Source organism: Ammospiza nelsoni, chromosome 2 (assembly GCF_027579445.1).
Source record: "Ammospiza nelsoni isolate bAmmNel1 chromosome 2, bAmmNel1.pri, whole genome shotgun sequence".
Taxonomy (NCBI): domain Eukaryota; kingdom Metazoa; phylum Chordata; class Aves; order Passeriformes; family Passerellidae; genus Ammospiza; species Ammospiza nelsoni.
In genome coordinates this window covers 55601984-55744834 of record NC_080634.1, presented here as the reverse complement: position 1 = coordinate 55744834, position 142851 = coordinate 55601984, and the positions used below count along the sequence as shown (strand labels likewise).

At 40.5% G+C, this 142851-nt stretch overlaps 6 protein-coding genes across 11 annotated transcripts; 2 read left to right on the top strand and 4 right to left on the bottom strand.

The window, feature by feature from the left end:
• Window positions 1-18641: 18641 nt before the first annotated feature.
• On the bottom strand, window positions 18642-50516 carry ATP7B (ATPase copper transporting beta). Its single transcript, XM_059493389.1, has 22 exons — window positions 50354-50516; window positions 41660-42938; window positions 39918-40076; window positions 38657-38820; window positions 37666-37827; window positions 36168-36244; window positions 35634-35808; window positions 34844-35077; window positions 34564-34655; window positions 34317-34444; window positions 33071-33225; window positions 32750-32884; window positions 31689-31883; window positions 29988-30170; window positions 28286-28436; window positions 27238-27272; window positions 26908-27037; window positions 25698-25840; window positions 23646-23849; window positions 23418-23535; window positions 22544-22646; window positions 18642-20641 (listed from the first exon to the last, which is right to left on the bottom strand). The coding sequence occupies exons 1-22, from the start codon at window positions 50387-50389 to the stop codon at window positions 20377-20379; spliced, it is 4323 nt and encodes a 1440-aa protein (XP_059349372.1). The 5' UTR covers window positions 50390-50516; the 3' UTR covers window positions 18642-20376.
• Window positions 50517-65050: 14534 nt separating this feature from the next.
• On the top strand, window positions 65051-70243 carry ALG11 (ALG11 alpha-1,2-mannosyltransferase). 2 transcript variants are annotated; one of them, XM_059465861.1, is made up of 4 exons: window positions 65051-65258; window positions 66185-66415; window positions 67116-68047; window positions 69843-70243. In XM_059465861.1, exons 1-4 carry the CDS (start codon window positions 65221-65223, stop codon window positions 70112-70114), a joined length of 1473 nt encoding a protein of 490 aa, XP_059321844.1. In that variant the 5' UTR covers window positions 65051-65220; the 3' UTR covers window positions 70115-70243. The 2 variants fall into 2 exon arrangements, with proteins under 2 accessions (XP_059321844.1, XP_059321845.1); XM_059465862.1 differs by having other exon boundaries at window positions 65053-65258; window positions 66224-66415.
• Window positions 70244-71315: 1072 nt separating this feature from the next.
• Window positions 71316-95448, bottom strand: NEK5 (NIMA related kinase 5). The gene is made up of 22 exons (XM_059466437.1): window positions 95332-95448; window positions 93507-93603; window positions 92044-92141; window positions 90043-90126; window positions 89865-89935; window positions 88624-88710; window positions 87355-87409; window positions 85133-85333; window positions 84967-85048; window positions 83302-83438; window positions 79826-80019; window positions 78474-78540; window positions 78017-78136; window positions 77662-77745; window positions 77459-77563; window positions 76510-76590; window positions 75626-75694; window positions 74735-74858; window positions 74414-74539; window positions 72933-73070; window positions 72176-72290; window positions 71316-71794 (listed from the first exon to the last, which is right to left on the bottom strand). The coding sequence occupies exons 1-22, from the start codon at window positions 95446-95448 to the stop codon at window positions 71608-71610; spliced, it is 2439 nt and encodes an 812-aa protein (XP_059322420.1). The 3' UTR covers window positions 71316-71607.
• A 3126-nt stretch (window positions 95449-98574) lies between these two features.
• Window positions 98575-111598, bottom strand: NEK3 (NIMA related kinase 3). Of its 2 annotated transcripts, none has more exons than XM_059466099.1 (16): window positions 111007-111188; window positions 110003-110219; window positions 109100-109193; window positions 108766-108863; window positions 107652-107735; window positions 106967-107034; window positions 106762-106848; window positions 105713-105767; window positions 103949-104149; window positions 103541-103610; window positions 102877-102923; window positions 101881-101980; window positions 101321-101443; window positions 100159-100293; window positions 99373-99499; window positions 98575-98791 (listed from the first exon to the last, which is right to left on the bottom strand). In XM_059466099.1, exons 2-16 carry the CDS (start codon window positions 110117-110119, stop codon window positions 98725-98727), a joined length of 1473 nt encoding a protein of 490 aa, XP_059322082.1. In that variant the 5' UTR covers window positions 110120-110219; window positions 111007-111188; the 3' UTR covers window positions 98575-98724. The 2 variants fall into 2 exon arrangements, with proteins under 2 accessions (XP_059322082.1, XP_059322083.1); XM_059466100.1 differs by lacking the exon at window positions 111007-111188 and adding an exon at window positions 111392-111598 and having other exon boundaries at window positions 98599-98791.
• Window positions 111599-112213: 615 nt separating this feature from the next.
• Window positions 112214-122605, bottom strand: CKAP2 (cytoskeleton associated protein 2). Of its 4 annotated transcripts, none has more exons than XM_059466886.1 (9): window positions 122530-122605; window positions 120884-120971; window positions 120030-120108; window positions 117513-118333; window positions 116359-116524; window positions 115671-115838; window positions 115086-115158; window positions 113993-114374; window positions 112214-113114 (listed from the first exon to the last, which is right to left on the bottom strand). In XM_059466886.1, the coding sequence occupies exons 1-9, from the start codon at window positions 122588-122590 to the stop codon at window positions 112877-112879; spliced, it is 2076 nt and encodes a 691-aa protein (XP_059322869.1). In that variant the 5' UTR covers window positions 122591-122605; the 3' UTR covers window positions 112214-112876. The 4 variants fall into 4 exon arrangements, with proteins under 4 accessions (XP_059322869.1, XP_059322870.1, XP_059322872.1 ...); XM_059466887.1 differs by having other exon boundaries at window positions 120030-120105; window positions 122530-122596; XM_059466889.1 differs by lacking the exon at window positions 112214-113114 and adding an exon at window positions 113168-113470.
• A 180-nt stretch (window positions 122606-122785) lies between these two features.
• On the top strand, window positions 122786-142600 carry VPS36 (vacuolar protein sorting 36 homolog). The gene is made up of 14 exons (XM_059466177.1): window positions 122786-122909; window positions 124641-124709; window positions 128230-128300; window positions 129327-129441; window positions 130821-130910; window positions 132204-132290; window positions 134945-134977; window positions 135096-135173; window positions 135587-135721; window positions 136613-136678; window positions 137240-137304; window positions 137753-137837; window positions 140270-140346; window positions 140430-142600. The coding sequence occupies exons 1-14, from the start codon at window positions 122814-122816 to the stop codon at window positions 140521-140523; spliced, it is 1161 nt and encodes a 386-aa protein (XP_059322160.1). The 5' UTR covers window positions 122786-122813; the 3' UTR covers window positions 140524-142600.
• The last annotated feature ends 251 nt before the right edge of the window (window positions 142601-142851 follow it).

Genomic DNA, 142851 nt, shown 5'->3' with positions numbered 1-142851 from the left:
TAAGCTGGTTTTCTTAGTTAATTCCCAGCCCTGGTGTTTCACAACCATCACTTTTCCTCTAGGGTTTTATTTACATTAATGTAATGTAGTTTTTTTCTTTCAAAGGTTCTGCTCAAGCAATTTACAGCAGGGTATTTTCTGCTCCAGGCCACAACAAAAGTGGAAATTATGGACTGCAGCTTTGTTACTCTAAAACCACAGAACATCCCAAAAACCTAAAGTGTTTTACAGAGGGATGATAACTCCCGCAGAAAGTAATAAAGAGATTGAGTCAGTAGTGACAAATCAGCTTAAATATTTGAATGGGAGAAAGAAATAGCTCCTGAGCTCACCTGCACAATTTTGAAATGCAGCAGTGTCATCAGAAAGCATTCCTGACACAGCCGTGGAGCTAACTCGTGGGAGAGACAGAACCTGCAAAATGGCAAGAAGTCATTTAAGTCAACTGACACGTCTAGATGTGTCACAAACCAGAATGGTAAGAGTGACAGAAGAAAATTAAATTTATTCTGTATATGTATGTGTATATTTAGCTGTAATTATCAACTCTATGTGTCAATCATTGCATAGGAGGAATGTCAAAAACCTGTAAGGCAGTCCTGTGACTCGTGGGAAATTCGGGGTATGGAGCCCATCCAGCACATACAGAAATTCTGCTGCTGTTCTTCCAGTAAATCTGTCTGAATTGTTAAAAGTCAGCGCAGAGAGTTTCCACGGAAATTAAAGGAAAATATAGAATACTGTGACTGAAAATATCAGATAGGGAAAAATAACCATACTTGAATCTTTCAGTGTCGCAGACATTTCTTCACAGAAATCCTTTCTTTTGGATTTCTGTGTCTTCTGGAGGCCAGAGGCCTCAGAAGACAAGGTAAACAATTATTATCAGATGCTGTGGAATGCAACAGGGACACCTTGATTGGCTCATTTTCTATGTTTATAATTAAGGGCCAATCACCAGTGCAAGCTAGGGGACTGAGTCCTTGAACACAACTTTGTTATAGATTTCTTTCTAACTATTCTTAGCCTAGCCTAGCTGCTCTGCAAACCTCTCTTTATTCTTTTTAGCATAGTCATAATGTATTATATATAATATCTTAATAAATTCAGCCTTCTGATTCAAGAAACAAGATTCACCGTCTCTCTCTCACCACCAGCGACCCACTCAGGCGCTGTAATATCTGGTGACCCCTCGTGTCAGAGCAGAAATTAATCTGATAAGACCAGAGGAGCAAATTGCTGCACTGGGTAAAAATCCTGTATGCGTAGCATTTGATGGTTGCTTTGAAGTGACCACAAAAGTGGATTCAAGCCAGGAGCTGAAGAACTGAAGATCCTGATTTGGACAGAGTTCACAGCCAAGGCTGACCACAACAGAACCTTCTTCTGGAAAACCATCAGGAAAGATGATGGAAAAGAGCAGCAGACCTGTACCTTTCAAAAGGTACTGTGGGGTTTTCTATCCCTGATGAACCAGCCCTTCGTAGCTTGTGGCTGTTCGTATGGCAGACACGCCTTGCCAGAAGAGATTCAGTTCTCCCCTTCAGCGGAGAAACTCATAGCCCTCTGGCAACATTGGTGCAGAGAAGATGGATTTTTTTTGGAAAAAACAGATATCTACGGGTTCTTTAGATGGGCAAAGCTTTTTGGGTTTCTAACTGATGTCCTGTACGCTTTAGATGTTTTTGTCTGGGAGTGCATGGACTCGATTATCCAGTGCGTCTACAGTCAGGGACGCGTGTTGCCTTCTATCTACCCAGCATTTATAAAGCTTTTCCCAGTTTTGAAGTGCAGAGCAGCTTGTTTTCCATGGATTTCTAACTGTTATGGCCAGGCCCTGTTTCCACCCCCCTTGGCAGAAGACACCGTGGGTGATGACTTTGGGCTTCCCAGCCCCCCCTGCTTCACGGCGGGGGGGGGGGGGGGGGCGAAACTGCACTGCGTGAGGAAGTTTTTTTTACTCTTTCTCCAGAGCATGCTCAGATGGAGTTTTATCCTCCCCCCCCTTCTCTCTCTCCGGAGGGATGGGAGGAGGCGGCGCCAGTCTCTGAGGCTTCCTCCACGCCCCTGCCAGAGCCCTCGCTCCAGGAGATCCCGTCTCCGCCTCTCCAGGTGGTCCTGCCCACGGTTTCACCGGCCTCCCCGCCCCCGCAAGAGCCTGTGTCCGAGACTGCAGAAGAGACAGTGCTTCTGGTCCCGGTTGAGCTGTTGCTAGGCAACGACGAGGATGCGTCTCCAGCTTCCGGCTCAGCGTCGGACACGGCAGAAGAGACAGCATTTCTGGTCCCGATTGACCTGTTGCTAAGCAGCGACGATGTTCCGCTGCCGCTTCTCCCGGCTCCGCTGCTGCCTTTGTGCGCTGCAACGGAGACTGCGACTGCGCCTCCGCAGCGGACCCCAGAGTCAGCGGCAGAAAACAGCATTGAGCCCGTGGGACCCTCGGAGCAGCCCGCATCTGATCTTACTCTCAGCGTGATTCCCTCCCCAGTTCTGGCTCCCCCCTCGCCGCTCAGACTGGCCGCTCCAGCGGCTCTGCCCTCCAGGTCGGCATCAGAGACTGCCATGGCACCGGCGGCTTGTTCAAGCTCGGGCCGTCCCGGGCCGGCTGCCCCAGCAGCCGCCCCAGCGGGGGGTCTCTCCTTCAGTGGAGCGGGGGCTGCCCGCCAGCTGACTCTTGCGGCAGTCCAGCCGCCGGTTTTTAAGATCAGCGGCGGTTTGGGGGGTGGTGTTTCGGTTGCTGTCCCATGGAAGCTGCCATCTCTGCCGCCCCTCTTGTGCCCTAGTCGCGAGGGGCAGGTGGGTTCTGCCGAGAGCCCTGCCTCTGATCCCCAGCCCGAAGGGGGTGTGGATGATGAAGCCATGGGGCGGATGGAAAATAAACCCGATGCATTGCAGAGGGAGATGGCACAGCTGGAGGAGACAGCTGGTTTGCTGGGGGAAACAAACATTTCCAGACCCCAGATGGGATTTCTGAGGAAAGCTTCTATTTCCCTGCTGCTGGCATGCCTCAGTGGTTTTGGGGAAAGGAAGCATCTCACTACCCGTGCTGCCATTGTGCTGGCAGCAGGGTTCAGGCCTGTGGAAATGCAGAGCCTGCTTTATAGGTTTGGCCTGGGCCATTGGGCTCAGGAAATTCCTGGGCTAGCCGCACTGCATGGCCTCCTTATGTTTCTGGGGATTCTGGTTTGTCCTACTGGACCTGGTCCCCCTTTGTGAGCCAGTTTTGGGGTTCCTGGTCCAGCATGGGCCAGGGCCCCCAGGGCCTTTTCCTTCTCTGGCACTGCTCTGCTCAGCTGGCTGCTGCTCTTTTGTTTTCGATCAAAAAAAAAAAAAAAATTAAAATTAAATAAAAAAGTTTGAAAATAGCAGACAGCAGCAATGAAGCATTGAAGGGCCAGAAAAGGACATTTCAAAATTATACAAATTGTTTAAAATTGTTTTATGACTGTCAATGGTTTTTTGATAACTATTGATGGGATTCTTTTTGCAGCAAGTTGTTTTCAGGACAAAAAGGACTCTCAGATATTCCAAGGGAAACAACTTCAGCACTTGGACTGTTCCTGAAACTCAGCTGCATGGACTTGAATTCTCTTTGCATTGTTACTTGCAATTTTCTTATATTGTAGGATTGTTTTAGTGAATTGTTAGTATTCTATATTTATAGGTGAAGGAATTTCCTGTTCATTCCACATCAGCATTTTTCTTTTACTTTATACAATTTAGAAAGGTGAGATGTCGCAGACATTTCTTCACAGAAATCCTCTCTTTCGGATTTCTGTGTCTTCTGGAGGCCAGAGGCCTCAGAAGACAAGGTAAACAATTATTATCAGATGCTGTGGAATGCAACAGGGACACCTTGATTGGCTCATTTTCTATGTTTATAATTAAGGGCCAATCACCAGTGCAAGCTAGGGGACTGAGTCCTTGAACACAACTTTGTTATAGATTTCTTTCTAACTATTCTTAGCCTAGCCGCTCTGCAAACCTCTCTCTATATTCTATTAGTATAGTCTTAATATATTATATATAATATATCAATAAATTCAGCCTTCTGATTCAAGAAACAAGATTCACCGTCTCTCTCTCACCACTCAGGCGCTGTAATACTTCAGAAATTAACATCTAATGTGAGTTAAAGAAGAGAAGAACCACGAGGAAACTGTATTTTAAAAACAATTCTATAATGCTGCAAATCTCTCTATTTCTCCTTTTCTCTCTCTGTTTCTCCCCTCTTTTCTACTTTTTAAAATACTTTATTTATTGATTGAACTAAGAGCATGATCTCCAGAGAGAGAGGGAATTCCAGATTCTTCACATCTGGGGATTTTTGGGAGTGTTTTGTCCTGATCCAGTGATTCACTCATTCTAGGCAGTCCCTCAGAGGATCCAAAATCCCATATAAATCCATATTCACAATTAAAACTGGGATTCCACTATTGCTATTTCACGGGGGGCATGAGAAGCAGGCAAGGGGAGCTCTCAGAGGAAGTGGTGAATTTGAGCACAAGCACACCTCCCCTTGGTGACGTGGGCTTTTGTCAAAAAAAAAGACAATACAGATTTGCATCCAGGATCTTAAAAATCCACCGCGGCAGCCTTGGACTTGTACAGATAAACAGAGGTTGTGTCTTGGTTCTTCAGGTTTGCAATACATGACACAGAGCCACCAAGCAAGCAGCCAAGTTTTCCTGGGGTGCAAATTGTCCTCTTCTTCTTCAAGACTGCTGTGTGAGCACCCCTCTGTGTGTGTTCACAGAGACAAAGCAAGAGAGGAAAGGTGGCCAGGAGCCAGTCAGTGTGTGTAGCACAGGCAAAGCACTGCCACCTCCCTGCACTGCCCCTGCTCTATTACAAGTGTGTAGCTATGATATTTTCTGAAAAACCCCTTCCTTAGGATTTTTTCTCCTGAGAAGCTGAGAGGCCTCAGGAACAAAATGTAAACAATAATTATCTGCTGCTGTGGAATGCAACAGGTGGATCTGTGATTGGTCTCATGGGGTTGTTTCTAATTAATGGCCAATCACAATCAGCTGGCTCAGGCAGAGAGTCCGAGCCACAAGCCTTTGTTATCATACCTTCTTTTTCTATTCTTAGCTAGCCTTCTGATGAAATCCTTTCTTTTATTCTTTTAGTGTAGTTTTTAATATAATATACATCATAAAATAATAAATCAAGCCTTCTGAAACATGGAGTCAGGTCCTCATCTCTTCTCTCTTCCTAAGACCCCTGTGACACCATCACAGAAGTGTTGTGTTAATGACCAAGTGTGGGAGCCATGCAACCACAGATTTACCAAATCTCACCCTTGAGGCTGTGGAAACAGGTAATCTCAGCGTGTGACAACACTCCTTCCCTGCCATCACCACCTTCATCAGCATCCTGCACCTCGCCACATTTCTCAGGAGCAGCGTGCTCACGACTGCCCACCCTCCACATCTTTAAATGAGCTGCAGCACCAGGAGTTTGCTACCCTGCAGTACAGCTTCCTAGGTGTGCTGGCGTGGGAGCTTTTCAAGAAGAATTACTGTTATTAATCTACATCTTCATGTAAATGTTACCTTTCCAGAGCTCAGCTAAGCTAGCCTGAGAACACCTAAATGGAAATTGGGTTGAAAAACTGTTATTCGCCTGCTCTAGCTCACAGTAAATTTTCAGTTCGCGTATGGATTTTCTTTCCCGCTTCCCAAGATTTGTGGCTTGGCTGCTGTACCTCAGGAGGGAAAAGTGTGAAGCAAGGTAAAGTCTCTCTGGGAGCATAGCAAGTGCCTCTTTTGTGAACATGCTCTCTCTGCTGACTTAACAACAAGGAAACCAGCTCTCCCTGCATACTCCATTGCAATTTCCAGCTGCAGCCCAAACACACCAAATCCACTGAAGAAAGAGCTATACATCCCCCAGTTGCTTCATACCTGTCATACATGCACCAAATATGTGTTTGAAGTGACCTACATTGGCTTTACATCGTACCAAGATACACAACATTTCCTTTTCTGTGGCACTCAGATTTGCATCTATACAATTTACAGCAATACTTAATTTAAAAAGCCAGCCAAGCAGCAGCCTGGTGGAAAGGCTTTGGTACTGTGAAATCAAGTGATGAAGAACTGATCTGTGACCTGAGCTTTTGCACTGCTCACTCAGGAGCAGCACATCCCTGAGAACAGCTGCAACCGAGGGCTGGTCAAGGTAGAAATGATTAGCAGGGCACATATCACTTGAAGCATCCACCTTTTCCAAGGATGGGGAGAGGAAATGTGTGTGAACTGATCTTCCTTCTAATGAAGGCATAAGCAACAAAGCAAGCAAGGATCCCCTCAACAGGGAACCATCAGCCCTGCTCCAGCAGCAACAGCATGGCAGGGGTGCTTTCTGCTTACATGGTACTTATTTGGTACACACACATAGAATCATAGGTTGGAAGAAACCTCTGAGATCACTGAGCCCAACCATTAACCTAAAACTGTCACTTTCACCACTAACCCCTGTCCCCAGGCATTGCATTCTGATACAGCACTATCATCTTATCTCAAAAGTTCCACACCTTCTCAGTGATTTTTCATGGGCAGCTCCTCACAGCACTGACTCCTTCTTCTTCTTCACAGCACAGCTAACAAACTCCCTCTCTCCTCTCCTAGCTAACCGCTCTTTTGTAGCACTCATCTCCTTATTGGACACAGCTGTGGCCTGTTAAGGGCAGGCCTGTTCCTAATCTTTGGTGATTAGTGCAGTTGCAACTCCTCCAGTGTGAGACTGCCTCCTGCACTATCTTTTCTCACATTCTATTCCCCCCACATGGAATTTCCCATCCCGAGGTCTCACAGGGTGCCACACATTGGTGCACGTACCCCATTGTTCCCTGCAGAGCTGTGCAGAGGACTCTGTTGCCGTTTTAAGGATCAGAACACAAAGAGGGGCTGAGAGATTAAGGCTGACAAATGATTTTGTGGCAGTTCTCCACTCCATCCATGGCACCAGCCTGCCAACAGCACTTGGAACACTCACAGACAGTAGCTTTCAAAAAGTGTGGTAATAACTGGATTTTCCAATCCACACCATGGTCTCTTATGGCTCCTGGCATACACATCTCTAAGGACAGGTAAAAATGTGATGCTTTTTACTTGTTGCAGATATTTATCAATTGCGAGCTTACATTAAATCACAGGTGAGTATGTTCCATCTCCTATGGCTTGTGCTTGCACCATTAGTTATGGCATATCCTTATTTTCCATTTAAACAGTCCACTTACTACCACTGATTCAAAATACAACTTTTTCACAAGACTGAATCTGTTTTTCAACACCTGAAGTTTTCTTTTGTCAGTCCAAGGGTGACAGCTGACTCCAGCACTCTCAGGAGCCGTGGTTCATGGCTTTCCTGAAGAGTCCTCTAGACAGCCCTGCTCTCCAGAATGTGGCTTTTTCGATCCTGAGTGAGGAAAGACACTTGCCTCCTGCACCTCCAGCTGTGGAGAGGACCATGGAGTTCATGTAAATCCTTTGCTGGGGGTGCTTGGGGCTGGCAAGGAGCAGCTCTGTCTCAGGTCCCCACACCTAGTTGGCCCTACAGAGCATGCAAGGAATTTACTCTCCTTCTGGGATGTCCTCCATGTGATCTTAATTGTCATTTCAAGATCTCAGCCCTCACATTGAATCCTGTGTCGGAGCAGCCCAGCCCTGCTAGCCCTAAGCCTTTCCCCCTCCACTTGGGATTTCCTGGTTTATGGCAGCCTACCTGGAGGCAAGCAGCGGATTATGGTATACCCTACGGCTAGACACTTTGAGGAATAGAGAAAATACCCACAGGAAACCCAAGTGGGTTTCCTGGCCAAGCACAACCCTCCTCATCATGTGCCAGTTTCCCACTGAAAAGCAAATAATGGTGACAAATACATGTAAAGTTTCATTGCTAAAACAAGTTCTATTTTGGGTATGGATGCTGGACTCCTCAGTTTAATGCTGCCATGTGAAATTATCAGATTGCAGCCTCAAGCACAGGGACAATAACTGCTGCTGCACACATTGTCAGTGCTGTGTATTTTTAGGCCCTTGTAGGCGTTTGTAGTTGTTTCAAAGTGCCTTGGTGATTTTTTTTCACATGTTTTCCAGCAGGAATGAAGATGGTTTCCTGAGCTACCTGGAGATAATGACCAGTGTGGAAAATAAAGGGCAAGTTACTGTTTTTATTTCAGGTCCAGAGCAATTCTGAGGCTGCACAGACATTTATTTTTGCTTTCCGTGTTAAAGACTTTGTGATGGCAGCTAGAAATATTTTTCATGACTCTGTCCATTAACCATGCCCCCTAGCAGGGACATGCTGCTCAGGGTTGCAGGATAATTTCACTCACAGGTTCTTAGGATGGGGCTGGTTTTCTTCCTTGGGATCCCTGAAGGCATACTGTCCTTAGGACAATGATAATTGCACCCAGTTGCCTTAATTTCATTATGAAAGAAAACCTGTGAAAATTAGATCTTAGTGGGTTCACAGTTCCCATGAGATCAGTGCTGAACTGTTCAAGAAAAAATGTCATTTTTCCACAAGAGTCTGGAAGGGCTGAGCTGAGCCCTGCAGGGAGCTGGGGCCAAGGAGCCACAGGAGAGAATTGGAGGGCAGCACTTGGCTCCTTTCAACTCACCCATTGCAAGGATGCACAGTGGGGCCAGGAAGTGAGGAAAGCCCCAGCCAGGGCAAAGGGGGAGTCACGGGTGGGCAGATGGTGAATCCAAGCAGCCAGGGAACAGAAAATGTGGGACAGGTCCTGGACAGCTCAGCCTGAAAAAGAGGTGAGAGGAGACACGAATGAAAAAGATCTGTAAAGCCCTGAGGGGCACAGGTGAAGTTCTAGTCTCCACTACTACAAAATTCAGGAGGCATCAAAAGAAGCTAGCTGCATTCTTGTGAACAGTATTCACTTTCTTTAAGTGGTCAGCATTGCTTAATTTTCAGAAATTTAGTTTTAAATGCTAGCCCTTTCCAAGTCTCTTCAGAGGTGTGAAGTACGTGGCCCTAAACATAATGTTTAATGTTTAAACCAGAGGCAACCTGAATTCCCCTTTAGCCAAGGTCTTCTGCAGGGTTTTGTGCTGAGTGCCAGTCAGCCAGCCATTTCTAAGGGACTAGAAATATTTTAGTACCTGCAAACTCATCAAAGAGGTCCTGCCTGATTTTTAGGTCACGTTTCTGTGAAAATCTTCCCATGCTAAAGGATGATTTCTACAAGGGACACCAATACCACAACAAGCTCCAAGGTACAGCCACAAAAAGAAAATGCCAGGGCAAAGCAGGTGGAGAAGGGAGCATCCATGCAGCCTCATGCTCTGTTGTGCACTGCTGTGTGCCTGCTCCAAAGGGCTCTTTCTGACCTTTCCACACCAGTCCAAGGGCTGGCATGAGGCACTGCTGCACAAGGACAGTGAACACAAGAAACACAAGAAATTCTTGGCAGCAGCAGCCTGCTGGTGGCTGCCCCAGGGCCTTGCTGGGCAGCCTGGGTATGCAGCAGTCCCAGTTTCTCACTGCTGCACTGCTAGACAGGCTTTTATTAGAGTCTTGCAGGAGCTTAGGGTTTATTACTGCCTCAGCAAAAGCATTCCCACTCTCAGCAATACCAAACCAAATTTATGGGTTCACATGGAAGAAACAGACACTGACACCAGTAAATTCTCATAATTTGGTTTATTATACATTCTAAATAACCTATTTGATGCCAGTATTTCTTGTGTTAGATGCCATCAGTAATTCTGTCCTCCTTGTTTATCAATTAATGTTGGTAATGAAAATGTACCCTGCCAGTTTAACTCACTGAGCAACTCTGTTGTGCTGTAATCATGGCCTCTAAATGTCCAGCACTGCAACTGCAATCAGTGGTAGAGATCATCCATGGTATGGCTGTCCTCCCATTCTCCAGAAACAGCCAGAAGGAAACAGCAGTGAGAGACAAAATAACCCTCTTGCTGCTTTTAAACAGCAGCTACAGCCTACAAGGAGCTGGAGAAAGGGATCTCTCTAATAAAGTTGTAATCAGCATTGTCTTTTATTATTATTATTAAGTGAGTTTGACAAAATATCTGGAGAATATTAATACAGCTAGGATCACCAACATTTCAGGGAGCAGTGTCTCTGGTAGAAGAGAGTCCTCTGAGTGTGCTGGGAAGACCTGAGATCCCCAAGTCTGTGTCACTAAACTGAGTCTGCTAAGGGCTTACCTGGGTGATGGGGCAGAGTGCACCCACAGCAGGTTTGCTGATGACAAACAGGCAGAGGTGGCTGAAACACCAGAGGGTTGTGCTGGCACCCAGGGAGTGCCAGGTTGGGCACACGGCTGGGGAAATGGGCTGGAAGGTAGGCCATAAAGTTCAACAAGAAGTGCAAAGTCCCACACCTGGAGAAGAACAATCCCCAGTCCATGCTGAGGGCTATCCATCAGGGAAGCAGCTTGGCAGAAAAGCACCTGGGGGTCCTGGGGGACACCAAGTTGATCATAACCCAGCAATGTGCACTTAAGGCAGAGAAAGTGAATGGTGTCCTGGGCTGCATTAGGAGAGGTGTTGCCAACAAATTGAGGGAGGTGATCCTTCCTCTCTGCTCAGCTCTGGTGAAGCCACTCCTGCAATGCTGGGTCCAGTCCTGGACTCTCCAGTACAAGAGAGACTCCAACAAAGGGCCATGAAGGTGATGAAGGTTGTGGTGCACCTCTCCTATGAGGAAATGCTCAGAGAGCTGTGAGAAGAGAAGAGAAGAGAAGAGAAGAGAAGAGAAGAGAAGAGAAGAGAAGAGAAGAGAAGAGAAGAGAAGAGAAGAGAAGAGAAGAGAAGAGAGAAGAGAAGAGAAGAGAAGAGAAGAGAAGAGAAGAGAAGAGAAGAGAAGAGAAGAGAAGAGAAGAGAAGAGAAGAGAAGAGAAGAGAAGAGAAGAGAAGAGAAGAGAAGAGGGGATCTCATCAATGTGTATAAATACCTGAAAGGAGGGTGCAAAGAGGACACAGCCTGGCTCTTTCCATTGGTGCCCAGTGTGAGGACCAGAGGCCATGGGCACAAACTGAAACACAGAAATTTCCCCCTGAACATCAGGAAGCTGCCACTGTGGGGGTCACCAAGCACTGACATAGGCTGCCAGTTTTCAAAAGCTGTCTGGAAATGGTCCTGGGCAGTTGGGTCTAGGTGGCCCTGCTTGAGCACAGGAGGTGGCCCAGATGACATCCAGAGGTCCCTCTCAACCTCAACAATTCTGTGGCTCTGTGAACCTCATTGCTCCCACCACTGTGTGCTCTTAGCACTTTGCTCTTTCACATCAAAACTTTCTTCACAATGAAGTGACATGGAGAAAAGGTGACCTCTTTCCAATTCCCAGCTTCTGGAGGCAGCAACAAGCAGAGCATTCCCATATGTGACAGGAAATGCACATTCCCAACATGGTGCCACGTGATCCTTGCCACTGGACCAGTGATGGTGGGAACAGCATATCTGATGTGGGCAGAAAGACAGGATGGCTGAAATGCATTCTGAGGCCATGGGAAATTTGGATTCCTGGCTCTTCCTGTAGTCAAATCAGTCTTTCTGAGTGGAGAACCATCTCCCATCTCCCTGGTAATTGCTTTTGTGGTAAATATAGTTGGGGCTGAATAATACTAAAAAAGATAGTTTTACTGCAATTAATTATTTTCAAAAGCAACTAGGATTCAGCCAAATGCTAATGAAGCCAGAGGGAAATGGGTGCTGGGTCTTTACTGAAGCAATGAAAAAGCTTTACCAGCAGTTTAAGAGCAGTATCATCTTATTCACAAAACCAGACAGATACTGCCCTTTGCAGTCACTTCTCACACTTGAATTTTCCATTCATTCTGCAAACAGTATCATTTCAATCCTGCACTAGTATTTTAATACTAAGATTAAAGACTTCCATACAGTGGGAAAGTCTAAACCAGAACTTGAAAATATTAATTAAGTGAATGAAAATGGGGTTTTTGAAAAATGTCTGAAATAACTTGTTTAGTGAGGAAAACAGGATGGAAAGAAAAGCAAAATAGAAAGAAACCTGTGCAAGAGGGACTGCCTAATATTTTTTAAGCCCAGGTAGAAAAAGAGATGTAAGTACAGGGGCGTGCAGGGCTGTAAGTTGTGCTGTCATGACTGGTCACAGATTAAATAAACGAGAGGGTATAATGGGTTTGGCACTACAACCACCTGCAAGAGCAGCAATAAACTGAGGTTGGGAGAACTGCTTGATCACAGGTTGCTACTGGGGAATAGATGGCAGGGTGAGTGGTAGACAAAAGTTTTGGAGTCTAGTGGCTTGCTCTGTGCCTCAGCATCTGTCTGAACAACTCACCAGATCAAAGAAAAATTTAAAAAGCCATTTCTGTCTCTGGTGGTTTTGATTCTTATGTATTATTATTTTTTTTTTTTTGCTGAAGCCAGTGCATGCATTGCAAAAACACTGTGGCTGTTCACTGGATGTGTGTGTGTAGAGCACAGTAAATTAAACAGGGAGAGTGTTAATGCTGGTGTAAGTGCTGTGATCCTCATCACACCCACTGCCACTCCTAAATGTGTAATTTGACTGATAAAGAAGCAAGCAGACAGAGAGCAGGCAGAGGAAGTGCTGTCGTCAGTGCAGATGGGTAAATGTGATGCACAAGTACACTCACCTTGGCAGAACACTAAACCTGCTCCTTTCATTACTCTTCAGGTCTCTTGTTACAGGGATTTCCAGCAGGTTTCTTTTCTGACTCACTCATACAAGACGCTGAACATGACAGAAGAGCTGGTGAGAATGGGGATGGTGAAGAAGATGTTGGGAAAACAGTCATACATGTCTGAATCAGAGACCAATAATCTGTCTGTTGGCAAGTCGTGTTTTTGTTCACTTGTTATTATGAAGCTAGAAGTTTGTTTTCTGATATTCAATTTTTATTTTATTGGTGGCTTTTGCGTTTTTTTACAAACAAGCCAGGCAATCAGGAGAACAAAGCAAGATTGTGATGAAGAGAGAGCTGAAATGCAAAACACCCTTGTTTTTCTGGGGTCAGACCCCACTCAGGTCACTTCACCTGTGCCTTAGCTCAGCTGTGCCTAAAATGCAATAAAAGCTTTCCTTGTGGAAGTGGCTTGATGTGTTATTGCTGTAAAGCAACTTCATCTTAGGGCTCATATAGGACTTAGAGCTAATAACTGCACAGGGAGTTATTTAACAACATTAACAGCAACGACAGCATTAACAAATCAGTGATGTGTTCCACAGAATTCAACATTTTTCAAAGGAGGAGAATAGTGAAGCTGCTTTGGGATCAGCCTTGTTTTCCCCCCATCCCCTGCCCTCTCTGGCCTAAGATCCTGGAACCAAACTTTCCAAGCAAAGTTGCTTTTCTCGTTACTTTAAAGACATCTGAGAGCATACCTATTTTTCTGCTTATGTTTGTCCAACCTGCTTGTTGTTTAGGCAAGAGGACCTTTTCCTACAGCTTGGTGTGTTCAGAAGGGAGAACTTTCTGCCAAATTCCATTCCTCCCTTCTATTTAAGTTTGTAAAGTTGTTTGTGTAACCATTAATAACTGGTCAATGGTTTCCTTGGGGAAAGGAGCCCTGATCACTTTCAGTGCAGAGGTGCTGTGTGAAACCTACCTTGGACTTGCAGGTTTTGGGGTGCTCCTGCCCCCATCTGTAGGCTGTGGTGAGTGCTGGTCAGAGCTTGGCATCCCTCTGAATGACTGAGGCTTTCCACTTTCTGAGATCCTCCAGCGAAGTGCGCTGGTGGCCTGAAAATCCAGGTGCCCCCTCCCTATAAAAGCAACCTTCATGTCCTAGTTTCTCTCAGCCCTGCATTTGGGTCACAACAACCCCTTGCAGGGCTACAGGCTGAGGGAAGAGTGTCTGGAAAGATGTCCAGAGGAAAGGGACCTGGTGGTGCTGGTCAGCAGCAGCTGAACATGAGCCAGAGTGTGCCCAGGGGGCCAAGAAGGCCAGTGACATGCTGGCCTGGATCAGCAGTGGTGGGGCCAGCAGGACCAGGGCAGGGACTCTGCCCCTGTACTTGGCACTGGTAAAGCCACACCTCAAATTTTGTGTCCAGTTCTGGGCCCCTCACTACAAGAAGGACATTGAGGTGCTGGAGCATGTCCAGAGAGGAGCTTACACCTCACCTTACACACACGGACTTTATCAGCCTACCTTTTCCACCTGTAGGTACCTGCACCAGCAGAGGCATCTTCCACACAAACCACCTCCAGCTTCTTATGAGCTGCAGTTTTAAATTTTCCCTTCGTAATGTGGCCTTGGCCAGAGTAGTGTTGGCCAGGTCCTCTTTAAAGCCCAAATTTGCCTCCCCCATGGACATGAAGACAGCAGCACACTACCCAAATGCCTTGCCTACCTCTTGTTCATCCCTAAGATGATGATACACTTAAAAAGCTCTGTGATCTGTAGAGAGAATAATCAAACAAAAGCTTCTGAATAAGTTAGTTGTGGCACAAATATATTGGCAGATGTATGAGGTTTTTAAATCCTCCTGCCGTAGTGAGAGGATAAAACTCCCAACACAAATGGCAACTCTGCAGCAAGATTCTGACATAATTACTGTAATTATATTGTCTCTGCACTCTCTTATAAATCAGTGACAGTATGTATTTAATGAGCCCTTTCCTGTTCAGCAGGTTGCTCCCAGCCGCTCAGATTTGCAACTGCAATGCAGAGGTATCTTAAAATAAAATTAACCCTTTCTGCAAGGATTCTGGAGAGTCTCTCAGAGACTGGCACTGCACACTGGCACTGTTCCATGGCTGGAACACACAGACAGGTGAGTAAAATTTTGCCAGTGCTGCCGGAGTGAGCTGGGTGTGGTGGAGGTGAGCGCTGTCGGAGTGCAACCTGCTGCATCCTGCTCGTGGGTGACACGTGCCTCAGCCCACAGAGGTTGATGCTGCAGGAAAGCCAAGGGGTGCTGTGACTTCCCCTAAGGTCTACTTAAAACACAACCCCACCAACCAAGCAGTCTTGCCCCCTCAGCTCCCCTAAATTGGGGAGTTCAAACTCGCACCACAAGGTGCAGGTTTGTCCTGAGGATGCTGGCACCTTGCTTTGGCTTCCTGCAGCATGGCTTTTCTCCTTGCATCTCAGCTTGTCAAAGGAAAAAGGAAGCAATTTCAGCAGACACATCTGGGCAACTCAAGACTTACTTAAGCATCAAAGTACCAATTCAGAGTTCAAGGCAAACACACACTAGCCTAAAATCTCTTCCCGGACTGTATAATATTGTCAGACCAAAATTTTAGACATGAATTAAACTATCCCTTAATATTTTTCCCCTTGCTAGTAACCAGATGTTCTGACGCTTTGCAGATTAAGGGGTTTCTGAGGCTTGTACTGGACGTGCAGTGACATCTCCTGGTGCCCCACGAGGTGAGGTCTGGCTGCTGAGTGGCACAGCCCCAGACCCAGACCTCCCCCCAGAGCACAGAACTGCTCAGCACCGACCAGCACACACCTCCCTGGGGACACACCTCCACCTGGGGGGAAAACAACACACACCTCCCCCTGCCACATCCCTGCACCTTCGCCTGCAGCACCAGGGGAGACTTCAGAAATCATCATTTTAAGCATGAAGGTAAATCAGTCATGAAAACCAGATCATTGCACAGAGAGCCTGTGGGTGTGCTGTGGCTTTGCCTGCAAAGCCTTGGTGCTTTTAACTCGAGACAAGAAGAGGAGTTAATCTGTCTCCTCCTGTGCCTGTGTCTGTCTGGGACTCACATGTGAGCAGGATGTTTTGTGCTTCACCACTTCTTTTGTTGTGACTCTCAAACCATTCCCCACTGAAAACCAACAGGCTTGCTGTTGGCATCTTAGTAGAGGATATTAAATCCGACATTTCGGTATTATCTGATTTCACATCCCTGCACACCATTGTATAATTTCACCACCTACTCATTCTTTTTCTTCACACACAAGTGCATTTAGAGAAAATATAATTGTTGAATGAGTACTTAGTCAGAGAAAGGTTGTAATCAGCTCAGATAGAAATCAGACAGCTTATTTGCTTGAAAAAAAGGGGAAAGGAGGAGGAAATTAAATGGAATAATTTCTTTCCTGTGAACTTAGGGCACCAAAAAATTGTGTGGCAAACTATAACAAGAGAAGAAAAACAACTGAAAAACTTAACAGGTAACAGTATTCCTGAGCTATTGCACTGAAAATAACAGGGAAGTCAAAGATCTGATTCATTTGATGTCTTCTGTGTTCATTAAAAAAGAATTTAAAAGTTACAACAAAAGACTCACAAAGTTTTCCCAGGGCAAAATAACTGGATGTCCCCTGTAAATCATCAGGTGTATCAACACTTACCATCAGAGAGGCAGCAACTGAGTCGTGCTGGGAGAACATGCACAATGCAGACACCTAAGAACAAAACTGGGATTTGAAAAGTTGCTCCATATTGTATTATCCAAAAAAATACTCAGTCCAAGGAAAGAGGACAAGTGTGGCACACTGCTAGCACCTCGGGCACTGAGCTTAGGGAGTCCACGAGTCCATCCTCTCAGGCACCTTCCTCCAGCTCTTTTGCTGCAGGGCCAGCACAGGCAGCAGCGCGGGGCAGGACCTCACCCTGCTGGGGCTGCAGGCACTGGGCCCGGTGGGGACAAGGACAGTTTGCAATTACATTGCATGCAGACATGCAAACACTGAGCTCCACCTCATACACCCCCCCTCAGTGAGACTGGGTGTGCACCAGGAGCTCAAGTTTAACAAGAGCACATGACCACAAGTGTTAGGACTGTCACCTCTATTTCTTTTTCTTGACTATGTATAACTATTCTAACTTTCTCATAGACATTTTTGCCTTGGAGGTGTTGGTTGATGAGAAGTTTAACATGACCCAGCAATGTGTGCTTGCAGCCCAGAAAGCCAGCCATATCCTGGGCTGCATCCAGAGCAGCATGACCAGAAGGGGAAAGGGAATTCTGCCTCTCTGCCCCACTCTGAGACCCCTCCTGGAGTGCTGCACCCAGCTCTGGGGCCCCCAGCACAAGAAGGACGTGGACCTGCTGGAACAGCTACAGAGGAGGGCATGAAGCTGATCAGAGGGCTGGAGAGCCTCTGCCATGAAGGCAGGCTGAGAGAGTTGGGGCTGTTCAGCCTGGAGAAAAGAAGGTTCCAAGGAGACCTTAGAGCTCCTTCCAGGGCCTAAATGGGGCTAAGAGAGAGCTGGAGAAGGACTTTTGACAAGGGCATGTAGTGATTAGACAAGGGGTATGGCTTCAAACTGACAGAGAGTAGGTTTGCATTAAATATTAGGAAGAAATTCTTTACTGTGAGGGTGGTGAGGCACAGCACAGGCTGCCCAGAGAAGTTGTGGATGCCCCCATCCCTGTTCAAAGACAGGTTGGATGGAGCTCTGAGTAACCCAGTCTAGTGGGAGGTGTCCCTGGAGAGTTGGAGACTTGGACTAGATGAATTCTAAGAACCATTTCAACCCTCACCATTCTATGATTCCAGGATTTATGCAAGTTTCACAGCCATTTAAAGCCTAAGACATTATGCAAATATAATGAGCAAAACTTATCCAGTTCATTTCAAGTATGAAATAAGTCAGGTTCTTCAGCACTTCTTGAAAACAGGATAGTGTGGTCAGTCCTCTACTCCAATAATTTTTGTTTCATACTACTTTCAGAGAAAAAAGAGAAAGCCCATCTGGGGAGAAGGTCAGGAGCTGGTGTAGGGCAGCTGCCTGCCCCACGGGAGGATTCACCTCTGACTAACACATTATCACCAAATATGCGCCTGATTGCCATCTGAAGAGACCCTCTCCGAAACATCTTCCAGTGCTCCACAATCTTTCCTGTTACATAGTTCCTCCCTAGTGACTAATCTAAATATTCTTTGGTTAAATAAGCCTATTATTTTCTTGTTCTATTCATCATGAACATAAAAGACACTGAAAAGATGAAAGGAACAAATTGTTCTCTTTCTATCTTGACACTTGTATTTCCTTATGGTATTCTGTAAGTAAAATTACTCAAATTCCATCAATCTTCTATTTCTCATTCTCATATACTTACATTCTCACGTTTTCTAGATTTCTGTTAAATCTCATTGCTCTTCTCTGAACTGTTTTTTCCTAACAAGCATGACATATAAAACTAGGCCTGCTATTTCAGCTGATGCCTCTCCAGAGCAGAACAGAATGAGGTATTTTGTCATATGGGTGATTCAATCTTTATACCTTTCTATGTTTATCTCCCTTTTGTAGGATCACTGTGTTGTTAGAATGGGTCACAAAATGAATGCCAGACAACTACCTGACCTTTTTCAGCTATGTTGGCCTTTAATTCCTCTCTGTTCTGTTTGCAAAGTTTCCTGGTTCTGTCCAATTCCCCAAGATGATTTTGAATCCTATTTCTCTTTAACATATTGGCAACCTCACCTGTCTCAACATGAAACAACACTGCCTCTTTTTCCCTCCTAAATATCCTGCCTAAAACAGATCACAAAGCAGTCACAAAACCTTGTGCATATGTACCCTGCAATCCAACAATCTCTCTTTATGCCCTTTTTATTCTGAACCCCTAAATTAAAAAAAAAAAAAAAAAAAAAAGAAAAAAAAAGATACACAGTCATCTGTTTAATTTTTTTTTTTTTTTAAAACCAAAGCACATTTTTACTGTAAGGACTGGTAAGAAAATACAGAATAGTAAAACTTCAGACCCTCTTTCCCATGGGGACATGCACCTAAGGCATGTTTGCAAAGTGTGTGTGCTGTGAAAGTAATCTCTACTTATAGAGAGTTTTAAAACTGATTTGTAATTATATTTAAGACAGTGCTGACAAAATGGGAAGACTCATCCAATGTTTTAAGAGCAATTCTTTTTCTCTCTGACTTGTTTTTCATTTTTACATTAGGAGAAGCAGGATTTGAACCCGTGTTAGAAACAGTTCTATATTTCAATCAATGAAAAGAAGTAATTATTTCATGTTGTTTAGCAAAGTATTTCCTCTTCTTTCAGTTTCTAAATTTGACTATAAAACTCTGCTTACATCAGAGTCCCACAGCTGGACAACACAGTGCTCAGGAACTGTGCACCAAAGCTGTTGATTCCTACTGTCCTGACTCTAAAAAGTGTTAAAGGGTGAATCTGACATCCACAGGGATGAAGTTACTGCAAGCTTTGGTAAAGATGTTAAAGCAAAAAAACGGGTGTCCAGTACTTTGATTTCTCATTGAAGTAAAGAGGGGAACTAAAACCAATGCAAAAAATAAATACAACTTTAAATTACAAATTTTCTTAGTTCAGGTCCTGTCATTTATTCATATGATTGCAAATAGAAGCCCACTTTAGGGCCATTTTTTCACCTTTATAATTTAAACTTCCAGCTGCATTTTAAGCAACCAGCAAGCTGGGGTTAAGTTATGCAATAATCTCACCCTGTTCAGCTACACTGGAGTCACACCAGTGCTAGTTCTGCTCAGTCATGCCAAGGTAAATACCACCTTTGCTCACACTGGCATAAATTCTTCACTCTGTCAGAGGAAAGAGACAGACAACTGCCCAACTCTGAGGAGCTCCCTGGGGTCCAGCAAGGTATCTTGGATAACTGGGACCAGGAACTGTTCTGCTTTATGGATTTCAATTGGAATGGAAAGGTTCCTGGTGACTTAAAGGAGGTGTCCCAAACAGGAATATCTGTAAACATAATGATAACTCATAGAAGATCTCTTGTGCAAGAAAAAGGGGAAAGGGGCTCATATGGAGCAAAAGAGAAAATCAAAGAGAGCAGTAGAAATGTACATCAAAAGTATGCAATACCTCAAAGCAGTGAAAATCTTTGATAAAGACCTTTCAGAGAGTTGAAGCAGGTGAGATAACAAAGCATTTTTGGTCCCAGGATATTCCATGAATCCTAAATACAAAGTGTTCTCACAGTGACATGATTAGTTAGAATTCTGTGTAAAAATTCAAATTCTGACCACAGAGTTCTTTATGCCATTGCTAATTTCATTTAGTCACAAATTAATATTTGGCAGCTCTGAAAATACTCTGTATTGTGTTGAAGTAATGAAGTTTGAAAGAGTGAAAAGTATGAAATTTGGTTCCTAGCAAAGAGTCACAGAGAAACTCTTTCAGACTCTGCAAATTACAATTTTACATTATTTCACTAAATGCTGTGTGCAAACAAGCCAGTTCATTACAGTGGCACAGATTATTTCCATAACCAGAAATAACTGGTGACCTGAAAAAATCCACAATCCATAGAACCCAACGCTGAGCTGAGCTGCAATTGCCTTACGAGCTGAAGGAATACTTCACTTACAACACTGAAGCTGCTGATGAAATAAGTCAGTGCCTTCCCTGGCTGGGGAGGAGGAACATTTCCCCCTGCACTCAGAGTCCTTCAGATGTACTGCTCCTCATCCGCCCCGTTTATGAGCAATGACCACTTGCCCCCTTCCTCCTGGATGAAGCCATTGCATCTGGGCAGCCTGTCTGAAGCCAAGGAGGAGAGGGACACTTGGCTTGTCTGGTCCCAAGGAGATGGTTTGGAAGAGTCCCTCCTCCTATCATCCATTCCAATGTGAACACTGATTTGAGAAGGAGTGAGTGGCTTCATGCGGCCTTGAGCTTGTGCTTCGTAACTTTCTGTGTCTGGCTTCTTGTAACTGAGAAAGAGAAAGAGAAAAGATATTTACAACAAGAGGTCAATGTGTAGAAGCATCTGGCACTGGAACAAATCAGAAACTTCTGATAACCTAAATGTATTGAAAGTGTTTATATAGAAAAAATAACTTTATAGATTAATTATATATGTTTAAATTAAATTTCCTATCTAATAGCTCACAATTAATTTAAAATGTGTGGTGCCTAGAGGTTTAAGGGTCTCAAAAATCAGTTACAGAATAGTAATTTTTATTACTACTTGAATTTTGAGCCTGCCAATTCTCTCAAGCCAAGACAAGCACAGAAGGATAGGGGAGGATGATGGGGAAATGCAGAACACTCCTCAAGATGTTTCTGATCTGAGTTTTCAGTCATTCAAGACCACATACCACTGATTGAGCACTCTTCTGTTGCATTTAGGGACATGGTTTAGTGGTGGTGCCAGGTTAAAGGGTGGACTTAATGATCTTAAAGGTCTTTTCCAACCCAGATTATTCTATGATTCCATGCACTTCAGGCACAGTGTTATATAGCTAAGAGTACTCATCACATGGATTTAAAACATTTAAATAATAAAAGAGAGGGGCTCTCAAAGTGAGGTTCTTTAATAAACATCATGAGTTTGCTGAATTATTAGAATGTTCTATACCTTCTAAGACAATTGCAGGTAAATGGACTGAATCACACAAAAATCACTTTCTGATTCAATGCATACTAAGTCAAATCCCAGAAATGGCAAGGATGTGTGGTCTTCTTCACATATATATATGTGCACCATTGTGTTCCTTGGAACATGAAGCTCTATTCACCTCATCTGAGGCTTCAAGAAAGATTATTGTCCTAAAATGTATACTGTAAGAGAGCTTCCATAAGTCTGAAGCCAAATATTTTTAGGGGGTTCTCAATATCTACCTAAAATGGTGTGTGACACTTAATGAAATTGGCACAAGGTCAAAAGAAATGGGAGAAATTAAGGAATCCTGTTATAAAAATGTCTCATCCTTTGGATAACTATACACTGAAACCTTTTAGGATGAAAATCCTGTAGTGGTAGGGCTGACTCTGCAAACAGACATGTATGTATGTAATTTGTATTTATATTGTGATCTCATTGAGCATTTGCAGGATTAGAAACATGATGTAGGAACAGATTTCCCATATTTGGAACATTAGTTTATACTATACTGTACCGTACTATACTGTAACATACAGGAGACCCCAGCTACAGTAAAAATATGTGAAGGTTTGGATCAATTTCCGACACCATAAAAAGTCTTATTCTTGAAAGGTGTTTGCTTTCTATGCTGTTAAGAAGAAGATGTCCACTGTAACTGCCAAAAAGGGTACCCAAAAAATGTAGTGTTAAAATGAATAGAACTTGAAAAATCTTGTTGTAGATCAGAAACTGGTTTGCTTCCAAAAGAATAGAGAGATGCCTTATCTACAGCAAGGTGCAAAAGAATAAATACACTGCTTCCCTGTTTCTCTCTGGCTAACTTAAATAGACAAAAATAATAACCAAACAGGTACAAATATTTTTTTTCAAAAATCTATTGTTACCTTATGGAGAATTATCTTTCCAACTAGTTGTTCACTTGATATTCACAGCAAAACCTCCTGATCATTACTTTACTTGGTATTGAACTAGATCTCCACCACATGGTCCCAGGGGACATCCAGTCACACTTTTAGCTGCTAGTTAAAGCACACTGCATACTCTCTTAGTCCAGGTAAGTTCATAATAGTGACACCTGTCTCTTTTGGAGCCAAGGATCAGACAGAGCAATCCCAAGCTAATGGACTTCCAGGGACTTTTAGATGTAGAAAGCCCAAAGGGTGTCTCACTTGAGCCCCAGCCTCAGTACTGCCACAGCTCCCCAGCTGATAAACACAAGACAACTTGCCATTTCAGCTGCAATGAAGACAGCAGGACAGACACAGAAGAAGCTGCCATTGCAGCTGACCCCATCCAAGGCTGAAGCACGAGACCAACAGGCATGAACACACCTAGGGAAAAAAACACATGGACATGAGCCAGAGCTGCTCATCCCAGCACAGGCATTTCCACCCCTGCATAGCACAGAACAGATCAGCAGGTCTACAACACAGCTGCTGAGACCTCCAGAAACACAACTGGTTCATTATATGTATTTACTCACTCATTACTAAACATGTCCCTTCCATTGCAAGGGATGACCATTGCACCCATACAGGTACAAGACTGCAGCCACAGGGCAAGACTATTTGTCCTTTCCAGGTATTCTGCACATATGAAACACAGCAAAGGAAACAGAAAGACGTGGCAGTAGTACAGGAAAAGGAGGGAGAAGTTACTCATAAACAAAACAAGGAATACTTGAAGTAAGTTTTAAGTGGGAATTTAGAGCATGAGAAAATGTGTGACAGAGGCATAAAGACTACAAGCAGTAGGAGAGAATATGTGTGATTAAGGGCAAATAAAAGAGGGAGCACCCAAAAGTAAGATGGCACATCTGATTAGAGCTGGGTTTGAATATACAGGAACTAATCCCCAAGTATCACTATATAAAGTAAGAGCATAGTTTTAATTTCATCTAGAAGTATTTCTTCCTTAGAGGCAAGCAAAAAAAAAAAAAAAAAAGAATGTATTGTGTATCAATTTCACCCTCCTCCTACCAAATTTTAAATAATCTAGGAACTTGGTTTTGGTTCCTTGAGCAGGTAAGCAAATCCTGTAAGAGGCACCACAGAGACCAACTGTGCTGCTGTCTGACAAGCTGAGCTCTTGCAGTCACATACCTGCTGCTATGGGTATTCCAAGAAGATTATAAATTAAGGCAAGAATCAGATTTATTCGTATTCTTCGAACTGTTCTCTTGGATAAGTGAATACTGGCAACTACATCCAGCAAATCATTCTGCAAGACAGAAGAGCACTGAAAGTTTTCCACATGCAGTCTTCAGAAAACTAAACCAAAATGAGGAGTGTGAGCGATAAAAGCGGACAGGCCAAAACTGTAGTGCTCACTCGAATAAGAACAACATCTGCAGCTTCAATGGCAACATCGGTGCCCGTTCCAATTGCAATTCCAACATCAGCCTTGGCTAGTGCAGGGGAATCGTTGACTCCATCACCAACCATTGCAACCTTCTTCTTTCCATTTTGGAGCTCCTGGACCTTTGCAACCTTGTGAGAAGGAAGAACCTCTGCAAAGACTTTTTTGATCCCAACCTACGTACAAAGAAAGACAGCCCGTGTTGGTGACACGCTTCATGCTGGAAGGCAGAGCCCTTTGGTGTTCTAGGTGAAGGGGCAAACAGGAATATCAACCAAACTGATTCTGGTGAAGTCAACATTTGCAGGCTACACAGAAAACTGAAGAGCAACATACCTTTGGCATAAGAACAGGATTGATAACAGCACCCTCCTATAGCAGAGACGCTGGCAAACCATACTCTGCCCTTCACATCAAGCCCTGCATGACTTCTGGAGCTCCACTGCCCCAGCAATAAAGATTTGTCTTTTAAATACCTTCAGGAGAGGTGACTCCACCACTTCCCTTGGTCCTGCTGGCCACACTATTGCTGATCCAGGCCAGGATGCCACTGGCCTTCTTGGCTACCTGGGCACACTCTGGCTCGTGTTCAGCTGCTACTGACCAGCACCCCCAGGTCCTTTTCTGCTGAGCAGCTTTTCAGCCCCTCTGCCCCCACCCAGCCTGCAGGGCTGCAGGGGCTGTTGTGACCCAAGTGCAGGACTTGATACTTCACCTTTTTGAACCTCACACACCTGGCCTCAGCCCATCAATCCAGGCTGTGCAGAACCCTCTGCAGAGCCTTCAAGCAGATAATGCAACACACGAACCATGTATGATCAAGCAGTTACAGCAGAGGAAACGCAGAGACAAGAAGTATGTGCAGGTCTCAGGGAAATTATAAAAATGAAGCAAATGGCTGGCTAAGTGCTTCTACCCATCCACATAGTAACTTGTGTGGAGTTGCTAGCAATGGCTCTACTGTTGTAGTAGAAAAACAGATGAATATATTAAATAGTGCTGGGATAATGCCCTTTGTTTGGCTGCCTCACCAGGCAGAAACAGCTTTTCAACATATAAGATACAAGCTCTCTTTTAACCTTTTAAAAAGTAACATTTTAAAACGTTTCAAAAACTGTTTATATTTTTTTTCCATTGTAAAGAATGTTCCAAAAATTCAATGAAAATGTAGGCTGACACAAAATAAGCTTGTTTAGAACATTCATCTCTGTTCCTGGAACCATAAATTCAAGCTTGTTTCTGAAAACTTTTTTCCTTGATGAAGAAAATTGGTTGGGAAAGCACTTTATCATAACTGAACACAAAAGCAAAAGTGTAAAAGCCAGAAGGAGGAGGATTAAAGCATCACATGGAGAAACAAAACAGACCTCAGAGCACAGAAGAGCATGCATAGCACAATGGTGGCTGAGTCAGCTGTGTGGTGGGATACCTGAGGAAAGTGAAGTGGCACATGGTAAGAGGTTAGAAGTAGACCAACACAAAGGGAAAGAAGGAAAGGAAGATTGAGAGGGTGGAAACATAGCAAGGTAGAGTAAGAATCTGACTTTTCATTTATAGTTTGCCATGGGGAAAAATATGAACCCAACCTCCTTTAGACTGCTATGCTTCTTAGCAATAATTCATATTGTTTTGTTACCATTTAAGATAATGAAAAATCCACACTGTGGACTCCCTGACTGACCAGGACTGGATCTTCAACGATCACTAACCAAAGAGGCCTGCCTTTCAGTGAAGGGAAACAGGAGACTTCAGTTCAGCAACCAATTACTGCAAGAAACTTCATTACTCTGGAGAAGTACTGACTGCATGTCTACAGTGGGATCTTAACATAGCCACTGCCCTCTACTGTGCCATAGCACTTGACCTGATTTTCAATCCAGTTCAAGAAAAAATTGTCTTCATTTAATATATCCAGGGAAACCACAGTTTCAGGGAAACTGAAGCTCCTGCTTCAAATTCACTGGGGCAAGCAGGAGTTCCAGAACCTCATCATGTAGCTTTTTGAACCACAGAGAAGCAGATACCTGAGTAGCAATGGCTTTTGCAGTTTTCCTGTTGTCCCCCGTTATGAGCACCACGTCTATTCCCATGCTCTGCAGCGTGTGCACAGCAAGGGCTGCCTCCTGCTTGACAGTGTCTGCTATGGCGATCATTCCACACAACGCACCTGCACCAATGGAAACATCCTCCGTCAGAGAGAGCTGTGGGAGGCAAAGTGGCACCAAGAGAACAGAGCTCCCCCTCCATCCCACTGTGGCAGCTTGTGAAATAACACATTCTGAGCCACATTGACACTTGTGTCTGCAGCTCTCTCACTTATGGTCTCTTCTTCTTATCATTTCCCTGTTTCAGATATTTAGGGATCAGGAAGATGAGGAGGAAAGTAGCTTTTAAACAAGCCTGACTTCTATGTTTTATGGCATGGACAAATATGATAGTTGGTCAGAGAAAGTGTTGGTATTTGTGCTCAGGTCAGATGTTAAAGCCACTCGTCCAAGAGGAAGCATATAGAGTCTGGTTTTATGTCTCCTAGTCTTTCAGGGTGGAATCTCTACTAGAATTAATTACTTTCATTGAGAAGTCTTGCATCTGCCTTCCAGTACATTGGCTCAAAGGTGCATCCATACTTCCTTCACAAGCAAATGCCTTTCAAAACTGCTCTCTAGGGGCACCAAGAATATTTGTTCAGTAAATGAATCATTAGCCTAATTTCAAGATCACAGGTGTGCTGGCAATCTGTCACCATTGTAATCATTTCTCATATCAATGTATTGTCTGGGATCTCTTTTTGCATGGTAAAGAACAGAACCCCACTGGCAAAACTCACTTGACTGATCTAATGAGCCACCATGTTTATTCATGCATGTTTATTTATGCATGTTTTGAAACCAGTGTTGTGATAGGTTGGTAAACGATCCTTAACTGATATAAATTAAGAATTGGACATGGCACCATATTGGCACTGCTTGTTTGAACAATGATCCTAGACAACAGTGGGTACAGAAATTAATTCTTAAATAAAAACCTACACAACAAAACCTTATAAACACTGTTCAGTGGTAAAAGCTTCTTTTAAGAACACCTTGATACTTCACAGTACACAAGCAGTTCTGCACTAAAAGATTAATAGTTTCTTAACACTAAGCCAGCGATCAACTGCTTCAGATTGTTTTCATCTGTTCTGCAGTAGGATTGACTCATACTTGCTAAGTCACTCAAAGCAAGAGCAGTTACCATCTATAGCCACTAGTATGGCAGTCTGTCCTTTCATTTCATGGTTTGTCATTGCATCATTCACATCATTTGCAATATTCAAGCCATTGCGTCGCATCCACTCACGATTTCCAATCAACACCGAGTATTTCTGAGAAGCTGATGGACCTTTGTGCACAGACAAAAAGAAAAATGAGCATCTCAAAAGCAGTGTACACAAGCAGAGATATTTGAGAAAGACAAGTTAGGTGGAGGCACTGCCTGAAGACAGCCTGATAAAAGTTTTCTCTTTCAAGATTCACTCTGTGCCTCTTTACACACAAAACTGTGTCATGGACTTAATGGAAGCACTTGCTCGTGTTTGCCTTTGTCAGCTGGCATTGTTTCTCTGAATAAGCACAGTACACACATTTAGTTAATGCCATCCTGCTTTGTTCTCACAACTAATGACTTTCAAATATAAAAGCTATTTTTGACAAGAAAAAAGTAGTGTAGTTCTGACAAACAATGCACCTCATTATGAATCCAATCCAACTTCACAAGAACCATATAAGCAGGTGAGAAAATATTACATTAGCACCATTCACAAATGGCACAGTTCTGATGATTGAAGTTCTCATTCTATTTAATTCTTCTAAGAGCTTTCTCATAAAGGTCAAGAGCACCACAGCCTTCTGAAGAGAACTGATGAGCTTCTTAAGGAAGGCTTTAAATACCTTTTCTTTCTCTCCTACACTACAAAATAGCAAATTGGCATCCAGAGAATCTGAAACACACCTGAATTTTATTAGCCTAATCAAAGCTATCAGGCACTAAAATAAGTTTTCAGATATAGCACATTTTGTTTTGCATCTGCTGTATAGGTTTGAGTTTGTTTTTTTTTTTTTTAATTAAGTGCTTTGAGAGGTATATGAATAGGAGACAAAAGGTCCAAGTTAATATGGAACTTAAGAGTAGGATGTAAAAGTTGCAGTAAGATAATATATGTTAAAAGCAACTGCTTTAAATGGGAAGATAATGCAAACTTTGCTGCCTGCTGGACCATTTTTCTGTCCAAAAGGAACATTACTGGGTATGCCTTTATTGTCCATGTATTGTATAGAATTTTCAAGTACTCATCACTATACCTAATTCTCAATTAAGTTTCTGAATTGCAGAGAGAGATCAAGAGTTGTGGAGAGAGCTTCAATTTTCATTAAAGCACATTTTTGTCCCTCCTGTTCTTTGCCTTCTTCTGCCCCATGTCCACCTTTCTTTTGTACATAGCTTGGTAGGTGGTCAGTGCTGTTGGTTCATTCTCCCCCACATTGCAGCTGGCACAAAGGGCAGCACAGGGCAGATAATCACTTACCTTGTGGTTCCAAGAGTGGGATAACTCCATCATCTCCCAGAGGAGCACTGCTGTCCCCAGTCCTGTTAGCATCCAGCTTATTGGGAGCTTCCTCAGCTGTGCCAAGGACGGCCTCAACTCCTCCGACCTTGCAGCTGATACCACAGCCTGGGACTGCCTGGAAGTCGGTGCAGTATCCCAGGCTCTCAGTGCCAAGCTCCTGAAGATGTAACCAGAGGCCACCATCAATCTGTGCTGCCCATGTGGGGTACAAACATTAGATAACTCTTGCCAAAAAGAGGCCTCATTCCTCCCCTTGGCAATGACTGACCAACTGAAAACTAGCCTGGAGTATCAGTAGCACAGAACTAAAAATAAGGATGCTCTGGGTGTGCTGTGGCTTAGACTTCTAGAAAGGGGCAGCCATACAGATCACAGCCAGGTCTCAGCCCTAGCAGCAGCAAACCACAAAGAACAGCTTTTTCTGGTAGTTCAAGGATGAAAAAATTAGATTGGTGGTTCATTACTTTAGCCAAGACTAGGAATGAAAAAGAAATATTTCAACATTAAGCCACTCAGCTTACAAATGAGGCAACTTCTAATTAACCTCACAGACATCTGCCTGTGGTGGATCAGACCTTTTTGTAGATATGTAAGAGTACAGTGAAAAACTGTATCTGATTCCTGGAGGGATCTGTCTGGATGTTAGGGAAACTAGGTTTTTCTGTTGACTTAGGGAGAGATACCAGTGAGTACCTTCAAGATGAGATAAAGGGATTATCAGGACCCTAAAAGCTACAAAAAAATTTGAGAAAATATTAATTTGTAAATAAGTTATTCTCGGTTGTCTCTGAAAGCTGGAACTACATGTAGCTCTCTGTGATCTTAAAACACAGGGATGACAAGGCAGGAGGTAAGAACATCAGCCAACGTTATAGCAGTACAATTCATATAAGCCATGATCCAGTAATAACTTCTTCATGGGATGACTACAAAACAGTCAGGGTACTAAAACAAATTTTAAATTAAAAATGTAAAACACAGGAAAGGCAATTGGTTTGTTGCTTAAATTCTCTTTTTCCTTCTAAATTTATGTTTTTACTTCTAAATTTTATCACTGAAAGATCTAGCAAATTTGATATATTTTTAAAACTATTTTTCCCTAAATCAATTAATGATTTTTCTTAGCAGACATAAATTGTTTATTTACATAGGCTTCCTATTTTCACTGTGACTTGTGTTTTACTTCTCCCTGAAGCTTGAGGAACACATGACATATATAAATGACCTCTGAGGACATGTAAAATTTACAAAGACTTGAGTCATTGATCAATTCATTTGTGAAACTCGCAAATATTACAGTTTAATATTCAAGCTTCAAAGCCTTTTGAAGCTAATTTATTCAGATGAGCAAGTGACTAATAGAAGTGACTATAGTCAGATAATATAAATGTCATCACACACATTTGCTTCATGATGTTATTTTAAGTATAAGTATTCCTCCTGCATATATTCCTTATTTTCTCTTTAGTTCAAGATAAACTTAGCGAGATCTTCCTTCAGAACTCCACATTGTTCCCAGAAAAGCACAGCTTAGATAAACACTGTCTGGTAATGTCCAGAGCAAGCTGCACCACCATGCAATCTCCCAGATTTCCAGTCTGTTACTGTTCAGGCAGGCTCTTTCCTCTGGAACCTGATCATTTTATACAACATTGCTGCATTTTCACTGATGCCTTCAGGCCCTGGATGAAATAGGAAGGCTAAGTACCTCTTTGCAGTATTTAGTGACAGCCATTCCTAAAGGATGCTCGCTGCTGGCCTCTGCTGTACCAACAACAGCCAGCACCTTCTTCAGGGGCAGCACACCTGTGTCTCCCATCAAAAGCACCCTCATGACTTTAGGAACTCCACAGGTGATGGTCCCAGTTTTATCAAACATCACAGTCTTGATCTGCAAGAAAGAAATACAGTTACTGCCTAAACCCTGCAAGTGCAGGGGTGCTGGTATGTTTATGGCACAAAAATACAGTCAAGACTTTAATGAACAGTTAACTATAGCCACACAAAGACAGAATAAATCTACAGAAGCAGGGATTCCTCTAGATACCTTGAATTATCTGTACAGCAGATAACTCCTTATGCTTTCTTATTAATTCCTCATAAAGCTACAAGATCATCCTGTGTCCATATCAGGATTCCAGGCAACAGTGTAGGACTGAGATGCATACACAAAGGACAGAACATGCATTCACATGCAGGAGTCACATAATGGCACCTTAATCACTTTTACCACAAGGTATGTGATGCAAAGAGGGCTTTTTGAATGCAGTTCTAATCAACAATGACACTGAGGAAAGGGTACTCCGGAAGTGTTTTGGTCATAAAGAAGATGTAAAGGGTGCAAGAAGTTCAAGAAACGATAACCTAAGCAAAATTGATGTCATGCTATTCACCAAATTCAGCCATGAATTGTCAGCCAGGCCAATGGGTCTTGAGGAATCAGAAATGAAGCAAAAAACAGAGCCCCACATAGACTGGAACTCAAAGATAAAATAAATTCTAATCCTGAAAATAAACACAGCAGAAAGAAACACAAACTCCACAAACTTAGCAAAGTAGGCACTTATTCCATATCCAACTAACCAACACACCAACCTTGCAGAATCACAGAGGTCACCTAATTTTCAAAGCCCTGACCATAGCCTTGCTTGGATCCAAAAAGTAAAAACTTCCCGCCTTAATTAGCAGTCTTTTTTATATTTTCCAAGAGACTTGGAAAAACTTGTGATCCTTGGAAAAACTTGTGATCAAGTAATAACAAGAATTATCAGTCTGATTAACTTGCTGTTACCATCCTCCTTCCTTAAAATGTTCTGCATATGTCTAATATACCCCATCACAGTGTGGTTTTGATTCATTTTCTTTCCAGTGGCTGTGGACATGTCAAACCTCTTTCTCCTTCAGCCTCTTCCTCCTCTTTGAATAATTTTTGTGTCTTTGAAGGTTTTTTTCTGCCTCCCTTCTGTCTTTTTTGTCTATACACTAAAACAACTTCAAATAATTTTTTTTTCCTTCATTTAAAATTTTTAACTGCAGATCATGAACAACATGCATTTCATGAAAGGTCTCAGAGGAAAGAAAAAACTCAGTGGATTATTGGCTCTTTTGCAGAAGAGGATTAGCATGAAGAAGATTGCCATGAAGAGGATTATCAAACTCACAGTCATGAGATTGTAAGGTATGTTGGCTCTCAACACTTTGCTATGACTACTTTGAAGAAGGTTCATTTTATCTTCTTAATCTCAATAAGCAGCAATCAATTAAAGAAAAAAAAAAGGACCAAAAAAAAAAAAGAAGGAACAACTTTCCACCATCTTTCTTTGAACATGCAGAATTTCCTGGGGAATGATTATATTTCATATAGCAATATCTAGGTAAGCTACAAAAGTACAGAATGAACTGTATTAACCTGATGTGCCATTTCCAGGGGTTTTCCACCTTTGATGAGAATTCCATTCTGTGCAGCCACTCCTGTGCCCACCATTACAGCTGTGGGGGTAGCCAGGCCTAAAGAGCAAGGGCATGCAATGCTCAGCACAGTGATTGAGGTTTGAAACGCAAACCTCAGTATTATTTCAGCTTTTGAAATGTTTTTGCTCTGATTCTGCAAGAAGAAGGAAGAGACGGGGGGAAAATGAAAGAAAGATATGTAAGAATGCCGACAGCAGATAACATAGATGTACAATCAATCACAGTCATTTCAGGAAACACATTTATCTGGAAAACTTCAGTATAGGAAATCAATCTATTATTGTTACTGTAATGCTAAAGAAAGGTCAATGTTATGAATTGTTTATTTTCTAGATTTTTTGCTGCTCAAGCATACAAATGTTTGTTTCTGCTCTGAGTCTCCCGGATGTCACATAACTTGTGGGAATTTCCTTTAAAGCTTAGCAAAGGAGAATGCTATTTCCAGATACACAGACTCTCCCCCAGTTGCTGAGCATAGAAAATACACATCCTAAAGATAACAGAAGCTCAGCTTCTTTCTCAAGCCAAAACCACTATCTGCCATCAGAAACGGGAATGCCCACAAAAATTTCAGACATAACAGGAATGGCTCAGCTCCTTGCAATGCAGCTATAGATAATGTTTAGCCCAGAAATGCTGTGAATAATTTCCATTTGTAAGAACCCCACACAGAACTAAAGGGTAAATGCAAAAATATATTTATACCTGAAGAGAGATTTTAAATAGCATCATTATCTGCTCTGTGTAGAAAACACCATGTTTAACAGAAGTATTTACAGAATATTCTGGGTTGGAAGGAACTCACAAGGATCATCAAGTCCAACTCTTAAAGTAAAAGGCCCATAGAAGGATTGAACCCACAAACTTGGCGTTATTATCTAACCAACTGAGCTCCTCTCAGGGTGATTATAGCATCAAACCTCACATAGAAAAAGCATCTTAATTACATTGGAAGATATCCCAACACAAAAATCCAGTTATAATAATAAAACTACTTACAGGAAAATATTTTTTAATAATATCAAAGTTTACAAAACCAATTGTGATCCATGCTATCAATGTCACAGTTGAAATGATGATGATAAATGGAACAAAGTATCCACTAAATTTATCTGCCAGTTGCTGGATAGGTGCCTATAAAAAATAAACCCAGTTATTTGCATGTTTGTGGTTGAAACACATAAATATGCAGAGTTGATGAAAATACACAATAGTTCTGGAAAAACACAGTTTGCTGAAGTATATAAGTATCAAAACATATATTCTTTTTATTATTCAATCAAAAGCTGGGATCAAGGTTTTCTTCTCCATTATTTTTACCTTTGACATTTGAGCTTCTTCCACCAATTTCACAATCTGTGCCAGAGTGGTATCACTACCAACATGAGTTGCATTAACAAGAAGTGAGCCATATGTATTTATAGAACCAGCAATCACTGTGCTCCCAGGCTTTTTTATGACTGGCATAGGTTCCCCTGGAAAGAAAAGGTAAGAATAAATGAGCCAATACCCCTAAAAGCATAATCCATTAGCACACAGCTCATTCTGTATTAGCAAAATCAGTAGGCTATGCAATAATGACCAGAAATCACATACTGGCTATCTCTGACTGGTGAAGACAGGGATAGGTAGTGTTATATTTTTATAAAACTTTTTATAGGATTAATTTCAAAGGAAATGATGTTTCCTTGATCATAACTTTTCAGTAAACCATCCCCCAAAAGGGCAAGGAACACATTGGTTGGAAAAAGTCCTTCCAGGAATTTCTCCAGTAACACCTTGTATAGCAAGGGGAGTTTGAGAAATCTGTTTTTATCTCCATGACCCTGAGTTTTCAAAGACCAGAAAGTTTTTCTGTGGAAAAGCTCCTGTTCTCCTGCTACCTCTGCATGAATACTAGCTCTAGAACATCTTTATTTTCTCTATTTTTAGTGGTAGTGATAACAACTGATTCCCTGAAGCTAAAAGAGTCCCTGTTCCCAACTAGAACAAGTAATCCAATGCCAATGCAAATTTTTATATCTTTTACTTTATTTGTAAGAATTGTACAATGCATTGAATCCTTACTATATTTACAAAATGAAATTAAAATTTCAGAAGATGTAAAAATGTCCTGTGACCCTTAATAAACATGAAATTTCTAGGCTTTCTTTCTCCCTCCTTGCTCATTGAGAGAGCCCTGTCATACAAACTCCAGCATCTCATCAAGACTTCCACACCATCCTTTAGAACTTATTTCTGAGAAGGTATCACCTCTACAAATACATTCCAGGAGAAACTCCAGCCAGATCACTGGAATAAGGACAACAGTGTTATGACTCTACCTATCCTATCAGTAGGTTAGTAAGTGGCCAGACTGAGTGGAAAACCTTCCATTTTTTAGGGTGTGCACAGATGCAGGATTTTAATTCAAGCTTACAAAGCCACAGCATCCATTAAGACACAGCATCCTGTGGCTGTGGGAGGTGGCATTCAGACAGCAGTGTTTGGGTTGGGTCTGCTCTCTTTTCTTGTAATAAAGAGTTCCAGAAGATTTCACTTCTTTGTGTAAGACAAGGGAAGTTACCAGTAATGAGAGACTCATCTGCCATAGAACTGCCGTCAATGACCTTTCCGTCCACTGGGAACTTTCCACCAGGAACAACTTTTATAATATCACCCCTTTGAACCAGTTCAACAGGTACTTGGTCCTCCCTGCAAAAGACACATGCAGAACAGGCAGGTTACTTATGCTATCAGCTTTCAGGTTAACTGCATCAAGCCTAGTCTGTGACCCAGGCAGGCTAAAGGGAATTTGATTAATAAATACTTACCTGACAATAGAGTGGCCAGGTCCAAGAGTCACCACAGTGGCTTCTGTGGCTTGAAGAGACATAAGCTTAGCAAGAGCTTCTGAGGTCTTGCCCTAAAAAACAGAGATTAATGCTTAAGATACGTTGAGATATATAAATCCCGATATGTACTTAACACAATGAGCTCTAAACAACCTTTCATCTTACAGACTACACCAGAAACAGCTGAATTCAAAATTCCTCTGAATAGTTTACTCTACTCCTGTCATAAATAGACAACATTTGTGTGAAGATGAGTTACCTTGGCTATGTGTTCCAGCCATCTGCCGAGCGCAATGAACACAAACAACATGGGAGGAGTGTCGAAGAAAGTGACGGGGCTTTTCTCTGCCTTTTCAAGGATTGCTACTATCAGGATCACGCAGGAATACACATAAGCAATTGTCGTGGCCAGCACGATGAGCACATCCATATTGGCTGTCTTGTGCCTCAGGGACTTGTAAGCTTGTACATAAAAATACCATCCACCAAGGAACTGTTGGTGTGAGCAGGGACAGACTCACATTGAGATCAGTAAGTACAGAGTACATAATACTGCCAGAGCAGAATTAAAACCATGCAGGACATAAGGGAAGGCATTGCTGACCCAAGAAAATTTTATACTGATACAACCAGGTCTACTAGGAGACTCCATTGACTCCATTGACATCCTCTCATTCACACTTCCTGGTTCTCAAAACCAGCAAATATCATCCTTTTCCTCAGCAATGCAAAGTACACAAGGCAGAGAAAATGAAAGGATTTACCTACAGCTAGCCAATTAGTTTGCAGATGATCAGGCATCTCTTTATTTTAATATTACCTTCTCCACTTGGTAACTATCTGATGCAACTTTGACAGGAGGAAGAGCTATGAATTGAATAAATACAAAAAGGATAAAAAAGAAAAGTGCCACTTTGTTCTGCTTAGGTGGTACAGTCAAGAGGGCAGGCCTAATCCACTCAATCTTTCCATTTCTGTCTTTATCACATCAGATCACATAAATGGGAGATGAATAGAAAGCAGACCCCTGGGAAGCAGTATGGACATACCTGAACAAAAGTGCACAGGATAAAAAAGAGAAGATTCAAAATAGATAATCCAGGAATGAGGTTCTGTTCCAGCACCTTAGACCCATGGTCTTCACCATTGGGTATTTGCATATAAATCATTAAGACTACAACAGGGATACCAAACACTAGGCTGTACAAGAAAGATTTCCTCCACCTGAAAAAGAAAAACTGTAAATCCATGGGTTTTTTACACCCCACTCAGGCCCAGCTGAGCTGGTAGTGCAGGGCTGGGGTAATTAGCAGTGTACTAACACACAGCTTTGGATATTTGCAAAGATCCAGTATTTTGGAACAACTTCAGGGTCTGCAACATGTTTAACTGTATAGACTTCTGGCAGTTAAAAACTAAAACTAATGAAAGCAATAAAAGTACTTGAACCAAATGGCGAATGGTAAAATTAAATATGCTTTACACAAGAATAATCTAATTAACTGGGAAGAGTGCTGGGGGTAGTAGAGTTACAAGATATGATCTAGGCATGTTCTTTAGTAAGAGAGAAAAGAAATACTTACTGCTGTATTTCCTTTTTATGACTCAGGTTATGTGCATTTGGAGCTCTTTTAGCCACAGAAGCATGAAAGCCAATTTCCTTTTTATTGAAACGGAAGGGAAGATAAGTTAGTTTTGATGAAGCTAACCATATTACTTAAAACACATTTAAATTACACTATTTTTAGAAGAAATGTCAGAAAAGGACACTGTTCCATGTTTAATAAAGTCCAACCATCTATTTACTTTCAGATTCTGCCAAAATGAGAGGATATTTCAGTCAGTAGCCAAAATTTGGACTGCAAAGGACTTCTGGTGCCTATACATGAACACAGTGTATAGATGCAGTAAGTGTCCGAGTTTTTAGGCACAGGGAGCCACTGAGAGGTGGAATTCTACTCCACTCCTCTTAAAGAAAAATATGTGCCCTTTCAGCCCCACTGGAATAATCAGGAGATATGGGACATACCAAAAAGGAAGTTAAAATGCACAAGCCACTGGGAACTTTACAACCTTATGAGCAAGTCCCTAACACTACAGTTTAATAAATACACCTGAAGTTGAAAATTAAAGTGTCTGAAGTTAGTTTAAGCCTGACGACAACAAACTGCAGGGCAAAGCAGTCCAGAAACAAAACCAAGCAAAAATCCATCATTGAGTCACTTGGGTGAGTTACTGGAGTAGAACCATGCCTCCTGCCCAAACACACAAAAACCCAAAGCACACTTGCAAGAACACTTAAACTTTCTACCTGCATCATGAAATGCTTCTGTGGCAAAGTATGCTTTAGAGAACTACTCTGCCAGCCTGAACAGTCTACTAGTTAACATTTTAATAACTGCAGCTGCATCAGTTCTGTGGTCTATCAGCTCTTTTCTGAGTAAATACTCTACAGCATGGAAGACAAACACTCTCTGCTGTCCTCCTGACTACTCACTGCATGCACCTCATACAGTATGATCTCCTCTCTTCTGGTGGGACAGAAAAGAAAAAGGTTTTGTCCACATCTGGGCCATCATACCAGTACATTTTATGATCTGTGATTACTGGTAAACCAGGATTTTTTCATTTAATATCAGTCTGTTTCCATTCAAAAAGATGTAGGGATGAATGCAAGCGTGTACAGAGATATGTAATGCTTGTGGCATGAGCTGTGGTAAAACTTCTTTTACAGCCTTTGTCGCTGTCAAGAGAAAGAAGTACTTTTTTTCTAAATTAGCTACACTTCACTGAATTAACTGTGATTGTACACACAGAATTTCAAGAAATTAATATTTGACACTTTTGCCAGGTAAAGATAAAAAAAGGTTCATGTTGTAGTTTCTAGTGTGTGTTTTTAGAGTACCAGCTGGGAGCCTATGCATTCCTGTGGAACACAGCAGCCTCACCACAAGAGCATAAAAACATGGCAATAACTATGGCTTCTGCAAAATCAGTGAAACCTCTCAAATATCAGCTGCTTTATTTCCTTCTAAGTTTCACCATGTAATTGTCCATATACAAAAATTTTCCAAAGCCTACCTTGATTACTTTTATAATATCTCGAGGTCCAATAATTTCAGGATCGAACTGGATCTGAGCTTTGCTAGTTGCAAGTGCAACTGAGGCAGAGAATATGCCATTTGTTCTCATGAGTTTGGATTCAATATTGTGAACACAAGAAGCACAAGTCATCCCTGTAATCTAAAGAAAGACAATTTTAGGTAGTTAGCAATCCCCCACATTCACCCAGTATTTGTGGGTGTACTTGAGACAAAGCCTCAGCATAAAGGTTTTAAAGGTTTTATAGAACTGTCTTAAATGATACAAAGCTGAGAACATAACTATCCACTTTTATTACAAAATTGTGCAGACAGCAGATAAAGTCACAGCCATGTATTTGCATGGTAACACTCAGACATGCTATTAACTGTAGAAGTATAACTAATTTGATTCTATCAAGATTGCCAGAGCCAAATTCTGCATGTGTAACTTCATCTCTCTTGAATTTTCTTGTGGCTTCAATAAGGCATGTTACTACTTTGTGATCTATTAACACAGCAGCAGACTGATGTTCTCTGTCTTGCAGTAAATATCTGTCAGAGAATAAAAATTACTGTTTGAGGAATCCATCCTTCAATAAGAAGTTTACTAATTTTACTGATTTTACTCAAAGCTCCTAGACCTCTATGCAAAGCCTTTAACATTAGCAATGCATATTTATTGACAAATTCTCAGTTACACAGAGTCTGTACTAAAGTGCCTTAAAGGAAAACTTCTGTTTCATTTCTGATTGCTAAGAAAAGTCTAATCAGTACATGGAACTGTCACTTTTTATTTCAGTGCTTTTGGATAGGTCCTTCTAAGACAAGTTGATTTTGTCTTTTCAGCAATTATATTAAAAAAAAGTGTCACCAGCCAGAACTGAGCTGTGAAGCCACAACTGCTCAAGCAAAGCTATTTGCAAGAAAATCAGTCTTCCAGACCCGACTTTTCCATAATAAACATGTAATTTCAAACACACATGACTTACAAGAAGCTCCACTTGCCCTTCTGTTTCTGCATTATTTTCCATGATGGTAGCTTCAAAACCTAAATTCTGGATCAGCTGTGCTATTTCAAGAGGCTGTATGAGTTCTGGCTTGTATTTTATCTCTGCTTTTCCTGCCATCAGTGCTACCAACACTGAAACAATTCCTGCAGTGGCAATAACAAAAACATTAGATAATGTAGCTCCTTTGAGGGAAAGAAAAATAAAATATTACAAGTGACTGTTAGTGAGGACTGTAACAACTTAGAGGTATTATAAGCCTAATGATTTCTCTCTGCTTCCTTCTAGTGTTTTTCTCTAGTCACAACAGCAAAGTTTTTACAGAGACCCAGCCACACTGAGTCTCCCTTTAGCAATGAAGGAATTGCAAGATTTACACAGGGAAGGAGGTGAGTTTTGCTGTGATCTAACAGACAAAAAGGATATTTGGAAGCAACCTTTACATCCACTGCAGAAAGATCTGCCCTAGACTATTGTAGTTTGAAACAAGCCCTGCAGCACAATGCTATACCTTTTATTTTCCTATCCTTCACCCCTCCTTATTTTTTTAATAAATAAAAAGCCCACAGAAATCTACATTAAAATTGAAAATCAAAACATAAAGATCACAAGGCAAAAAAAATTTTTTTTAAGAGCTAATGCTTTTTTTGATTTCTAAATCAAGGCAGTGAGACCACCACTGGGAGACTGAGGAGAGAGTAATCAATAAGCAAAACTCCCCAAAGGCATGCTGACACAAATGAAATCAGACATTGCTAAGGCTCATCTGTTAATCTTCTACATGGCCAGAGGAAAGGCAGCCCCAGCCTGCAGACTTCTAGGCCAGTAAACACCACTGTGCCTAAGCTCACCCTGGCAGTGGAGCCATACATTTGTTTGCACCTGCTTGTGTAAATATGCCCGAGCATGCCCAGCTCTCAACGGCTCTGGAGGAGATGGATTACTTTGTAAACCAACAAGGCCCTGAAAACTAAATGATAACAATTTCTCTGTTCTTGTCTTCAGATGTATTTGAATTTTTTATCACTTTACAACCTTTTACAAGTATGTTAATGATGTTTGCCCACCAGTGCAATAGGATAGTTAAACAGTGACATAGTTACATTAGCACTAAGACAGACCATTAAGTCTATTTAACTTCCAGATGTTGTATGACAGCCTCTTCTTTTAATCTCATAGAACATCTTTTCCATCCCATCATCCCTTATCATTAGACTCGTTATAGGAATCTTAAATTTATTACCATCTTCTTTCTGCAAATTTCTTTCAATGGTAGACACACACGATGCACAGGTCATTCCTGTGATCTGTAAAACACACTTTTCTTCTGTGGCTCCATTGAGCTGGTTTGACCCATCAGGGTGAGGAAGAGCATCTGAGGCATTCCCTTGGTGAGGAGGCTCTGGAGCTCGAGGCTGCACAGCAGCTTTGCTGGCATCAGGCTGGCCCCTGTGTTCTCCAGGGGCGGTGTCTGGAATAAATGCACAATACACTGAGCTGTTCACAGTGTGACTGGGTGACGCAAAAGTACAAACAAGTCACATTTATCAACCACACAAACACTCACAGTTGTTTGGAAGGTGACACAATAACCTTGGTCTCTATGTGGAAATAATATAGACTGTTACCATGCTTACAAAAATACATATTCACCAGTGCCACTTCCATGACCATCTAACTCTACAGAACTAGCTTTCCACATTCCTTCCAATTTCAATGCCTAGAGCTGTCAGCTACCTCCACTTGATAAAGATTTATTGGTATCTAGAGGGTCCTTATCCAGCACAGAGAATGGAGTCCAGTCATACCCATTCTGTCATTGTCGCCATCTATGCAGGACTCACATAAATTCATCTCAAACAAGGAAAACAAGTTTCTCAACAGGGTTCTCTTTATGGCACAGTATTCACACTGCAAGTGCTGCAAAATGAGTCTTGGAAGCACCCCATAGACCTGAACACAAACAGGCCCCTTGCAAACATTTTTATTCTTTGCCAGATATTGAACAGACACACAACAACTCCAGCTGTGTTCACAAACTACCTCCCTTGGGCAGAGGTTTGTGTGAAGGAGCAGGAATTGCTTCTAAACAGGTTAAACACTGGGGGGTCCCTCCTTTTCCAGATGGAGTTGGAACTCTCCCGCCAACAAATTATAAACCAAGCAAATGATAATTAAACACCACATACAGGGCCCTCCTCATTTGTAGTAGTACCACAGATTCAAAGGGATAGGACCCATGAGAGAAGTGAATAGGATGTGGTTTTTTGTGATCAAACTACTTAGTTTCAGGTAAACTGCATCAGGTATTTCAAAGCAAATATGTTTGGCTGAGGCAGGCGAAAATTGCCACATTCGAAATTTGCGAGAGAGGAGATTCTGCATCAAAACAACTTTTTAAACATTGAGCACATGTACAAAATGCATACACTGATGAACTGAAATGCAAAAGCAGCTGTTCCCCCCAAAGAGTACCTGTATTTTGCCACTGACCTTGCTTAAAGCAAGGTTTAGTGAAGTAAGGCAGGCAAAAAGAAGAAATAAAGTTCAGTACTGTAGTACTGAACAGTACTGAAGAAATAAAGTTCAAAGGCTAAAGACATATAAAGGGGGTTTTAGCTAGGTAAAAAGTGGTTTTAAATGATACTTCATGAAGTTTGTAAGTTTTAGTATTCTGGAACATAAATGTAAACATTTGGTTTGATAGATCTACTTAAAGCAGCCTGTAGACATAGGAGGAAGCCTGCTTCAGGGGGGAAGGAGATGAGCTACTTGAAAGGCTTTGTACCTCAGGCCTTTTGGCTTCATAATGTAACTCAACTCTTACACCCACTGCTGCAGTTATTAAGGGCTGAAACAAGGTGCCTTACAGCTGAAACCTCTCTCCCTTGCTAAGTGAGGTCAGATCAGGCCAGGCATTCAGAAGAGACAATGTCAATGCGATGCTTTAAGTGTTTCTCTCCAGAAAGGAATCTCAATGCAGACCTTGCATGACCCACCCTGGCACGCTACCCACAGAAGAAAAAACACTGTTACCTGTCAGCACAGAAGCATCAAATCCCATGTCTTCTATGGCAGCTCTTAACTCTTCTCCACTAGTGACAGCTGGATCATAGTGTATCGTCCCAGTACTGCCAGCTAGAGAAACTGCTACATTCTTCACTCCCTGCCTCTGTGATACAGCCCCTTCTATGGACTGTACACAAGAATTGCAGGTCATGCCATCAATCTTAATAACAGCCACATGTGTTGTGCCTTGTGGTGGCTGTCTGATGACATTGCATGTGAAAACACCTGAGGGAGATGCTGCTTTATTTGCTTCTGAACCACTTAGGAGGCTTACTTTAAAGTTTCCAGGTGGAAGGGATTCGATAGCTTGCTGCAAAGCTGACAGGGTGATTAAATCTGGGCTGTACTGTACCACAGCACATTTATGCTCCAAAGACACTTTAATACTTTTTATGCCAGGAAGATCTGATATATTTCCTTCGATGTTTCTGACACAGGACTTGCAGTGCATGCCCTCTATCTGTACAGTCACTGTTGCTGTGCTACCCATCACGGGGACCAGCGGATCCAGCCCATCACTCTGAAGATTTGCAGGTGTCTCCCTGGGGTTTGCATTCTGCAAGCGCTGGAGATCAAGGGAACCCAGCTTCAAAGGGGCTGATTTACTTTTAATGGTGCAGTCGTAGCCCAGGTCACTGATGTGTCTCTTGAGGTCATCAGGCTGAATGATGTAAGGATGGTAAGCAATAATTGCTTCTTGGTTATCAAGTGACACCTTGATTTTTGCCACACCGTGCAGTTTCCTAATATTTCCTTCAATGTTGGTGACACAGGACTGGCATGTCATGCCTTCTACCCGAAGCTTAGCTACTGCTTCTTTCAAGCTTGGCAAATTTGCAGTTGCTGTTGCCAACTTCTCTTCTGCTATGCTGGCGTCAAAGCCCATATCCAGAATTTCCTGGCAAATCTCTTCAGGGCTTATTTCCGACTGCCGATACTTGATAACAGCATTGTTCTGTTCAAGGGAGACTTTGATTCTCAAAATGCCCTTCACCTTGGAAATTCGGCCTTCTATCGACTGTACACATGATTGGCAGGTCATTCCCACAATGTTGACTACCACAGTATGCTCTTGGGAAGGTGGAGAGGGCATGGTTTCAGAGCTTGCCTCATAGCCCATGTTATCGAAAGCAAAATTATGTTTCATTGTAGGCTTCAGCTCACAACCTGGAGGAGAATCGATGTTGGACAAAGCCTAAGGAGAAAGCAGAAAAGTAAAAATAAATACATGTATCCTCAGCTCTGTAAAAGCAACAACAGTCTTCATATGCTCTCAAGCACATACTAGAAGTGCTCTCAAGTTAGTCTATATGGCAAAAACCTTTTCCAACATTATTTTACACTTTGAATATATCACCAGTGAGTTATGCCCATGATGACGAATCAGGCTTCTGACAGTCTCTTGAGCAGCAATTTAGAAAATCCTGACTAGGGATATAAAAGCAGAATTGACTCAATATTCCTACCCCAACCAAGTAATGTAAAACTTGAGTTCTCTGCAGCCACTTCCATCACACAGCCGGAGCTGCTCTTCAGAGCACACTGTCACTGGCACAGGGGGTCACAGGAGAGAGTGTGCTGACTGCCTCTCCAGAAAGGTCATAAACTGGCCCAGTATGGCCAACCTGCTATTTCCCAGGAGGAGTTCAAACCAAAACAAAGAAAACAAAAAAGCCCAAGAAAACAGAATCATGACTTTTCCAGAAGCCTGAAACAAGTTGGTGCAGGGAGGGTCAGCTGCATGGTATTTGAAAAGATATATGCACACACAAAAATGTCTGGGCTGTCTGCATTTAGTATATAATCCTTTGAACCTGAAATCTGTATCTAACAAAGACCTTGAAAGACACAGAACTGTAAGCAGATATTTTCACTATAGTTTAATTTTATTTACCTACTTGTGAGGCACCTAGGACTATAAATTGTGCTACAGTAACTCACTGAGTTCATCCAAGACTGATTTTCAGGATGGCCAGTACTGAACTAGGCCAGCCAGAAGTGGCCTCTCAGTCAGATCACAGCCTCTGCAATACTGGAACTCTACAGCTGAATGCACTCAATTCAACTGAAAATGAAATATTAAAAAAAAAAAAAAGTGCCAATGCTTCTTACAGAGCAAGTAGTGAGAGCTCCAGTTGCTGAAGCCATGTGATGAGAAAGATTGAAAAGGGCAGGGACAAGTCCTACATGGTCAGATTTCATGGAAAGAACATGAAAATTCATGTCCATGATTTAAGACAACTTTAAATACTAGAGATCTAGATGAAAGCTACTAGGATAAAACTATTCTCTTGCCTGCAAAGCCTTGGGCTCTCTGACATTCAATAAAACAGCTGATGCTGGGCATTACTGCAGGGAGAGCCTGGAGAAGGGCCCACTGGATCACTCTCAGTATTGCAGATCCTGCTCCTATGACCCACAAGAAAACTTCTTTCTCAATACCACAGCATGGATGAGAGGCATTTAGGATGCTTAGTAACACCAGACTGCATCCAGTTCATTTGATGCAGTATTCAAAATTCATTAACTTGATTTTGTTTCACGCTTAGACAGCTTGGGAATAATGAGGTCTGGGGCCACATAACCAGCAAAAACTTAAGACAAAAAATTTGTTTTCAGAATTTTCTATATTGTATTTGTTAGAACAGGAGGAGGAATGAGCAAGTTCAACTCTTCAAGATTGTGGTGCAGCCCCTCAACTATCCTGACAGCAAACTCTCTCCCCTGCTCCCCCTCTTCTGCTTGGCCTCATGGCTGCACTCCAGGGATGCTGGGGAAGAAGAGTCAGGAATATTTTAGACCTGGCATCCTCTTTTGCCTCCTCCTCCCACCAGCCTGGCAGCACCCAGGACACTGTTCTCCTTGCACTTCCCCTCCCATAAGTCCATGAAATCCCCAGCATATAAGGAAATATGCCACAAGCACCTCCTTTCAAAACAAAGCATTAACAGTTAATCAGACTTCCCTGCGAAGGTGGTGCCCTGTTTAAGCACCACACAAAGACAACCAGGACATCCCCATTCTTGTGTCCTCCTATTGTTGTGACTTCCCACAATTAGAAATAATAACCTGGCCTTGTGTATGGGAAAAAAACCCTTCTGAAAACAGTCTCCCATCCACCACATTTCAAACGTGGCCTAAACTCAAACTCGCATTGTTTGTCAATTCTGCCTGTCACAGAAGATAAGAAGCATTAGGTGAATATTGTCTGTCATCCCCTCTTCCCTGTCCCCAGTCCCCCAAGGACACTGCTCACAGTGGCCTGCTCTTATCAAAAACACTCAGTGCAATCTGCAGTCACAGAAGCTCACTCTGTGTATGTACTTTGGTTTGCAGGACAAAGGTATTTTGCCTTCTGCATCCTTTGGTGAAACAGAGCACGAATGGAGGAGATGAGCATCCTCCACTCTCTGCTTCACTTGTCTGTCTGGCCACCTCTTGCAGATGAAACTCTGGAACCATCACAGGCTTTATGTCCTCCACTGTGTTCCCTCCCCCTGCCATGCTCACTGTCTTAGTTTTACAAGGTACCCCGTGACATAAAAGTAATTCAAATTAATCATGTAAAAAGATTAGAGGGTGTCGGTTTCTCAGCTGTTTAAATGACCTGGAAAGGCCCGGGGTGGTCTCGGACAGCCCGCGCTTCAAAGGACGAGAAGAGGCTTCAGGATTTTTCTCGGTCTTCAGTGTTTATTAGTTGTTTATCTAAAAGATTTTCTCTCAGCCCAACAGAGGTCTGCACAGCAAGTCAGCCATGAGCACACTGAGAGCCCCCGGGGCGGTCACCTATCTTTATACTCAAAATTACGTATACAATATTTATCAATTTTCCCCAGTACCTTTTTCCCTTATTAACCAGTGCACTTTTAGTAATAACCAATCCCAAAGTGCCAACATCACCACAGAAGATGGAGGCCAAGAAGAAGAAGAAGAAGGACAGGACACGCCCCAATTCCTCCATCTTACTTCTTTAGACCCCCCTGTACAGAAATCCTAAACCCTGTGTTTCACACTCTAATTAACTTATCCCTTCACCATTTACCCCAGTGCAATCCTCCCATCCTCATACAGGTGTCGTCTCCCGTGTAGGATCAAAGTCCAGCCACCAGACACTTCTGGCAACATTCCAGGACTCCCGAGCCCCCCAAGGGTGGTCTTGGTCACTCTGCATATCAGTCCTGAGGTGCTGAGATCCCACAAGAGGGTACTTCTCATTATCCAGTCTTTTGAAAAACATAAAAGCAAGGACTGATTTCACTATTTCAATGCATTGTAAGCCACAGAAACTTCAAAACTTGGACACTGTTTTTTGTTTTGCATAAAAAGCTATCCCAACATTCAGAAGAATTGGCAAAAATATTTTGTTTGCTACTTGTCGAAACCAGATGTTTATGATCTGCAGGAGAAAAATCCTTGCACACAAATTTTTAAATGACAAGGAAAAAATAGAGAGGGGATGTGGATATAAGAAAATTTAAAAGCTTCTTTCCCTTAAAAAACCCACACAAGTGCCAAAACATTGAAGAATCTACCCCCAAAACCAAGAAATGTGCACAGGTACAAACAAAGTATTTACAAAGCCTTTAGTACTGTTTATAACAGATTTTTTAAAAACCCCAGAAACAGTATAGGCAGAAATACATACATGTGTGTATTTGCAAGAAGAGTGTTTCTACACCAGACAAGAGGAAAACAGCAGATTCATGTAAGGACACAAAGATGAGGCATACAGAATGTGACCATAGTTTTCCTCAGGCACATGCTGGGTCTCAGAAAATGGTTTCCTCATACCAGCTGACACCCACACATAAAATGGCATCTATGAGGCTGCATGGTAATTCAGGGACACTACCTGCAAGAGGATCAGAAAAACAATCACCACAAAAAATGCCCAAAAAGGTGTTTGGGAGTCTCAGGCATTGCTCCTTCTGCTTTTTTCTGCCCAGAGAGAAACATGAACAAAATAATGGAAATGCATCTAACTACATCCAGAAGGGAATGTGTGAAAGAACTGGCTGTAGTTACTCTTTTGTCTCCACACCAATAGAGAATGGCTCACTTTTAAGGGCAGGTATACACCAAGTCTGTTTGCTCTACCAGCCTCATGCATATTTTTACAGTATCTGTGTGAAGAATATGCAAATAATTACATGGGAAATGATGCCAATTCTTTCCCTCCTTTGTTCTGCATGTAAAAGTTGGAACTAAAAGCGCAGAGCAGAGCAAGTCTTTTACTCTGAAAGCTAAGTAACCTGATACAAAGTTATGAAGCTCATATGACCAATACAAAAAAATTGAAGAAATCTGAGGAATCATTGACAAAGAATCAGTAGTAGATGGAGACAGCTTTAAAGAAAGCACAAGTACTGGCTGGAAAACACTTGCATCAACAGGAGAAGCTCTGAACCAGAACCAAGATGAGTAGCAAATGTGCAGGAGTGTGGCACCTGAAGCCCAAGTCCCAGTATGAGGATTTCAAAGCAAGAAACAAGGCATGAAGAACAACCCTTCATATCCCAGACAGGAATTGTAGCACTCATGCCTGTCCTGGGCCAGAGCAGGGCTTGGGAACAGCTGGAAGAGGCAGAAGCTCATGCTCTCCTTTCACACTCCCTCCAGACAGCAGGAAGAAGATCATCCAAAAGGAATACGCCCTGGGGATGAACTAACTTTTTGTGAAAGCATGGAGGTGGACCAGGGCAGGGAGATGCTGCTGGATTGGAAGCACCAAGTCTCAAGCCCTGGTTTGGCACAGAGCTCATGGCATCACAGCATCCAGAGCTCATGGCAGGTTCATTTGGGAAAGGTAGTCCTAGCCCATGGTCTGTATGGCTGGTGGGGCAAACCCGCCCCATTGAGGGCTGCCCTTAGAGGCATCATGCTGACCCATGGTGCCCCAAAGCAGGCTCCTTCTTTAGGATATTTCCATTCAAAAATGAAAAGGCTGAGAGTTCAAGCAGTGAAGGGATACATAATAAATCTGAGAAAAACAACTGAACTCAGAAAAAAACCCAAAGACATGGAAACCATGGCACTGAGTAAGACCCCCACATATGCACGCATGGTGACCCATGTCTTGAGAATGGATGCAACATCAAGGCTGTGAACTCAACAAGGTTTGTGCCTGCCTTGTCTGTGAAACCACCAGCCACCCCTGGCTGAGTCCCCATGCTGCCTCCATTGCTGTGTTTCATGGTCACCTTGTGGGGTGGCCTGTCACCAGGAAAGACATCCCTCTACCCATTTCCCTTTCCCAAGAGGTGCAGCCACCTCCAAAATGCCAGTATAACACTCCTGGCCTCTGCAGCACAAGGCTGAGGTTGTGACAGGCACACTCCACAGCCCCCTGAGCATCACCCACACCAAATCCAGCACAGCACTGCTCCTCTCAGCTCATCCAGCAAGGCTCTCCCCCCTTCTCTGGCACTGCTCTCCTGCCCTCCGTTGCCTGGCCTGCAGGGATGGCAACTTTCACATCCTAAAACTCGAGCGCCAGGCTCCTCAAAGTGATGCCAGGCAATCAGCGGGGAGGAGATGGGGCCCGGCGCACTCAGCACCTCCCCCTCTGCCTCTCCCTGCCTGCTCATCCACAAATGCTGGAGGTCACTGCACCTCTCATCCACTATGTCCTCAAGTTTTGGGCTGCTCTTTTCCCTGTACCTCTGTAGGCTGAAATCAATTATTGCCCTCTTACCTTTGAGCGCCCAACTGCTGAAGAATTATCTTATCTGTGTTTTACCTTCCCTACTTCCTTCTTTCACAACTGCCTGATTCATGGCTTTGGATTCAGGCAGCAGCAGCACACAACTGAAAAGCCACACACTAATAATTAAACGCTTCAGAAGTTTCCCAGTTTATTACAGGCAGACAGTGAACAACAAAATGAGGGCAGAGAAGCCACAAAAACATCAAAGGTCACGAGTCTTCAATTTTTTGCCAGTAACAGCAGCACTCTGGCACACAGAGTAGCCAGAAATTCAATCCTCATCCTCCTTAACATTTTTCAGCGCATCTCATTAGAGCATATTGTTTAAATGTATTAGATCATAACCATTGTTCTTTCTCTCCTTGTCTCCCAAACGAAGATTAACAAATGCCAGTAGCTACTATATCCAGTAACTACTTACAATTTGTTATTTTTCAAACAGTCCCTGAGTCTTAAATGAGGATAAAAACACCTTCTAAACCTGAATATCAAGATTCAATGAGATTATTACTACAAAGCAGCCTTTATAAAGCTTTTGTTTCCAAAATACTAACTTGATTTACTAATGGTTCTGCCAAGGGACTGCTATTTCCCACCTGGGATCAGGCTTCTCTAACAATACAGATGATAGGGAAAGATTTAGGCAGCTGAAGCCAGTCTTACTGAAATGACACCTACACTGTAGTCAACAAACCTCAGAGACCTTAACAGGCACTTTTAAATTAAAGGGAGCTGTGTAAACCAAGTTTGGTTAATGGGAAAGGGGAAAAGCTTGATGTAAACGAAATGTTTCTAATTTAGAATTAAAACAAGACAAACTTCTTTGTGATGTTCTTCACAGCACCAGTACAAGCAGCATATATACCCCAGTGAACTGAATACAGAGAACAGATCTTTTGGTAGAACAGAGTCCTTTATGTCATGACTGTTTTCTAGCAAACATTTAGAATACAAGAAGTAACTCGAGGCAGAAAAAGCTTTCAGGTACATTTGGTCTCTTCTGGCTGTTATTTCATTCCAGTCTGACACTATTTGAATCATTGTAAGCATACCCAGTTTCAAAGAACATGAACACACAGAATCACAGAACATTCTGAGTTTGAAGGGACCCACAAGGATCATCAAGTCCAATTCTTCAGCAAATGGCTCATACAGGAAGCAAATCTACCACCTTGGCATTATTAGTACCGTGCTCCAACCAACTGAGCTTTGTTCTGAGAGTTTATTTCCTTAAATATTCACATTATTCACTAAGCCAAACTACATTACTCCAGTGTACATACATTTTAAACAGCAAAACTCTTTTAAAAGCATAAACCTCATCATATTTCTTTCAGCATTGATCTTTCTAAGTCTCCTCACCACAGGAGTTAATCTCCAAAAGTACCACAGTTATATACAACATTGAATTTTTTTTTAAAGTTGCAAGATGTATTTATCAAGAGCTTCACTAGCACCCACTTACTAGATACAAATGAACTACTTACCTACAATAAGGAATTTTTAATGTTTCTGCAGTTTCTCTTACTCCAGACTAGTATGAGCTTCTTCAAACTACTGGAGCAATCAGAGTTCAAAAGGAGAAATACTATTATGTTTCCTTCCTAGGAATCACCACTCTGCATTATTAGAGGTGGAGCTAAAACAATGCTCATTAGCCTCTACAGCATAGGTCATCATTAACAACTTCTTTCAAAGATTGTTTTCAGAGGATCCCCAGAGGATTTGCATTTGTACTGCTTGTTATGGGGCTGGCATCCATGCTGGGGATGGAGAAAATTTAGATAAAGAAGGTTTAACCTCCTTTAATATACAACCCATGCTACAACATGCTTTGTTTTAAATTCACCAGTTCAGAAACACCACTTCCCTCCCAACATGCACACAAACATACACACACTGACCTGCCTTTCATCTGTATTGACTTCTGTCATTCCCATGGAGTAACTCTGCAAAAGTTTCTCTTCTTTCTGCAAGTTACTGCTTGCTTTTACCAGCGATGCCGTCTTGGACTTTTCACCAATAATCAGTAGTTCAGGCACATCACGAGCTGCCTGCTGCTTACGAATAGACACCAAGGATATGTTTCTGTCATTTAAAGTAGCTAAGTAGGACAGTTCCTTTTTCATTTTGTTGTCCAGTTTTCTCTCCATTATTTTTCTGGACTTTAAATATTGCAACGCCAAAAAAAAAGTTTCACGAGAGCAGTTATTTGTTGTCCTCCAAGCCACGCTTCTTTCAGCTACATTTACAACAGCTTGAAGAGCTCTGCCCTTCTAATCCATGGGCTTATTAATCATTCATCAGGAAATCCCAGATGCAACCTGTGATCCTTATGTAGGCTGCTTGCTGCACTCAGCTACCTGCTCTCACTGCCAGTTCAAATGTTTCCCACCAATTGGCATCCCTGGTGCTTTCCCAACTGCGTCCGGCACTGCTGATCTCTGCACACGGCGCTGCAGCAGGCTCAGCCAAGGCTGCCTTTCACAAGCTGCTCAAACATGACCTGTGTGCAGCAGCCAGCGTGTAACCAGCCCACACAGACAGGCATCCTGGTGGCCATGTGCACAATCACAGCTCCGGCACAGGGAAAACGCTGTTCCAGTTCCTCCTTCTATGAAATTATCGGGGGTTTGTTGGATAAAATGAAGTCCCTTCTAACATGGAAAACATGCCCACGATTACTTTATTAGATAAGGCTCCTAGACCAAAGGTCTTTCATTAATTCAGGGCACAAGAACATTCATTCTTTGTACCAAGAGGGAAAACAAAAGAGTGAGTACAATATTTACACTTTCTAAAATGTGCCTCTTCACCATCAGCAAGCTTTACTAAAAGCAGTGAACCAAACAAAATTAAATGAGCAATTAATGCCAGAAAGGCAAGAAATAAAATATATTCTCCTAAAATTCTCAGGGCAACACCAGGAACATCTAATTTAGATAGCCAGGCACACAAGAGGCACCACCACTAGAAGTGCCTTGAGCCAAGCCTGAATTTATTTCTCTGGGATTGCCCAGAGCAAATTCACAGCACAATGCTAATGCAGTAAGGGGGATCTCCTGTTCCCAAGTCCACAGTAGTGCAGTCCACTTCTGAAGGCACTGCTGAACAGGGCCATGCATTTATGCATTCATAAGATTTACAAAATATAACAGATGTTATTATTTATTTATTAGCAATTTCCACCCTCCCTTCCTGTGCAGTGACATCACTGCACATGCAAGCCTTAAAACAATTGTTTTAAATTTAATCAGAATCTCTTGGACTTGCTGGAAAAAGTAACAAATTTACTCCTATGCATAGGTAAGCACATGGGGTCAAAACCTTGGCATATCTCTGTCATGTCATGAAAACCTGAGGGATAAATTACAGACACTCCATCTGACAAAATAATTAGTATAATATTTATAATTTCTATAATGTGCCTCTTTACCATCAGCTAGCTTTACCAAAAACCAATGATAGGACAAGTTCAGATTCTTCTTACTTCCGAAGGCAGAGGTACACCCCTCACACCCCTGTCACACAGAGACTGGTCCAGAAAGCCACATGCAGGACATAAGCATCCTAGCTTGTCTCCCTGTCATAACTTCCCCACAACTATGGATCCTCAGTTCTTGGGAAAAGAAGGTCTTCTGCCAGGGAAGTGAAACTCCAAATACTACTGCACTATTCTGCATCATTGTCTTAACATAAAAAAATTAGTGATACTACTAAACTTTTTTAAAGGGCTATTTTGAAAACATTTTGAGAAATGGCCCTTCTAAAGAGAATTACTACCAAGTGTCTGTGTTTGTTCTGCATTTATCAAACCAATTAGAGCCACATCTGATTTCAGTTCAAACACTTTACTGAAAAAGAAAATTGTGCTAAAGATGAAATAATTTCAGGAATTTCTGATTTTAACTGGGTTCAAAATAAGCGATTGAAAATTATACAATTTGACTTATGTGAAAAATTTCAGTAAAACATGTTTAAATACCAAAGCTAAGTCTACATAATAAATACATATATAAAGTTAAAAACTAATATTCATCCTTCTGAAACAAAACAGGCCTCCCTTCCCAAATCAAAGATATTTAGAAAGTCAGCTCTGTGTTCTAATTCCAAACAATGGCAATTTCAAATTCTTGATTTTCTAAGGGAACAGGAACTCCAGTTTCTGATCATCAATAAAGCATATATTTGATCCGCTCATCTCTGACAGTATCTTTGCTATTAAAAATATCCCAAACCCTACTGAGCATGTTTCTGCAGGTAACTAATATGCAAAAATATACTGTGATGAAAAAGAATGTAAAAACAACCTAGGGTTTTTTTTTCCCCTTCATTTGAGGTTCACCAGCTAAGCTCAGCTTAGACTGACAGAATAACAAGATGTTGAATAAGCATCTTCTCTCCAATTCCCTTCAATCAACATTTCTCCCCCCCAGCTTCTGAGCAACCCTAAGATAAAAAGCTGTTTCTTTCTAATAGCATGGAGAAAAATTCATGCTTAGCACTCTACAGCCCCTTTGCCTTCAGCAAAGTCCTGAATACTGATTTGGAGATAAAGAAGAAACACATGAAGTTGTGCTTTGAGCACATTCAGTTTATATTTATCCACTTTTAAAAAAAGGATTTGGCTGGGGGAAAACAAAAAGAGCTTGCTATAGTACTTCAGGCTAAAGTGACTTAAGATAAATTTTAACCACTTTAAGTACCTAATTTAGCTGTGGGCTGGAGCAGAATAGGGGCAAAAGAAACCTGTGCAGCTGACAGAGTCTTGAACAGCTCTTGGAGAAGAGGCACCAGTCACAAAGCAGAAACCACTGAAAATCTTTCAATCCTAATTCCTATTTACATTAATACACAGCACTGAAAGTTCAGAGATTCTGCCCCAGCTCAATCACGTCACAACTCTCTTATGGTTCAGGAGACACTTTAGGAAGGGATCCAGTATTGGTATCTCAAGGCTGGCAATGTCTGCCAGGGAAGTGGGGCAGATGCTTGAAATTAACCTCTGTGATTGGCTGCTGCTGCTGCAATCCAACACACTGCTACTGGTTTCCAAATTATTTTCTCCATTCTATCTCAATTAATTGCCCCTTTGGAGTCTAAGCTAATTGTGTCAGCTGCAGAGTGAGGATGAGCATTTTACTTTAGGCTGGAATGGGAAAGGCAATATTGCCCTTCTCATCTGATAGCAGTACCACTCTGATTTTCACGAGGAGGAATCATTCTGGCTTGGTAGTATAAAATTCAGATGGCAAATAGAAAAATGCCTGCTGCCTTCACAGCTTTCTGCTAGTGTTTGGCAACGGTGTTTGCATTTTCAAGCCAGAAAACACAGGACATTCCAAGAAAATTAAATCCCTTTGATTTAAAGGCTCAAAGCTGATCAAACATGGGGTTTCCCCTTTATTTTACCTGCATTATCAGCCTACGTGATAAACATACAAGAACAATGCATTCTCATATAAATTTTGTTTCCCAGGTGAATTCATCCTTGGCTTTACAGGATACCCTGACCTGCGTCTAATCCCTCTGCTTCTGTAACCAAAGAAAGCATCTTAAATAGTCCTAACAATGCCTTGAAAGATGAGATGCTTGGGTTGAAGGAAAAAAATGGGGACTGGGAGGTTAGGGGGTCATATTTCTTTAATCTGTGAGGGGAAAAAGAATGAAAAGCAAAGTTCAGTGAGAAGGAGCACATGTGCTGGCTGTAGTTCACCAGGCACGAAGCGCTGCACACCTTAGGAGCAGAAACATTGAAGGAGCTTGAAGTATCACTAAGAGAGGCACGAAACAAAGGGTGGAGCAGCACAGAGGTGTGGTCATTCCCTGTTTAAGACAGTTCAGCTAACAGGAACTAAGCCACAAGAATGACCCAAATGGTCAGCAAAAGCTGACCTTTGTTTCACTAACTCAAAATACATATTACTTTTCATGCCTCTGCGCATGCTAATGGACTAAAACCTGCTTTAAACATGAAATGACATCAACTTTAATTTTTCCCTTTTTCCCCACCTTGAAAGAAAACAAGATAGATATAGATTAAGTGGGGCAGGAGGCTAAAGGAGACTGCACCTTTGTGAATGCCTAAGAAGTAGGATTCGAGCACTCAGCTATACTGAGTCCTTTAGGAAATTTAAAAAACAATCTTGTATTTGTGATCATACTTTAGCCCTGAAGAGTCATCTGGCAATTTATTGTCTTTGTCACCAGCTGTATTATTCATATTTTATGTTTTCACATATGCTTCTCAGATGGTATATTTATCACCAGCAGTCCAATAACAATCAGCATTTCTGTTGCTCAATAAATGACACTATCTTGTACTTGGCCATGAGATTTATTGAATGTCACCAGAGTTCAGATCTGGTTGCAAAAGCTCACTGGGCACAACCAGACTTAGGGTGAATTGCACTGTTTGTGCATCTGTAACCACAATGCTTCTCACTGGGCACACCTGGACTGCAGAGCCACATTGGCTCTGCATTTCTGATGCTTAGAGCTGAATTGGCTGTCACTCAGCTGCCCCAAGTCCCTGTGATACCTCAGATCCAGTTGGACTGAAAGGGGGTTATTTTGTGCCAAATCTCCTTCCTCTTAACCCAACAGAAAAGTTAGCCTTACTCTTAAGGCAACAATCCATCAGACAGACAAGAGGAACCAGTTCAGTCATATGCACTTCATGTCAGTGCAAAGAGGGATGTATTGATGTTAATACATCACCCTAGAAAGCCAGTCGCCTCTGAATGTTAATCATTTTCCTGCTCTCCTCTTCAGACATCATTTTAAACCACCAAAATACAATCATGTAATCATCACAAAATTCAATCATACAGTCATCACCAAAATATCGCCTCTGAATGTTAATAATTTTCCTGCTCTCCTCTTCAGACATCATTTTAAACCACCAAAATACAATCATGTAATCATCACAAAATTCAATCATACAGTCATCACCAAAATACAATGAAGCATGCAAACAATGATATGACGCTAAACCACAAGTAATTTCATATTTGACAGTATTTTGAGTTACTCTTAATTTGTCTTCAGGATGCAGTCAGCTAAAATGTTTGAATTCCTCCCCCCTTTCCCAGTCTTAGCAGAGTTAGATTTTATTTGGTTTTAACATATACAATTCAACTGCAGGAAATGAAGCATTTAGTTTAAAAAAATAAAAGGGGAGAAGGGGGAAGTAAAGTAAAAACTCATAGTAATATCACAAACAACAGTGCTGGCAACTCGCGGGTATCAACAAATTGCATAAACATTGCTTGAGAGTGAACCTGGGAAAAATCCAGCTCTTGTGTGAAACAACTATTTCTCCTTTGTCAGGGCCCTCTTTACAGGAAAAGGGAAGTAGATGGTATCCACTTTCTCTTAAAACAAATCCCTGTGCTTGCTCCACAATCCTTTTTCAGTCGTACTAAGCAACTCAAGCCTCCCATTTCCCCCATTAATCAATCAGTCACACCTGAAAGTTCAGTGGAAGCTCGGTCATATTCATGGTACAGAACTATGTCCTTTATTCTCCTAACTGACATACTTCTTAATGAACACAAAAAAAGGGCCATATCTCATTTTTATTGAAGAAGCAACAAAGCCATCTCTTTACCTACATTTGCACCTAGTTTTGGGCTGCAAAATCAGAAAGAACTCTTTGGCCACAGACATAAAACTGGCAGCAACCAGATACACAAGTGTTTGTATAGCATAAATGGTATAGATATTTCTTTTAACAGATGAAGAAGCATGATCACTATTTCTCACATCATAAGAAAAAAAGGAAACTACAGAAATCTGAAATACAAGGCAACAAATTCCTACCTGCTATGATTAAAAATGCTTAAGAGTTGATGACCTAATTTCAAATCAAATCTGCTCAGACTTTGGCTTCAGTTTTTCAGGAAGCAGACTCAATCTTCTCCAAATATTTAAAAAAGGTTTGTTTGCTTGAAACCAGCAAAACTCAACGAAGTCCTTGTAACAGGGCCCCAAAATGCGTATTGATCTTTTTCACTCCACAGCCCTTCGTATGATCGCAAATTGTGTGGACTTGGTACTTTGTCTGCTTTTAGAAGTGTTGCTTTCATTATGATAATTTCTGTTATCTGTTTATACTGCAGACATTTGTTTTCAAGACCTGGAAACCATAAGGCTGATCTTATTATCACACAAAAAGGCACACCTTTTGGGTCAAGGTTTAAGTGCAAAGAACAATTGCAATCTGCATGAATTAATTGGAGTCAAGATTTCCACTACTGCTTATGTACCAAGCAGTTTAAGAGGGCTGGCAGAACTTGTCAGGCAGTGCCACAACAAACCCAGGATTTTTACTTCTGTGTTTCTAACTTAACTTTTTGATCTTGTCCATGATTTGCTCTTGCTCAGAGCTGGTTATGTGTCATGAAGTTTGTGCAAAAGCTTTTTAGAATTCCGTGTAGAGAAAAGGGACGTGCATTTTACCCATTCTAACTGCAATTTTTAAAATACAACTTGAGAATGAGTAATATTACAAAAGTAACTATTTTAAAAGGCTAATTTGAGAAAACAGAAAGAGCTATTACTTGTAAACTAACATTTGCTGTCCTCATTTAGAAATAAGAAAAAAATTAGTGCTTCTTCTGCATAAAATTTGTAAATTTCTCAGTATTTGTTGTAGCATTTAAAGAATATCTCCTACACTTACTTTGATTCTATAAGGTCTCTGAATTGTGATTTAAGTAAATAAGAGGATTGATTTTTTTAATAATTTTTTTTTCCCAGAGTAAGCAGCCATTCACCCAGTAGCAGGCAAACTAATACAATGTGGCACGTGGGATTATGTAAACAGCATAAAGCACATCATAATTGTAAACTATACCAAAAAGAAAAGAAAAAAAAACAACCAAAAAAACCAAAACCAAACAAAACACAAACCCAGAAACTGGTAACTCTGATTTAAGCTTGTATTTCAGGTTCTGTGGCCAGTCAACCTCTCAGCCTCTGAATTAAAGAAATAAAAAGACAAAACAGTATCTTGTGTTTGCATTACAGATGCCACATCTAAAATACAAACATACTGTCTTTGTTAGGGCAGGATAGATATGTAAAGGCAAGATCAAATTCAGTTTCTCTTAACAATGATTTCTGTTTACCTCAGACTAGTAGGAACCACCTACATACACAGAGAGGAGTTTCCAGAAACTCCCAAATCCCTAAGCAAGCTTGAAAGCTGCACTCCTCACCACAGCACCTGGGCTCCTCCAACACAGTGCCGTGAGCAAAGTCCTGTCTGCTTTCTTGGTGGTCTAGGCAAAATTCTGTCTGGGAAAAAGGGTTTCCACTTTTTGTTTGGTTATTTTACTTCCTTTTTCCCTGCTCTCTCTGTGGACTGGTTGCAATTATTGGGTAGAAAAAGGCAAGATGGCGTTAGAGCCCTCTGTGTAGTCTCACTCTTGCAGAGAGCACAATCCCTCAGGTGACCCTGTGTCACATGGCTCAGGTACAGCTCTGCCAGGCTGGCATGAGAGCCCTTCTCACCTGCCTCCCACCTCCTGCCCTTTTGGACTGTGCCACGCGCTTCCAAGACAGGGTGACTGTCCAAGACAGGGTGACTGTCCTTCCACAAGCGAGCAAACCACAGCACTGCTCACACATCTCTGAGCTCAGCATCACCACACTTATGGTGGGACTGAAGGGACACAAGGGGCAGCAGCCAGGGCGTCCCCAAATACAGATCTGCCCTTATGTGCATTTTTCTTCCCAATTTAGAGAGGGAAGATGTGCCAGTTCTCTGGCTGACCTGCTCTGCCACAGCAGGCAAGAAGCAAGGAGGGGAACCTCTGCTGAGAACATGGAGTAGAGGCTTTTCTGTTTCCATTTGTCAGAGTTCAAAATTGTAACATATGTCAGCTGCTGTTTAACTAACTTACATTTCTACAAAAGTCCTGTCAATTATTTGCTATCTAGGACTAAGAACTATACAACAGTGACCTGTCCGGGTCTAATATCTCCCATAAAGTTACAGTTAACTCTCAGCAAGAGCCAGTTTCTATTAGTGGGAAAAACATACTTCAAATAACCATGAAAGTTAAGCAGAACTTGCCTGGATACAGACATACCAATTCACTGCAGAGCCTTACAGAAACTAAGAAGAGAAATAAAAATGAAAACATATATTTGCTGTCATTGTTTTTTATTTTATGGGGTTTTTTTGTTTTTTCTGCTGGAACACCTGATAATTCCCTATTGAATAATGTCACTGGCAGCCTACACTAATTCAGTAAAAATTCAGGTACAAATGTCAGAACTAAAGCCACAGTCAGGGATGAAAGTATCAACACAGGAAACTGCTGCTAATTTTATGTAATCCCTTCCATACAAACAATTGCTTTGAAGAACATCTAAGGGAAATGGCAATACAGAGTAAACCTATTTCTGTTTACAAGTGTAAAAATACTGTAATATAAATAAATAATAAATAAAATATGTGAACTATTTAACACCTGGATTGAAATACAGTTAAAATCCTGGTTTCAAATGCAGACATGTTGTCTCGGGCTGTTTCCTGTGACATATATGATGGCTCATCACAACTCAAACTCCCTGTAAAACCAGCATTCATTTATTGCATGAGGACACAGGGGAAACTGGAGACATCTGACTCCTAAAGAAAGAGTTCCTGGGAGCCTGAGGCTGTGAGAAGAGGAAAACACAAAAAAGCTTTCTAACTCTGAAACTCAGCTTATTCAGCTCTCAGAAATACTCTCATTTCCAGAGGTCACGTCAGTCTGTTCTCTAGGCAAAGAAAGTTTCTTCCAAGGACACATTTAGCTAAAACCAATGCATTCCACAGCTCAGCATAAAAAAAGGTACCAACTGTGGGAGTTGCTGAGCAACCATCTGAGATTTATTAACTCAATTCCTGGAAAGCATAGATGTTAGCTATGGAAATTCAGGCTTGATTCATTTACCATTCCCTCCTGGTACCTCAGCTTATTGAAAGAAAAGGTAGTGCAGCAGGGAACTACTTTTAAGCAGCCCTGGTTTGCCCCCTGAAAGAGAATCTTTGATTGAATCTACTTTATGGGAAAATCACCAACCTTTCAAGCCTTCTTCATCCTTGAAATAGAAATAAGTCAGACGAGGTGATGAGACACAGTATCCACAACTCTCATGCCTGGACTAGCCAAACAGTCTTCTTCAACTCCCTTCTGTCCTGCTCTGCAGGCGGTTTCTGTCTCCTTTCTGCTTCCTAATCAGTGCCAAGGAGCCAGACACGAGCACAGAATGCAAATCCTGCTTCATCCTGGCTCCATGTGAAACAAGTTGGATTTTCATTTGAATAGCACTCTTCCTTGCTTCCTGAAACAGGCAGAGAGGCACACACAAACACATGTGGCAAAATGCACTTTGGACAAGCCAGCGGAGTGATCAGGTTATGTGAACCTTTTAAAGTCTGAAAAGGGAAGCACCTCACTCAGTAAAAAAAATCCCAGTAAAGTTTTACAGCTCCCTGAGGACTTTCATAGCAGGTGTTAAGGTATGACAGTGAAAGAGGTGGTCTTTCTGATCCCTTTCATGTTCTCATTAGGCACAGACAGCAACAGATATATTACTATCTATCAGCAGAAAGGAGAATGAAAAGCAAAAAGGGCTTGGGTCTGCTATCACAGACGCTCAAAAATGGTCCCTAGCTCTTCAGGAATCAAAAGCTTCCACCTGAAAAAGCAGCAACTTAAGATGAGTGCAAATGTTCTTTTGCAAGTTCAGTGATGTTATCATTAGGGGCACATCATTTGCCATCTCATTTCTGCCAGTGCTCCAAATTGCTTGAAAATGTTTCCTTCAGCCACCCTTAAAAAATGGCAGATGTTTAGAATCCATGGGAGTTTAAAACACTGCCACAATCTACAGGAACTGATTTGTTTTCCTTCATGGTCCTTACCCAACAGGGACAATTTGTGTGCAAATAATCTTCTGTTAATCAAAAGATATGGGTTCAACCTGTATAAATTGCCTGATGATACAAATAAACGTGCTTTATGGGCTCTCCTGCAAATATCATTTGTAGATCCAGGCTGCTTAATTCTTCATTGCTTCTGCCAAAAAAAACCAGAGCAGCTTTTCGCTCACAGATACATGGCATGAACACCTATGCCCTAGAACATGTAACTCAGAATTAAGAATGACAGTGAAAAAGAAATTACTAGAATTGCTTACATATAACAACTTCAATATTACAAGATATCAGTAAAAACAACCCCATAGTGTTTTTCCCTAAGTATATCAATGCCACAATTTCTTGCCAATGCTTGGGTTTTGCTTCACAAATAGTTAGCATAGAACTGGTGCAACTTTATTTCTGCTCCTGTTACTATGCAATGAAGAGTAAATGTACTGTAATGTTCAACAGCCTATCACAAGACACATAGGAAAGTGAAAAAACTTACTCTGTATATGAATGATCTGAGATTCCGCCTACTATAAACAGTCCCAGGCATTTTCACAGCTCAGACAGCAGCCCTGAACAAGAGACTTGGTACTTCACAGTGAATATTTCTGAAAGTAACTAACTGTACAAGAAAGTATAACAGACCACATGACTGTCATATGAATATCCTTGCACAATATTAATCCAGTTTCTTTCTATTATTACTTGCCAGCGGTTTTATCTTACTAAGTTACTCATACATGGACTACTCAGCAAGAGTGAGAGTTACAAAAAGATACTTTAAAACTGCCTCAAATGCATTGCAGGCATGGGGAGAACACACAGTGAGTGGATTCTGCTACTTATTCTAAATACTCTGCACTGTAAAAGGTCCATTTGCATGGGCTTCCTTTAGAGTAAGGAGCTTAAAAAGGAAAGCAATTAAAACAGGACCAAAAAAAACTTACAGAGGCAATAAAAGATTAAAAACTTGGTACATCTCTGGGAAGGTGAAAGCAAAACTGACTTCATAACAAGGCTAGTTCACTTTTGCTGGCATGTCAGCCTTGTGCAATTTCTACAGAAGAGGTTTTGAATAGCATTCTCACTGCTGGAGTGGGAGCACCACAGAGAGCTCATCATTGCTCCTGCTGAAGTTCTCGTCAGTACCCTAAATGCATGCATGCAAGATCCTCTGCTACATATGGATGAAGGTGGGGAAGTCGTGGAGTGCTGATGACTCAATTAATTAGCCTGTGCTGGACATTCACACATTAAACGTAAGCTTTGCAGTCTGCTAGTCTGTCAGCACACAGGTTTCATATTGCTCACATCAGCAGCTGAAAACTCTGTGAATAATGAAAAGGTAACAGAAGAACTTTGAAAGTATTAATACATCTGGTTTTAATTACCACTAGAGGGACTAAGAAAAAAAATAAAACATCTAAGATGATTAAGAGCATGGGACAATTTTTCTGTGAGGAAAGGCTGAGGGAACTGTGATTGTTCAAGCCTTGACAAAGCTTGACAAGGCCTTCAGTGTGTGAAGGGAGGGTGGAAAGAGGAGCTAGGCTCTTTTCACTGAGGTCCAGTGACAGGACCAGAGGCAATGGGCACAAAGTAAAATATGGAAAGTTCCCTCTGAACATCAGGAAACATTTCTTCATTGTGAGGGTGACCAAGCACTGGCACAGGGAGGTTGTGCAGTGTCCATCCTTGGAGGTATTAAAAACTCATCTGGACTCAGTCCTAGACAATCTGCTCTAGGTACTCACTTTGGGCAGGGGGGCTGGAGAAGACGGCCTCCAGAGGCCACAGAATCATAGAAAGGTTTGGGTTGGAAGGGCATTAAAGATCATTTAACTCCAATATCCCCAGTAATGTGCAGGGGATGCTACCCACTAGATCAGGTTGTTCAGGGCCCCATCCAACCTGGCCTGGAAAACTTCCAGGGATGGGAAACACACAACTTCTCTGGGTAGCCTGTTGCACCCTCACAGTAAAGAATTTCCTCTTAACATGTAATCTGAATCTCTCCTCTTTTAATTTAAAACTGTTTCCCCTTGTCCTATTTACATCTGTCCATGTAAAAAGTCAACCTCCCTCTTTTTTTATAAGCTCTCTTAAAGTGCTGGAAGGCTGCAATGAGGTCTCCCTGGAGTCTTCTCTTCTTCAGCAAGAACAGCCCCAACATTCTTAGCCTGTCTTCATAGCGGAGATGTTCCAGACCTCTGACCATCTCCATGGCCCTCCACTGCCTTGCTCCAACAGGTCCCTGTCTTTTCTGTGTTGAAGATCCCAGAGCAGGATGCAGCACTCCAGGTGGGGTCTCACCAGATGGAGCAGAGCAGAATTCCCTCCCTCGCTCTGCTGGCCACAGTGTTTTTGATGCTGCCCAGGATGCTCTTGGCCCTCAGCACTGCAATGGTCAGCTCCTCTCCAGCTTTTTGTCCATGAGAACCCCTAAGTCCTTCTCTGCAGGGCTTATCTCAATGAGTTCTTCTACTCTGTACTCATGTCTGGGACTACCCCAATCCAGGTGCAGCACCTAGACATTGAGCCTTTGACCACAACTCTCAGGCTGCATCCATCCCACCAATTCCTCCCCACCTCAGACATTCTGTGATTCCATGAACCATAAATTATTAGAGGTGAGAAAACTGACACTCCCACCATCATGCAAATTTCTCCCTAAATGAGTAAGTGAAACTCAAAACCCAAGTGTGTAGGTATCTCCCTCATTAATTAGTCTTCTTGCTTCCAGGAGCTCCTGACCATTATTACTTAAGTCTCATCTTAATTAAAACTGTGATCTTAATTAAGCAGGCTGTGACCTGCTGTCCTTCAGCTTCTTCAAGACTTGGTGTAAAATTCATACCTTCCAAGGGAGTGACCATGGACTCCTATCCAAGTCAGTGGGGAGAAGCATAAATTTCATCATCTAAAACAGTATGGACTTCCTGTTCCCTGGAATAACTCACCTGCTCCTCTGAACTCTGAACTCAGACAGTAATCTTAAAATGTAGAAGAAAGAAAGGTGGTTTGAGTTAAGAGATGTAATTCCAGCAGAGATCTATTCTGTAAACATTCCACCTCTTTTAAGGGAACTGCTCTGTCAGGGAAGAGGAAAAAGATTAAGGGAGAGAAACCAATACCTCTTGCATCCTCTTTATGAGAGCTGTTGGTTCAGAAATAAAATGTTAGGCCATGCTTGCTGCATATTCCACAGACCTCTTCCAAATTACCTGCTTACATAGAGACATCCTTGTAAACCTACAGTCAGTGGTACTTAGGACAGCTAAAATATTTTTTTAAAAAAATCAGTAAAACAACCAATAAATTTCTGAGTTTCCACATTTCCAGTTTCACCCCCCCGGCAGAGTCCTGCTAAACGGAAAACTCAATCCAGGCAGGTCAGAACCAAATAACCATCATTTAAGCTGGACTTTTCTCATTCCCATTAGAGCAGAGCCTTTGTCTCTCTGCTTCTGGTTATAGCAGTGGCCACCTAAATTAATGAGTCATCATCTTCCAACTTGCACTCTTCTCATGCAGAAGACATAGAACGACTTTCACAAACATCCCTAACACCTACAAGACCTCAAAATGCACAGGTGACTAGAACATGAATTACATCATGCTGATCTCAAAGAGGCTGAAGGATCACAAATTGTGGAAAGGTCTTGTTTAAAGAAACAAGGTTTGAAACTCCCTCAAATTTTGGTCAACCTCAACTCTACAAGAGACTGAAGAATGAATTATCTGGATCAAACTTCCCACATAAAGCATTTTATTATTTTAAAATGGAGAATGTGGTGGGGGAAAAGAAGCATGTAGCAATGTGACAGGAGATCAGAAATATTTCGGATTGTTCTGTCAAAGTCTCTCCTGATCTAGAGATAGTAGTTTCACCCAACGCTTCCCAGGACCCTGGAGATCAGGGTGAGTTCCTTATGTTTTTCCAAGTATGACATTTTAGGAACATGAAGTCTGATGTGGACTGACACATCATTAGTAGAAAAAGCAGCACCACTCAGTCTTATTGCTACACTGACCCTCTGGTCTGTGCATATACTCTCCAATCAAGACAAAATAGGCCAAAAAAGCATGTAAGGCAGAGATAACCTCGGTGGTAGCTGTCCCCATGATCGTGTTCATGGGATCCTTTTGGAGACGGTGTCAGGCGCAGCCTGTGTTGGACACCCCGCCCTCGGCCTCACATTAACCTGCACACAGGCGCTGGCAGCTCCCTCTCCATAATGAGGGAAAGCAGGAGGCTACGGCAGGGCTGCAAGTGAAGACATCGGGCTCATCGAGGACATCCTCTCCTGGCGAGAAGAGCCAGCACTTACACAGGCAAAACCTGGGGGAGTGTGGGACACAGAAGGAACCCCGTGTCCCCAGGAGGCCTCCGCCTCCTCACAGCGCCCTCCCTTCCATCCTGCCCAAGGAATCTGAGGACGGCACTTGAAGAGGACAAGACGCAATGCAATGCAATGCAAGGAGCAGCACGCGTTATGTCTGACTGAACAGTGCCGGGAATGTGCTGCTGTTCAGTCTCTTCCGGCATCTCAGGGAAAAACGCTTCCCGCAGCAGCACACAGCCCATCCCACAACCCACTGCACTCCACGCCTTCCACGGGCTGCGGGCTCTGTGTCTGCTGGGTGGGGCCAGGGCGAGCAGGAGGCGGACAAGGAGGTGAAGGAGGAGGAGGAGGAGAAGGCAGCAGGAGAAGGCAGCGGCGGCGCCGCTCCCGCCCCTCCGGAACGCTGCCAGCCGGGAGCCGCTGCCCGGCTGGTCCCGCCCCGCCGGCCGGGAACCTCCCTTTCCGCCGGGAAGGCGACGCGGCGCTGCCCAAGATGGTGGCGGGAGGGCTGTGTCTCTGTGGGCTCTTCAGGTACCGGGGCGCGGGGGCGGCGCGTCCTGGCGGCGGGCAGGGCGGGCGGGAGGCGGCCCCGGCCCGGCCCGGCCGCGCTCCTCCGGCCCCCGGGGCGGGCCCTGCCCGGCTCCGCGCTGTGCCGCGGGCTCGGATGGGTTAATGTGCTTTTCCGCCGCTGCCGGCCCAAAAGGAAAGTGCTTCCTTAGGTGTCGATCGTGAGGCGCGGGTGGCCCCTTCGGTAAACGGGAGCGGCTGAGTGAACGCTGTTTGTCGCAAGGCTTAGCGGCACCGCGGGAGGAACCAGGCGCTGTCCCTGCGAGGCTCTTCGCTGTCCCAGGAAAGCTCCCGCTACTGAGCTGGAGGCGGTGCAGAGCGAAGGGAGCATCCCTGGCAGTGACTGGGAGAGCAGAGCGAACAGCTCTCTGCACAGAGAGACTGCTCTGAGCTGCTCGGGACAGCTGGCATCGCTGTTCTGCCTCCGGAGACTGGGAAGTGTAGGATGGAATAGGAGATGCCTGCCCCCAGTAACCCGGCACCAAAGCAGTTCACAGTAGGGCAAGCCAAACAAGAGATTGGGTGGGGAAAAAACTCTTTAAAAATCCATTTGGAAGTTGCTCTGCTGGTTGCGTATTGCCAGGTTGCTAAGGGCATGCAACTTTTACAAAGTGCATGTGGAGATAGATAACACATGTAGGGCATGAATAAACAATAATAAATGATTGCAAGGTCACAGCAGGGGAAAAAGACATCTTTGGATAAACAAAGCAGAGTAGTGATTTCATGTCTGTAATTGTCAGTCATACACAATGATGGTTTCTGAGATTAGAAGAATTCCAGAAGTTGTCAAACTCCCTGTAGCTCTGCTTTCAAGCCCTTCTCGCTCAATGCGTACACAGTAATTCTTTAAAGCAATTACGTATTTTAAAATTTCTGGCTTGTTTCAGATTGCTGTGCTCATTGTTACTCCCTGCATTATTTCTAAGTGGAATTTTGTGCATCTGCTTGGTGGTACTGCTGTGGGGAGTACGGCTCTGGATACAAAGGAAGAAACAGTTGAGGTCTGCAGGAAGAGATGGGAAGCGGCCGCTGCTGGTGGCCTTTTTTCACCCGTACTGCAATGCAGGAGGTGGAGGGGAGAGAGTCTTGTGGTGTGCCATAAGAACGCTCCAGAAAAAGTAAGCATATGTGTTTATCAAACGCACCACATTTCATTCTCAGCTTCTGTTGCTATTCTTTATGCATATGTTGGCATTTTACATATTGAAGTAGGTGTCATTAATCTACTGGTCTTACATTTTATTTTACATCTAAGTTTCATGTGCTTGCATTTTACTTCATCCCTTAGATTTTGATATTCCTGCTGTGGCACCTCTCACTTTTTTCCTTTCTTTCCTTGAGAAAACCTCTTCTTCATCAGTTTTCCACTATTGCTATGGAACTTTGTACAGTCATAACTCTTCAGTAGATAACTGTTCATCTTTATACTTGCCTCTTGGTGCAGGAGGCAAAACAAATTAGTACCTAAAGTGGATTTAACATGGGCACATACATTGATCTGCCATCATTTGTATTTTGCTCATGCTGTGCACTAGACAGATATCTCCTAATGTAGAGCAAGGAGTTCTGAGATCTGTAAAATAATACTGAGCTCCTTTTATGTTTTACTCAAATTAAGTTCTCACCCATATGTTTTTCTGCAGATCAGAAGAAACTTGTGGAAGTATAAGGAAAAGTATTATTTAGTTAAAATTATTTCTGGGCCTAACATTTGTTCTCACGTTCTTCTTGAGTACTTTTAAGTGGACTGTATTTTAGTTTCTTGCTGAAAAATAGAAAGAGAGGAATATATAAAATTCTTTTTCTTTGTTCTTGCAGGTACAGAAATGTAACATGTGTTGTTTACACTGGTGATAGAGATGCCACTGGAGAAGAAATAGTAGAAGGCGCTTTCAGAAGATTTAATATTAAATTAATCCATCCTGTGAAGTTTGTATTTCTAGAAAAACGCTTCCTTGTGGAAGCTTCTCTTTATCCGCACTTCACTTTGCTGGGACAAAGTTTAGGATCAGTGTTCCTTGGCTGGGAAGCTCTTCTAAAGTGTGCTCCTGATATTTACATTGACTCAATGGGTTATGCCTTCACAATTCCCCTCTTCAAGTACCTGGGAGGTTGCCGCGTTGGATGCTACGTCCATTATCCCACTATCAGCACGGATATGCTCTCTGTCGTGAGGAACCAGGATACCAGGTTTAACAATGCTGCCTTCATTACAAGCAGCCCTCTCTTCAGCAAATTTAAACTTGTCTACTACTGCTTCTTTGCTTTCATGTACGGCTTGGTTGGTTCCTGCAGTGATGTGGTCATGGTGAATTCTTCTTGGACACTGAATCACATCCTGTCCCTCTGGAGAGTCGGGGCTTGCACCAGTGTCGTGTATCCACCGTGTGATGTTCAGGCTTTCCTGGATATTCCACTGGAAGTGGAAAAGAGCACCAGTGAATATTCCATTGTTTCTGTCAGCCAGTTCAGGCCTGAAAAAGATCACCCTCTGCAAATCAGAGCCTTTGCTAAATTGCTGAAAGAGAAGAGAGTGGGGCAGCAGCCGTCGCTGAAGCTGATCTTAATCGGCGGCTGTCGGAACCAGCAGGATGAGGAGCGTGTCAATAAGCTGAAACATCTGTGTGAGGAGCTGGGAGTCAGTGATGATGTGGTGTTCAGGATTAACATTCCCTTTGAGGAGCTGAAGAGACACCTGGCCGAGGCCACCATCGGCCTGCACACCATGTGGAATGAGCACTTTGGGATAGGTCAGTACATTTCCTGAGTGTTCAGCTGCTTGTCCCTAGGTGTCCAAGCACGGAGGTCTGCATGCCAAGCAGGTGTCCAGCTCCTGTTCCCGTTGGAGGCAGTGTAGCTGCCTGCAGGACCAGTGCAGATGATGCACCACTAGATGCTGCTGTAGTGCAGGCTGAAGTGCTGTGGTCATAGGCTGTTAATTTTGTGCATCCTCTGGGCACCTGAGCACAGAGCTAGTCCTGTCTGTGCTGCCCAGGATGTCCTGCTGACCTCCAGCTGTTGCCCTGCAAGCTCATGGGTCACCCTGTTGTCCTTGGGTTAGGTTTGCCAACCTTCCAGAGCTTCAAGAGGCTGCAGGTGCTTCCCTTCCAGCACCTTAAATTGTGCCCTGATTGTGCTCCACTGACTGCAGGGGAGCTTAGAGACAGTTCATGTGTAGACATCCATGTTAGAGATTTTGGTTTGTTTCACCTGCCACTTGAAATTTCCAGGGTATGTCATGGGGCTCCAGCTGCTGTTTCAGGACAGGATGTGTGAGTCTCCCACAGATCCTGTCTGGTACAAATAAGCCCTGTGTAGATGCCACCAGATACCTGTGGTCATCTCATTGCATAAGGCATCTCTGCTGAGGCAAATGTATGAAGCCCTTAAATTGATAGGTGTAGCATGGAGCAGAATGTCAGAGAGGAGCTGGGACCCAGAATTAAGGTATGGGTCTCAGTTTATTTGGATTAGATTAGTCCTGACCTTGAAAGAGAGTGCCAGCTTGCCCATCTGTTATAAATCTACAGCAACCAGGTAAGTTAGTAGCCAAGCAGATGGATGCCATACTCTGCTATAATGTGACTAAACTGAAGGTAATGTCTTCTGACTTCAGTAGAAAACAGGTTAAGTATCAGGAGTAGTAGTTTATGGTCTGTAGGAGCTTTATATAAAAAACATTGACACTGAAGTGTGAATTGATATAAAAAAAATTGACACTGAAGTGTCTCTCAGAAGCTACAGCAAAATATTGGAAATTATGTCTTCTCTTTTTTTTCTTTCTCCTACAAAACAGTTTAGTTAATTTTTTTTTCAAGGGATATAATCACACTATGATTTTGAATTTGAGCAGGATTCAACCTTCATCTAACAGGCTTTTTTTTTTCTGTAAAAAATCATATTCCAAAACTTCGGAGTACTGTTTATAGTAGGCAATGTTTGAGCTGAGGGAATTGATAGCAATCAAATTAGAACTGAGAAGAATCAGCATTTTTGAGGTCTGTTCTGGAACCATGGAGGAGAATTGAAGTACATTATACTTTGTTCATATCCCACAGCTTTTGGCTGAGGAAAGCTTACTGATTCCCATTTCATTAAAATTTCTTCCATCAAAAATACAGATAATATTTTTTACTAGTGTCTTGCTGAGTTGTCAGAAGCTATTAAGATTTGTTCATCTGCAAAATACTGAACTTTGGAATATTTTCTGATTGAAATGTGCAGCCAACTTTTTTCCCAGTATCTTTCCAGACATTTAAATTCAGGTAGGTTCCAAGACCCACAAATTAACCAGTTATATCTGATTTCTAATTTCAATTTTATGTGTTTAAGAGAAAGTGTCATTTCAGTCCTTAGAACTGAAAAAATTAAATTTGTGTTTCTTATGGGACCATTTTCACTGTATTTTTTCTAACTGATTTGGAATGGCAGTCTGTAGTGAAATTTACTGTTGGTTTAACTTTCCAGTGTTAACTTCTGCCTTTTACAGAAGGTCAAAGCACATGATGTGCAGACTCATATCAGCATTTTCTGTCTCTCTTTCAGGAGTAGTTGAATGTATGGCAGCTGGCACAGTTGTCCTGGCTCACAATTCTGGTGGCCCCAAACTGGACATCGTGGTACGCCACGAAGGTCGTGTTACAGGCTTCCTGGCAGAAGACGAGGACAGTTATGCTGAGACAATGGCTTACATCTTTTCTCTGCCTCCTGAGAAAAGACTGGAGATCAGAGAAAGTGCTCGTCACTCTGTACACAGGTTTTCTGACCAGCACTTTGAAGACACATTCCTGTTATCTGTGGAGCCGTTATTTAAATAAGTGTATAGAAGTCAAAATGAACTTGAGTAAAATTACCTTTTTATATTTGATTGTGTGGCACATGTAAATATATCTAAGCTATGATCCCTTGGTTCCATTCAATAAAAAGGTTGTTTTTCTTTCTGTCAAGCTGTCTGCTTTATGTAGCAGAGACTTTTCTTTTTCTGGGAAAGAAATGCTTCTGTGTTAACTACATGAGAGTTTGGTGCACTTAAAAACCATCTGGATTCACAACCATGATACTGCTTTGGTAACAGAACTACATCAAAAAGTTCTTTTATTCATCAGCAATCTCTTTTATTTATTGAATATTTTCAGTCTTCACCTGTTCCATGACTTTCTACCTTTCTAGCCTTTGCACCCAGAATTTTTTTTCCCCAGAATCTACAGAATGCCTGTATTTGGCATTGGTGAAGCTGCACCTCAAATCCGGTGATGAGTTTTGGGCCCCTCAGTTCAGGAGGGGTGTTGAGGTGCTGGATCATGTCCAGAGAAGGGCAGTGGAGCTAGGGAAGGGTCTGGAGCACAAGTCCTGTGAGGAGCATCTGAGGGAGCTGGAGGTGTTTAGCCTGGAGAAAACGAGGTTCAGGGGGGACCTTATCACTTTCTACACCTGCCTGAAAGGGGGGTGGAACCAGGTGGGGTCAGTCTCTTCTCCCAGGTAACAAGTGATAGGAGAAAATGGCCTCAAGTTGCACCAGGGGAGGTTTATACTGGATATGAGGAAAAATTTTGACATAGAAAAGGTTGTCAAGCATTGGAACACAATGCCCTGGGAAGGGGTAGACTCACCATCCTTGGAGGTCCTTAAAAGATATGGTACATGGGGACATGGTTTAGTGGTGGACTTGGCAGTGTTAACAGTTGGACTCTAAGATATTTTCCAAAATAAATGATTCTTTGAAAAAAACCTGCTAAAATCAGACTACAGACTGTAGTTTTCCCTTTATTTAAGATTCAGTTGGGTTGCATGAAATTTTTTTTATGTGGAAAAATACGGTTGGAAGAACCTACATACCTACAAGTTTTATTAGGAACTGGGGAATGCACAATTCTCATGGCACTAATAAACCCTTTTACTGCTGCTATATAAAACTCCTGAGCAGCTGCTGTTACTACATAGGGTCAGTACTGTGTAATGAAACTGTAGATTACAAAGCTGTACTGGCAGTACACATTGATTATGAAAAGCTGGAAGAGATTCTTAAAACAAGGAGTTGATTTATCTAGGGCAATAAAATACACAAACTAGGAGACTCTCTTACAGGATACAAAAGTGGTTCAACAGAGGACACAATCAGAAATACGCTCAAGCAAGACTTGTCAGGTATGTCCAGGTTAAGAATAATGTCCAGTTAGGAAAAATAGATGAAGCAGCATTTCAGTGTGGAGGAGGATTTTTCAATGTGCAGACATCTGAAATGTACTCTGCTTTGTTTTTCCTTTAAAGAAAAAGAATGACAACCTTCTTTTTCATGTGATTCAACATCTAATTACCCATGATTACTTTGTAAATCATCATCAGATTTTCCAAGTTTGTCAGGTAAACTGATCTTCTCTTCATCTGTTTCACCTTTATTTATTGAAAAGATGTGAGACTCTTCTGCTGGAGAAGTTGACAATTTTTCCAGAGATTCCTCCAGCTCGTGTCTGAGTTCATCTTCAGAATCTTCAAAATTTCTGCACAGTAAAACAAGAGAATTATATTAATTAAATAAATATAATTTCATAGCAAACCTTTCTCCATTCAAGGCCTCCTAGAGTTTTTTTAAACACTTTATAAATAATATACAAGTAACACACCCAATGTGAACTGTCTCTGTCAGATTGTTTACCTATTTTTAAAAGGCAAGAGAAAGGAGCTGCAAGGCCATGTTAATATTTCTGCAGTAATTTTTAATGATAGCATTGCCTGTGACAAATTCCAGAATTAAAAGTTAAATTAGCAGACTCTCTAAGTTTTCTTTATTTATGAATTTTTAAGAACACAGTAAAACTTTAGGCAATGCAACCTAAAAGACTGTCCAGTTCTGGATTTTTCTCCTCATGTGCTTGACTTACGTGTCTTCACCATCTGATCTTGGCTCAAGTCTACCTTCATCAACATCAACAGCAGAGTACGTTTCTGAATCATCTTCCTTGTTTTCTTCTGGAGGCAACAGAGTTAATCTCCCTTCTGTAAAGAAAAAGAAACTTTCCTTCAGCTGTATAGTAGAAAACTATAAAAGTATGTGTAAAGGAATAGCAAATAAATAAATGCTTGAAATGTTTTGTTGTTGTTCAAATTACAACAATGTAAATGTCTCACTTCTGTTGATGCAAAGTAAATGTAATTTTTAAAGTCTGTTACCTTAGGAAAGTGGGCTGCAGTGTAGGTGAGTTTGAATCAATTGCAGTGTCAGCTGTCTCAGCATGGACCCTGTTGTAAAGTCATCGCTATCATTTAAGTCGCCATGTATGTATTTGAATAAATGCTTTCTACAGGGTTCTTCAACCTCAGCAGTTGCAGGTGCTAGCTCCAGGTTTGTGGTACCTACCAGCCTGCTGGCAGTAGTGGCTTTCCTTTGTCCACCCAAGCAAAGGTAAGAATTATATATGAAGGTAATAGCCAGTGAGCAGGGCTTGCCTCTTTCCCTGCTTTTGAAAAGAGCAATGCTCTGGAAGAGGCCTCTCAGTGCTTCAGGTACAGAGCAGAGGTTCTATCCCTAGGTTGCCAACTGCTTCAAAATGTTGTTTCTCATCACAGACACTCTGCCACGGGTAGAAGAAATATTACACTAAAGAAAAACATGCAGAATTTACAGGAAAAACATCCTACCTTGGTCTTCCTCAAAACAGATAAAAGAATCATCAGATAGCTCTGCTTTTGCTAAGATGCTCAGGAGTGTCTCTGGTGGTGTCTGTTTCCACTGCTTCCTGTTTTCTGGGATGTCTTCAGGCAGAATAACATGGTGAGCTGAAGAACAGCAAGGTTCTCAGGTCACTAAAGCATTAGTGTAGCTCGGCACTGTCTTTTGTCAGATTCAGACTTTCTAGTCTCAACACTGATTTCTTCCTTTTGTGTAATTCTGGAATATTTATGGAATACTCCTGATTTTTTTATAAGTACTTAATCTGATGGATAGGTGGAAATGGTCTGGACTACTCATCACTAAAAATGTTTAACGCTGGTTTTAATGCTTAAGTAACTTCTTATTAAACCTGGAATAGGCAGGTGCAGCTTCCCTAAGCAGTCCTAGCTCCGAAACTTGTCTTCTTGGTTTGAAAGAGCTTAAAAAAAGTTCCTGTTTCTTTTCTGCCTGGTGGTCTTTCATCTAAGGCAGCATGAGCAAAAGGTGGTGTATTAATAATATTCTGCTTTGCCTTTACTATCCATGGAAACTCTTCCGGTTATTTTTTGTCTATCTCAGTGTGTGGAGTGTGCTGGAATGTTGGAAGAGCTCCTGTTTGCAGAAACCAGTCATAGGAGATACTTGTCTGCCTGGCAATGTACTCAGTGGTACTGTAAGAAGCCCAGGGACTTTTCTCAAGTGGAGCATACCACAGCCAAGGCAGGGTGAGGTGGCACTTGTGACAGTGGTGGCACCACCACTGTGTGCAGAGGGAAAACAGAACTCCACTGTTGCCATGGTATTTTCTGAAAAAATCCCTTTGCCAGGATTTTTCTCCTGAGAAGCCTCAGAGGAAAAGAAAAACAATAATTATCTGCTGCTGTGGAATGCAACAGGTGCATCTTTGATTGGTCCCATGGTTGTTTTTAATCATTGGCCAATCACACTCCAGCTGTCTTGGATTCTCTAGTCAGTCAAAAGATTTTATTATTCATTCCTTTCTATTCTTTGCAAGCCTTCTGATGAAATCCTTTCTTCTATTCTTTTAGTAGAGTTTTAGTTTATCATTTTCTTCAATATAATATATATCATAAAATAATAAATCAGCCTTCTGAAACACGGAGTCAAGATTCCCATCTCTTCCCTCATCCTGGGACCCCTGCAAACACCACCACACTCCACGACGCTCCAGAATGGCACTGGCACTCACTGCCCTGTTCCTGTGTGGCATCATCTCAAGGCCTGAGAAAGTGCTGATGATTATTGAATAGATTGGCATTTTGAGTCAGGCCACAGAGTGATTGATAAAACACAGTGCTCTCGGTACGTATCAGCAACACAACATGACTGCAGTGTGAGAGGGAAAATGCAATTAAAAGCCTGCTGGATCATGTGAATCCATACCATTCAGGTATGGATGAATGCAGTCTGAATTTCAGGTGCTCACTGAAAGCCAAAACTTTCTCACCGAGTTCATTTCCAGCCATAGTAGGACATGCAGATGTGACATCGGCACCAGCTAAAAAATTCAGTAGTGTCTGAGGGGCTCCAGGTTGCCAATGTTTTCTGGGTTTTTTCATATCATGTATGGACTCTAAGGGGAAGAAAAAGAAGAGGCAAAGTTCTTTGGACTTTTTTTGTAAAGTAGATATCTATATGATTATAATATTATGTGATATAAAGAAAGAGCTCCTGAGATAAACTTGATATAGCCTGAGTTACTGAATTTACCTAACTCCTATGTAATTTTCAGGATTAATACTCAGCATTGCATTTCCCCAATAAATACCTGTTGGACAGTCAGACAGTTTTTCCAAAGCTCTGTCTGTATCATTTTCATAAGCTTCCACCAATTTCTCCTTAAGATTCTCAGCATCCACAAAAGTTAAAGTCTCATTGAGTTTATCTAGTACCTGAAAAAACAGTAAGTTACTCTGGAAACAGTAAACAAATACAGTACAATAGCTAATCCCTTCTCATTTTACTGTGTTTGCCAGCCAACCTCAGGTATGCACAGGAAAATTGTGTAACAAAAAGTGAAGTAGCAGGATTCAGAAGCTACAAATTGTGATTTGTGCTGCATGGGAGCTGCATGGGGCTCCACAGAGATGTGAAACAACAGAATGACAAAATAGTGCTTTATAAATTAAAAATATATATACTAAAAATAATCCTTTTGTTGCTGTAAGGAACTTTTAAAATAAATGCTAATACACTACTAAAGATCTTAATAGGTAGCTATTACGTGCTGATAAGCCACAAATATAATTTTACTAAATGAAAACATAATATTGTCTGTAGTTGTTCTTGATTTGTGATACAATACAATACTGCTTCATTTCTAAAAAGAAACAGAAATGCACTAAAACAATCTACAAATTAAATTTAGCATTTGCAGAATTACTCAGTTTTGAGATATTTCCATTTTAGGAAATCTAAATATCTGCACTCCTTCATATTTTACCACGTGAAAGACTGCCCCAAGTATCACCCAATTTTCTTCCCAGCAATTATCCTCTTGTAGAAGGGCAGGCATATGCAACACGAAAACAAATCCTCAATAGGAAGCTTCATTATAACAAAGGCAGAGGATGATGGTAATGGAAACAAATCTTAGATTATGGAGCTGTCATGGTTCCAGATTTCTAATGTAAATGCTGTGAATATAACTAAAACATACCTCTGCTTCTTGAATGCTGTCTTCCTCAGGAAAACATACATCTAAATTAATTTCAAATTTTACTCCTCCCTAAAGAAAATTCACATGTTATTAATCTGTTCTAATTAATAGAAGCATTTAAATAAAAGTACACAAATTATATGGAACTACAAATTTGAAAATTAGTCTTCTATTGAAAATAACTTTTATTTTACAACATTTTTCTTCTGCTTAAGAAGATCAAAGTTGAACACATTGGACAAAAGTAGACTTCCTTAAATATAATCCTTTTCCTTTAGTGATATTTTAAAATTACTGCATCCACTTTTGATTTTAAGGGCCTTTGATAAACATTTAATTGAAATTGTTGCAATACACCAAGTTTTGTTTTTATAGCTGGTTGTCAACCAGAAGTAAAATTGAATACAGTACTGCTTCCATGCAATATTTCATAAAAGACTTTTAGCCCACAGTCTTTCTGATCTTATGGTCAGAAACATTCCTGGTGTCTTATGTGCATTTCTAATTCAATTCCCATCTCCTTCTATGATTTAAAAAGTATAGGGAATCACATTTTATAACAAAATATTTTAAAATTAGCATTCTGACTTGACTTTACTTAGAATTTGAATAAACATGAGTTCCCATGCACTACTAATGCAGTTTGATGTAAGGAGGAGGAGGTAGAGATTAGTTACTAGGTGGGAATATCTAAGGAGAATATCCCTCAAATGGTTGGAAAAGTTCATTTCTTTTCTTCTGATATAAACTTTTAACAAACAGAAAACCAGTACTATTAACTCTCAAATAACTTAATTTCCAGACCTACCACAGTAATACAGTAATTTGAAATGTACAGATATAATAAGAAAATTTTTAAAAAATGCAACAGTAAAGATGGATACTTTTGTGTTATGTCTCTTTTCTAATATTATTTGGTCTTGCCTATCCTGGAGTCTGACTTGTTTAAAGTTTTCCTCCATATCCTGGAAGGAGAGAAAAAATACAATTTGAATTACACTCTTTGTAACTGAATATATGTATACCACATAAAGAAAGAGACTTCTTTAAGTAGCAAATATAGTCATGAATTTCCTTTACAAATATCTTTAAGATTATTCCATCCTTCATTACCAATTCTGGCTTCTCTGGCAAAAAGAAAACCAGAAATTCCTGCATAAATTGCAAGCTTCTGATTTTTCAAAAACCCATGTTAGCAAAATACAGTACTGTGTCAAGATATAAATAATACAGATTTTTATTTATGATCACATGCCAGATGACTCAGACTCATTTCATTCTGGAAAACTTTGGAAGTGATTAAAATCAAGATTTCAATGGAAAACTGTGCCTGTAAAAAGTACAGCTCTGTTTTGCAACATCTTGTTTTCTGCCAACACCTAAAAATATTTAATTACTCCTTTTCATATTATAATGACTCCTATAGGAATGCGTCAGAGAAAAGCAAAGTCCTCTGTGATCTGTAGCAATCAGGGCATGCCTTCAGCCTCAGGAGAAACCACAACAATTTATAGATTTTACTTTTATTCAGTTTCTCCAAAAGATGGAGAGCCCATGAAATATAGTGACACTAGGCAGGCCCAAAATCTAATGCTTCTTTATCATTATCATGCATTTCCCATTACATCAATGGGAATCTAAATTCTCTCCTAATTTGGCTGCCTATAACCCACTTAATTTCATCAAGTGGTGTGGATTCATTTCATTAAAACTCAGATCCAGGATCACTGAGGAGGATGCTACTGATATTGACAGATTTGTCCCAGAGAATGAATCAAAGGGAGTGTGGGACTCGCTCAGAAAGATCTATTTAGATGGAGATGGTACTGATACCTGAAGTGACTCTTCTCCTGTTCCAGATATACCTTTGCTTTCAGACTGGTGCTCAGCCTTTCCTTGCCTCACAAGATAGGTTTTATCTTGTATTTTCTGGTTCTCCTAAGGAATGTTTTTTTTTAAAGTTCATTTCAATTCCTAATAAAGTATTCTAGCATAAAAAAGTAAATATGAGTACCCACATGTCTGAGCTTTGTTACCTGGAGTACTCCTGCTCTAACTCTGAATTCCTTTATATCACTGTGGTATTCTTCTCGAATTTTCTGCAATTGTTTCAAATACTCCTATTAAAGAACAGCAGGGTAGAATATGTTTTTAATAAACTAAAGATAGAAATTTATATATGTTCACATAAGATAGAAGTATCTGTTTTCTCTGTCATCCAAAAGCAAAACTATAGAAGTATATTGTTTCTCCATTAAAAGATGGGAAAAGAACGGAAAAGAATCGATGGTGGAAAAGAGAATCTGATGAAAAAGAATTCTTATGCCAGGAACATTACCGTCAAGAGTATAAGAAGAGAATTTTAGGCAATTAAGGAAGAGATTAATTTACCTGTTCTTTCATTTCATTCTTTCTAGACATGTTTTGCTGATGGCTTTTGAGATGCTCTCCCTTTGTTTTCTGCTGCTGTATTTGGTCATGATACGGGTCAGCAGAGGATGGTCGCAGTCCCTATGGATGTACAAAGGAATCCCAGAGCAAATGAGTTTTCATTTAGAATCCTCCCCTTCAGTGCTCACTCAATTCACTCTCCCTGTTCCACTGAAGAATGCAGTAAAGGCAAGTGTACGTTCTTGGAGGAAAAAGCCACAGTAGAATTTTACATTGCTACAGTTTTGTATGAGGAAATAAAACCTCAGATGAACATTGCAGAGCAGATCAGGGAATTTGCAAGAGCAAAACCTTCCACCTGACAGTGTTACAGTTTACTATTCAAAATACATCAATTCATCTTTGGATTTCTATTCTTCTTTTATAGATTTTTTTCAGTGGTTCAGCATTTACCTACCATCTGCTTTTCCACTTTAATCTTGTACTGCTGGGCTTCAAACCGCCTTTGAAGAAATTCTGCAGTACTGAAAGAAAATTATTTACATACACTATGTTTTATTTCACAAACTCTGCTACCTTTGCACAAATAATTCTCTATAATTCTACCACATATGACAAACAGAGCTTTGTTTGTACTACATGAATATATAAATATGGATAAAATATGGATAAATATGGCACAACAGTAAAATAAGGAAACATTCTTTCCAGGCATTCCCTTTCCTATTACTTCAGTTACTTAAGCCTTTTTGAACAGTGCAGCAAAGCCCTTCCACCTTTTATTTGATAAATGGTATTGAAAGCATTAATTAAAATAAAATTGATTTTCCTGGTCCTCAAAATGAGTGAAAATTGTCAGAATGGAGGTTGTATATTCAGCAACCTTTTTACTGTCTCCTCTGTGCCTAATTCTATCAGTCAAACTTTGTGTAGTTTGTAAACTTTTCCTTTGCTTTTTGATATAAAATAACCATCAGTCACTTGTAAGCTCCATTTCCCATTTATTTCATTTCCTACCTCAGGAATCCACTTGTGCCACAGGGAGGCAAAACTGAATTGACTCTGTCCTTAAATAAGGCACCAGAAATTCAGGTCAGGAAAGATGTTCTAAATCTGAAGATCTGTAACTGAAACATTCTAAACACTGTTGTTGTTGAATGAAAATTAATGATTCTGTCAACTTTAAAGAAAAGCTTTGGAAGCATTCAAAATTTCTTTCTCAATATTTTCAATGTTCATCCACACCTACAGTGGCCAGTCACAGAATGGACAGGAGATCTCTTGTCCATTGTTGTACCTCTGCTTAGTAACAGAAAAGCTTTGAAGTAAATAAACTGCTAGAGAAAGGGTCTTTATATCTGAAACAGAAATATAAGCACTGCATGGGAAAAAAAAAACACTTTCATGGCCTGCTCTCACTCAGTTCCCTTCAGTGCAGAACTGCTTCTGATCTTTGTGTTATTCTCATCCTGGTGTGAAAGATAGGCAGTGTTTATCCTTGGCATAATCAGAGATTCTACAGAAAGCTTATATTTTACTTTTTACCCAGTAAAAGACTGGGCTGAGACTTGGGAGACATTTTGACAATGAAATGTCACACACTAGGCCAGTCCAGATGGAATTTCTAGATGAACAGGAACAGGAATTGTGTTGTTGTGTAACGAATTTATTTTTTTAAAAAAAGAGAAAAATTATCCAAGACAAAGCTGAGGAGGCATTCTACTAAATCAGCTATGCCAATGTTACTTACTCAGGAAGGCTGACAGCTCAGAATACACAAGACAGACATAAATAGAGTGATGTGTTTACCAGTCAGGTGGAGGAGGTGCAACTTGTCCTTTTAGTCCATAGTAATCTTCAACTCTTTGGCTGATATGAGAAAGGTCATAATGTGCATTAGCTTTCCTTTCCAAGCTGTCAAGCTTCTCATAGTAGTGACCATAATGACCATGTACTCTAATGCTTCCTGGCCTTTCTGCCATATTAAATCTGGAGGACTGTGGCTGAAAATATAGTAAAGGATGTTATTTTACCTGTACTCCTTTGTATCAGCACAAGTTTGAATTAACTTCCTGTACTTCTCCCCAGTCTGAGTTGCATAGTAATATGACTGACTATTAAATAGTTAGTGTAAGTTTTCCAAATCCTTTAAAATATAACCCAGAAACTTCCAAACTTCTCAGGGCTTATGTGCTCTCACCACTGCCTTTTCCTTTTCCCCTGTTCCATCAGCTCCTGTCATTAAGCAGCAGCTCACATTGTTGTGAGTCAGCACAGGGCTTTGTACTCTGTAGTGTCCTGGCCCTAGAGTCACTTCATTGTTCTGGAGCCTAAAGCACTGAATTATTTCCAGGAGAGCCTCATTTTGACATGTAATAGCAAGGGGAAGCTGGGATGTAGCTCTGGACAGTACAGGCATTGATGGCTGCTTTCAGGGGAACACTGTGCTGCTTCATTTCTCATCTCTTTGATTACGTGCATGTGGGAGTTGGGCTTTCACTTCTCAAAGCCCTTCCTGTGATAAAACATCCCTGTATTCCTCCTTTGAGACAAGACTGTCATTTCCATTTCTCATAAGAACAATGGAGACAAGATGATCACCTAGCTGCCACTGCATGATATAACTGTGGTCAGGCATCCACAAACTTTTCTACTGTGGGAGACTATACAGTGCATGAGAAAAATGCCAAGTTTTGCTTACTTTCTTATATAAATGTAAATGCATCTAAGTATCACTTTCACAGTTAAATACATTCACTATTCCTCCCCATTTTCCTTCATAGATCCTCTGAAAATAGACTCATGTACCTGTGGTACAGTCCATATTACAGTTGAATAAAAATTCCTATCTGTATAAGAAGAAAGTTTCCAACTGTCAGCAAAGTTCCCAAGGAAGAAGTAACCCCAAGAAGTGTTTACCTCATTCCTCAGTGAAGTAGGTTTTACAGTATGGTTTCCAGAAATATGGCAATCCCAAGCAGTAGGGAAAACAAATTAGGCTATCCAAATAAATGCCAGGGCACTGAGAAGTGTGACTAGTGAAGCAGGCATGCTTGACCAACTCACTAACATTCTACAATTAAATGACTAGCTTGACAGACAAGGGGAGAGCAAGGGGACATTTCCTATCATGCAACTGCCTTCGTGCAGGCTTTTGACACTGCCATAAAATCCTCATAGGCAAGCTGATGAATTGAGGGTGGGATGAGCAGGCAGTGAAATTGCTTGAAAAGTGGCCCAGAGGGTAGTGATCACAGGGTGAAGCACAGCTGAAGGCCAGAAACTAGAGTTCAACATCTTCACTGATGATTCAGATCACGGGGGAGAGGGGGGCAGAGTGCACCCTCAGCAGGTTTGCTGATAACCCAAACAGGGAGGAGTGGCTGATACACCAGAGGGTCATGCTGCCAGCCAAAAGGACTACAAAAGGTCTGGAGAAATGGGATGACAGAAACTTCATGGAGTTCAGCAATGGAAGTGCGAAGTCCTACGCTCTGCACCAGTATATGCTGGGAGCCATCCAACTGGGAAGCAGCTTGGCAGAGAAAGGGGGCCTGGTGGACAACAAGTTGACCATTAGCCAACAATGTGCCCTTGCTAAAAAGGTGAATGACATCCTGGCCTGCATTAGTAAAATTACTCCCAGCAGGTCAAGATTGGTGATCTTTTTGCACTACTCAGCACTTGCGAGGTCACACATGAAGTATTGTGTCTAATTCTGAGCCCTCCAGAACAAAAGAGAGAGTTACAAGCTTGAAAAAGTACAGTGAAAGGCCTGGAGCATTATTCCTATGAGGAAAGGCTAAAATAGCTCAGACTGTTTAGCCTGAAGATGGGGTTTTATCAATGGTTATAGCTACCTGAAGAGAGGGTGCAAAGAGAATGGAGCCAGACTTTCCACTGGTACTTAGAGACAGAACCAGAGGCAATGGGCACAAATTGAAACACAGAAGGTTCCCTCTGAACATCACAAAACATTTCACTGTGGGGGAGAGTAACTTGGGGTGAGGCACAGGTTGCCCAAACAGGATTTAGAGCCTATTAAACAGCCAACTGGACATAGTCCTGGACAACTGGGTTTGGAGGACCCTGCCTGAGCAGGGGTGTGGACAAGGTGATGATGACCAGAAGTCATTTTCAGCCTCAACCATTCTGTGATTCTGTGAATCCTGAAGCAACATCTTCAAAGCATGGCACTATGCAAGTGTCCCTGAAACCCTGCACAGTGTTTATTTGGATGTTGAAAGAATGTGGAAACATTCTGGGAATGTGTTCCCAGGGTAGGTCAAAACACAATGGACAAAATTCTGCCTTTGATTATAACAGTGCACAGTGAAAAGAAACCACCTTTCCAACTTAATCCATCTCAGGACTTGCATTGGCACAAATGTAACTGTGAAGAAAACCAAGTCCTATATTCCACATAGGGCCAGTATTAGTCACAGTTAGTGTTAGTGACTGCATGGTGGATGCAGTTCTGGGAATTACACGTTCCCTATCACCAGTTAAGCTCATGTAACTGCAGTGTGCACATCTGGGGGCTCCCAGATCCTAAATGTGCTGTGCTTATGGTCACCAGCATTCAAGGTACTACTGCATGCTCTTAAAGATAAACAAAAGTGTGTGCAGTGATGCTAAGAAAGCAGCTGGGCACAGCATACAGCTGATACCCTGCCTGAGGAAATGAGGGGGTGGAAAACAAGAAAGAGACAAAGTGATTGTGAAAAACTGGGCTTGCATTTGGCAGAAGACTGTCAGTAACAAGTGTCTGAGGCAATGGCAGTGAGTGCTGGTGATTTTGCCCATGAATGAGCTGTCAGAAGGGCTGAAGTAACAGGATCAGTTTATTTGCTTCTATAGCAAAAAATGCAAACGCAGAGCTTATTTGCCCTTTGTGCAAACATAAATGAAAAGCATGCCTCAATCCTTTTGTTACAAAGGACCATAGCAAAGCAGCCTAGATTCAGTATTTCCCATTTAGGCTTTCAAAACATCTCTTCTGAGGATTCAGGCACATTTAACTGTCTCTACTGTCTCAGCATAGACATTAAGCTAAATACTTATTTTATATATATATTTATATATATATATATATTGCTAAACACATACTATGTCTTAAGCCTTTTAAAGTAACTTTTTCAAGTGCAGGCATTTGCTTTCTGAAGATTATATGTACATATATATGTGTGCGTGTGTGTAATAATGCATAATTCTGAAGATGATTTTGTGTGTGTATCTGTGTATAAATATATATATATATATATGAGAAAGTGGATACACAGTACCTGAATAATAGGCTGTTGCACTCTTGAAGGAGGCTTCCATTCATTTCTTTGAAATAATTCTTGTTTCTTGAAAGGCAACACTATTCCAGATTCTAGAGAAACTGGGTCCTGGACTCTTGTTTTCTGAAGTTTATGTGCTTTTTAACAATAAGAGATTAAAACATTGCATTCTGTGCAAACCATAGTAGGATGCCCACATCTAACATTGACAGGTTGGGTTAATAAACATTCTTTATATCCTTTCACCATCATCACCATACCTCACACCTCCTAGGCATTCTGCTTTTCATTCTGAGAATGACCTGCTTTGAAAACATGGTTTGTCACATTCATGTAAACAGGATCTTATTGATTAGTTTCACACAGCACACTCAATAAGAGGGAGACTTTTATAAACTGGAGCATTGATTTCATGCTAGTTCCAAGAACACAAAACAGGAGGTCTAATTCACAGGCTCCGAGTGCCCACTGCTTAGGCATTCCCTTTCTAAACCAGCCCTCCATACTCTACAAATCACTAGGCAATGTTGTAGTTCCCGTGAAATTTGAAAAGAAAGGCTGAAAAGTGAAAAATCTACCTTATTAGTTTCCCATGCAGGAGAATACAAGTACAGACCATTCCAATTTGGTCAGTCAGTATTTTGCAAATATCTTAGATACTTACTGTACTGTAATGAAAAGCAGTGTCCTTTCTTGGGTTAAGTAGTTTCTAAGTGAGTTTTAAATCTTTCATGAGTATTGACTGTTAAGAGTATCATGTTTGGGAGATAAAATGTATTAAAACTATGATTAAATGATCAGATATTTTTTTCTAAGTGCCTAAGCTGTTTAGTTGTTTGGTTTCTGTCCAAATCACATTAATTGTGCGGGCAGATAAACCTCATTTAAAGTCATTTTCAAAATAACATGGGTTCCTACACTACTGATGAATATTTTTGGGGGGGAGAAGGGGAGTCCAAAGTGTTGTTCAGTAATTACATAGGATATTTTCACAGAACTATGTTAACTGTTTTGATATTTCAAAGATAAATTTGAGGACTCATTGTGATAGAATGAAGAACATAGAACAAAGTTACACTGCTAGAAACATGCCAGATATTCAACAGTTCATAGACATATATTTAGTCTCATTCATGTTTTCTTAGAAACTGCATACATAATCTGGTCTATCAATGGGCACTTAATCATAATAGAGTTCACTGTCTCACAATTTAATAAAATTTCTAAGACTTTGTAAAATTGTTTCATATTGTTTTGTAAAATACTATGGAGGATGTTTTGCAAGATTTATGCTTTTTTCACACAGTAAGGACGTTTTTCATGTGAGGGACATAAACTAGACCAAAGCCTCTCACTTTTGGAAATTCTGGTTTTTAAAGAACTAAGATTAATGTTTCAGCACTTTCCTATGGCATCTCTTCTAGATGACCATAGCTGATGAGCTGGTGTTAAAGCTGTCTTTCTCTGAACAGGACAGCAGTGCTTTTTGCCTGGGTGAAGGGTTCTGCTGTTGGCAGTTCTTTCCTCTATTTACTTTTAGGTTTGGGTGAAACCCTTCATCCAAATGTGCACTAAAGACTGCTGGAGAAAGTTACAGCCAACAGCTGTATCACAACTAACAAATGTTACTGTAGAACTAATGATACATAATATTATTATCATTACCTTGTATCTGCTTGGCTCTAGAGTGAGATGCTGAAGGCCTTTTTCTATATACCACAGTGTGACTGAGCTCTTCCCATGCTACCTATCAGAAAAAACAGTATCTGATAGAACTGTTTATGTTACTTCCATATTATTTTCGCTCAGCAGGCAGCACACAGTCACCCACCTCAGGAGGCAGGTGCCTGAGAACATGTCTCTGCAAGAAGGGCTTCCTTAGAATAGAATTGATAGATGGTCGATCTCTGGGAGATATTTTAAACAACTGGGAAATCAATATCCTCAGGTCGTAGGAATAGTTGGGAGACACTGGTTGAAAACGCCCTCTGCAGATCTTCAGCACCAGCTCATGCAAACTATTGCCTTGAAACTCAATTAGGGAAAACAGTGAAAAGAGGACAGTAAGTATTGTTGGTTCAGAATGATGGACTAGACACCCCAAACTGAAAATAGGTACTTGTTGACACAGTTGTAGAGTGGTTTGGGTTGGAAGGGATCCCAAAGATTATCTCATTCCAACCTCCCTGCCATAGGCAGGAACACATTCCACTAGACTGGGCTGCTCAGAGCCCCATCCAGCCTGGCCTTGGGTCAGGGATGGGGCATCCACAGCTTCTCTGGGCAGCCTGTACCAGTGCCTCACCACCCTCACAGCAAAGAATTCCTTCCTAATATCTATGTTTACCTTATTTCAGTTTAAAGTCATTCTCTCTTATCCTATCATTACATACCCTTGTCAAAAGTCCTTCTTCATCTCTTTCAGGCCCCCTTTAGGCACAGGAAAACTGCTCTAAGTCTCCCTGGAGCCTTGTCTCCTCTAGGCTGAACAACCCTAGCTCTCTCAGCCTGTCTTTGTAGGAGAGATGCCTCAGCCCTCTGATCATTTCTGTGGCCCTTCTCTGGGCTCATTCCAATAATCCCATGACCTTCCTTTGTGGGGGGCTGCAGAGCTGAATGCAGCACTCCAGGTGGGTCTCACAGAGCAGATTAGTGGGGAGAAGCCCTGTGTTGTGGAATCCCTCCACAAATCCTTCCTTGCTAACCACGGTTTGCTGTAGAAAATTAATATAAACACTTTCTGACTGTGTTTTCTAGTTATGCTCCCCTGGTTTCAGGTGCACAACTAAAAGGCCTAATGACTTCTGTACCTGGAAGAGTTTTATTCACCCTCTGCTGTCAGACAGTGACACAGAAGCCCATCTTTCCAGAATGAAACAGGATGTGTTTTGCCAAAAGCTGTTCAACAGAGATCTACATACATATTCTCTTCACAGGGTACACCTTCAAAACCTCATTTCACCCAAGAGCCTCTGCATTGTGTGCTCCCCCCAGAATGAAGATACAATCCTGATCTTTTAACAAGTGATGCCAGTCAGATAACTCAGTCCTCTCAGTTCACTAGATCTCTTAAGAGACCAGCATCAATATAGTTTTTCAGGACTTAGGCAAAAAAAACCCCAAGTTCTTTCTAAAATCACCCTTTTATTTATGTGGCTGTTTTGAAGGTGGTAGAATTGAATTTACCTGAGCTTTGTTTGCATTTCCTGTCTACATGTGCACTGAGTCACTGCCCCCACACTGAAACAGTGGGCAGCAATATAGAATAAAACACCTAATATTCATACAAAGTAATATTTCATGTTTTGCTACTTTGTGAAATCAGCAGTTTTCCTCAGCAGTATCCCCCTTGCTCCTAGCTCAGCACAATTGCTCTGTAAGTGCTACTCTACCTTCTCCCACATCAAAGCTCAGCAAAAAGTCAACATCTGCTGGTTTCAGGAATCTGATCCTTTTCCTTTTGTCAAGATTCGTTTCTGCTGTGTTCCCTTCTCCATGTAATAGTCACAGGCTGAGGACAACACAACTTCCTGAAGATGCTACCTCAGTTATTTTCTGACATAAATGTGCTTTCAAACAGAATATATTTCCTCTAGGAAAATTCTTCCTGGGACTCAAACCACTTTCTGGAGAAATGTGGGGTTTAGGTTCTTTAGTATTAGGTTCTTTAGTAAGTGTAGACTGGTGTTTTCAAACAGAAATTAGTAAAATTATATACTTAAGCCTAACCTTGAAGCCTGTCTTTAATTCTTTCCATTGTTCATCTGTCTTGAAAAAGTTTAGTAATATTTAAAGAAGAAATATATGTTCAAAGTATGTACACACATGCATATATGTAAGTTATAGGATTACAACATAATACTTTTTATGTTATTACACACAAAACAGATACAATATGAAAAGTTAAATACTAGCAGTGATTCTTTAATATCAATAAATAAGATGAAAATAACTCTTGTAGCTGACTGTGAATACTATTGCTACTACAGGTTTTGCAAGGTGACCACTGTATTTTCTAATAATATGACACTGAGCTGATTGTACAGTACTTACAGGATGCTTTAGTGCACAAAGCTCATAAAGTACACAGCCAAGAGACCAAATATCTCTGTGAATAAGAAGTAATTAAAGTTTCAATGAAAAGTCTATAACATTTCCATCCATGTAATCAGTTACCTCTTCTCAGCTCCCAAATTTATTACCATTATTCTTTCACAGACTGGTGCAAATTTTATTTTTTCTTAAGACGCACTAAAAAGAACAACTAGAAATTTATTTTTAGTTGTGGCACCAATGTTTCTATGGTATCTAATTAGGTTCTTTAATTATAATTAGAAAAATCACATGATACAGGAATTCTACTTAATATTTCCAGCAGGATGAAGGACAAAGCTGATTTGATAGCTGGGGAGACAGTACAGGAGTAAACTTGTCTGAATAGCATCTGAGAACTGAGATGCTACTGTGAGCTCCAGAACATTTGGTGTTGATCATGTTTCCCATAGAGAGAAGGATCTAGGCCCACTCACCTCCTGACTTTGCAGTGCTTCTCATCTGGTATTTCAGGGTAAGCCTCAGACCTATTTGTCTTTCCTGCAACTGGCTACTGCAAATTTCCAAAGCAGCCAAACTAGCAGCTTTCATTTTAGTGTGTTTTTATAAATAATAAATGAATGTATTAAAAAATTCATGAACTTGGAACTGTAAAGATGCATTGGTTATCACATCTTGGAAATGAGATAAATTTGGTATTTGATGAAGAAGCAGATTAAGCAAAGGGAAAATACTCATACTTTCATTTCCCACCACTACTAACAAAAAGTATTGAAAGAGAGTTTAAAGTATAAGTAATTTTATAAAGCCAAAACATATAATTATATTAAGCCTGTACATGAATCACATCAAAGTCATAATTGCTATATTTGGGACATTGTAATCAAAATACTACTGACATTGTTGCATAGTATAAGGTAGTTGTTGAGTACAATGATGCACCTAATAATTGAACATAGTAATACAAAACTTCAAAAAGGGTGACCAAGAGAAATTCCCATGCTCTGCACAAATACTGATTTAAACCATATTACAAAAATATTTGAAAATAGTCTTTCAAATATTTATATTTATATTTATATTTATATTTATATTTATATTTATATTTATATTTATATTTATATTTATATTTATATTTATATTTATATTTATATTTATATTTATATTTATATTTTATGTTTAGATTTAGATTATTCTTTTAAATATTCTAAAAAGTTCTTTCATGCCTGCACATCCTCACACATGTAGGAAGGAGAGACAGAGACTTACGTTTTGTTGTTGTACGGTCGATTTTCACATATCTCAGGTGAAAGGTAATAGGGGGTCCCTACACAGGTATGGGCAAACTCTGTAGTACTAATGAAACACAATTAACAGAAAGGCTTGCACACTGAAAAAGTTTACAAACAACTGAACTAGAGACTTCTCTGCCACAGGTTAAAATGGGGGATATTACTTCTGCTCGCCAAAAAGCTGAATAATGGAACCCCCCATGAAAAACTACAGCATTTCCCAGTTCTGTGTAAAATGAGCCAGTATCTTAATAGTGTAGAGTTCAACAGAAAGCACAGCAATTCCCTGTCCTTATGTTGGCCCACGAGCCTTTCACTGTATTTTCTCTCTTCTGTATAGCTGAGGAGGGGAGTGACAGAGCTTTTGTGGACACCTGGCATCCAGACCATGTCAACTCACCACAGAAACTTAATTCACTGGTTACAGGAGGAAAAGTACCGTCAAGCATCAGTTATATTGCTGTATAAGCCTATTACATATTTTTAAAAATGTGTGTCTTGGACACTCAAATTCTGAGGTTTACTTTCTATCTGCTGGGTACTGTTCTGCTGTGTAGAAGCAATCCTTACAGCAGCTATGGCCAGAACACTTTCAAAGGAAGGCACTTTGGGCAACAATAGTTTACATGCTGAGAACTCATTCTGTCAAAGATAACCAAAAAGCATAAAAAGAGATCAAATCTAAGCATTTTCCTGTTGTTATCATGCCCCCTGGCATGTTTTGACCATACCTTGCCACTACACAGGATAGGCCAACCTTGTCCCCAAAGTCACTAAAGATAAGGCCTCTCTTTTTGGGAGAACAATACAGATGAAAGGCCAGCCATGCTATGTTCTCAGGCCCAGGTGGTCATCCTGGGTATTTTTAAAAAAATTAACACAGGCTCTGTCTCGGAAGACACACAACGTGTGTCCAAACTCTCTTCCTTTAATCTCTCTTTAGTTTTTAATGCTCTTCGCTTTTGTTTTTAGGAGGTAACAGAAGCTATTGCCAGCAGCTGCATGAGCAGGAACTGTGTCTCCAGAAACAGATCTGTGGTCCATGCAGAATGGCATGTTTTAGGATAACAGGAGAAAATGTAGTGCCAGACCCTTTGTAACTCAGACCCCTTCAGCAAGTACAATCCACAAACAATTCGCGTGTTCAGGCTGCATTCTGGACATTCACAAACATTCCTGTGTGGTGCAGGGCACAGACTGATTAAAAGCCATGCTTACCTGTTCAACTGTCTCGCTATGCCAAAGTCCCCAAGCTTTGCTACCCTTCCATTATTGCTAAGAAAAACGTTCTGCAAATAAACCCAAAAATAGTATGTGATAATGAAAGATGGCAGGCTTTCTCAAGCATATGTTTCACAGGACAAAATAAGCCCCTCTCTAGTACCAGTTTTACTACCTGTGCTTTTACATCTCTGTGCAAAATCTTCTTGTCATGAATATGCTTCAAGCCCAAGGAGATCTGCACAAACCAACTGAGAATCTGCAAGGAAAGTAACAGACATAGATAGCTATGAATTTGTGTGACTCTAATGGGACATCTTACTGAAATATATAAAATGAAGACAACAAAATATAAAATATATAGAACATACACAATATGGAACAGTAAAAAAGGTATTTTTAAAGTTAATGCCATAGATTTTTCCTTTCCATTTAGTGCTGTCACTAAACTAAATGGAAATAGATACCTACCCTACTTCCCTTATCATCATCAAGTTTTCCCTGACATGCACTTGAATAAGGACTGAAGAATCATGCCAAAGGAGAGTAAGAATAATAAACCTTTTTTAAGAAGTGAGGGAGTGCAAATAACTAAGACAGAACTGGGAAATGGCTTCTTAATCCTCAGTGATGGAAGTCATACCACGCAGCTGTAGAGTACTTGTAGTCCTACTGAATGTGATCCAGGAACCAAAAAAAGGGGAAAAAAAAAAAAAAGAAAGAAGATGAAGGATTGAAAAGTGGTGAAAGAAGTGAGCTATGAAGAAACTTGTATAATAAGTAAGCACATGTGTTTATCCTTTATCCTTGGCCGAGTACAGGTTTTAAACATATAGATAATTTCCAATATGCACATCTTCTTAAATAAGGGCCTTTGGACTAAATTCAGAAAGAAAACTACAGCCTGATGATACACTTCTCTATTTAGGAAAACTCATGCACATGAAAGACTTTGATTCAAGTAATAACCTTCTATTTTAGCAATGCTTGAAATTAAATAGATAATCTCCTGATTAGGGCTGATGCCATGAATGAGGCTTTCTCAGAAGTACATTTGAAAATACAAAGATATATTTAACACTATTATGTTAAATTGGGAAAATTTGCTTTCATTTCTTTGATCAGCAGATGTATCTTTAGTTTCTATAACTCATTCTTCTGTCTGTGTTTCTTTCGCCTTGTATGGGATATGTATTATTCTGTGACATTGTCAGGGGATTTGTGTGTTGGTTCTCTCCTTTGTGCTTTCATGATCTGTGAGTCTGTCCTCTATTTTTTTCATGTTCTCTCTGTCTCTAGTATGACTCCCAAGAGGATCTTAAAATTCATTACTACTGAACCAGTAATTCACTTTCAACTGACTTCTCCATAAAGGAGTTCCTCTTTTACTACTAAAGCAAAAAGAAAAGTCACAATACTTTTTTCCCCGCAATTTTATGCCTTAGAGTATATTTCCACCAGCAGGTTGACTACTATCTACTTGATTTCTAAGCAAAATTTTATTGTTCCTGAAAAAGTAGATTTTATTTATGACTAAATAACCCTAGAGTTCAGTCCACTAATTGCTACATAAATAAAATTTCCTTCAGAAAGCTAAGAGTTAGTAAAAAAATAAAGGAATAGTGGGAAATTCTACTTCTGTGAATTGCAATACTTATCATACTCACCTATTTACAAAATAAAATATACATAAACATGGCCCAAAAGCAGTCAGATATCTGGGCTTGTTTGTCTGTGCTGGTTCAACAATTTAAATGGCATCAGAGAAGTTTTGACCAAAATAAAATGAATGAGAGATTTACCACAGACTTCAGTACAAAGGAGGATATGCTGAGATGCAAATAGCAGCAACAAATTGAGAATTTGTATATAATACATCCTCCCCATAACTGGAAAGCACTATTTAAAAGAAGGTCTTCATGGTTTAATGGGTATATTACTTATGTAAAGAAAAAGTACATCTACAATGCAAGGAGCAATAGGAGGAAGGGGGCATTTAAAAAGTCATCCTCATACTGCTAATGAATTCATTTCAGATCTTAAAGAGTGCTAAAAAACCTGCCTATACTCCAACTAAAATTACCAAAGTTTTCTTTAAAAGATCAGTTATTACTGAGTTATTCAAACCATGTGTTTCACAGAATATGTTCTTCCCTCTAAAGAAAATGTCTTTCACCTGGTCCTCATCAAACAGCACTCCATGCTGCATATTTATCCTCTTCATTAAATCTCCACCATCACAGTATTCCATCACAATATATAGCTTGTTCTCTTCTGAAAGGAAAAGCATAATTTTGCCTTTATTCCTGTATTACTCATTAACACAGCAATAACTTATGTTGATTTTTACAATCCTTCTTTCAAAAGGTAGCAGTTAACCTCTACCTACTACTGCATTTTAAAGACTGAGAAACCAGTGAAACCTGACACAAAAATAAAATGTGAAAATATATTTAAATGGAGACTCAGCAAACTATTAAATACATGAGGAAATCCATAAGAGAACCCCACTGATAGATGTTCTTACAGGGAATGTAGCAGAATTCTTCAAAGTTCAGGGTTTTTGCTCAATAACTAAGTACACAGTAAGGCTTAGGGGAAAAGTTAAAAGTAGACAATATTCCAAAAAGCAAAAAATAAAGAGCAGGGCCTGCTTAATAGAAAAATTCAACCTATTCTTGCCTCTCTGGGGTTAGAAGACTATCTGATTTACATGTCCCCTAAAACATTCACAGTCCTGGTCACAGAGAACAATTTGAATAGAAGCTGCAACTATAGCTTTTATGACATAAGGCACTGCTTATGGCAGATGTCAGAGGAAAAATAAATACAGGGAATTAGCTTTCATGGTGAATAGAATTCCTTCCATCTCTTTTAGTTCTGAAGAATTCTTTATCCTTGAGTGATAATTCAAAATACATCAGAAGAAAGAAGGCTATGAGACAGCATTATGAGATTGATATTGGATCACTGGAAAGACACTGCTGTATCGAGGTATGAAATGCCAATACTGTTTTTTACATTCCAGATGCTAAAAGACAATTTCAGAGGTACTAACAGATTGCATTTCTATTTAATGGCCTCTTTTTGTGCTTGCCTGTTTTGTCTCTGTGTATGTATATGCATAAATAAGTATGTGGATATGTGTGCATGCATACATGATGTATGTAACATAATCATATAATGTCATATGTATGTGATGTGCATAAACAAAATATGAGGAACTCAAGGTTAGACCAGATGAAATGAACATTCTATTTCTTGCCTGTTTGATCAGCCATTTGTCCTATTTGATCACCCTATTCCTTGCTATACTCAAAAGTTATCTTCTGTTGAAACTCCTAGTAAATTCCCATTAAACTCTGGACTTCCATAAAAAACCAAGACTAAAGTTCAACTTGTACAGTACAGACAGCTCAGGATCTAGGATTCATGCCAAGTACCCACTCACACAGGTGAAAAAAAACACAAGTAATGCCTGAGTTTGATGCCTTGTGTCCATTTCTAGGAGTTGGGAACCTTTTCCCACGTTCATGTAAGGCATTAGGGACAGGGGTAAGAGTGATCAACACTAACAAGGTAGGTTTTCTGCCTTCCACTCCTTCCACCACAATGAAAATGGAAATGTTAAAAGTAAACCTTGCAAAGAAGCATAGAAAGTTACAATATTTGCATGCTTCATCTTGGCCAGCAGAATGACTTCTTTCTCAGAGGCTTCTTTTTCTTTCACAGGCATCTAAAAGAATTAAGAAACGAAATGCTAGCAGTTATATATTTAACACTTTTCAAAAACAGTTACATCATTACCACATTATTCCCACTAATACAAAAATAGTGTACCAAGACAATGTAGAAATATCATAAAATATGATGTATATAGAACATTAAAAAAAATTGCAGTGCATGTTTGAAAGTGTATTGGAACATTACCAAAGTCAAACACAATTTTGACATTTTACAAACAGGCAAATGTCAACTTTTAAACTTAAGTTAAAGAATTTAAACTCTAAAGTTAAAGAATTTCCATAAGAATTTGAAGAGTTTGGATGCAGATGACTCTGTAATGCAAACAGGGGTGATGTCAAAAGATCAAAGTAAAAAGAAAAAAAAATCCTTCATTTTACTGGTGTTACTTGTTTTTGTAACATTTCAGGCAAACTCTTTGCCCTGTTACATTAATTGAAAACTTCTATTTAATTTATTATGATGACACTTCCATCAATACTACTTAAAATTTCATTTCTCTGAGTATCTATCCTTCAAAATGTCCTCTTGTAGTGTATAGTAAAGTTTCTAACCCTCATTCCTGAGAAATATTTTTGAAATATAACCCTTAAAGAATCAAAATTCAATAACTGAATAAAACACACTCTACCATATTAAAAAAATATCTTTTGACTTCAAAGTAGCAATTTTCTGTCTCCAGCTTCTGATTTTTGAACAAGTGGGATTCACAGCAATATTTCATTAGCAGCCATTCTTCTAGTTGTACATCAAAAATCCAAGATTAGAAATGCAGGGGGTTTATTGGTCACGAGCAGAGAGAGAAACTATTCATCTTTTCATTTAGCTGTCATTACTCATGTATCAGCTTTTCCGGGTTTGAACCTGGAAGACATTCAGCTCTTTGTAGAACTCGTTCTTCTACTGTAATTCTCTAATATATTAGAAATTCTCTGGGGTGGCCCAGAATAGCAACAGACCTGTCAAAAGCATGTAGGCACTCATTGAAACTGACTGTTAAAAAGCCCTGCATTGAAGTCACAGAGACTTTAAGTGCCTTTATGGAACCAGATCCAGGCGTGGTATTCCCCCAGCACCTGAGCAAGTGGCCCAAAGCTGCCTCTGCACTCGGTGGGAAAGAAGGCAGAAGCCTCAAGGCCCAACCAAGCTTGTTCTAAATCAGAAATCTAAAACAGATGTGACCAGCAGCTTCCTAAAAACATTTAATTCTCTTGTTCTCCTTGAAAGGCCAAACATCCCAACTGCTGACAGCAACAGAATGAAAACTTAAAATCAGACGAGATTAATCAAACTGCCATAAATATAAATGGGAATTGGAAAGACCCCATTGTGAATTACTCCTGTCTGAAAATATGGATGTGGGGAACAAGGAAATTAAAAAGCATAGAGAAATTTACCACAGAATTGTGATTTGTTACTTTGGTGGCAATATTTTCATTGTAGTTGAATCAACTATTACAGAATTTGAATTAAGCAGTGCCACACATTGCAGGCAGAAAGAAGCTTTAAAAGGAACAAAAATGCAGTAAAAAGCAAAGCATTTCATAGTATTACATCTATGCTTTTAAAATAATAAATTAGAAAGAATACAGTCTTTGGAAAGCTTAGCTCTATATAATTGAGATGGAACTACAAAGGAGATAAAAATTACTTATGTTCGTACCCAGCTAAATGCAAGTAGCACAATCTGGTAAATACAATTCAGGTTTTGTTGTTTTACCTTAGTTAAATTGATCTCTTTGATAACACATGGCTCATCATCCATTTTTCCTTTTGCCAAGAATATTTTGCCAAAAGATCCTTCTCCAATTTGTTTAATGAGTTCATATTTATCCATGATGTATTTTTCTTAGAGCAGTGGCTAAAATAAAAATTCCCCAAATTAGTACTGCACATAGTGCTTTAACACCTGATATGGTACTACTGAAATAGGCACTACCTTTCAAGACTGTACTTTTTATTACTTTTTATAACATTACTGCTGTAGATTCTTCCTAAAAATATCATGTCCTGGATATCATATCATGTATGAAAATTATTGCAGATCTTAACTTTTAATAAGCAGCAAGTTTATGAGTGTCTCATAAAGAAAAGCACAGTGCACCCTAAAGTTAATGCACGGAAGGAAGTACAGAGTACTGCGGAGGATTATGATATGATTTGTAAAATGTGACATTATTTTGTGAATGGAACAATACTGCAGAATTGATCTTTTAATGGAAAAGAAGGAATCTATTCCATATTGATTTCGTTTATACAATGTGATCTAAAGTTGTCCATTAGATCACACTAGTACAGTGTGATCACACTATTGTAGTTAGATCTCACAAGATGCGAAGCTGCAGACCACGGCCAAGTGAAGCTGGGGATCAGCAGTAATGCGGAAACCTCTGTGAGGAACACTGAAGTCACTGGGTGCTTTCAGTGGTTCCACAGGCAAAGCTGCACACCTAAATATAGTAGCAAACACTACAAAACCGCTCTTATTAGTTGTCCTGAGCTTTAGCAAGGGAGATTTGCTCCGATACCAGACGTTCCCTGCCAGGCAAGCTCTGCACCAGGCTCCATCGCTGGCGGGGCACAGGGGCGCGCTCCGCCCGGGCTCAGCCCCGCAGCCGCAGGTGACAGCCCGGGCTCCCGCGGCCCCGGAGGGCAGCGCCCGGGCACGGGGGCTCCGGGGAGGGCAGCAGTCCTTGCCCCGAGTGCCGCGGGGCCGGAGCGCTGCTCGGGCCGGGCCGCGCACTGCGGTGGCACCGAAGGGCCGCCCGCGTCCCCATGGCGACGGGACGCGCCGGCGGGCAGCCCTCGCCGGGGCCTGCCTGCCCTGCGGATCGGACCGGCCCGGCCCAGCTCGGTTCGGCCCGGCTCGGTTCGGTTCGGCCGGCCCCGGCAGCGGCCCGGGGGCGGCGGGGGAACGCGGTACCTGCGTGCGCTGAGCCGCCTCCGGAGCCCGGGCGGCCGCGGGGAGGAGCCGGCCCCGCTCCGCACCCCGCCGGAGGAGTGGCGTTTGCAGAGCCCGGTGCGAGCGGCGGGAGCTTTATTTCCCTGGCACAAACCGCCCCTCCCTCCCACGGACACGGACTTGGGATTTGCATGGTCAGTGGTAGGAGTGGGGTGGCCCGAAAGGAAATCTCGACTGCCTCAAGGTCTTGAATCATTGGTGGAAAGTCACCAGGTACCAGCCTATGTGCAATAGGGGAGGCGAGGTATGAACTGGCTCTACATCAGAACTACAGATTTCCTAAAGCTTTCCTTAGGTATTATTCCTAATATTATTTACTGCAGGGAAGTAGTCCAGGACCGCTTTCCCAGGAGAACTCTGCCAAGAGCATTTGTGCTCTCCTGTGTAGAACGCAAATCACTGTTTTTTAAAATTTTTAGAAGTTTAATAGTAATAAAATGGTTATAAAAATAGGAATATAATTAGAGTAATAATAATTTGGACAATTTGGATTAGAACAATACGAGACAACAGAAACAAAAGAGTTACGGACATCCGGGTACCTTTGTCTGGGCAAAACAAGCCCGAAAAAGGACACATTAACAGAGGAATAACCCTTAAAAGCAATAGCCTGTTGCATATTCATACATCTCATACGTGATGCAGAAATTCCATTCAAACACAGGATTCTGTCTGGTCATCGTCAACTCCTTCCTCTTAATTCTGACGGCGTCTTCAGAGCTGATTGAGGCAGGAAGAAGTTCATTTCTTCTGATTAGGGAGCAATAAATTATTTCTCTGAAATATTTAGGTGTCCTGTGGCTGCTATCTCAGTGCAAGTCCTTTCTTTAAAAAAAGTATCTTGCATAGTTTCTTTTTTAACATTTTGTTATAACCTAAAACTATATTTAACACACTACAAAAAAAATTAATACAGCATTACTTTCTAACATAATACATATAATATTCATTTTAATATTTGCAAAAAGCCAATCATAAAATACACATTTTTCACATCTCCCTTGCCACATTTTTCTTGTAAAGTGTCTATTTATTACCCAGTAACCACAACAGAGCCCAAACTTGACACTGCCCATAGCACTCTCTGCAGCAAGAGCGTGTCTCCTATCAAAGTCAGAAAATTTGTCCTTATTCATGAATACATTTGCTTCCTTCCACAAAGCAGTGGCATATAAAAAACTTTCATTGAATCAAGGCAAAAGTTCAGTCTCAAAGAATTTTCAGGGGATTAATAATGGCACAAACTAAAGCCTCAACTATTGATCACAGCTAAATGTTTCCCATTATATACCCTTCAAAGATGATTTATATATACGCATGTATTGGGTTTGTGGGGCAGGATTTTGGTAGCAGAGAGGAGCTACAGGGGTGGCACCTGCCAGAAGCTTCCCGTGTTGGACAGAGCCAATGCCAGCCAGCTCCAAGACAGACCCACCCAACCGTGTCCCCATCGATGCCCACCCTCTCTGCTTCTCTGATCTGTTATCCCAGAGACCACCACTGCTGACAGGCTCAGCCTTGACCAGTGAAGTGAAATTGAAGAAGGGAAAGTAGAAGAAAAGCGTTCTAAGGTTTGGGCTTATGTTTCATTACTCTGCTCTGATTTGGTTGGTAATAATCCATTTCCTCAAGTCAAGTCCTTTTTGCCTGTGACAGTAACTGGTGAGTGATCTCTCCCTGTGCTTATCCTGACCCATGAGCCTTTCATTAAATTTTTTCTCCCCTGCTCAGCTGAGAAGGGGAGTGACAGAGAGGCTTTGGTGGCACCTGATATACACTCAGCATCAGCCCCCAGCACACTCCTGCACTTCATTATGTACTCAGGAAAAACACCTTTACACCTTCTCAGAGTGCTACACCATCTCCTTGGAATATTGCAAGAGGACAATCTGAACAATGCTATAATTTGACTAAACATTTTTGCAAAGCTTTTGCCAACTCCAAACATATTTAATACATGGACTTGTTTAGCTATCTGCAAGTGTTCTAAAAAAGTTTATTGTGCATTTTCCAGCCTTGGTTTTGTGATACAGAAAACATGCCCACTCAGATTTTTTGATGGAAATTATTTAATGAATAACTAGTTATTAACAACAACTTGGACACCAGCACACCTAACTTCACTCACTCATCACAGGTAAATTCAAGTATTCAGTCACTCTGTTTCAATACCATTTGCAGCTCTGACACCCAGTCTGGCTCATCTTCCTCAAAGTCCCTAAAAACAGATTTCAAAAAAATGTTGTTTTGAAAACCAAAACACAACTTCATAAATCTTTAATTGCTTTTCTCCCCAAAAGAAATTACCTTGTAATTAGGATAACTTGTGTTAAACTTATCAGCACAAGAGACTTACTTCCTGCCCCACTGTGATTAAAGAACCTAAATGGTTCTTTATGATTCTCTATGGAATTTACAAAAGTAAGTTTAAATAAAAGCAAAGACAAATTAATATATTAAGAGAAAATGTGTTGACAACTGACAGCTTGCAGCTGAACTGCAGCAATACAGGCCTGGGTAGTAATCTCTAGGTGCCACAAAAATAAACAGTGACACAATCTGAGATTCTGAGAATCTGAGAACCACCCCCAAAACATACACACATCCAAAAATCACAGAATTTTTGTTCATACATTGTAAGATAACAAATGCTAATAAATTTCCATTTCATTATGTAAGAGAGGGATGAATTTAGATGCTGAGAAAAATACTATTTTTTTTTCAGGGGAATGTTGTTATGGCAAAATCTCTTTGAGGAACCAAAGAAAATGTAAATGCAAGGACATCACTTGGACTTACGTGTCATCTTCATCAGATCTAGGTTCAAGTCTCTCAGAATCTATGACAACAGCTTCATGTTCACCATCTACTTCATCAGACGCTTTGCTTTCATCAGAAAGTGGACCTTTCAATATGTTTTCAGAAGCTTTGAAAATGTAAAAATTGAAACGTCAGCAAAATATTTTCATTTTTAAAGTAAAACTATTAAGAATATAAATACAAAATAGTCTAATTCATCCCCAGTTTGTAGCAGATTCCAGGATAAGCTGTTATCTATTTCAGGTGGGAAGATAAACTAGTAAGGCAAATGAAGAGCAGAACAAACATTTGTGACTGTGGCTGTACACATCTGTAGACTGCAGCTGTCTTCAGCTGTGCCATCTTCCCATCCTGCCCTCAAACCAGGGCAGCACTGCCTCAGTGAGGGAGGATTTACCTGATGGGGCTACAGTGCATTTCCTGCATCTGCCTAACACACACACCACACAGCTCAGGGGAGGGAGCACACAGCAGGCCTCTGTGCTTTGCCAAAACCTCATTCAGCTGTTGAGCTGCAAGTGGAAGTCCATCATGAGGAGCTGTAGTGGAGATGTACAATCACTCATGAATTCCAAACTTGGCTTTTTTAAGTCCACTTTTCATTTGGTAAACCCCAAAATCTAGCCTGTTGTAATATAGACCCAAGTGCACGATCTGTATACATAGGAACTATGTATGGGGGGAAAAAAAGAAAAAAAAAAAGAAAACAAGTCTTTATTAATAAACCTCTTTGCAAAAATGTTTGCCCAGAAAATGGGGATTTACCTGGTGTATAAATTGTGTATGTTTTAAATGCTAAGCTGACATCTGCATTGCTGAGCATGTCCATCAGGGTCTGAGGGGGTTCCTTGTTCCACTGCCTCCGTGGCTTATTTTCACTGTAGTTTATAACACCACCACCTGGGTATAAAATAATTCACAAATGCTATTTACACAAAATTGCATTAGCAGTGTGGATTACATTCAAGGTCACATTCAAGAGAGAAATGAGATACAGGAAGAAACAGGAAGAAAATAGTCTAGGTAACTCCATCTGTCACAGCACTGTCCTCTTAACAAGCTGAGGAAACAGTGGAACCTCCTTGTGGCCAGGAAGCCCACAGGAACTGGCTGAGGGGTGTGAGGAGGCAGTATCTCAGCAAACTTAGGTGGTGGCTCTGCAAGTCTCAAAATGAAGCCTGAGGCTGTTTCTGTGCCTTTTAATAGCAGAACACTTAAATACATGCATTTCTCTGTCCACTCTCCTTGCCCTGTGCATAACTATCATATAACATCCCTACCACAGCTTGGGAATTTTCTGACTACTCATATCTTGATTATTTACTTCCACAGCATTTATTCACATTTACCTAGAACACATATCCACAATCACATTAAACAATCGTAACAATTGAGGGACATTTTAAAATTGTAACCTTTCTCAGAAGAAACCTCATGCTAAGTGTTTTAATCAAAAGAAAGAAAAGTCTCTGCCTCACATCTGAGGTACATCATTGATGGTTCTTGTCACTGGCCTTAACCTGTATGTTAAATCACAACAAAAGTAGAGCTGTAGATGTTTTATGCTCCCAATAGTATGCTGTACTTGAAAGACAGGTGGTTACATTCTGCACCAAATGAATTCCTCACTGCTACCTCCACAAATGGTGTATTAAAAGGAGGACTGTAGGATAATTTCTTAGAGATTATTATAATTTTAGGGTTACTATTGTTATCTGTCAGTTTCATCACTCTTTGCAATCTTCCTGTCACACAAAAATACATAGAAATTCTCTTCAGCACAGTGAACTTTTTGAGTGTTTGTTAATGAAGTATTTTAAAATTATTTTAATGTAATTTTAAACATGTCATGTAAATTTTGGCTCTAAAAATCTGTAAAAAATCACTGACATTACTTGAATTAAAAGCACATTTAATTAAATCTTACTTTCAGTCTCTTCAGGTATAAAACTGGAAGAAAGCAAGGATGCATTTTCCAGGACATCCAGCACAGTATTGGATATCCTCTTTTCCCATTGCCTTCTGTGGGCGTGTGACAGATCAGTACTTCCTGGGAAGACAGCAGAAACTGACATTGTAATGGTAACAAAAAAACCCCAAAACCCGTGATAACCAGCATCTAACTTGATTCCATGTCCAGACTGCCCTGTCCAGGCAAAGTAGTATGAAGAATCACTTAACTAGCAGTGATGTTTGATTCTGTGGGTGCAAATCTCAACTATAAAGCATTCCCCATACATTTACTCTATTCCAAATGTTTTCAAGCAACCATTTTTTATTACTTTGACAAAAGTATTTTAATTTTTTTTAATCACAGATGAGCAGTATGAGTCAATGTACTTGCAGAAGTTACTGATGGTGGCATGGTTTTCTTGTCTTGAGTAACCTGAGACTAGTTTGAGCCACCTATTTAAATGGCTGTATCATTGACATGTAGATACCAGTACACAGAAGGAAGTGCATCAGGCCTAAAAATGCCAAACTTACCTTCTTGATAAGATTTCCTGTGTTCCCTTGTGCCTTCACTCAAACCCTCAGCATTTTTCCTTTCTAAGGGGCTATGCTTGCTGCTTTCATCTTTCTTTTGCTTTAAAAGAGTAAAGTTTTCATTAATTATTATCCTTGTTGTCAAGAAAAACAAAGCAGTCATATTAATGTGGCATTAATTATTTCAGTTTTGCTATAAAATACCTGGCCTAGACATTGGAGGATTTGAAAACTAAACCTAAACTAAACCACTAACATTTTGAAGTCAATTGCAATTGCACCCTACCTACGATGGCACTGTATTTCACACTGTGTGCCATGACAGACAACTTCAGTTTCTGAAGCTAAGCACACATAGTTATTTGATATAATTTCTCTTTGGGGTTTTTTCACATTTAAGAACATAAACAATATAAATGATTTACATTCCCAGGGAAAACAAGATGCACCCAAATATTAAACTTCTCGGATGGACAAGTCTGTGAAAAGAAAATAAAATAAGCCCCAGGGCAACACACTTTTAAAAAATATACTGAATATGGCTGAGTCAGACTATGGTAATGTACCTATGGGGACATCTTGGCCACCTGTGACTTAATTCTCCTCTCCTGAAATCTCATATGGGCCCTAAAAACTGGCGAGAACTATGTGCAGACTAGACTGTTTCCACAGCAGGCAGTTCTAAGTGTGTCCTAAAAGCAAAGAAAATGGATCTTTTGCAGTATCAAAAAAAAAAAAAAAAAAAAAAAAGGAAAGACAAGATAAGGTTTTTTTTGGTTGGGTTTTGTTTTGACAGGGTTATAAAAAGATCCACTTTGGAACTAAACTAAACATGGAAAGAATCAAAAAGCCTGGTGGGAAACACACAGGAAAACTGCAATTTGAACACTAATAGGCTGATTTATGGTTTAGTATAGGAATAATTTTCATTAGAAACTTTTCTATAATACAGAATATTCTAAAATACAAATGTTGTATTTATATTTGAATACTTACTCTGTTTTCTGTCTTATTGTTTAAGCTTCTCCCAGCCATGACACTACCTGACAGATTAGCAAACAGATCCAAGAGTTAACAACTTTATCAAACACTTGTAGTAAGGTGGTATTCCAGAGGTATGACAGCAATTCCACTAAACCAAGCAATGACAATTATGTGACAGCTTCTTCACACTTCCAACAGCACAGCTCATTCTCAACAGTCCTGCTACTATTCTGTTCCAAATGGGCACTAATTGTGGTGTAGCTAAATTTATGCAGAAGAAAAAAGTCCAACATTCTCTCTCTAAAAATTAAATAATGAACATAACATGCTTCACCATATTCTGGGAAAGAAAAAACTGTTGTATTTGATATAAATGCCACTGTTAAAAGCTTTGCTGATTCTAAAACTTCACTTTTATTTCTAGCCAAGAAAAGTTTATTTCTAGCACAAGTCTTAAGACTTACAATACATATATTGCAGCTTTGCACTCCACTTACGTTGGAATATAATTTACACCCTTCAAGCATTTTTCCATGTAAGTTCAATAATATTAGATTTTGAAATAATTAAAAGTAGATTTGGACATATAATGCTAATGTTTCATAGCTGTATTTAAGATCTTATACTTCCTACTCATTTTGTCATTCCTTACATCAAAAAAATGTTACTGTCTTACCCTTCTGTCTTGCTGCATTGCCTTCAGGTTTCTTGGTTTCCTTTAATATCTGCTCAAACTCATTTGCAATCTGAAATGTGTATGAAGAGACGCAAGTAATGTATCATTTTAAACTTCTTAAAATTATTGCATATACTATTTGTTAAAAATAGACTCATTATACAAGTGCACTGTTTCAGCTAACAATATCTAATGTTATCAGCATCAGTCAACATCCAACTTTAATTTTCAAAAGAGACACTTTTAAAAGCTCAGGTTTTCTGATAAGTCTACAGCTGTATGTATTTTAGACTAGGACGTACACACTACTTTTTATAGTTATACAACAACAAACTAGAAATGAAAAGGATTTAGTATCTAAAATGTAGATAGTATTGCTGAAATCTAGAGACAAAGAATACACCATACCTCAGAAGGCAAACATTTTTTCACAAGTTTGGTTAGGCAGCCTCTTGCAAGAATAGTACTGGCTGACGGGCGATTCTGGGGATTTCTCTTAAACATCTGTTTTATTAAGTAATGAAGCTCATAGGAATACTGAGATGGAAGTGGATCATAGGACCCTTTGCATATCTTAAGGATGAGATGTTTCCAGCTCTTGGCTTGAAACTGCATTAAAATAAATTAATATTAGAGCACAGGTTTTAAGCATAAGGTAAAAAGTAGCTGACATAATTTAACTTCTACAACTGAAAAGCAGATAGGAATTACTCCTATAAATGTATGATTGTTTGAATTTCACTTTTATAGAAATCAAATTCATCAATTCATATACTTGAGATCGGACTCGAACTGCAAATGTGAAACAGCTCAAAAATATGAAGGCTTTGATTTAAAAAAATTCATCAAAAATAGCCTGTAAAAGCACAAACATCCTCTTGCAAATCTAATGTCTGAGAACTTCTAGCTCTCATGCAGGAAGTTTCCTTTGATTACACCCCACTGGCTTGCCTGCAGGGTGCCAAGCACCTATGGAGTGTCATCTTTTGCAGGACCTCTCATAGATTATGCAAGAACATACGTGACCATCACATCAAACCAGACACACAACTTTTCAACACTGCTAATAAGGGCAGAATACTCCCTCCTTGGAACCCCAGCTCTGAGCTCTGCCTCAATAGCCCTGACACTGCCAAAGGCTTGCCACAGTCCTACTTAGGCTAACACAACCCTGTGCACAGGCTCCCTTATCACTCAGTCACACCAGTGTAAGCTTCCACACTCTTGCACAGCCAGCACTTGCAGCTGTGGAGAACCTTTCGCTGATACACAGGATGTGAACAATGCTCTCAGGCATATGTGGCATTCTTGGGTCTGTCCTTTGCAGGGTCAGGAGTTGGGACTTTGATGATCCTTGTGGGTTCTTTCCAACTCAGAATATTCTGTGGTTCTCTGATTTCAAGATACAGTATTCACTCAATGAAAGAAAACTGCTGCTTATAAAAAACTAAGACAAAATGACCCTCAATTAGGATCTCATTTTGCTGCAAAACAAACATATCCTGATAAGGGTTCTTATTTTACCTACGAGTCTGTACAGAGAAGCCAGAGGATGTTAACACATAAGAAACACAGCAACAACACTGTAAAAGACAGTGTCCCAGAAATGACAGACTGAATCATTCATCAAGGTCCCCACTGTCCCAAGAGGAGAATGGTGCTTGGACAGTGATTTGTTTGATTTGAAGAACAAGCACAGGTGTATCACTGACGCAAGTGATGCAAAATGCCTCCTGCTTACTACCTTGTAGTAGCTGTACTTGCACACAATATATTTTTATTAGCAAAGATTTTGAGTGTCTTTGTCACTGTGTCCTGGGATTATTTTGATCTGTAAAATGCAATGCTCTTACAACTGCAGGTATCTGGAAGCAGCCTGGCAGCTGCTGGATTGAATATGCCGAGATCACCTCACTGATATTGAGGAAAATTAACCAAATAAAAACCAGATTTTTTTCTAACAAATTTGAAAACAGTGCCTTCTACAGAAGGGTGCAGTAGGTCCTAAAAACTGCTGAAACAGCAGCATATAGTGGAGGAGGTATAGAAAGGGTAGAGCAATGCCTCCCTCTTTTGGAAGCAGCAGCAAGCACTTCAGTCAACTCTATTGTACAGCTAATTAAGTTTCAAGGAATTCCAAAACTTTTCTCATGGCAATAAAGGTGTACTTACCGGGTGTTTTAGAGTGCACAGCTCATACAGAATACACCCCAGAGACCAGATATCACTGTAGATATAGAGAGAGATGAAAAATTTTTGAGCCAGAAATTACAGTTCAGTATCTTGCTGAAAAATGAGTCATTTAATCTGCATACATAACTGAGCTGAATAAACTAAAAATAAATGTAAGTAACCATAAAAGACAATATAATTATGTGTTTAACCTCTCCTGTGGAAATGTTCTTCCTTATTTTATCCTACCCTGATGTAAAAGAAGATGACTCATACAGTGGTAGTTGGCTTTTTATTCCTAGAATGTCTTTCAAGTAATTTGCTCCAACAATATTTATCCTTCTGCACTCGAAAGGCTTTGAATTCTATGGCCCTTAACATCAAATGGCAGCCACATAATCCTGAGAGCTGGAATTCTGGCCCTGCCAAAAAGAATTCTCTTACTGAGAAAAAACCCCATTATTTTCTACCAAAGTGAGTACTGCCATTTGCACAAGAAGCAACTGAAGCCTTTCTTGCAAGAAGAGCAGGAAACAACTTGAACTGTAGAAGGTTTCTTACTTCCCCTGGGAATCAATCACAGCTCTTGCATAAGGACCAGAATAACTGGGCTTTCTAAATAATCCCTTCTGTGCCATTATCCTTACATTATCAAGACTGGCATGAAGAGGTTAAAAATCACCCATCAGCCATCATCCAAACAACCATCCCCCAAAACATAAGACCAGCAAAAAGATACCAACACATACTTATGTTTGTGGATATATACACACTTAAAACATACACACAAGTATGTATGTATTTATTCTCCCAAACAAACAGAGGTCTGCACACTGTTTTTCAGACTTCTAGGACTAAAGATACTGAGCTCCAGCTACTTAAGAAAAGAGGAATTTATGCACTATAATCTTAAAAAAATTGTAATTACCTCTTTGTAAATTTTGTCTCAGTATCTTCTCCGAAACAAATATGGATAAGACACATAGCCAGATTGAGATAGCAATAAAAAAACCCCATCCATTATTTGTGACCACTGAAAGCACCAATACCTTTTGTTGTTGTATGGCAGATTTTCCCATATTTCTGGAGGTACATAGTAAGGAGTTCCCACATAGGTGCAAGCGTATGACATTGGACTATGAAACGACAAAGAGGAAATGCCAGGTGAGAAGCAATGATTTATGAACTCTGTACGGTTTGTCAATGGTAAAATAAAGCTTGACACCACTGAGATCAGCTGGGATGTCTACATACTGTGCAAGAAGGCGTGCAGATCCAAAATCTCCCAACTTGACTTTTCCACTTTGAGTGAGGAAGACATTCTGCATTTCAAGAGCAAAGATTAACATACTTAAATATTCTTCTATGAATCATTTCTGCTGTTTGGATATACAGAAAATACAGCCATACCCACTTCTTATATTTTGTCTCTGTATTTCTTTTTACTTGCTTGTCCTAATACTTCTACCAAAACAGAAAGGTTTTGTGGGCCTAAGGCCTCAGCATCAGTAGCAGAGGAAGAATTGAATTTACAATTGTTTTAATCTCTATGCTATACTCAAACCAAGGGTCCACTTTCTTCTGAATTTCCCTCTTTCTGACAAGGAAGAGCGAAAAAGAAAAAATTGTGAGGCAAGATATTTGCAAACTGCATAATCCATACACTTCTTTATAGTTTTGTAATTCTTTTAAGTTATATGCAGTGTCACAAGCAATTGGTGCTATCAGCAGTGTTGATATGAAGGATCAGCTATACTGAGATGATGTTTACATTCACAGTATTACATCACCCCATGCACTCAACAATTTCATTTATATTATATACTTAGGCCTAAATAAAAACCACAGAACTTAGCAGTCATGGGAAATTACAAAAGAGAGGGTTTAACTTTTGCATGCAGGAGAGTTTATTAATGGCAACAAAACTTGCTCTGTTCACCTTGGATTTTATATCCCTGTGCAGCACACGTTTATCATGGATGTGCTTCACAGCCAGGCACATCTGCACAAACCAGTGAAGGATCTGAAAAAGAGTAGCTAAGAGTTAGAACACCTCAATTCTCAATATAATGAATACTTAACTAATAGAGTTTTAAAAAGTAAGAAAGCAAAAGCATATTCAGAACATTTGGGTGTAAAAAGTAACTCCAGCATAACAGCCTCCAACCAGCATGACAGACTGAGTTCTTTAAAACAGAATATATCTTAACATTGCAGAAGGAATGTTTATTACCTGTGTCCAAAAAGCTCTAATAATACATAGCAATAATGAAGCTGGGAATCACTACCTGGAGCTTTAGCTCATGGTAATTTTAAAACAAGTTAACTAAAGTTACAGAGTAAATTGGCAAATAGATAAAAGCACCACATAACAAACAAAACCAAAACTCGCATGGAAATAATGTACTGTTTCTAAAAGGAAATGTGCTCCTTTCTAAGTACAAAAGAAAACTCTTAAAAGTCATAGAAAATATAAATGTTCAATTAGTTGAGGTTTCTGGTCCTTTCATTTTGATGAAGGTGATGCTCCTAACTGCAGCAGGAAGTAGCTTCTATTCACTACAATGCCCCTTTGAACCCTCTCCTATGTAATTTTATAGCTTCTCTGGTAAAGGGAGTTAGCACATACTGAATGGTTTAAACTAAATGGTTTAATTGCTACTTAAAAAGCAGGCATTTATTCTCCTGGTTAGCTTTATTTATCTTACCAGAGTTGTTTGTTCACTTCCCATTGGCAGTGCTCTTACTATGCTTTGAATTCTACCTGAACTGTTGTGTAAAATTCCTACTTAATTGCATACAAACCTGACTGGTTTTCAAACAATGTGAACAATTTTCAGATACATGCAGCATTTTTTCTTTTATTCATTTCAGTCCAATTCTTGTCCTGATCTGCTGGAAACTATAAAAGAATTAATTCCCCAATTCTATCTGTAAGTGACTTAGTTTCATCAAGATGTTAGCATATTTCTAATTTGGTTTATGCAGCATCCTACTGTTTACATGGAAAAGGATTCCCAGCCTCCTTGGTTCAAAATAATGCCTTTTCTTACCATGTCTTCAGGGAACAAATTTCCTCCTTGGTGTTTAATCTTTTGCATTAGATCTCCATCATCACAATATTCCATCACTATATACAGATGTCCATCAGCTAAATTTTTGGTAATTTAAGAAAAATTAGTATTTTCATTAGCAGGATATGTATTGATTATTTACTACATGTAATACTTTTTACTGGAAAGCTCTAACTACATGCTATGTGTTATGTTACAATAAATATGCATTTTGTTTATAATACACACTATAAATAAAAAAAGAAAGTAATCTCAATCCCTGAGGAATATGCAACTTCAAATAAATGAAGGAATTTAAATTTTTTATACTTACCTTCAAATGATTCTCTAAAGGCAACAATATTTGGATGTTTCATTTTAGCCAAAAGAACAGCTTCCTTCCTAGAATTCTCTACACCAGATGAAGACTGAAAATATAAACACACTTACTATAAATTTCACACTAACAAATGTTCAAGTATACACATAAAGTGCCTCACTTTCCAAAGAAAAATATTTTAAAGAATTGATATTCAGTTATTTCAAGTCATTTAGAAAGTTTAAGAGCCCCATCTTTTTAATCTATGTTTTATTACTAGCTGAAGACTTCTTCGGGTTTTTTGGGCACGTGGTATTTTGTTGGGTTTTTTTTAAATTGGAGAGAATCTTTTCCTATTTCAATTAATGACCTTTTCTATTTTAAAAGAGCAGAACTATATAACAAAGCAGCACACACTGACTTTGAAACAGCTGATGAAACAGCATGAACTCAATATAAGGCCAAGTGCCCAGGTCTTGCTGAGCTTCGGCCTCAGAAAGCCAGTGCCTCCCATTTTGTGACTTTTAGCTTAGCTGAGTGAAGAGAATGTAACCCAAATAGCTGATTACCAGCAGTAATATGACACTAATTTCCTCATTAGACGTTGAAGATGAAATTTGCATTTTAGTGAAATCAATGGCAATCGAGCCAAGGTCATCAGTGCAAACAGGGATTTCATTCTAAGCACCTTCCTACCTGCTACACTTCCCAAAATCCCAACATCTAACCATGTACTTCACTTAGTACCAACAACATCAGCTCAAGATGTAGTTATACAGTAACCATACCACACATCTGTCCAATACACAAAACTCTCAGAAAAACTGTTCAGTGTTTCAAAAACACACCCAGAATTAGGATTTTTTAAATTTTATCTTTTTTAAGTGGTGGGTGAAACCATGTTTGTGTCACACTTACCATTGGAAGCCTTATTTCCTTCATTACATACTTTTGGTCATTGATTCTACGATGAACTAGGAGAGCTCTGCCAAAGGATCCCTCTCCTAGTACTTCCAACACCTTGTATCCTTCCATTCTTCATAAATTCAGTTCCAACACTTTTCTTCATTCACAGGATTATCTTCTAAACTTTGTCAGTACCTTAACACTTTTTAAATTTTTCTCTTAATATAACCTGCATGAAAAAAGACCCAAACAAAATACCAAGAAGGGGTGATAAATGTGGGTACCTAACTGTCCAGCATTACTATGACACAACTTCCCTGCACAGTTACCTTGATTTTACTGAAGATGAGGCCTCCAGAAAGTGAAATTTGAAACATTATAGTGCTATTTCTGCATTTTTTAATTTAAAATGCTCAATCTCTTCAAAAATATCAGTTATAGACTTACAACTTTGCATCTCCTTTTTGTTACCTGCACTCCTGCAGGTGGTTTCATGACACTAAAGAAAACTCACAGGCATATTATTAGAAACAAGCTTAAATCTTCCAGTGACAATTCTCACCTAAAACAGCATAAACAAGATCAAACTGGTAAAAGTTACTCTGCAAAGACTTCAAGAACTGGTAGATATAGAATAAATATTTTAGTTGCAAGGAACTTACAATGGTCATCTTGTGGAACTGCCTGACCACTCCAGGGGCGAGCAAAAGTTGAACTAGCGTGACAGTGGCATCATGACAATGTTTCCTGAATGCTAAGAGGTTTAGGGCATTGACCACCTCTCTAAGAATTCTGTTCCAATGTTCAACAACCCTCTCAGTAAATAGATGCTTCCCAACGTCTAGTGTAAACCTTCCCTCACGCACTTCTGAAATGTTCCCAGTTGTCCTGTCGCTATGTTTAGACTATATCAGGGGACCACAGAATCAATGAGGTTGGAAAAGACCTCTGAGACCATTAAGTGTGAGTGCCACATCCAGTTAAACACCTCCAGGGATGGCGACTCTACCACATACCCGAGCAGTCCATGCCAATGTCTAATCACCTCTGCTTCTGGGAAGAGAACCTTCCTGATATCCAACCTGCAAGTCCCATGGCACAGCGTGAGGCTACGTCCTGTCCTCCAATACGGAGCTTAATCCCAGATTTCCTGAGCGCGCCCACAGCTGCTGAAACTCGCACATGATCCCCTTTCCAGCTACAAACACATCTCCTGCAGGATGTCTCATGCAGCAGGAGGTTGTTATCCTTTTTTCAAAACCTTTGTGCTTTTAAGTCATCCTCTGTGCACTGCGTGCTCACACGGTGTTCAAAGGGGTTGATGAGCTCTCTGCTTCCTCCAGCCCCTTTACGCTGAAGAGGAGCGGCCCAAGCCCGCCCCAAGGCCCGCTGGGGACTCACCTCAGCGGGCAGGGCCGAGACCGGCGGGAAGGCTCCGGCTCTCCGCCGCCGCTCGCCCCGGGCTGCCCGCGCCCGCCTGGGGCGGGGGCTGGGCAAAGTGGAGGGCGGCAGCGCTGGCTCCGAGGCTGGGGAAGAAGGGCGGTGCTGGTCTAAGGCTGGGGAAGAAGGAGCGCGGCACAACTAGCTCCGAGGCTGGGGAAGAAGGGCGGTGCTGGTCTAAGGCTGGGGAAGAAGGAGGGCGGCACAACTAGCTCCGAGGCCGGGCGGCAGCGCTGGCCCCGCCCGGCCCTGATGGGGGCCGTGGCGCTGTTGCGACGCTGAAGGGGCGCAGACACGGAAACATGGGAAGTACGGCAGTGTTGTACTTTGACAGCTCTCTCTCAAGAACAGACTAAATAGCTTTAACCTTTAAATAATGAACAAATGTTGTACTGCACTAAATATTTAGCTGATTTGCACTAGGTTCTATATTACTGCACAGAATAGCATGTTTGTATCCTCACGGGAGTCCCCGCTTGTAGCACACGGCCTTTCCCTGCCCCAAAGGGCTCCGGTGGTGCTGGTTTGTCCCAGGTTTACTCCTCCTCGGCCCCTGTGGTCCCCTTCCTCCACTCGCCATGCCCCCGGCTTTAAAAGTCAACCACCATGAGGGATCTGGGCTCTTCTTTTTCCACCTAGGGGGTAACCTGGAAATAAATTCAGGACTTTGCCCCCACATGGAGAAGACCACTTCTTGTCTTTTGCCTTTTACCCTGTGTAAGATTGTGTGGGCTGGGGTACATAGCGAGCCAGATTGGACCCAAACAGCCCACCAGGCACGCATTCTTATAAACACACACAACTAAAGTGTTGAGTTTAATAAGTATAGTATAGTACAGATTAATACAAACCAACATAAAAATTGTCACATAGTAAGGTAGTGTATCAGATCTCATCTAGGATTACTTAATAATGAACAAATCTCAGTAACTGAAGAGATTAAACACTGTTTTATTGAAGCAGCCCTAAAACTAGCTACAACAGTTTAAATTCAGCACACACCTTATTAGCTGGCTTCAGTTTTCAAAGCTAGATCTTGTCAGAGTAGACATTGTATTACTGGAACACCTACATTGTTTTCTTAAACTCAAAGATTACTTGTTGTAATTCCTATAAATTCCTTAGAAACATGCAAACAGTAGGTATTAGCAATGTACTACCATGAGCTACTAACAAGAAGCATTATACATACCTACCTAGACCTTAACTGAAAATTTAATGAAACATAGTCCACATAAAGACAACAGTGCTTAGTCTAGTACTTAACCCAGGACAGATTTGTTAAAATTTTGAAAAGGCAGAAACTTAAAAGTTTATTTAGTGACACAGGCAGTCCATAAAAATTTTAGACAGCTCCTTTCCTCAAAGCTGCATAAAACAAGTACCCTTCAACTCTCCCTAAAAAGTATCAAATCTTTAACCCCCCCTGTAGCAATAGCACTACTTTTACTCTTCTATTTCAGCACTTGTTTCTTGGAGGGCATTGCTCTGTTTGTGAATAAACACAGTGGCTTTTGATTCCAAGTCTCCCGGCTGCTCAAGTGAAGAGACACATGGATCTTGATCTTTAACAGCATCAGTCAGCTTGCACATCTTCTCCCGAATGCGTTGAGAATATCGCAAAGGAGTTATGAGTTTCAGATCTTTAGAACTGCAGTCATTTGCCTCAGGATGCGTCTTCACACTTAGGAAAAGAACACAACAAACCAGAAACATAAACATAAGTCATACCATCATACAAGTTACCTCTACCGCAACGAGCGGAAACAGCAAGTCATGATTCTGTTCAACTCTTTCCCATTCCCATGGCTAAAGGAAACAGGTCCCTTTCCATTCATTCAGTTAAAACCAGATAAGAAACTCTTTTCTTAGGCAAATATTTTAACCCAGAAAACCTCCTGAAAAGAGTTCCCAAAGAAAGATTCTTTCCTATTCCATCAGGGGAAACTGTTCTTCTTGCTGCAAGGGACAGTGGACAGCTGCCAGGACTCCAGCTCCATCAGATGTTAAAGCTGAGCACAACTTCCTTAAGTCTACTGTCTTAGAAAAAAATTTATGGCCAAAAAAAAAAAAAAAAAAAAAAAGCATTAGTTGGTTTGTACTGAGGTACTGAGGTTGCTACCCAGGTTTTGGCCTCAAGAGACAATTAAAACTATCTTTACATGCCAGTTACATCTTGTTCACTAAGTTCACTAATTCTGTGTCATGACATGTAACCTTATCTACATTTGAAAAGGGGAGGAATGGGAGACATCTTTCTCTTTACCTAGCACAGTATAGAACTGCTACTGCCACGTTGGCAGTGGAAGGGAATCCTAAATCTGGAATTTACATCTCTGTCACAAAAGTCTGGTTACTCTGTAGTGAACCATTCAAGAAGCAAAACAGTTTGGGTAGAGAAGCTTACTTTGAAATACTTCCTTCTGAAGGAAGGGGAAGCAATCCTAAAAATGTGGTTCTTGAGAGCTTTTAACTAAATATTAATAAATGCAGTGCCTGTTTAACAGGACTCAGTAACTGCAGACACTACAGCCTTTCCATGGTTACCTGAAGCAATCTTACCTTTCCAAATATGGTGTGGTAGGAGGGTTGCATCTCCTTGAATAAGATGTGTCATTCTCTTTCTCAGGAGAATTAATTGCTTGGGCTGTATTTTTTATGCCATCCTCCTTCTGTTCTCTTTCGCATTTTCCTTTCTTTTTTGCCCGTTCTTTAGCCTTGTGCTTTTTATTCTTTTTTGGCAAGATCTCTCTTGGTTTTAAGTCTACATAATCATCTTTTTTGATAACATCACTGCTTGTCTCTGCCTTATTATCACTCTCTTCCTTTTGGTCATCATCTGGGCAGAAATCTTGGAAGGTTTCCTGAACTGGTTCTGCAGATGGATTTGGTTCCTTGCTGACTTCCTCTACCTCACTTAAATGAGCTTCTATCATGGTTCCCCCTGAAAATGCAACATTGAAGAGAGTACATCTGCAATTAGTTACAACTAAAGAGAATGTTTTTAGAGAAATAACTTTTATTCTCATGTAGAACTCTAAGATTTCAGGTAAGTGTGCATTGAAGTCTGAGCCACAACAATTTAAGTTGCTGATAATTTTAGCCACCTTTACAAATCTGCAACCTGAAAGCTCAGGCTAAGTACATATCCTGAGAAGTCATCCTCTTGAAGTGCAGCAGGTCTCAACAAGTATTTCAGCCAGTTTCTGAGTTCAGATACTTGTCAGGTTATGTTATATGTAAAGGAAATATTACTTTGCTTCCAAAATTAGAATATTTACACCCTTTAATTGACACTATGCCATAAACACAACCAGGCTTTGGGTAGTGAAGGAGTTTGAGTCAGAGGCACTGATTTTTAGCTCACAAGAGTATTTTTATTTACTCTTTGATTATCAGGCTGAAATAGCTGGATGACACAGCTTTTATAAATTTTTATTAACAAGTCTGAATACAGGAGCATCTCCAATCATTTTAACATGCTCACTGTTGAAAAGGATTTGTTTAGCCAAGATTGTTTTCCAAGACAATTGAGTGTAAAATGATCGTGGAAAATTTTCCATAAATTAAAATTTTATATCGGTACAGATGGTTTAAACACCTTTTGTTGGCTATCAAATCATACATATGACTAGAACAGAGTACTCACACTTACCATTGTCAGAGTTAAAAAGACCTTCATTATTTTTGATTGTATCTACTAATGTGTGTCGCAATTCCTCTCTGGGCTGAAAGAAAGTTGCACTGTTTTAGAAAAGTAATTCCAAAATTAATTATCATCTCAGCTTATTCAATTGGTATAATAGTTACAGGGAAAGTGAGGCCACATGATTTGCATATTACAAATCCTTTCTTTAATGCTGTTCAGTGTGAAATCAGAACACAAGTGAATTCTGTATTTTCAGTATTTGGTGTGCTAAAGATGTATTTGATGCCCTGAAATCTTGCTAATAGTAAAGCACAGAAATTGAGTCCATCAGTAGGTAAAAAATTAAGTTCTATTTTGGGTTTCTAGTGGTACTAAGGTAATTTGATGATCCTAAACCTTTCTTCTTCAAATTAGTACCTACAGTGGCAACAGAACAAACCAAATCCATTATTTTTATGGCCAGGTAGGTAATGAGGCTCTCCTCCTACTATAAAGGCATTTAATAAAATCAGAGGCAGTTGTATTTTACAGGGCATACTTTCATGTCTTTCTTTTAATTGTAAATCTCAATTTTAAAGAAAAGTTGCTTACCATTGCTCCTGCCAAAATGGCCTCCTCATAGACAGCAATAAGCTTTCCAAGTTGGCCCATCTGTTCAAGACGCATACAGCAGATCCAATATTTTGCAAGTTTTTTAACCCCAGGAGTGCTGTGTATCAGATCCTCCAACATGGCACGTGCTTCATCACCGTGATGTCCCTAAAGTCAACACAAAAGTAGAGACTTCAATGCATTTGACACATTGAGGTGCTGTAGTTTCACTGCTTTTGAACTAGAATGCAAAGGGTTTTTTCATTTGGCAGAATTGTTATTCACCTATTCTTCAAATTAGAATTATTTATACTGTATTGTAAGTGGAAGAGGTAATAAGATGTTCAAGCATCTTCAGAACTACTTGAAACAGACTTTTTCAGAAGTACAGACAAGTTCCTACAAATGCAAACTTGTTTTAGGTTAATTCCTTCTATCTACTCTCATTACATTATACTTCAATTACTATTATTACCATTATTGCCTATACTTATTCAGTAGCTCAGTGAGTTAGGAAAGGTTAATTTCTTCAGCTGTTGGCAAAAGTTATGATATTGCTTAACTTGGGGAACAATTAGTCTCCTAATTGTTGTATTGTATCTGACTCACGTGGGTCTAACATGCCCAGAGGATTTTTGCGTTGTCAGGACCTACATGATCAGAACTCATTAGGTAGAGGTCCAGGTACCTGTTCTGTTAAATGCAGGCATTCACTCAGAGTCTTGTTGACCTTTTCTGTATCAGCAGCAGAGAATTCTTGTTCTTCACTTTTAGGGTGGGGTCCCAGAATTGCACATATAGGAGGTCGTCTCATCACTTTTCCTCTAGATGCCCTCCATTCTTCCAGGCGAGCTCTGCATTTAGGAATGTTATTAGCTGAAGTGACAGATGTTTCATCAGTTTTTTTACATTGACTGACACTAATTAGGGTAAGTCATGCCAAGATATACTTTCCAGGTAGTCTGAATCTTCTTTTAATCCCAAGAGGAATAAAGCTACCTTTTAGATCTGCACGGAAATGTCAGAACTACATATATCTACCAGGTTAAAGCACTTTATTGCTTCCTTTCCAGCTGCAACAAGAGACTTAGGTTACAGACCCTTGTTTTCAAAAGAAGGTGAAAAAAGGTTCTAAATTATTCATGTGTTACCCTCCCCATCCCATCCTACTTCAAAACAGAAAACTAGAAACTACTATCATAAGACAAAGTGTGGAGAAAAGCCCAAAACAACCCTATCACACAATTTATAGAATCTGAAACTGATGTGAAATGTAATTCAGTTTTAATGTTTCATTTCAACCCCACCCCCTAGACCATAAAATTTTAGTATATGTGACTTACTACAAGGACCTCTATATGAGGAATATTAAATAACTTAGACTGTGAATCATATTCCCACCCATTGTCTACGCTGCACTCACCAAACTGAAAAATGTAATTGACAAGTTCTCTTCTTGAGTTTGTAAAGATGCTTCTGCCTGTATACATCCTGCCTCAGTCATTTTCTTTTTTTAAATCTGTGACATGCATGTGAAATTAATTTACAGGATTATCTGTCATCCTTAAGGCTGTCACGACACTTAGACTAAAAAACCAGCTCCAGCAACAACTATTTTTTAACTGTGCAGGAAAAGTTGTAAGCCTGGAAAGGTCCTGCAATCAAATCCTGATTTCTCAGTTTAAGCCTTAAATTTTAGTCTGCTGTCCTTGAGCAATCAAGTTCAAACACTTATTTCTCTGTTTTTCAGTCTATACAGCAACAAATAGATCAAACTAGATATTCTTGGGGAAAAAGGCCTGAATAACTTGCAAGAGTAAGCTACAACAGTAATTTAGTTACCTTCTCTCTTCTACTGACTCTTTTGGCAGAATAGATTTTCTCTTTTCATCCATTTTAGAATTGTGTCCTGATTTTGTACCAGGAGCAACAAAAGTTGATCTGGCTAGAGCTTCTGGTTGCACATCTTTGCAAAAATCTGCGCATTTCTTCACACCTTGCACTTTACGATCAGGATTGCTAGAAGGGGCCTTCAGTGGCTGTGGTCTCCTTCCACCAGCCACTTTTGGGACCAGTACTTTCTTTGGTGCCACAGCAAATGTCAGCTGTTTCTTCAGACCAGACTGTGAGTTAGCAGCAGCTTTGTCAGATGGTTTGCTCTGAAATGGCAGGACACCACTTGGTTTTACAGATTTAGTGTTGTTTGCAACTTTGATGGTCTTCAGAGCTGCATTACAGCTTTTCGTGGACAAAGAATTTGCTGCTTGTTTGGTGGCAGAAGAAAAAGGCTTCTTGTCTGGCAAAGAACTCTTTTCCCCCTCATCTTTTGCTGCTTTCCAGAAAGAATTTATCTTGGATGGGATAACTTTGCCACGATATCTGCCAAGAGCTGGTTTCTTTGGTACGCTGATACTTGCATTTTGTTTTTCTGCTGTCAAATGCCTCTCTTTAATTCTTTTGATTTCCAAGATGGCCTTGCTAAGTGATAGATGCTGAGATTTTATATCAATTACTTTATTCTGTGGAGCTTGATTTTCAAGATTACAGTTTGTCCCTGCTATGTAACTTGTCAGTGGGACTGTAGAAGAGTTTAAAGTAACATTTGTTTCTGAGTTTACACTTGATTGGTCCCATGACTCTTTATCAGCATTCTCTTTATTTTCCTGAAATCAAAAGCAAATTCATGGAAATGTTAGATGTATGTTCATGCTGCATGTTACTTGCTTCCAAATAGTCTTCCAATGATTCACAGGACTAAAGTGCTTAACCATAAATGCCAGTTTAAAGGTGCCTACAGAAGTAATGTATAAATATTAAGTAGATTATTTGTCAACTCTTACTGCAGAATTCACAGCAAAAATCAAAAACTGCTTAAATTCTGCCTTGGAAGTAAGAAAAAAACCTCTTAAAGCAACTGCTGGCTTTAAACTGCCCAAATTACCTCCTTAGAAGAGTTATAAAGCAGAAACTTGCTTTAGGTTGTATATAATCAAGAGCAGTATCGCTGTTTCTATACCTCATCACTTAATGGCAGCACCATTGCTCCACTTAGTGTGAATAGTCTACTAGCAGAAGGTAATGAGTAAAGTATTAATTGGGACACTACGAGATGTCAACAGAAGAGAACTTTTCTTACTATGGAGATGTAGGATGCTGCAACTTGAGAATGGTTACATCAGTTTTGCACAGCTTTACTGAAACTATCAGCTGTATGTTTTCAGCACAACCCCTTAGGAAAAGTGGAATCTAGGCTTTTCTTCCAAAAAAGTTGCTCTACAGCAACTAATTCAGCATTGTCCAAGCAGCAGCTTTTGCAAGAGTGAAATATCCAAAGGCAAGAAAAAAAACATGTGAATGACACACAAGTCTGCATGAGCAGACTTTAACAAAGATGCTCCTGACCTAAAAGAAAACTCATTTCCTGGTCTGTCATGGAGGCTTAGTAGTTAGATTTGATAGACTAGAGTTTGAGTGTGAGGACTGTTATTTCAGGAAATTATGTAGCTTAACTCAGCTTTAAATGATACAAGACATTTATACAGAAAGATATATGTACCTTCAGGAAATTTCTAAAAAACCACTTGCTCTCACTTCTGCAATTTTTCTCCTCAACATTCAGTTTTGAAGTTTTAAGTTTTTTATTTTTCTCCTCAAAGAACTCCACATCTCAAATCTTCTGAAACCCAACTTTAAACCGTTTAACATGAACGCAGCTCTTATGTCTCTGTTCTCCTCACCTTTCCCTGAGAATAGGTCTGGAGAATCTCTATTTTGCTATTTATAAGCAACACAACCATTTGCATCTTAATTCCAGGAAAGTGACATGAAATGGGACATGGAACATGTTCCCTTAAACTCTGAGTAGGTATTGGCATCTACTTTGGATTACCTTAGTTTTGCCAGCACACCACTGAAAAAACATACCCACTCAACAGTTCGTTTTGATAATGGTTTGGCTTTCTTTCAAGTGACAATAAACTTCTTTACTGGGACAGAAGACCTTACTCAGATTTTAAATGACTTCCCCAAAGACTCAAAATGTATCCAAAACCCCTCTGAGATTCTTAAGAAATATTGTTAAAATGTAAGCATTATTTCAGCAATAATGGCATCCTCTTTAACTCTCTCTCCCACTGGGCACAAACTGAACATCAATATAATTCATTTCCTAGTGTAATATGGCAGCTTTCCAAAAAGCATATAATAAGCAGTGACTAAATAAAGTTCTAACAAACCACACCTCTGCACCTGCAAGCTTCTCATGCTCTGGGAGTCATACAACATAGACTTAAGTAAGTGGAATGTTGTAGCCATAGAAACAGAGTGCCATCAGTATTTAAGTATCAGTCAAAAACTTACCATTTCTGGCTTGGGAGATGTTGACAGCTGTAACTTCTCTTGCAGTTTACTGGTAGTTGCTCTTCTAGTTCTGCTACTGCTTAGAAAAAAAAAAAAAAAGACATCTTAAATCATGCAGCAAAGGGATGTATTTTTAGAGGATGTTCACATGTTTCAGTTGGTAGCCTGCAGAATGTACTCATACTGAAGCAATTCTGATTAGCTTCCACTACTCCTCCAGCAAAAATAAGTGGTTAAGCAACCACTGATCAGAACCCAGGCTAGAAAACATCCTGCTTACATCAAATTCCATACATGGAATTTACTGCAAGTGCAATTTCTCATGTTTGAGAATGAGTACCAGTTTGTCTGGTCTGATGCATCTGCTACATAAGGTCAAGTTTCTAAATGCTGCAGTTGAGAGGAAAGGAGGAGTAGCACAAGAAGCTGAAGTTCAGCTACTGCAATCATGAGAGCCCAGGCTGTCTGGGACAAGTCTGAACAAGGACACGTAGTTCCTACCACACTGACAGGTCCCAAAACCTTCAGTCAGGCACCAGAGCTGGCAGCAGACTACCCAGAAAGTTACAAAACCACCGAAAGTAGTATTGTCTCCTAGCAACTATAAAAAAATATATTGACAACTCAGAAGAAAAACATCTCAGTTTAAAGTTACAAATCCAAATTCTTCCTCAGGTGCTTTGTGATATGTTATATAAAAGACGTGGCACTACTGCATGTGGCTGAAAATGAACATTCTAGTTAGCAAGGGGTATCTTTGCATCAGAGGACCTACAGAAGCCAGCTGAGATGAAAATGAAGGAACATTGGTGAATATGAACATAAGAGAATATAAGCCATAGCAGAAACACTACCTGATCGATGTCTGCTTTTCTTGAATGGTCACACCAGAAAAAGTCTTCTTTCTTGATAGATACTCCTCAACTTTCTGTCGTCTTTGTTCTAACAAATTTTAAGACAGACAGACTTGTTACATTTTCAGCTAAAATATTAAGCTAAACTTTCTTAGTCAAGAAGGAAATTAGTTAGAAAAGCATCAAGACATTACAAAATATAGACACTACAGATTAAGAAAAAGCCTTAGTTTTCACATCTCAATGGCTTACACATTCTCACATTTCTTGAGAAAGGGAGTATTCAAGGGATGGTTGAATGTAACTTCACAGCTGCACAGAATTGGCTGGTTTGCTGTATTAAGCTAAAAGAAACACAGTTTTATAACATGAAGTCAGGCTTGCTATCTCCTGTATGCCTGTCCAGTATTTCACATAGTTGGTTCAGCAAGCACACTTTTCATTTGTGGCAGTAGCAAGGATAGCACACATGAAAAGCATCATGCACGTGAACCCAACTGACCAGCTGTAAAATCATTTGCTTCTCTCCACTGTCACTTGGACATCTGTGCAAATGCTGGGCGTGTTAATACCAGCATGAAGTGATCCTGAAAAGGCTCTAAGAACAGCGGTCACTGTCCCTCCAGGGATGGCGACTCCACCATCTCCCGGGACAGTTCATTCCCATGCCTCATCGCTCTTTCTGTCAAAAAATTCCTTCTCATGTCCAACGTAAACCTCCCCTGGCACAGCTTGAGACTGTCCTCTTGTGCTGTGTCACCGGGGAGAAGAGGCCGGTCCCCAGCTAGCTCCACCCCGCTTTCAGGCAGTTGTAGAGAGGGATAAGGTTTCCCTTGAGCCTCCCTTTCTCCGAGCTAAACACCCCCAGCTCCCTCAGCCGCTCCTAACAAGGCTGGTGCTCCAGACCCTTCCCCACTTCCCTGCCCTTCTCTGGGCAAAGCTCCAGAAGGCGGTATCCATCCCCTGCTTCTGAAGGAGATAGCACAGCTCGTACAGCAGCGCTGCCCCTGCCAGCAAGCTCGGCGTGCATCCCAGAGCTTCCCAGCACCTTCTGCTTCAAACACGGCTCTCACCGCCCTCGCACGAACAGCAGAGCCCCACCAAGGCGACTCCCCTGCTTCAGCTTGCAGCAGCCGAACCGGTCAGAAAGTAAATAAGCACAGGACCGTCAGGACTATGCCGGCACGGCGCTTGCTGCTTTCAAAAGGATGCGCTTAACGCCAGGGCGTCCCGTTTGTCATCACGGAAGGTTTCCAGCCCAGGAGCTTACCTGGGGCAGGGGATAGGATGGGATGGGATGGGATGGGGTCCGTACCGGCCCCAGCCCTGCCAAAGGAGGGTGAAGTCTCATACACCCACCCGCAAGCTGTAGGACCACAAGAGTGAGCGCTGCCACCAAGACCTGTCCTGTCTCCGACCCCGCCTGGAGCGCCTGCCCTGCCCGGCCCTCCCCCCGCCCGGAGAGACCGACCGGCTCCTCTCTCGCACCGGCTCTCCCGCACCCGCCGCAGCCACGCGCGAGCCTGCAACGGCGGCCGGTAACGCTCAGCCCCGCGCGGGGAAGCGAGTGAGCGGCCCGCGGTGGGGAGCAGCCGTGCCCCGCGGTGCCCGGGTGTCCCTGTCCCCGCCGGGTGTCCCAGCCTTACCGCGGAATGCAGGCTCGGACCTACGGCTGGCCGGGAGCTGCGGAGCCGCACGCGCCGCCATAGCCACCACCGCGCAACGAGCGTTTGAATCGCCCGGCACCGCCCCGATTGGCCCGGCCGCGGCGCTTGAACTGGCCAATGGCGGGCGGCACCGCCCGGCCGCCGCTCCCCGGGGCAGAACATGGCGGCCGCTCCCCGCGCCGCCGCTAGAGGGCGCGGGTCAGCCGCGCACGGTTCCTGCACGCCCATAGGCCGCGGCCCGGTGCGGGTGCGGAAGGGCGGTCATGGACAGGTTCTCGTGGACCACCGGGCTGCTGGAGCTGGGAGAGACGCTGGTGATCCAGCAGCGCGGCGTGCGCCTCAGCGACGGCGAAGAGAAGGTGACGGGAGCTGGAGCCGCTCCGCGCGGGGCCTGGCGGCGAGGCCGGGGCAGGGAGGAGGGTAAAGGACGCGGCGGCGGGCCCTAGGCAAGGGGGGCAGCAGGGCTGTGAGTGCGGGCCGTGTTGGGCGAGAGACGCGATGCAAAGTGTGTGAAGGGCTTGGGCTGCAGGCGGAGCATCGAGCGGGGGTGTGGGAGGACGTTCTGCGCCAGGGTCTGGCAGGGTTTGTCTCTTTGGGGAGATTAGGGCGGAGTTGCAAGATTCGAGGGGCTGTGCTGGTCGACAGCGGCTGAACGTGAGCCAGCAGTGTGCCCAGGTAGCCCAATGCCATCCTGGCCTGTATCAGCCATAGTGTGGGAAGCAGGACCAGGGCAAGGATTGTCCTCCTCCCCGCTGGTGAGGCCGCGCCCCGAATCCTGTGTTCAGTTCCGGGCCCCTTAGCTCCGGACAGACAGCGAGGTGCTGGAGCGGATCCAGGGGAAGGGTCTGGAGCACAAGTCGTAGGAAGAGCAGCTGAAGGGGCTGGGATTGTTTAGCCTGGAGAAGAGCAGGCTCTGGGGGGACTTTACTGCTCTCTGCAGCTGCCTCAAAGAAGGGTGGAGCCAGGTCAGGGTCGGCCTTTTCCTCCAGGCAACAAGTGACAAGAAAAGAGGAAGTAGCATTAAGATGTGCTAGGGAAAGTTTAGATTGGCCATTAGGAAGAATTTCGTGACAGAAGGGGTTATTAGACATTGGAATGGACTGCCCTGGGAGGTGGTGGAGTCACCATTCTTGGAGCTGTTTAAGGAAGGACTGGACTTGGCGCTCAAGGCCATGGTCTGGTTTACACGGGGATTTTGGGTCATAGGTTTGACCCGATGATCTCAGAGAACTTTTCCAACTTATTTCATTCTGTGATTCTGTGAGAAAGGCCTTGGACAGAGTGTGTGACATGGGGTGAGGGTTGGGACCCGCACAGGGTGTGTGTAGGCAGTGTCACTGTGCTCGGGCTGTCACTGCTGTGCGGGGCTGAGCTTTGGTGCGGTACAGGGCAGGACGCACAATGCACACTTGAGCCATCCTGGGTGCTGACATGCCCTCTCCTCTTTTCTGAGCCGTGCTGCTCATTGCTTCACTTCACTGCAGGACTGAATCTTGGTCTCTCCATTTTTCTACACCATGGTAATTGCATGCCCTCACAAAAAGCTGTGAACACGTGCCTCCGATTTTACAAGTAGGAAGCGATTTGCTAATGCAGATTTTCCAGGTACTGTTTGCTGTCTGATAAGTAAACAGCAGCACAGATAGAAGCAATACTCCTGTGTGATAGGATGGAAGATTTCAGACTGTGTGCAGCATCTTTTTATTAGATTGCTTTGCTTTTTTGCATAGCTTCTACCTTCTTTGTCAGCGTACATGTTCCAAAGCCAATAGCCCTGTTTAAAATACATTTAGGAACTTTAGTATATCTTGCAGATTATATGGAGGGAGGATCCCTCAGGATTTCCGAGGGGAAAGTTTATACAGTTTAAAAAGGAAGTTTGTGTTTATCCATCAAATCCTTTCATACTATTTTTCTCCATTGTTTCCTAAACTTCATGTATTTTGTTTTCTGGAAAAAAGGGAGTGTTCTCAAAATACTGGCTTGTTAAATCTGATTGCTCGGTTGTGGTAAGGTGTAATGTTTCCAAGACCAGTATTTATGTAACTTACTGGTTCAATGTGTTGATCTGTTTTATTTTTCCTGCCCAGGTGAAATTTGATAGTGGAGTTTTACTGCTGAGCACACACAGACTGATCTGGAGGGATCAGAAGAATCATGTAAGTCCCAACCATTCAGTTGTACATTTCCTAATAAACAAATAGCATGCAATGAAAAGCCTGTACACAGAGAGGGGATTATTCCTGCCTTTATATGTGTTTTGTTTTACAAGTATAGTCCACTTTTTGGCTCTCAACAGAAAGAAGATTATGTAGTGTTCTTTCATCCAGTCCTGGTTTAATAAAATAATCATGCAGACATGAGGAGGGATAGGAATGTATCCTATAAATTTTTCTTTTTGACTGCACAGAAGTAAAGGAGAAAAGAGCCTGGTGTCACGCACTAAAAAATATTGATTTTGAAACTGAAATTGAATGTGTCAGGCAAATCATAATATGAAGTTCTCTCCTGTGCTCCTTGTCTAGGAAAGCCTTTTCTTTCTTGTTGGTTTCAAGTCCAAGCCCTGTCATATATTGTGCTCCCATCATATAGTCCCGAACCATGATTTGATAATAGGATGTGTTTGGTGGTGATGTTGTTTTGCACAGACATGTTGCCCTCCCAGCTGCCTGTTCTGCCATGAACCTTCCCTTAAATCAGCCAGAACTTTTACTGTACTGCTGTGAACAGCTGGTCACAGGTTAAATGGCCCTGCCAGAACTACAGTGTGGTAACTGCAGTAAAGCTGCTGAATGCTTTGTGCCATCAACCACAGCCTAGGAATGCAGGCTGGAAGTGGGAGAACAAGACCACAAACACATAAAGCTCTGAGCATAGACTGTGACAATGGGCACCACTCCACAGATGCAATTGGAGGAGAAGTCTTTCCCAGACCAGGCTGGATTATGCTTGTGTTGGACACAATAATTGATAATTTTAACCCTGGAAGTCAAAGTTTAGATGGAGCACGTTCAGATGACAGCTTTTCAAAAGCAAATTGTATTCCACTGGAATTGCTTTTGTGCAAGGGCAGCTGAAGCACCTCTCACATTCAAAGGCTGACCCCTAGCAGATACCACGTCCTTGCTTCAAAGCAGGGAGCTACTAAGAGCACTCTGAAGGCAGTATCACCAAAGATCTTCTTATTTTGGCAGAGTAGTGTGATGTTTTCTTTAGGGATTCTTTGCAGGAACTGTAGACCTATTTTTAATACACATTTTTTCAAAATGTTTAAAGAGCTGTTACCCATGGTGGGGTTACTGTTACACAAGTTAGGGCTTGATTGTCCAGAGCACCAGCTGCTCTGTATAAATTAACATGGGGCTTTCTTGCACAGCCATCACATTATCATATGAGATAATGTGCTAAACTCTGTGTTAATCACCTTATATTTCTTCATCAGCATTGCTTTTTGAGAGCTGAGCATGTACTACAGCAGCCACTGTATCTAATCTTCTCACTTGGACTTTTTGCATGCTTACAGTAACATTGGGCATTATGGCTTCATCAAGTCTTAGAACTGAAATCCATGCTCTCCTTTCCAACAAAAAGATTACATTTGTCTCTTTTCCCTGATTTTTCCATCTGCTCCTAGGCCATGTGATTTCTTGTATTCTTCCAAGGTCACTAAATTTGTTAAATCAGCAGAGGAAAACCTTGGAGAAGAAGAAAAATAATTTTATTTTAACTAATTTAACTCAGCAAAGATTCTGAAAAGCTCGGGCTTGATTAACAGAAGGGGCAGAAATGTGGCCTGGAGATGGGCAAAAATTACCCAGTTCTGGTTGGGAGATGTAATTAACTTTGTTAGTTAAATAAAGCTGATTAATTTTCAAGCTCTCAGTACTGAAACATGGGGAGCATGGTGCCTTTTTGTTCTCTTGGTAAGCTGTTGTCTAAGCTCAACTGTGGTTTAACATCAGACTTAAAAACCTTATCTAGCTCACCTAGAAAAAATTTGTGGAGAGAGTCCCTTTCTTATTGTGTCAGCAATGTATAATAATTAATTTGGCACATGTCATTAGGTTAATGTATCTTACAGAAACAGACAGTTGGGTCCTATAGCTGCTGTTCTTACATGCCATCTGCAGTTCAACAGTCTTTAAAAAAAACAAAAAAAGGAATTCTGTAAAGTTTGTTACATTGCTAGATTTGCACAAATTTTTAAATTATAAAATCATGCATAATGGAATCATGAGGCTTTGGAAAACAAAATTTAAATGAACACACTGTGTATTTAACATCTTTTTGGTTTTGTGTCCCTTCCTGTAGCGTCTCACATCAGGAAAGGGTGATTCTAAATCCTTGTACTTAAAATTTGTTCATATCTTTCTGTCTTGGAACTAACCGAATCGGTGACTTTGACAGTGAACATACTATGTGTAGTTGAACTCTTTTTCACATACTATGTGTAGTTGAACTCTTTTTGTCATTTTCAAAACATTTTTTTAACAGAAGTATCATCTTGCCTATCTTTAAAAGTGTCCAGAAGTTTGTGGCTCTTTTACAAACGTTATTAACTGTTTGTAATGGCTTTAGAAACTAGAGTCATAGAAGAGCCTAGATAGCTTGCATTAAGAGTTTTTAGGAAAGGAAGTATAACCCAGGTTGTTTCCCAATAAGACATTTACTTATTAGTTGGAGTTCCTGCATGTATACTTCCCTGCTCTCAAATTTAATGGGTATTTAATTACTCCATACAAAGAGGAACAGTTTTGGTAGTAGGGATTAAGAGGGCCCTCTAACAGTGTCTATTGTAAACTGGTGCTAGAAGTGGCAGGTGGAAGAGAGAAGTTCAGAGAGGGAATGCAGCCTGTGTTTCCTGTGTTTCTGAGTGACTGTGTCACTCACCAAGGTGTTGTGTGGGAGATGATGTTCCTCAAAGGATGTTCACCAAAACAAGACCAGGCACCTTATTAGATGTTTTGAATCATTCCCATAGCAACTTCTGTCTCAAATGCATGTAGAAAGAGTTTAGCCTGGGATAGTTTAGTTTCCAATAGATGGATACAGCCTTGTTTCTTGCTCTTTGTTTGGTTTAAAGCACAGTCCAATAAATGTGTGGTGAGATGCATCAAGTGCTGGATTAAGCACTCCTTCACTGTAGGATGGATGGAAAAATTCCTATTGCATTCAGACAGTAGTGTATATTTTAAATATTCAGCATTTAAAAAGAATGGTGGGTTTGGATATTTTTTTAGCTCTCAAGGTAACATCAGTGCAAAAATGTCAAGAACCTGTGAGTATTGTACACCTGCAGAGATGAGGTGCGGTAGTGTGCAAATCTTAGTCTTTAAATTTTGACCTGAGATCTAAAGATTTTTTTAAATCTCATAGTCTCTTCTATGAATCTAGCTTGAGGTTTTTAAAGTTGACACATTGACACTTAAGTTTGTTGAGGTTTGTTAATTAACTAGAACTCAGTTGTTGGGTTTGGGGTTTTTTTTTGTTATTTTTCTACATATATTTCACTGTAATACATTGTTTCTGTTGCTACCATCATATTTCACATAAAGTGCTTCAGGCAGCACCTGTAGATATCCATACTGTTTGTGAAATGGAGAAAGAGAACACTTGGGTTTAGAGAGTGAATAAACAGGATATAGTTTAATTCACCTGTGTTTGTGGTGTTTATTGCAGGAGTGCTGCATTGCTGTACCTCTGTCTCAGATTGTATTTATTGAAGAGCAAGCAGCTGGGATAGGAAAGAGGTATGGCCATCCTCATTGTCTTTTTCAGATGGATCCTTTCACATGCATCTTATGTGAGGTACCCAGTATTATAGATTAATCCATGATAGGTTCCGTGTGCAATGTTAATTTTCCATCCTGACAGTCTCAAGGAACACTGAGGGGAGGTCAAATGTGCAAGAGAGTCATGACTGATGTAATTTGTTAACTAACTGCCTTGTAATCACTACTTATGATTTTAGAGGTCCTTTCTGACATAAACAATTCTGATTTTAAGTTTCTAAAGAGAGAAAAAAATTTGGCTGGAGAAATACATACACAATTATCAGATTGGCAAGGTAGTATGCTGGTGGTATTCAGAAGAAATCAGTTTATTCATTAATGCTGGAGAGATAAGTAAAGACCAGTGCAAAGATATCAGTAAAATGAGATGGGAATGGAGGACTTGCAGTCATGGTTTGATAGCAGTCTGTTAATTTTCCTAAAATCATGCTCTCCCAAGGTTTGTTTTGGTAGTAGGTGTCCTTTTAGACTGTTATTTTCATGCATGTTGGCTTTGAATGTTGGTTTTGGATAAGTTCACACACAGTGTCCACAAGTGACATATAGAAGTCAAATAGGTTACACATAATATTGACACCTTTTGTTTTCCTGTGTCAAACAGGAAAAAACATATTTTAGCTTTTGACCTGCAATAACTAATGCCAAATTAAATTATAACTTGATAGTCAGTTTTTATCTTAACTAAAAGTTTTTTTTGAAATTACTGCTTAAATTTTTAAAATCTGTTATGTTCATTTCTAAAGGATTGATGATAGGTACATTTTAAATTTGTAACATGTTTTTGCTTTAGAGGCTGTTGTAGTTTTTATGCAAGATCTACTTCATCAAAATATTTAAATGTTTATGCATAAATATAAGCATTCTTTGATAATCTTTAGCTCTTACGTGAGATAGTTAATAGAGATTTTGATGAAATGGTTAACTTTCATGCAGAAATAGTTTATTTAAATATTACAGAAATATCTTCTCTTTCCTTTTCCATAGTGCCAAAATAGTAGTTCATCTTCATCCTGCTTCTTCAAACAAAGAGCCTGGTCCATTCCAAAGCAGCAAATATTCCTACGTCAAGCTTTCTTTCAAAGAACATGGGCAGATTGAGGTGAGTTTGTACCACGGATGCCAAGCACAATCAGGTCTTGGGCATGCTTTTCTCCTCTTGCTGTGTTAGTGATAATTTCCCATGATCTTTCCATGTTTACTTTTGAGGTGGAGCTTTTTCAATACATCCTTTTGGGAGACAAACACTATGAGCCTCCCTTGTTCTTTCATTAAATACTGCAAATAGAGTTCCAGAAATGTCAAGAGGCATCCTTACTTTAGGGCATTTAGTATAATCTTATATTTCCTTTGCTAATCTACTTAACTGAACATGGGATTTTCCAAAATGACATCTCTGAAATCTGTTAAATGTTTAACAGAGTAAAAGATACTTTTTTGTACCTAATCCTCTATTAAACAGGGATCATACAACTTAGTCCTAATTTCCTCTCTAATTTTATTGTTGAACACCTTTTCTTTCCTCAGGGCTTTTGTTCATTTTACGCTGTATAATTTTTTTTAATCTATACCAAATCCCAAAGGCTTTGAGCATTCTAGGAAAAATGTAATATATTCTTAAAAGAAAGCTCATCCTAAAAACCTAAGAAGTTGCACTCTGTAAAGAAGTTTCACAGTGGAAGATCCTCATTTGAGGAGACTGAGAACTTTATGCTGTGGAAAAAGCTGTACCCGTTCATTGCAGAATATAAGATTTGCAACTCACATTAGTTTGAATGTCTTAAAAATGCATGTGCTTGATCAGACTCACTTTCATTTCTTTGTGAGCAGTTTTCACATTCTGATGATTATAGGTTTATGCATAGTATAAATGTGTGTTTTTCACAATCATAACAATATCTATTTTAATGTTGTGTCTGAAAATCAAACTTACTCTGCTTGCTGATTGCCCAGCACATCAATTAAACCCCAGCCTTTCTTTATGACTTCAGAATGCTTTTCTGTGAACCTGAACAATGAAAAGGGTGGAATAGATTTTCTTCCTGGATGTTGGTCAGTGGGACACAGTGTTACCTAATGCCACCTTCTGGTATTAGCAATAAACAAATTGGTGTCATTGATCTCTGTGGTTGTTTTTATATTGTTGAGTTAGCAGATCAATAGCAATTGGATTGTTCAGCTTTCCTTCCTTTAAAAACATGCCTTTGAGTATACCTCAACATTTAACATGGCTTGGGACATTTTGAAAATCTGAAGAAATATTTTACAATGGAAGTACTTAGTGACTGCATGGCTTCTCTTCTAATGTGAATGCCTTTGAAGGCTGGACATTAAGAATTTCCATATAATGAGTTGTGTAGGTGTTATCATATTTTGTCTTCGTGCATTGTGAAGTTTATTTCATCACCAAGATGCTAACAATAAACAGAGGTACTCTGCACAGTTCATGAAACATCTGTTGTCACTCTTTAATGTTTGCAGTTCTACAGACGATTATCGGAAGAAATCACACAGAGGAGATGGGAGAGCATGCCCACTGGTCAGGCCATGCAAGTTAACAAGGATTCACAGGTATGTGCAGAGCTTCTGAGCAGGATCTGTGTGTAATCTCTTACTGCCACTTCTTGCCACCCTCATATAACACATCCAGCATGTGACTCTAACCAACATCATGGGCATGTGCACAAATTCAGCTTTAGTTTGCCTGGTTTTTCACTGGCATAAATTAGTTTGTCCTTTACATTTTTCATCTGATAGAACACAGTAGCCTCTCTTGAGTATGCTTAGATAATGAGCTCCTTTTTTGTTTGTTTGTTTTAGTTAGACACAAACACACATAATTGTGAAAATACAATATTTATTTGCACATACTTTTATTCAGCATGTGAAGTCCAATGAAGCCGGAAAATTTTTTGTCTTTAGTGTGATTCCTGGTTTATTTTGAGGCTGGAAGTCAATATAACATGTGACTTTTATATAACTCTTTAAAACCAATATATGTTTGATTTAAATGGGTATTCTAAATGGACAGTTGTTAGGAAGAATGTCATATATTAAATAAGGTTTATCTGCCTACATACTTCTAAGTTATTAACACTGATAAACATGTAGGTGTTGTTTCTATATATTAATATGCTGAATATATGAATATATAGTATTGTATGAGTGAAATAGGATGATTTAAAGATTGTTCAATATGAAATCATGTATGTTCTCTGTGGTAAATGCAGTACCTATATGGACAGCTGCATTTGGAGTAATGCATGAAGAATCTAATCAAAATGCCTTGCCTCTATTTAAGTCATAGCAACTCTCTAACACCAGTGCTGAGCTTTGCAGTCAGAGGTGAGAGGCCTGGCACTGCTGCCACTTAGGTGCCAACCTTTCTAGAGCACATTTGGCATCTGGTAAAAGTTTCACCATCGCCCACATTCTAATACCTCTGAGGAAGGTAAATTAGACTGTACTTAGCATTGTGTTTCTATGTTTCTGTTTCTTCAGGCTGGATTTCTTGAAGTAATGCACTCAGGCATTTCCACAGCTCTAGTATGGATGTTCACATGGACTTGAGAGGCTGGAATTGAGATGAGCTGGAATACTTAGTCTGGATATTAAGCCATATTAATAGCCTCAAATATACTGTCAATATCATTACTTGTCTAGCACAGCAAATTCATACGTGGTTCACATTTCTTAATTTTTTAACAATGGTTTGAAAATTACTGTTAAGAAATGCATGAAATATTGTATGAATGGTATCTGCTGTGTGGGGGAATATTTCCGGTTCTCTAATTTTCACAGTGAGGCAAATGAGAAAACTTAGCATTTCCTATTCTGACTATTTCCTTTTTTTTTTTTTTTTAGGCAGGAAGAATAAGGGCTGTAGGAATTGTAGGTATTGAAAGGAAATTAGAAGAAAAAAGAAAAGAGACTGACAAAAACATTTCCGAGGTAGGTACTTTTGAAGTTTCAAGGTCAGCCACCTGTCTGAACTATTTACATTCATTCACACTTTCTTTTAGGGACAGCTGAGACTATTTACTGTTTTTGTTGAGAAGTCTGAATTGATTAAGAGTGTACAGTGTATAGTTATTTATTTTGTTTAACTTACTTACCAATATATGTAAAGGTACTTCATTTAAACAATTCCTTTAAAGCCAGGTTTTTAGATGTTACATTTAGGCTTATAATTACAGTAAAATGATTTGCAGTCCAGACAGGGACAAGATGTTATAAATACTTTGCAAAGTACCTACCTACTTGGAGACCATTCTTTTCCATAGAACCAGCACAATAGTTGAATTCCATATATCAATACTAATGGACAGCAGAGGCATTTAATTTCTTCATATATACCTGCGAGCAGTACCTTCAAAAATAGTCTGATTCTGTCGTGGTAGTAGAGATTGATACAAAAGTACTCATAAACTACATGCAGCAGATTTGTTCTTGTGGCAAAGCTTTATGGGATTCAGTGTGCCACAAGAAAAAGGCATTCCCTACTCAAATACTTATAAAAATTAAAGTGCCTTTGCAGGCCACGTGCTGTTTCAGATACTGTGAGCTTTAAACTTTCTTGGTTTCTGTCTGTGAGGAATGTACTGAATGAAGTTTTGTGTGTAGTTCAAAAGGTATTGTGGTTACATGCGTGGGTATATAGTTCAAAAGGCATTGTCTGCATATTTTTTCCTTTAGTAGCTTTGTCAGAGAGTAAAAGAAATCCATTTATACATGTTGTGTGAGCAGAGGAAAGCCATGACTTGTAAAATCCTGCCTTCCTCCAGCTTTAAATGTTATAAATGACTTAATTTTAAAAATGGTGCCCTGGCTTCCAGGAAAAGGCTTCCTGCATCTGCTGTTCAGTGCTGATAAGAATCCAGTTCTTTAGCCTTTTGTTTATCTGAGGAAGTTCCTGTTAGGTGTGTGCACATTCCCCTTTGTTTCCAGGCCTGCCCTGGGTGAGTCAGGCAGAGGAGGAGTTAGACACAGCATACTGTTTATTTAGCTAAATCAGGGCTTCTTTTGATGAATGTTGTTTTCATGCAGGTATAGAGATTAGAAACAAGCTGGGAAAAGCCCTGTCAGAAAACTTATTGTTGATATCATATACAAGTAGAGTAGCAGGACTTTGATTTACACTAGAGATTGGGAAATCTATTGTAAATTATTCAGTTTGGCAGATTAAGGAGTAAGAAGAAGTATTCCAATAGAAGCTTTTGTTTTCTTAGTGGTAAATTATTGTTATACAGTGACATATTTTCTTTTCTCCCTGTGGACCACCTAATTTTGGATATCTAACTCAGGTGCCAAGTGTTAGGGGCTAAACTTGTCCAGTCACTGGAGAAACACTGGCACTATCAGGAGGTGAAAAGCAAACCTGTCTCTTTCTAGAGGTATCTCCTTTTGTTCTTTGCACATTGAATCTCTGACCAATAAGCTTCTTCATAAGGCACCTAAAAGTATATGGGAACAACAGGGTCTTCCTGCAAAAACCCTGCTGAAGTGTGTCTTTCTAGTGGGGGATTAGTCAGAGTAAGGCAGAAATGACATAGAGGCAGTGGCTAGAAGCTGTAGGCAAGATGTCTCTCTGGCTATTTGACAGTGTAACTGAACATTCTTTACGTGAGGCTGGAGGGCTCCCATTCTGCTGTCAAGCCAACTCTAGATGAAAAGGTTCAGGAATTTTTCTCATCCCAAAAAAACGTTGTTTGAAAAGGTTGATCATCTGGACATGTAGTCATGTATTGAGAGTAGTGAGGAGGCTGAATGAATGTGTTGATGAGGGTGGAAGAAAAGGGAGTTCCTTTTTAATATGGTTGCATTAATGGAGTTGCTAGCTCTCTTTTTTTTTTTTACATGATTTTTTAAAATACTAGTTTATCATTACCAAAAGTTTGGAATTTCAGTATACCTTCAGCTGTTTTTAAAGTATGATTTATTTAAGCCTAAAAACCCTTTGTGGGTTGTTGTAGAGTTGTTGTATTTGAGACCATAGCATTTTATTGGAGTACTTAAATGATGAGATGTTGCCACACATTTCAGAGGTTTTGTCCCTCAGATATCCTCTTTCTTGCTCATTTGAAATGAGTGTTTCTTACTAATTAAGTAACATTCACTGATTTAAGTTGTCTTGTCAGGAGGAGTACCATCTATAGCTTTACAGCTGTCTTGCAGCTTGCCAGAAACAACAGATCTCCTTGAGAGGGTTAATTGTTGGAACAAAACCTACCATCACCACCCAGAAACCTTCCTCCACCTTACAGAGAGCATAATAAATTTGGAGAGTTTAATCTTTTCTTGGACTCAGTATCTCATTATCCCTTCCTATCACATGGACATCATAAATCATACTGAAATTCTGCTCATATACTGGAAAAGCATGTGGTTGTTTGATTCTCTTTTTTATTGTTTGTTTCAATTATAAGACATGCTGTAAAACAGTTTTATCAACAAATAAGGCATGGTATCTCATATTGTAACACACTCATCTTAAGGAGCCACAGCTCTTATGAGTAGCTTGGGTAGGTGGACAAAGGCATCTCCCTGTGTCCATAAAACTGAATGCTGTAATTATATTGATCTGCATTGTCTGCTTTTCATTTCAGGCTTTTGAGGACCTTAGCAAACTAATGGAGAAGGTATGGATGAATGGCACGTGTCACTTGGCCAAGTAGACTTACACTCGTTTTCTCAGTTTTAAGCACGCTTTTTTCTCTTATGCTGGAAGTTGACTTATCTCTATGTGTTTCTTCATAGGCTAAGGAAATGGTGGAATTATCCAAGTCAATAGCCAACAAGATTAAAGAAAAACAAGGTGACATCACTGAGGATGAGGTAAATTAATTTAATTTTTAAATTCTACAAAAATGTTCTTATGAAAAGCAAAAAGTTATCTGTTTAATAATGTAGTGTTAATAAAAACCCTTACTGTTTGGTTTTGTTGTGTTTAGTCCCTTATACATGGTGTTGAGTTTACTTGCTTAGCGTTAATTTTTCTTTAACCCTTTTTAAAAGCAGTGATTTAGCTGCTTTTGTATAAATTTTTCTCTTTCTTTACCTGTGCTGGTCAAAAATAAATGGTACAAAGTTTTGCCTTCTCTTTGCCTAGTAATTAACTTTATTGGTAATAAACTGAGGGATTTATTCACCAAAACATGGTTATAGTAATAAAATCAAAGATTTTTAAAAACCAGAATCACTCATTAGCTGCTGTACTTTTAAATTTTTTTGTTTGTTTGCTTGTTCAGACCATTAAGTTCAAGTCCTACCTACTGAGTATGGGTATAGCTAATCCAGTTACGAGGGAAACGTATGGATCTGGTACACAGTACCACATGCAACTGGCAAAGCAGCTGGCTGGAATCCTGCAGGCACCCCTAGAGGTAATGCACCACATCTTGCACCAGCATTTTCCATGTGTTGCTGAATTTTGATGTGTGTTTTGGCTGTAGTAGTCTGCCTCTTTCTAAAGCAGATTTAGCAGCACAGCCTCCTACTCAGTGTTAATGGGAGGAATATATGTTGCCTTTTTGAATAAAAAAAGTTCAGTACAAATTTTTCTTAGGACTAATGGCATCAACTTTTGATTTGCAAAATGTTGATGAGATTTAGAAAAATATTCAAGTGGTCTTTCTTGTATTTGAACAGCTCTTTATTCATCCCTTGCTGCAGAATATTTCATTTTTTTAAAGAAAGAGGGAAATGACACTGACTGAAAATAAAAGTAATGAATCTTTTTAAACTGCTTAAAATTTATATATTTTGGAAATATAGGACAGAATTATTAAGTAGATTACCAGCCCATAGTAATATCTCCTATTTTAATTTATCTTAAGATATTATAGATTACAGGTTTCTCACCAAACAGTTAAATTTCATATTGCAGCTTATAAGGCTATGTTCTTCCTAAAAAGCATAAATACTACAGTATTTTTGTGAAAGGTATGTGCTACTTACTGTGATCAGAATAGAAAACCGAGTTTTTCTGAAAAGTAAAACCAGTAAATTGATTGATAGATTTAATATATTGAAATTCCTTGTTCCTATGATTTATTCTCTGGTTTAAAATCAAAGTAATTCACGGTCCTTGGGTGTCGTGTCGCTATTTTGCATTTTAAAATTGTTAGTGAAAGGTACAACTTGCCTCTTTAGTTTTTTCCCATTAGGGCCCATCATTTAGCCCCTCTGTCTCACCTGTTTAATCAGCACCTGCAAGTAGAGATTATGAGGTTCCTGGGCTGTTTCTCTCACCAGTCTTGTGCTCGTTAACACAGGAGCGAGGGGGGATCATGTCTCTGACAGAAGTGTACTGCCTGGTGAATCGTGCTCGAGGGCTGGAGGTGAGACACTGCCCTGGGTCACAGTGTTAGGACAGGACTTCAGTCATAAGGACATTAAAGGGTAAAAATGTTCCCTACCAATGGCTCATTCTACTTGTCTACAATGCAATGTGATCAGCTCTTTATTAAAATTAGAGGGGTTTTACCTTTCTCATTCTCATTTTTCCTTATAATACGTATGTATCCTTTACAAGTAATAATAATGTATGCTGCTTTTTATGATACCATGTAAAAGGGAAAATCCATACTTATCTGGAAACAAAACTTAAAGGTCAGGGGCTACTAAAGAATGGTGAATGTTATGGGAAATTTTTTAAACAAAATACAGCAATTCTTTCTGTAAACAAGGCAAGGAAGATTATTATAGAATACATAGTAAGAGAACAGAAAGGAGCATAGAAGCCAAGAAAACAGACTGCACAATAGAAAGGAAAAAGAATTAACAATAAGTGTAGCCAAGTGTATTTTATAGCTTCAGCTACTAAAACTTTGTTTGTTTTGATGTTATACTATACACCTGAAATGCAAGCTGTAAATAAATATGTTTTACTATTTTAATAGTTGCTGTCACCAGAAGATTTAGTAAATGCTTGTAAAATGCTGGAATCACTGAAATTACCACTAAGGTAAGAGCTTTATGGATTTATTTATAAAGCACAGCACTCACAGGTCAGACCATGATGATTTAGTTTTTACTTGAAGTAGAATTTTTTTGTGATTGTTGTGGGTATATTAACAAAATCATTATTGGCTTAAAGGATGCTGCTCTATGCACTAACATCCACTCTACATTAAAACATTAATTTTTAGCTAGGAAGATGTTATTTTTTCACTTAGAATTTTTTCAGGCTGGAAAAGGGTTTAACCAAGACCAGACATATGCCCTGCTTTTATCTGTCTCTTCAGAATTTGAATATGCTGTTAAGCTTAAGTTCATCTTAGAGAGCTTGCTTGGGTTTGGGGGGATTTTTTCCCCTTTTGTGAAGTGGTTCTAGATGTGGATCCATTAGAAACAAGACCATAAGTGATGTGCACAAGGTTTTTAGTTACTTTGCCTCTCTTTTTTGATTTTAGGCTTCGGATATTTGATAGTGGTGTCATGGTGATTGAACTCCAGTCTCATAATGAGGAGGAAATGGTAGCTGCTGCTTTAGAGACAGTAAGTGTACTTCATTTCCTTCAGTGTTCTGACCATGCTAGGGAAATTTAAACATATTAGGTAAAAAACTTGAGGTATGGGATTTCCTCTTGAGGTTTCAAAATACAAAGCATTCCACTTCATATCTTCTAAAAGAAATATTTAAATAGCACTCCTCAACTTCAAAGTTCTGTGCAAGCAATAATCTTAGTCATTACTTTTTCTTTAAGGAATAAATCACTTTTCTATCTCTTTTCAAACTTCATTAACCTTCAGCCTTCCTCCAAATCTTTTCCACTGTAGATTGAAATTCATGGCATTTATTGAGCACCTAATTTAACAGAAGTGAACTTCAGACACTGTACTGCTTGAAGGCAGTGGAAACAGCTCTTAAATGTTCATTTAGGTAGTTGTTTGGTTTGGGTTTATTTCATAGAGCAGTACCTTGCATGTGTACCAAATTTGCTGCTGTGAAGAGCACTCAGTGGGAGAGTAGTGTGTATAGAATTAATCCCCAACTTCATCAGGGAAAATAATAGTATGAATTGCTCAGTGTCATAAACCTTTGTGGTTGTGCTGCCTCTGGACGCTTTACAGTCCTGTTACCCTATAATTTGTTACATTTTTCCTATGTCTTTCTGAGTGGAATGTAACTTTTTGATTTTCATACATTTGAGAAAAGGCTGATCCAGCGTATCCAAAGTTAAACATCAAAGTTAATGAGGGGGCAGTCGAGAAAAAGTAGAGCTATCAAAGACACCTCCTCACTTGACACAAGGTAGACTGTTCAGTGTGTTTTGCATATTGTCACCATAAAGCTTTTGCTCATCAGAAAGACTGTTAGATAAGAGAAATATTTACAGTGATTTAAAAGATTCTATTCTAAATCAACAACATTAAAATGCTTAAATCTTTCAGTATACGTTAATATTTTCAGTTTCTTTTCTTAAATGTGTAGAAAAATACTAAGACCATTATAGGGCTTTTTTCTGATTATTTTTGGTTTTTAATGAATTTTTTTGTCTTCAGTAAGAGTGCTTATGTCTTTGAAAAGAAAGGAAAAACCTTTCTTGATAACAAAGGAGGTCAACTGCAAAAAGTAGCAGAGGGTGGATTTATTACCAAGGTGCCTTTTTATGTTATTTCATAACACAAAACTTTGGTTCCATAGAAGAATGGAAGGGAGAGGCTTCAACTGAGGAAGACTAGGTTGTATGGAAAAGGGAAGATGAGATCAGACTTGTGGCCAAAAGCACCCATACTTTAATGTTATTGCACATTATACATTAAGTTCTGAGAAGTGAAAGGAAGCCATAGGGTTTCAGGCAGGAGCGAGATGTGGTTTTGAATGGCTGGTGAAGACAGGAAATGACACGGACATCAAAGGAATCCAGCATCACCCTTGATGAGCGCAGTGGTTTGGGGAGGAAAGATAATTAATCACCAATTGTATAGCTGACGTCCATTACTCTGAAAATCTCATGTTAGGACTGATTTAATCTGAGTTTCTGTAAAAGGACTACTGCTGAGAATGATGCAAAATAGAGCCCTCCCCACCCAGTTATGTGGGAAGCAGGAAATCGCAACTATATCCGGATTTACAACTTAGCTTGAATCTAAAGCAATGGAGAAATGGAAGGATAATTAATTTTTAGAGAATAAAACATGTTTATCTGGGAAATTCAAGGCAATAATAAATCTAGATTTCACATGTATTATTTATATGGTATTTTGAACATCCACATGTCCCACGTGTGTGAGAAGGCTTAATTTTATTAAGTAGCATGATTGAGACAAAAGGGCCAAAGTTTTGAGTCCCAAAAATGAACTTGCCTTTTGTGTCAGCTGAATGTGATGGTGGCTTTTAGTTACTCCTCTAGTATGCCACAATGTCATGTGAAGTACTAAGGTTTGGGGATTTTCCTGTAGGCAGTGGGTGTATTTTAAATGCCATAAAACTCAAATTCTTCTCTTCCACCTGAGATGACATATTTCTACATCGATGACCTGCCCTCAACAGGTCTCTTATTTCCCTGTCTAGGCTTCAGTGTTTGCAGAGTCACTTAGAATAGTTCTGCTGTGTAAATACTGATGGAGACTGTATTCTGCTGTCTGAGCTATTCCAATTTTTCAGTTCATTTGATTCCAAGGGATCTTTAAAAAAATTCCAAAGGAATGGGTACTGTATGATTTTTTTACGGATTTAACTCTTTTCTCTCTTGCTTTTTTATACTCAGCAATTTTCCCAGGGCACTGAAGAGATTAATTAATTTTTAAGGGGAAGTACTCATAATTAGTTGTACTTTTAAAAAAGCAAACAAATTAATTCTCTTCTCAAGGGATTGTCTACCAATTTATCACTTCACAAGGTTAAACCTGATTCAGTAGCTGAAAGAACTTTGTTGTTCTTCTAATGCCATGGTTTGTTTATTTGTGTACTTGTTTTTTGATAGGTATCTGAAAAGGGTTCTCTCACAGCTGATGAGTTTGCTAAGCTGGTGGGGATGTCTGTTCTCTTAGCCAAAGAAAGGTAGGTAATAATTGTTGTGTTTAATACTTCAGTTATCGTGTTGTCCTCAAGTAATACATGACATCTTCTTTTGCTTTCTCTAGGCTGCTTCTTGCTGAAAAGATGGGCCATCTTTGCAGAGATGATTCAGTGGAAGGCTTGAGATTCTACCCAAATTTATTTCTGACACAAAGCTAATAGCATTTGTGTACAATTTGTTATGTAATAATTGAACAAGAGAGCAGAATCCTTCCAAGAACTGACTTTAAAATTCTTATTTCGTTAGTCAACTGCAAGAGACATGAACATTGCAATGCTTTTACAGTTCTCAGGTATTTCAAGTGCTGAATTGTCTTACATGGAACTGAAAGGAAATAGAAATCACAAAGTCAGACGCATGTCTATTGTCTCAAGACAACTCACTCATTTTTCAAGTTTTATTTGATGTGCTGTGTAGTTCCTCATTTCAAGAGAAGATTCCACACCAGTGAAAGTGGAGAGAATATTGCTGTAGAGTGCTGTGAGGGTCAGTACCCAGAAGCCAGCTTACTTCATACTCCAGTTCCAGTTTGCTCCAGTTTGCTTATGTCTGGAGCAGCAAAGCAGACAGATGTATCCACAGTGATAAGAAATGGGACTCTGGTGTCTACTGAGGTATAAGGAACAAACTAGTGTAGAATAATCCCTTCTCCCAGAAGCGATTAACAGTTTTCTAAGGGAGGATCTTTGGGATCTAGAATTTGAGACAGAAAGAACCTGCTGCAAGAGAGATTATTGTATGTTAGGCAAATCTAGAAATTACCGTGTTTATTTTGTCGTGTCTTACACTAATATCTCAGATAGAAGCATTGTTAGCACAGACTTCCTCCCTTCTCTTTCCTTGCCATCTTCCTTCCTGTCCATTTATGTTGCACTTTGGGTGCCCCTTCTCTGTCTTTCTGTAGCAGAGTGGAGCAGCCTCCTGTCACTTTACCAGACTCTGTGCTTTAATGTGCTTATGTTTTATCTTGTACTTCTAACAAAGGATCATTTGTTTGTTTCATCAGCCTATTACATGTTTTGGGGAAACAGTTCATTTGCTTACCTCTCATATGTGAAAATCAATATGCTTTCTATATTGAAGGAAGAAAGAAGACTATCACGCTGTGTTTAATACTCACAAGGTATCATTGTTTGGTATTCTTCACCCTGTGTTCACACTGAATGCAATATAATAGCCTTGGTTTTCATAACTCCAGTGGAGTTGCTACACTACTTGAAGATCTGTCATGATAAAAACATTTAAGTGGATGTTTATGATCCACATTACCTGAATTTTTGGCATTTTGAAGTGACTATTTTTAATAAATAAAGTTAATTTAAGGTATGGGCAAGGACGTCATACCGGTAACTACACCATGGTTGTGATGGCCAGATAAATATTACAAGAAAGGACAAAAAGGATTTTAATATGAGCCTGAAGATATTTTCAGAACCATTTCAGTGTTACCACAGCATGAGTTGACGTGAGTTAAGGGCCTGCCAATAGTTCAGTGCAGAGATTCCTACAGTGATCATGCCTGTAGCTTGTAGGATGTCCTTTATATCCAGGGGATTAGTAAGAGGATCCATCCTCTTACTCTTGTCACAAGCAAACTTTCATGCAGTGCTTTCTTTAAGGCAGCTTTCCTCTGCTCCACGAGGGTGCTAAAACTTATCTCTTTCACATGGCTGAAGGAACCAGTTCCACACTATTTTTACAGTGTTAGTCACCTGGTGTCATCTCTTCAGGAGCCTTACAGCTTGCTGCTTTCCTTCATCTACCCACAACCTAAAGGAGAGATCCATGCCAAGCACATTGAGCATCACATATCTAAGGAGGGACTGAAAAGTGAGAAATTTGGAAGCAAAAAGCTGTTTTGTGACAACTGTCTCTTTCGCCCAATAAAAGCCTGTAATGGAAGGCCGGTGGTTTGTGGGCCTGAACCTCTCCCCACAAGGGGGCACGTCGTGTGCAGGAAGAACAAAACCTGAGAGGAAATGCCTAGTGTAAACTGCCAGCCTCTGTTCCTCCAATCCTGAGTGTTTCATTATCTTACTTAAGCAATAATAATACAGCCTATTTAGAATAATGGTACCTTCTCAAGCTTTTCTTTTCCAAGATTTTTCCTTGACTTTGTTTTTCTTCCAGACAAAAAGGCTAGAGGGGAAATTGTATTGCTGATTTAGAATTTAAGCAGACACATGAGAAAATGGCTACTAGAAAGTAAGAAAAATTAAAACATTTTCTTAAATAGATTGTTCTGTTGAGTTTTTTTTTTTTTCCTTCTGAATGTTTTAAATGCTTTAAAATGCTTTACACATTAAAATCTTGTGGTTCCACCGGGCAGGTTTTTGAAGCACGTCCTATTTTTACTGTCTTACTTTGTAACTAAAAGGGTACAATATAGTTTTGATTTAAAGGGCAGAATTAAATGTAATTAGAAGGCCTTGCTTGTGTTGCTGAGTAGCCTGTAACCCATCTCAGCCAGAACAGTCAAACTCTAG

What these genes read in the sequence shown, in the direction of transcription:
- ATP7B (XM_059493389.1), bottom strand. Translation starts at nt 50,389, where the DNA reads ATGGGAATGACAGAAGTCAATACAGATGAAAGGCAG. An exon ending in GCCAGGGTGGGTCATGCAAG is followed by an intron (nt 40,077 to 41,659) that starts GTCTGCATTGAG and finishes CTCGAGCTCCAG; the next exon opens with AGCCTCCTCACCAAGGGAAT. An exon ending in CCTGGCCACTCTATTGTCAG is followed by an intron (nt 34,445 to 34,563) that starts GTAAGTATTTAT and finishes TGTCTTTTGCAG; the next exon opens with GGAGGACCAAGTACCTGTTG.
- ALG11 (XM_059465861.1), top strand. Translation starts at nt 65,221, where the DNA reads ATGGTGGCGGGAGGGCTGTGTCTCTGTGGGCTCTTCAG. An exon ending in TGTCTCTGTGGGCTCTTCAG is followed by an intron (nt 65,259 to 66,184) that starts GTACCGGGGCGC and finishes GGCTTGTTTCAG; the next exon opens with ATTGCTGTGCTCATTGTTAC. An exon ending in GAATGAGCACTTTGGGATAG is followed by an intron (nt 68,048 to 69,842) that starts GTCAGTACATTT and finishes TCTCTCTTTCAG; the next exon opens with GAGTAGTTGAATGTATGGCA.
- NEK5 (XM_059466437.1), bottom strand. Translation starts at nt 95,448, where the DNA reads ATGGATAAATATGAACTCATTAAACAAATTGGAGAAGGATCTTTTGGC. An exon ending in TTTGTGCACTAAAGCATCCT is followed by an intron (nt 85,334 to 87,354) that starts GTAAGTACTGTA and finishes TCCCTAATTGAG; the next exon opens with TTTCAAGGCAATAGTTTGCA. An exon ending in ACTGTCTGACTGTCCAACAG is followed by an intron (nt 74,540 to 74,734) that starts GTATTTATTGGG and finishes TCTTCCCCTTAG; the next exon opens with AGTCCATACATGATATGAAA.
- NEK3 (XM_059466100.1), bottom strand. Translation starts at nt 110,119, where the DNA reads ATGGAAGGATACAAGGTGTTGGAAGTACTAGGAGAGGGATCCTTTGGC. An exon ending in TGTGCACTCTAAAACACCCG is followed by an intron (nt 104,150 to 105,712) that starts GTAAGTACACCT and finishes ATTTTAATGCAG; the next exon opens with TTTCAAGCCAAGAGCTGGAA. An exon ending in AAAAATGTTTGCCTTCTGAG is followed by an intron (nt 103,611 to 103,948) that starts GTATGGTGTATT and finishes TACACATTTCAG; the next exon opens with ATTGCAAATGAGTTTGAGCA.
- CKAP2 (XM_059466886.1), bottom strand. Translation starts at nt 122,590, where the DNA reads ATGGCGGCGCGTGCGGCTCCGCAGCTCCCGGCCAGCCGTAGGTCCGAG. An exon ending in GAAAAGCAGACATCGATCAG is followed by an intron (nt 120,109 to 120,883) that starts GTAGTGTTTCTG and finishes TTTTTTTCTAAG; the next exon opens with CAGTAGCAGAACTAGAAGAG. An exon ending in ACCACACCATATTTGGAAAG is followed by an intron (nt 113,115 to 113,992) that starts GTAAGATTGCTT and finishes TCTTTTCCTAAG; the next exon opens with TGTGAAGACGCATCCTGAGG.
- VPS36 (XM_059466177.1), top strand. Translation starts at nt 122,814, where the DNA reads ATGGACAGGTTCTCGTGGACCACCGGGCTGCTGGAGCTGGGAGAGACG. An exon ending in AAGAACATGGGCAGATTGAG is followed by an intron (nt 129,442 to 130,820) that starts GTGAGTTTGTAC and finishes TAATGTTTGCAG; the next exon opens with TTCTACAGACGATTATCGGA. An exon ending in GTGACATCACTGAGGATGAG is followed by an intron (nt 135,174 to 135,586) that starts GTAAATTAATTT and finishes TTGCTTGTTCAG; the next exon opens with ACCATTAAGTTCAAGTCCTA.